General features: G+C 41.0%; 3 protein-coding genes across 8 annotated transcripts in view; 1 reads left to right on the top strand and 2 right to left on the bottom strand.

Annotated features, from left to right (window-relative positions):
* Window positions 1-3,362, top strand: part of LOC147214068 (neuronal pentraxin-1-like) — a 4,541-nt gene extending 1,179 nt beyond the window's left edge. Inside the window, exons 3-5 of the mRNA XM_086142679.1 lie at window positions 520-761; window positions 1,098-1,277; window positions 1,987-3,362. Coding sequence (XP_085998805.1) covers window positions 520-761; window positions 1,098-1,277; window positions 1,987-2,208 — 644 coding nt within the window. The 3' untranslated portion in view covers window positions 2,209-3,362. The remainder of the gene's footprint in view (window positions 1-519; window positions 762-1,097; window positions 1,278-1,986) is intronic.
* A 31,255-nt stretch (window positions 3,363-34,617) lies between these two features.
* LOC147214067 (endonuclease V-like) lies at window positions 34,618-111,767 on the bottom strand. 4 transcript variants are annotated; one of them, XR_015104434.1, is made up of 11 exons: window positions 111,676-111,767; window positions 110,193-110,364; window positions 104,909-105,043; window positions 103,964-104,003; window positions 102,494-102,606; window positions 91,739-91,807; window positions 91,393-91,521; window positions 73,889-73,958; window positions 46,422-46,499; window positions 35,439-35,499; window positions 34,618-35,287 (listed from the first exon to the last, which is right to left on the bottom strand). XR_015104434.1 is itself a non-coding variant. In XM_086142558.1 (9 exons), the coding sequence occupies exons 1-8, from the start codon at window positions 111,711-111,713 to the stop codon at window positions 73,902-73,904; spliced, it is 753 nt and encodes a 250-aa protein (XP_085998684.1). In that variant the 5' UTR covers window positions 111,714-111,767; the 3' UTR covers window positions 34,618-35,499; window positions 73,889-73,901. The 4 variants fall into 4 exon arrangements, 1 of the variants encoding a protein (XP_085998684.1); XR_015104433.1 differs by having other exon boundaries at window positions 34,618-35,499; XR_015104432.1 differs by lacking the exon at window positions 46,422-46,499.
* Window positions 111,768-114,583: 2,816 nt separating this feature from the next.
* On the bottom strand, window positions 114,584-143,235 carry LOC147214066 (SEC14-like protein 1). 3 transcript variants are annotated; one of them, XM_086142318.1, is made up of 18 exons: window positions 142,897-143,022; window positions 142,301-142,326; window positions 140,937-141,026; window positions 126,692-126,841; window positions 125,812-125,943; window positions 124,672-124,800; window positions 124,244-124,517; window positions 123,899-124,008; window positions 123,471-123,660; window positions 122,697-122,785; window positions 122,393-122,463; window positions 121,640-121,811; window positions 120,525-120,659; window positions 120,303-120,437; window positions 119,603-119,854; window positions 119,300-119,478; window positions 118,905-118,931; window positions 114,584-117,489 (listed from the first exon to the last, which is right to left on the bottom strand). In XM_086142318.1, the coding sequence occupies exons 2-18, from the start codon at window positions 142,304-142,306 to the stop codon at window positions 117,384-117,386; spliced, it is 2,247 nt and encodes a 748-aa protein (XP_085998444.1). In that variant the 5' UTR covers window positions 142,307-142,326; window positions 142,897-143,022; the 3' UTR covers window positions 114,584-117,383. The 3 variants fall into 3 exon arrangements, with proteins under 3 accessions (XP_085998444.1, XP_085998446.1, XP_085998445.1); XM_086142320.1 differs by lacking the exon at window positions 142,301-142,326 and having other exon boundaries at window positions 142,897-143,235; XM_086142319.1 differs by lacking the exon at window positions 118,905-118,931 and having other exon boundaries at window positions 142,897-143,021.
* Window positions 143,236-144,179: the final 944 nt, after the last annotated feature.

Genomic DNA, 144,179 nt, shown 5'->3' with positions numbered 1-144,179 from the left:
GAAGGGATGAAGCTGCTGCAAAACCGCGCGCCGTGCGTCAGGGAGGGCAGCTGCATTGCTTTGCATATCTTACGTCCTGTCAGGACTTTTTTTTATGACTTCCTCTATGCGGGTGGGAGTGGGAGTGGGGGGGGGGGTCTCTGCAGAGAAAGTGTGCAAAGGTGCGTCTCCACACCTGCCGCGTTCAAAAGCATCCATCAATGGGCTGCCCGGTGCGTGCACATGCGAGCGTGTGTATGTGTGTGTGTGTGTGTGTGAGTGGGAGAGTGAGAAAGACAGAGTGGAGGGAAAGGTTGACATCTTGACAGATGGAGAGACAGAAAGTATGAGAGAGGAGGAGAGAAAAAAAGAGAGAGAGAAGAGATCTTGCACAAAACAATAAAAACAATTAAAGCAACTGATAGAAGTGGAAGTTCTTAGTTCCCATAAGCTGGGGTGCATAAATATAGTCGTCAGTTCATCCATCCTTCTGCCCACTCCATAATCTCAATTCACGTTGATGTTGTCCCCCCCCAAAAGGCAAAGACGGCAGGCCGACGGACAAGTTTCAGCTGACCTTCCCGCTCAGAACCAACTACATGTACGCCAAAGCCAAGAGGAGCCTCCCTGAGATGTACTCCTTCAGTGTGTGTCTGTGGATCAAGTCCAACGCCTCGCCCGGAGTGGGGACGCCCTTCTCCTACGCCGTCCCAGGCCAAGCCAATGAGCTGGTATTGATAGAGTGGGGCAACAACCCCATGGAGATCCTCATCAATGACAAGGTAAGTTAGTCCCTTCCTATATTGCCTCTTTACTTCTGTGTTGGATCAGGGTTTAAGAAGAGGTGAAACCATTTGCAGGGACAGAGAAATAGACTACTAGTCAGAGAAGTACCGGACTTACTTACAAGTTCAAAAAGTGAAAATGAGATTTAAAAAAAAACAAAAAAAAAAAAACGTTGTCGAAGCGAGGAGGAGGAAGCCCTCCAGGAAGAAAAGATATGAGATGAGGAGGTGATTCAGCAGGAAATGGCAGGTCTCGACTCTTGCTACCGAGGGGTCGGGACAAAGTGATGACGGAGGAGCGGGGAAGTGAAAAGAGAACCGTCTGTGCCGCAGTTCGCCAAGCTGCCGTTCCTGATCAACGACGGAAAGTGGCATCACCTCTGCATCACGTGGACCACCCGTGACGGGATGTGGGAGGCCTTCCAGGACGGAGTCATGAGGGGCAGTGGGGAGAATCTGGCACCGTATCATCCCATCAAACCAGAGGGGGTGCTGGTCCTGGGACAAGAGCAGGTGGATACACTTTTACGTTCGAGGAATGATTACTATCAATATTATTATTTAAGTGCCTAATCACGTTGAACTGATTTTCACAACAAACCCACAATGCAGGGTTGGGTTTGTTTGTTTGTTTGTTTTTTCTATAGAACAAGGAAAAAGAACGATTTCCACTCAAATGCTGATTAAACTACGCCACATTTTTGTGCGGAAACATTAACATTTTTTGTAATCGGTGATGATATATCATCATGCATTTTGTTCTATCACATTATAGCTACTCTCCGGGTTGTTTTTTTGTTTGTTTGTTTGTTTTGAAGTTTATTAGGACAGTATACAAATACATTAAGCACAGAGGCAGAGATGTTTGTACCAGATTATAGCTCATAGCTAATTTCCATCTGTAGTCCTGGACAATACAAATATAAAACTGTATAAAATAGACAATATATATAAAATATACAAATAGGCAATAAAATAACTATACAATATATAAACAGGCAATAAAATATGTATTTTGCAAGTTGAAAGTGCAATTGTTGTGATATTGTTGTGATATTGTTACTTTGGTCATCTGGTCATCTTTTTCAATGGAAAGTGGAAATAATAAAGGAAATGGCAAGACTCGGGTTGCGAACGCAAAAAAATCTTGCCACTACTGACACATAACATACCGATCGATTCACACATTTTCCGACTCTCTCTCCCCCCCTTCTCTCGACAGGACTCTCTGGGAGGAGGCTTCGACGCCACGCAAGCCTTTGTAGGCGAGTTAGCCAACCTGCATATCTGGAACAGGAAACTTTCCATCGCCGAGATCTACAACTTGGCGACCTGCAACAACAAAGCGCCTGCCGGCAACGTTTTCTCCTGGACGGAGAGCAACATCGAAATATTCGGCGGGGCGACCAAGTGGCCCTTCGAGCCTTGTCGTTCGCTCAACTGAACTGCAGCCCTCCCTCCCTCCCCCCCGATCAAGAGAGGCCTCGGTATTTCTGAGCTTTTTGTCGTTCTTGTCTTCATTTGACGTTCGTTAAGAGGCTATTCGATCTTGAGTTAGTGGTAAGCTTAAACATGGGATTTCTATCATTCCCTGAGTATTTACGTGCAAAAACAACATTTTTCATCTTGAGGGGAGAAAAAAAAAAATCCGGTGATCCTGTATTTTATTTATTTTTTTGCGCGCTCTCTCTCTCCCTCAGACATTCAACGGAAAGCGCACCTTAGATTTCTATTTTATCGAATTATTTATCGAATGATTTATTTGCTTATTCGGTCTGGGACTGGCAGCTGGCGATCTGCGCCTCACGTTTGGACGAGCTGGCATCCGAGTGAGGAACTACACAACCGCCATCCCTCCTTCCACGCCTCCATCCGCCCCTCCCGGTCCCTTCGGAGCGCGGGAGATTAAGCTGTCCGTCCAATTCTCGTCAGTGTTTCGGCACCGTCGGGTGATGTCTGACTCGGTACAGCTCCCCTCCTTCCCCCTCACCCCCCCCCCCCCACACCTCCACGCCCCCTCATGGCGGGGGGGCCCTCCGGAACTTGCACTGTGAAAGACAAGAGGAGAGCGCAGGCGGAGATTAGGGTAACGCCGAAAGGACGCCGCAAAGTCAAGACACGTGGCACGGGTCAAATTCTCAATCGTCGTTCGCTTCAACGTGTTTCCTGTAAGAATGTCGTTAACTTGCCAATATCGCTACGAAGCCTGGGTGCCTTGGGCTGGTACAAATATTCAGCACATACGATCTGTTTTGAGTTGCAAATTAAATGTTCATGGGTTCGTTCTCTTTTATTTCCTTTTCCTCCAGCCGGGTTGAGTTCATCGTTTATCCTCCGGTAAATGTAATTTGATTACAGTTTGTTATCTGACATGACGTGTTTTGGCCGGTGTTTGTACTACTCTGTATTAGGAATGTTACAGTGTCTGTATAGTAACAGCATGAATGACAGAGTGCTGTGGAAGCATTGTTGAAATCTGCTTTACTACGTTCTCTGGGTGTGGGTTTTTTACTGCATTGTTATATGCTCCGAGCATGGCAAAACCTGAGAGATGAAGAATTTAATTTTTGTAATAAAATTGTGATACTTAATGTCACAGTCCACTCCCGCCTTTGTGTGGTGTCCCGCGTGGGCCGAGAGCACGCGTGTACCTTGAAGGGGGAAGTGAAGGGACGGCGACGGCCCGGCTGCGAGAACAAACACAGTATGTAACCCGCTACTTTGCTTTAAGCACCCGATGCTTCGCCCGAACCTCCCCCCCCTTCGGAGTCGATGCTCTTTCCCGTAAAGCGTCGCCGACAATTCAGTCGAGACAACCGACACGGAATTTTTGTCTTTTTCGCCATTAAATATAATCCTGAAAAAAGCTACGGGAGCTACGATCGGGTGACCGGTTCGAGCTGAGCGTGTGTCGGAAGAGGACGAGCAAGAATGAAAGGAAAGGCGGAGAAGACGACGGCGAGAGCGGAGATGTCTGGTTTCGAGATGGTTTTCGAGGGGTAAAAACGGGAAGCGGAGATGGAAAACGTCGAGGTCGCCTTCGGGAGTGACATGGAAGATGTTTCACAGTTAAGTCAGACTGAGACGGTACAGAGTTGAAGGATGCCGGAAGGCCTTGGAGAAGACCGAAGTGGAAATTTATCGATGGAGTGAAAGAGGACGTGGAGTTCGTTTATGAGAGAGAACAAGATGCGGTGATCGGCAACCCAGCAGAAAGGAAAAGAAAAAAAATTCCATGTATGTCTGAAAGGTGCGATTACAGCTGCGAGAAACGCAGAACCACACGGAGTTCGCTGAGTGCATTTTTTTGTACCACCTCACACAACCTCACAGTAACCTTCTATCATGCGACACCGGACAAGAGTCGGGTTCTAGAGCCTGTTGAGGGAACGGCAGCGGGTCGCTCCGGAATCCCTTCGCGCTATTCCAGAAACAATCATACGAACGCACTCAGGCTGGAAAACGTTATTTGTTCCGCGGCCGAGTTGACAGACGGATCCGGATATCGGCCAACTCATCAGCCAATCGCAATTATATAGAAAATTCCCAAGCTGTTGAGAAGACGGCTGGGTCACGGCCAACGTGGCCACAATTGTCAAAGAACCCTCCAAACAGATTTGCTGGCAATCTGTCCTTCAAGATCGGATGACGAGCGCCATAAAACTCTCCGGCGGAGGATAACAATGCCGACACGGAGGAGGCATCGAACGCCGCTCTGCGTTCCGAAATCAAACCGCCCCTTTATGGCATGACATTTTACAAGAGCGCTGAAAATGTTCTGATTTTTTTTTTTTCTCACGTGTAATAAACATGTCATAGAGATGTACTTATTTTTACACCAGTTGTTTCGGGGTGTAAACAAAAACCACTTTAGCTTACAGAAAGCAGAGGGAGCAGGGGAGTGAGGCTTGAGGTTAAATAAGACTGCATTTCCATCGCTCTCCTTCCCTCTCTCGCTGTCTCAAACACACACACACACACACACACACACACATTGCTGCAGCACCCTCGCATTGAGTTTCAAGCACCTATTTGTGCAGAATTCAGTGCAGGCATAGAGGAGTGATCTGGTGGCCAGTATGTGTAAGTAAAATGCAAGGAAAATATATCGCTACACCACACGTCTCTTCAGCGTGAAGAAAGTTACATACTGAGGTGTAACAACTTTCCTCGCCGGCAACCAAATAAGGTTATTACTATGTAATAGCTTCTTAAAGCCTTGACATCAGCACCAAGGGGCAGCAAGTGCATGGCAGGCTCCCAAAGCTTGTTACTGGCGCTGCATTTTCAGCTTCGATATTGTATTATGTAATGTTTTGCTGGCATAGCACCTCATCTGGGAAATAGTCAGTATATAGTACTTTCTAATAATCAAAAACAGGCCTGCATGTTTTGGTGACCAACTGGAAGTAGAGGTACTTTATCTTACACATACCATTTGACATCCTCAAATATCCTGCTTTGACTCCCTGTTTGCTTTATTTAACCTCCATGGGTTTTTTTTATTTTTATTCTATATTAGATCCTGCGTTTATCGGTGAGATTATCACTTAAAAGAAGGCGCGAGAAACGTTTTTGAATTAGATTTGCACACATAAAAAATTGTCATAGCATAGTAACAGGATTATTCATATGTCAAAGTGCGTGCATGTTTATATGCAAATCTGTTAAAGTCATTACGGATGTACCCCGTAATTTAAATGTCTGTAATGTTAATATGAAAATAATGTAAAATAAAGGACTGAAGGCAGTTATCCATCACATCCAGTTGCGTTTAAAGACCCAAGTGCGGGAACAAGAATAGAACCCAATTTTGCCAGGAGGGGATTATAAATATCATAACCCTTTTTGAAGTATTTTGAATTTAGAAACAGCTGCGAATAATTTTTTGATAAAAAAAAATCAAAGAAACTTGGAACGGGAACAGGGTAAATGAATATATGGTTTTTCATCATATATATGTATAAAATATAACCGAGGCATTAATAGGCCCTTTTCCCATTAACACAACGTCATCTTTAATGAAATTTCATTGGAAATGTCAGCTGTAAAATGCAATATATTAAACCACACTTGTGTGCGAACACGCACACACACACGCAGACACATGCACACACACACACACACACACACACACACACACACACACACACACAGGTTTTAAAAGTCATGGGGAGGTGGGCCCCATATTATCAAAGCTGGGGTGTCTGATCCTGTTGTGACAAACAAGACCCCCCACTTAAGACCCCCAGCTCTGGGTACCGTCGCCAAGCAGTAGGAAAACTGCAGTTCCTTCATCGATCACGGGGTTATTCCTTTTTTTTCCTGATTCTCTCATACATATGAATAACGTGCACTTTTACATTTACTGGACATCACCAAACACTGGCCGCAGCGGCAACAGATTTCCTGCGGTTGAAGTAAATCATTACTTTTGCTTATCGGTTTTACCAGTTTTTTTCTGGTATCCTGACACGTGACAGCGTCCGACTGGAAACTTGTGTGATATTCATTATAGATATGTGAGGTGTTTTACTCTCTGGGATAGCTTTCCACTAAATACATTTGCTGTTTGTGTCTAAATCATATTGGCAGTGTTTCAACTACGATTTGAAAATATTCTTATATTTAAAATTTCAATCACAAGCCAATTTTAAATGAATGATATTCAAGTTTTTACTCATTCGGTCCTTTGTGATAAATTCCGTCGAGGCTGAACATGAAAAATGACATGAGAACATGAGAGCTGAAAATTCACCGCAGCAGTGTTGTAAAAGATTGGCTCTGTAGCATTTCATTTATGACACATTTACACAGGAGTCATTAAAACTCTTCCACATACAGGTCAGAAATCTGAGCTTCACACACATCTGAAATCCAGCATCCAGGCTGCCACATTCAAATAATGGATATATTCACTTTTACATGAGACATTTCATTCATTCATACATCTACACTGCTTCTTGAAAAGACAGGATAAGATCGATCTCGTGGGAGGGAAATTTAATTGTCACAGCATTATTGTAGACAGAGAGAGTGTACATAAAAGATCCCAGTACAGAATACTATTCATAATATAATGCATGATATAACAAGAAGTCCTTACGCAGGACAGTGGCTATAAAAGTATCAGCTTAAATCTTGGTGAATAGTACATAATAATAATATAAATACTGTGGCGGACACAGAGGGGCGTGGTCTCTCACCCCACGGGAGTAAAGGTCGGGGCGCGTGGTTAAGCCGGGTATATTTAGATGATCGCGGATGTTCAAGTTCCAGTTGTATTTTGTTGCCGTTTCAAATTAAACAACCGAACTCCTCGACGCCTCCGCCATTATTTCATCGTGAAACACCACAATACAAGTATTGCACGGATGAGGGTGGTAAAAAATAGAGATGAGGTAGTGCAAAAAAGGGATGGAGGTAGTGAGAAAGAGCGCTTTGGGATGCTTGTGAACAGCATCGGACGACCGCTTTTGAAAAAAATACGAAACAAGCCGAAAAACATGTAGAAAAACTCGAAGCTGCGGCGCTGGGGCGCCACTCTGGCGACGCAATCTCGGAATGAAATCTTGCATTGCGGGTTGCGGCTGGACCGGAGCCTATCCAGTCGATCACAGCGGCACATAGGGAGACAAACCATCCAGTTGTCATACAGAAACCAACAACCATTTACTCCCTCACTCTGGGTAATTTATATTTTGGGATTGTGAGGGGACACCTGGAGGAAACCCATGCAGACACAGGGCGCCACGCGAACTCCACACAGAAAAGCCGCGAATCCAAACAGGGATCTTGTTGCCGTGAGGCAGAAGCGTTAACCGATGCGCCGTCGTGCCGCCCCGACACCTTTTCAGTAATCACACTTGTAGCATGGAAGGACATTTCTCACTGAATATATACTCAATGGTGGCAGGAGATGATGGATTGTCATTAAAAATCAATTAACAAATACATTAAAAAGAAATCATATTCTCTTGTTACCATCAAGCCGTATTAATATTTCAAGTTTCATGTACATTTCCTATTAATTTGATTATTTTACGAGAGTATAAACCCGGAAACGCAGTTCCACGGCCTAATTTTTGGGATTCTGCGTTTCAGTGAGGAAATAACTATTTCCCCCCTAAAAAAATGAAGTCGGCCGAGACTTGAAAAACTCACAAATGTGACAAACCTGTCAGTCTATCAGAACCTTTTTGTCAAATTAAATTAAACATCTCGGATGCTCAAAGTCAGATCTGGGCTGAGAGAACCGAGCGACAAATCAGAAGGCAAATTCCTCGGGAACATTCAGTACGAGTTCCTTCAAACAACAATCTGCCTCGTCAACAGTATTATTACTTTATAACCAAAAAAAAAAATTGAAATACTTCCTCCGCAAGATTGTACCACCGTAACCTCTTAGTAATAACATTCTTTACCCAGCTAATCTTTTCTTCGCGGCTACTGCTGTGAATTCAGCCTTCAGCCTTGACATGAAGGAACAGGAAGGAAGTACGGAGGCTGAGCTTTAGCAAACTCTCTTTGAAACACCAGGAGAGAGAAAGAGAGAGTCACAGCGGCAGGATGACAATCTTCAGCCAGGAGAGTTTCATGACTTTCTCGGGGATCCAAAATGAAATGTCAAGCGCTCGCAGAAGTAACGGTAACGTCTTCTTTCACAGACTTATATATGTACATATGTGTTTTTGGGAGGACGTTTTTTTTTCCATAGGGACCAACCATCACTACGTTGGGGATAAAAGAGGGCAGTTAATCCCACAAAAATTTTTGCATGTTGACATGGAAACGCTTACTAGACACTCAAATGTTTGACTGGCTGTTCCACTTGTAGAGAAATGAGAAAAATAAATGCACAATTTCTTATCAAAAAAAAAAAAAAAAAAAAAAAGGTTCTGTAAAATACTTGGGTGTTAAATTAGTTCACATCCAACTTTACAGACTGGACAGATGTTGCTTAAGAAACGTGGAAATACTGACCTTGGGAATAACGATACTTGGATGAAAAAAAAAAAAAGCTAAATCTGATTATCTTGATTTCACGTAAAGTGAGATTTTTTTTTTTTAAATACTTAAAAAATTAAAAATGTAAAAAATTAAAATAAAAAAAAAGACGAATAATTCTTACTATTACTCTTCAGCTGTGCTTATATTTATGGCTAGGCAACATGAAAAGTTTATGTAGAATGGACTAACGGATATATTTTTCTCCATATTGTGAAATTCAAAAATGTTCTTCAGAATGTCTCAACATAAATAGTAAATAATCATTTCAAAAATAATGGATAGCAAAATTAGATGATACTAAGCACTCTTTAACTGTTTTAGTTTTACTTTATAAAATACTTATAAAAACTGGCTTTTAGAAGTTTCCTGGAATTTCTGTGCTGTAATATTCTGCATTCAGAACCAAAGACAGAAACAAAATAAAATGGCGCAGTGGTCATTGCTTCCACTTCACAGCAAGAGGGTTCCTAGTTCAATGAGATGAGATGAGATGAGAACAACTTTATTAATCCCGAAGGAAATTGTTGTGCCAGAGTTCCAAGTAAAAAACATAACAGTAATAGATAATAGTAGAAAGGAGGAAGAATAAGAAATACAATGAAATGAATGAAATGATGCCGTAAGGGGGCCTTTCTGTTCGGCGTTTGCACGTTTTCCAGGGTGAACCTTGACCCTCTCCCACCCCGACTCCTGTGCATCCCTGAGGGTAGGAATAAATAAATGACTGCACAAATGTGAATAACACATTCATAAAGCCGAACCCATTTCAATATTAAGTAACTCCCCTTGCTGAAATCCTTGAATTCACTTATTCATATGTCTCGATCTCTAGATATCCATACGCCACTTCAAGCTCTGAGAGCTCTGTCCCGTAACAGACGAGGGTCACGGCGTCGCTTTCGTCGGCTCCTCCGTGGCGGTTGTGTTTTCTTTCCGAGAGATTGAGTGGATAAAGACGTGACATCTGCGCCAACGTCTCATTAATTCATAAGCTGTCCCCTGCGGCGGGCACAAAACAGGAATAATGTTTCAATTCCTTGTCGTGTTAACACGGGGAGACAAAGCAGCGCCGCAGAATGAGAGTTTGCAAAAAAAAAAAAAAAAAAAAAGGACCTTAAGGAGTTTTTGTTCCCTCTAAAAATCAGCGCAGCCTCCTTATTTCACTTCCGGTGGCTTCGAGTGGTTAAAGGATTTCTTGTCCGTGTTCCCGACAGACTCTTGAATTTAAGTGCACCGCTGTCAAATTGGAGGGAGAGGATACGGGAGTCTCACCTGGTTCCTCCGCTTTCAGCGTCTCCGACGTGCTCCTGTAGCGAGGAGGCGGCAGGGAGTGGAACTTGTGGCATTTACTGATCAGTGGAGGCTTTCCGGAAGGATGCGGCGAGGATAATGAGGCTTCCCAGCCAGGCTGGGATCAAGGTGGATGTAGGTCACGGCAGGAGGCCAATATGCTGGTCAAGGCTCGCTGTGCAATTCACTAAACAAAAAATACTCCCCACGGGCACTAAGACGTAGTTTATCTCTCTCTAAATATAACTGGAAAATCCATCACACACACACACACATACACACACACACACACAAATGTTGGTATACCTCTCCAAGCCACACCTGTAGCAGTTGTCCGACTGTTGTCGAGATGGTTGAAGCGAGGGTTTCCAGTTGGTCAAAGGATACTGCAAAGTTTAACAAATCTGACCCGAGGCCACTGACCCAGCAAAGGCTAGGTCAGGGGTGGGCAGTTATTTTGACTGGCGGAACAAATTTCTTTTTAAATTTTTATGCGCGGGCCAACTAGGTATTATGTAAAATTGAACAAAATGAAACTGAAATATTACATTTTTTGGGGCATTTTATTTCAACTTTAAAATCATTCATTATCATATAACTGGACCGACTTTATTTTGTATAAAATCATCCGTACAAAATTAAACAAAAGGGAAAAATGAGGAGTTTTTAAATCCAATATTGATTGAAAATACTGGTTAAAATATTCACAGAAAATAGTTTGGCGGGCTGGATAAAAAAGTAAAAAGGAGCCGGATGTGGCCGTAAAATGCCGAGGTCTGGGCTCGGTCGATGGGTGTGTTCACCACTTATTTGTTATCCAAATGCAGGTAAAATCAATGACAGAAGCCTGCAATTGCATTCCATCCATCCATCCACCCATCCATCCATCCATCCATCCATCCATCCATCCATCCCTCTCAATAGACTTCTTTCATTCACTTACTCACCCAAACATCCACTGGCCCAGACACATATCGGTGTTGCTGCTGTACGCTGCAGGTTGCTTGTTTACACAGATTTTATCTTGTTTATATTTCTAGTTCTTGTTGATTTTTAGTTTCTATTTTTGTCGTTTTTCTGAGATTTGTATATATTAGTGATTGCACATTATTAACTACCTGCCCTATCCACTTTCTGCTGTGTGTAAAATGGATATTTCCCAGCTGTGGGATGAGTAAAGGAATATTCTACTGTATTCGATCGATCCATCCATCCATCCATCCATCCGTCCATCCGTCTTCTGCCACTAATGGGGCAGCGGCAAAAGCAGAGACCAAGACTGCATGCTCCCCGGTCCAGATCTTCTGGGGCAACGGTAGGAACCTACAGTAGATCGATCGATAAATCACGAGCTTTTTCGTCTCTGCTCCTTCCTCACCGTGACGAGTCTGCATCATTGCTGATGCTGCAAAGATCCACCTGTGAACAAGACACTGGGATACTTAAAGTCATCCACTCAGGGGGGAGGATCTCATGCCCGGCCCGGTGAGGGCTCCAAGCTTCACGTTCAGCTGCGAACCGAATGGATCCGATCAATAACCCCTGGAGATCCCGGTCAGATGAAGCCAAGAGAACCATATCATCTGCAAAAGGGCAATTTCCCAAGACTGAGGGCTCGGAAATTCTGTCCATAAAAGCTATGAACAAAGGTCACAAAGGGCATCATTATTATTATTATTATTATTATTATTATTATGTTAGTTTATGTGTCTTGTTAGTTTCACTTATTATTTCTGGAGATTTCTCCTCTCACTACGTTGGTCAGGCAAGAGTCTACATCGCATATCAATTCAAGGCTCACAGGCAACATCCCGCCCGTGCACCAATTATGGGCTGCATGATGATGTCTAATTCCTATTGGAACTGGCCTGCCAGGATATTATATCAATATACTAGAAGTCTCACAATGCACTCCCAGTGCGTTTGCACGTCAATCATAGGTCCGCCAGTGCAAGTCCTCACTCGTTTATAAGCAGCCTAATGGAGTTAGCGGTACCTCTCTGGGTCAACTTTCAACCTACACTTGGATTGACTCTGGGGAAGTGGCAGATAAAGAAAAAAAAAAGCAACAGATTTTATTATTTTTCTTAATCTTTTGGTATCATTTATTTGATAATTAATGTTGTTTTCTAAGCAATAACTTCTAGGCTTTGCTATTTCCAGCTTGGACATGTGCAATGAGGAAATTTGACGTTTTCAATAAACATCGTCGCCTGCCGTTGACTTGTACCAATTTTTTACATTTCGGCCCACCGTGTATTTATAAGGATCAGTTTCAAAAAGAAATTGGAATTGCCGTCTTTCAATCGAGCCTCCGACCCGACACCTACCACACGAATAATTAATCTATCACCCTATGAATTCATTGATTTGCCAACACAAGCTTTAAGATACTCGGGGGCAAAAGCTGCATGGTGTTCCTCCCAGGTGTTCCTCCGTGGTGTTTCTCCACTTTTTGTCATGAATTGTCAATTAATTCCATGTAGATTCTGTGATTTTAAGCACCTTGGTTTTCTTGTGGCTGAAAGAGGAAAGGAGCATGTGACCGCAGCCACAAAACGCCACCTCTGTGTGACCGCCGCCTCTCTCCCCGCTCGCCGCCACGGCCGTGCCACTTCCGATACGCTTTGATTTATTAATGTCCCACGCCCTCGCCCGGTGCCACTTACCCCCCGTCTGGATCGGCGATGAAATATGCATGGGTGAGACATGACGACAAAGTAGAAGTCGTCGGAACACTGGGGAATGTGGCGAGGGAGGGGGGTCACTGCCGCCAGGAGCACCGGCCTCATTTAAAAGGTCGTGCGGAGTGAATTTGGCGGGTGAAGTGACGCAGCTGAGGTGTGGATGAGGAGGATACAGATCCAAAAGGGCTTCCATCTATCTATTCCATCTAAGTTGATTCAACTTTTAGAATTTTTTGGGGGAATTGCTCACATAAGCTTGTCATCTGGGATATATTGGAACACATATTTAAATGCTTCAGTTCAGCGGTCGGGAACCTCTGGCTCGCGAGCCATATATGGCTCCTCCGATGAGGGTATATGGCTCCCAGACAATTTTGAGTTGAAAAAAAAAAAATCAGTTTGGGACTCATTTTAAAATACTTGTGATATTTCTTCATAATACTGTGTCATTTCAAAGTGAACAGAAATTAGTTTTGAACATAAATTTCACGGGTCACCCATCGGTCGGGAACCGATGGCTTCCGAGCACGTCCGGGTCATTGGAAAGGTGAAGAAATCAATTTAATCAGATAGCCAACTAGTTTATCCGGTTCAACCCTTGTAGCGGAAAAGATGGCGAAAAGAAAAAAGACGATGATGACCCTGCATTCCAGGCTGCGTGGACAGAGGAATTTACATTTGGATCTGCGGTTTGTCTAATACGCAATAAAATCGCATCCATGAAACGGTCGAAATAAAGTGGCACTTCGAACAAATCCATGCAGCACCAGGGGTTGCATTAAAAGTAAGACATATTTTATTTATTATATGTTAAAAATACTCTCAATGCTCTCAATGAAATATATTTAGAAATATTTGGTTTTTATGGCTCTCCCAGTCAAAAAGGTTCCTGATCCCTGCTTTAGTTATTCATTCCCTTGTTTTTTTCTTTTACAAAAAATACAATCTAATGTGTAAAGTGCAAGTAACAATGGGTTTATACGCACCTGTTGCACATGCATCTAGTGAAAACAGAATTAATCTGTTATTTACTGAAAAAACTCTGTGGTAAAAACAAAAATGCTATTTTTTCCCCACCCCACTTCGGGTGATGGTCTTAAAGACTGACTGATGCTGTTAATAAGAAACAGAAGATGATATGCTGACACAAAATAAAAATATTAAAATATCATCACCAAGATCCAAAAATGTGCCTCTGTGAAGGAAAGATGATTGGCAGGTTAATTCTGAGCTGGCGATGTATGTTTCCAATCAATGGTTATCTATATCTTCATAGAAAAATGATGTGCAGCCTCTCTTGCTCTATCACTGTCTCTTTCACTCTCTCTCCCTCTAGTACTTATACTTCAGGAGTCTAAAGACATTGATTTGCTGGTAATCTATCGATGGTTTTGTTAAAATTCACAGATAAGCTAAATGTGGTTAAAGTGTAAAAGAAATGGAGGAACTTATTGGGCAAAGTTCATCGTTTAATTCATTATCAATGCCGCTTATCTTGCACTCAGGGTTGCAGGTGTGCTGGAGCCGAGCCCAGATGTCATTAGGCCAGTCGGAGGTTCACCCTGCAGCGGCCTCAGTCGATCGCAGAAACAAACAACCGTGCACTCTCTGATTCTCATGCCAGTTTACTACAAAACATAGTGTAGATATACTATATATGTGTGTGTGTGCGATATTCCGCCAAAACATGAAAGCGGATAAAAATTGCGCAGTGTCGACTCACTGTATAAACATATATATATATATATAAACACACACACACACACATATATATATATATATATATATATATATGACACCTTAATAAATGTAATATTTTCGGTACATTAGTGAATCTGGATGATTACTTGACGATGTCTTCTGTTTGTATGTGTGTGTGTTTGTGTACGTGCATCCTGGCAAGTGAACGACGTGTGTGGGTATGTAGAGTGTGCACTTATCCGGTGATGCACCTAAATTTAACGGTAACGCCCTTTTTTTCAAAAATATATATCTGTGTGTATACATGCAACAACCTAGAAAGAGAGGCTGTTCCTCATATGTAATTTTTTGTTTTCATTTCAGAAATATCATTTTCTCCTAAAAAGAACAATGAAATGATAACATTTTCACTAAGAATAGCCAACGATACCTATTTCAATCTCTTCAACTTGGGCTCTGTATATTAGCGAACAAATAACCAAGTTCTTTCCATAAAACTATACAATCTGTGTATCTTTAAATCCCTGTAAAATAAACTCTAATAAACTGTCTGGAGGATGAAGGTAATGTTGTTTAGATAAGAGGATGAATGCAGCCACGGCTGTGTGGATTTATGGAGAACTTTCTCAACGCTAGATTATGAGAAGCAACTCGTAAAAAGCACTCGATCTCAAGTGTTGTATCTCGGGGACATGTAATACCAGCCCATATAACACCAGTTACTACAAAGCAAGAGTAATCTTGATGCACTGCAGCTTTTCTCCTGAAGACATCAATCATAAGGTGCATTCAAAGATGTGATAGCTATAAAAGCAATTTGCAACTATGTGTATATTATGTGTGAGTGTATATGAATATATATATGTATGACTGTTTAGCCTTAGATTTAATCTGTAGAAACTGTTCAAATAATGTTTTCCCGCACGGCAGAAATTATCAGCAGATTTTCTGTCTATTACGGTTGTATAATTGTATTATTACTAAGAGGGGTTGCGAATAAAGGAGCTGGTAACGTTAGCGTCATCAAGTCACTCCAGTCCTTAATACAGTTTACTCTATAATCAAGTTCTCCATCCCAGACTAATGACTTGCTGTCTCAGGGTTGGAACCACACCTCCGGGAGAGAGCTAGTATTAGACGCTAACAACTGGACAATTAAAAAAAGTCAGACAAAACTCATTATACAGCTTTAGTGTTAACAGGAGCGGAAATTTTCCCATTGTGGGACCAATGAGAGATTATCTTGTCTTGTCTAATTTTATCTCAACAAAAACTGTGGTTTGGAGGTGTGATTGATTTAGAATAATAATACAAGTCCAGATTTTATTTTTTTATCGTTTATAGCCCTGATCTCTTGCTACCCCTCACTCCCCCTGCAAAAGAAAAAAAAACTTTGACTCATTATAATCACGGCTGTTAATGCGATAGTTTGTTTAAAATCATAAAACTTTCAGTTGCAGGAGTTGAATTTACTTTTGTTGTTATGAAAACACACAGCCATGAGGTGATTAAGTTAAAATATAAAAAGGTTTATATTGCTTTCCTCTGAGCTGATCTTATTTGGATTGGGGAAAAACAGAATATAATCACCGTATAAACACATTTTATGTGCTTTTTTTTTCTGTTGTTATAGATCTGGCACATTTTAGTGATAAAGCCCCATTTCTCTCGTCATGTAGCACCAGAGACTAAAGCATTTTCACTGCCTAAAAACCCCAAATCTGTATATATATCTGCTCTAGAAACCCATGGTAAATCATTTATCAGCTGATGTATACAAGTGTTTATTTAAAAAAAAATGGATCCTTTATGGGTGGCATCCAAAAATATTCAGCCCACAGTTTGATGAGACACCTCTTATGATTTCTCAAAATATAAGTCCGCAATCTACGCTTGACTCCCTCAAGCCTTCCCTCACATTCTCTTTTTGCTCCTACACCATCCTGTATTTTCCCACCCGCCTGCGAACTCCCCGCAGTCTTAAACTTTCACTCGTGATCCTCCGGTCTGCATGTGTCTCTCTCTTTCTCTCTCTTAAGGGGAACCATGTACAGCCCATATCTCATGCATCGATATGGGCCGTTCACCAGAGGGGGCCTGTGATTTCCATAAACGGGAGGTGGGGAGGGGTTTCGGGGGGGGGGGGGGGGGTCTTCAGTGTTCTGGTGCATTGAGAAAACCTACAAGAGACAAAGGGTGTGGGAGGGAACATTGAAGAGGGGATCATCTCTTTTTTTGTGTAAAAAAAGGATCAAAGATGGAAAAAAAAAAAAGACCGATGCCCGCCTAGAGACGGTGAGGTCAAAAGGTCGTACGCGTTGTAGGTCCCGTCCTGTGCCCTCCCCCTCCCCCAACCCTCCCACCCCCAAAAGGGCTGGAGATACAGAGGTTGAACTGTGAAAGAGATGATGTAACCTCCCCCCGGGAGGTAAGAATAGGGAGTGATCACATATTCAAGGTCAGCACCCGAGAGTCCTTGGAGGAGTTTGCAGTTTGGGTGAGATTAACCCCATCACCATCTCCTGTTTTTCCCTCCAGGTTTTGAGGACGAGCAACGGCAAGGCTCGTCCTGTGATCGGGGGGGTCGGATGGGGCGGGGGTGGGTCGTCAAAAAAAAGGAACGGCAGAAAGAGACGGGGAGAGCGAAGGGGGAAGTTGAGAAGAAAACTGGATGACAGGCGGAGAGGGAGGAGGGGAGCGAATGAGAACGAAAGGAAGGAAAAGAGAAATGGATCAAATGGAGGAAAAGAGGGGAAGAAAAGGCGGAGGGAGCAAAGTCGGGAAACGAGAAACGGGAGAGGTTATGAGAAGCCGGCTGCCGCCACCTCGCACACACGTCGCATATCTACTACGGCAGCCTTTCTCAGGGACCCCCGCCTCCGACCCCCCCCCCCCCCCCCCCCGCGACCCCCACCAACCCTCACTCCCTCCCTCACCCCTCGCTTCCCCTCGCTCTGTGTGCCAGAGCGCCGCAATAGCAGTATGAATAATTGAACAAGCCTGAATCGGGATTGAGAATTTCTGTTGCGGTTGTGTCTACTGGTGCAGGCAGGCAGGAAGGCAGGCAGGCGGGCTTTCATGACAAAAACAAAACGAAAACACACACACACACACACACACATATACACAAAGCTCTGTCTGCTTCAGTGTGAGAGTACCCTTGAAGACATATAAACACACGCACACACAAACACATGCGTACCATCCCACGCAGCAAGTAGCCCGTGTACCATCTCGCTTTCAGGGATTTGAGTAAAGGAGAATATTCTACCACAGTTGAGGCAAAACCCCATTCGCCTCGTGTGACATTGAGCTGATGTCTGGTGTGTTTTCATGCATTCATGCTTGGTAACTGAGCCTAGAGGGAGGGTGAATGATTCATATGAATATTCTTACGCAGTTTTTATCTGGACGGGAATCGGTCCCGGTTTGGGTCGATCCATTTTCCCAGTGGAGGGAAAAAAATAGTAATCGGCATGATCGGCACATACCTGCGTCTTCTATGTGGGTAGGGAAGAGATGCTGCGGTGGATGTGTGTGTGTTTTGTGAGAGATGGGTGTGTGAGAGACACTGCAGCGGATGGAAATGCAGACGGTCTTTGTGGATATGTATGGACACAAAACAGGCCAAACACCTAATTGCGTCTGTTAGATACGAAACAGAAGGGAAATGTGCACGTATGTGTGTCTGTGTGTGTGTGTGTTTGGTTATTAGTTTGCGTCTAGGTACATACTTCAGCTCCTTCTTAATTGGCCCAAATCTGCCATTCAGTGAATCCAATTCCCTGCCCCTCCATATGGCCTCTCGGGAGAGAAGCAACGTAAGTGACATGTAATACTACCCCACAGCACCCCCGTCCTTCCAGCACAAACACACACACACACACACACACACAAACTCACTCACACACACACCGCGCACACACACCGTTCTGACATATACATACTCTCAAACACACTTGCACACACAGACCTGTCTGTTCACCTTGCCCCCAGCTGGAAACAACACTGAAGGATGTATAATTAGGTCAACTGCGGTTGGCTTCGTGCACATTAAGAGAGATACAGGATGCACACATGCGCGCGCATGCACGCACACACAAGCAATGCACCTTCATTGTAAGCACTGGAACATGTCAAACTGCTGAGGTGATCTTGATGACCGTTCAAATGAAATAAAAGCTCGCACAGGGCTTGAAAGCGCACACATTGACACACACCTAAGACGAGAAAAATCTCTGACACGAGGCCATATTGGTCAAATAAAATCAAACACTATCCTTGTCAGACTCCGTTGACACATCGCGAGCAGAGATATAACATAACGCTTGCTTACTAAAGCTTCCGGATGAAGCTTTATTTTTCCAGACGGAATTTTAATGATCCGGTAATCCTGAAAACCCGCTCGAGACGACGGCATGAGAGAATTTTCTGGATATTTACAGATTGTGCAATGAGCTCCCCTGCACATGAAGTGTGACGGAGTGGCAGTGCGCAGCAGCGGCCCAGCCTTCGGAGCCCCGGTCGGCAGCCTGCTGTTTTTTTTCGCCGGTCATTAGGATCGTGTTTATTTTTCATTAGTGTTGTTCTTTTTGGTGTGTCGTGGCTCGTGTTTGTTTGGTTGCCATTGGTTTCAGGATGTAGACATGTCTGAACACTGCTGGCACTGATGCAGTGCACCGCTGAAGCATTTAAAAATGTTTACTAACATTAATGGACTCAATTACTGAAGTATTTATTTGTATGTGTCCTCTAGAAACCCGGTGCTGATTTACCTGTTTCTAAAAATCAACAACTTTGTCTCATTATATCCTAAAGGATAAAGAAAATTTTTGTTTCACTATAATCAGGTTATTACCGTTACCAGGTCTTAGACTTGCTCTTTACCATCACAAGGTTCCATATCCTTCACAACAGAATTATCCAGGTCAGGTAATCATACCTGGGCTAATCCTGTAAGTTCATATAATTCAATTGCTTTGTTAAATTGTGTTTGTCACATCTAGAAAATGACTTCAACCGGCATTTTTTTATTCATTATCTATCCTGTTTACAGTATAAGATTATACACTAATTATCCCCGTCGGGGAAATTGGAGTGTCTCAGCAGCAGAGGGCAAGAGGACAAGTATCAAAAGACATGAAGGGACAGGGTTAATAAATAGACGGTAGATAAAGACATTGAAAAGGACAGAGACGGCAATAAAAGGCCAACAAACTGCTACATGAAAACAGGAGCGAAGAAACAGGTGCAGGTAGTGGCAAGTAGTAGCTCAGATAGTTTCCCCCCGGCTGTCTGCTCTGTGGCAGATTGCCGTCCATGCCAAGCGAGAGCTCCTGCTGATTCTCCAGGCGGGTTGTCCAAGCCCCAGCGTCCTACTGCCCGTTTTACCGGTACCAATCTCGCCTGGCTCAAAATCTCCTGCCGGACCTTCCAAACCCCAGCGTCCCACTGCCTGTCTTCTCGGTACCGACCTTGTCTGTCTTCGATTCATCCGCTTCATCTGCATTCTGACGTGAAAAACCATTCACCCGCTGAAATGAGTCTCAGTAAAGTTATTTTGGAAGTCTCTCTCGGTGTGGTGTCTTGGTGCTGCGTTTGGGTCCATATCCCTCCGTTACCACACAGAAAGGTCCCTTGTCCGAATGGAACCATGGCAGAAGCACTGAACATTACGCCACAGGGAAAAAAAACTGTTAAATTGTTTTGTCTGATTTATTTTGTTTGCTTTTGTTGTTGTTGTGTATTTTGATTTATTTCTCATGGACACAAAGGGGAGCAGCCTTTGCTGTGCAAACTACTTACCATCTACTTCTGCTTATCAACACACAGTATAAGAAGAGGGACTACTTGTCTTTCAAAAGCTCTGGGCTGAAACCATTTTCAATTTAGGGAAGTTTTTTTTTTTTTTTTCGCGCCTATTATGATAAATTCATCCCCAAATGATCAACTCGTTATTTGAAGCACATCATCATCGATCTGAATTGGACCAGGAAGCAGCACTTCAACCAGCAGTTCAAATGAAAATCCCTGCTGCTCGATATATTAGCTTTGTCTGTAAGCTAACTAAAATTTGCAATTCATACCGGAAACATTTGACTTAGTAATCACTAACTTTTTGATTTCTCTTTTCTTTTTTTTCTGACTATAGGGAGCTTTTTAAAAAAATTGAAACCCCGTTCATCTAGTTTTATTCCCTGTTTTAATCAAAGCCTCTGTTTCGTGCTCTAGCACTGCTCAGTCTGTTTCCAGACTGCCAGCGAACTGCTTTGTTTTGCTTCGGATCATTTGTAACAAAGTTATACGCCTTTCCATCTCTGCTACAATGACAAATAAATGTCCAGGGGGTAATTACAAAACACTCCGCTCGCTGCGCTCCTTCTCTTCTCCGTGTTCCATCTGTGTAGAAACAATATCTGTTGTGATACTGCGGCGAATCCATTACATAATAGAACATATAAATAAGTTTGAATTACATAAGCAAGCATGGGAAAAAAAAAAAAAAAAACACCAGTTCCTCTTGGCTCGGTGGCTTGGGACTGAGCTGGCGGACAACAGAGGGGAAAAAAGATAGAAGGATTGGAATCAAAGAGATGATTCAGCAGCTGAGATGAAGCCAAAACAGGAGCTGTGTGGCCGCAAAGCTCCACCATGACGAGCCGAGGAGATGCCTCAAAGCGTGGCAGGAGGCGAGGAACTCAAGTAGCGGGCTGGGGTGGGGTTTTATGCCGAGAAACGACGTCAAAACGGAGGAATATAAAAATCGGGACGATCCACGCTGATGCTGATTTCCGCTAATCTGTGCTCACCTCTGCCTGCTTTGCTGCGGCAGACATTATCGCCGCTGTTGCGGGGCTGACAAGTGAAATCAGACAGAAAGTTCCCACAATACACGCCCTTGATGTATTTACAGTGATATAACAGGGAACTCCTCTAGATTCAATTTGCCCGGCAGGCCTTCTACGTTCCTACTCCCTACATCTCTGTTTATGCGGTGTTTTGTAAAGACCGCGCAGTGCATTGTCTTAGAAGCACCGTATACACTTTGTCCCTAAAGAAGCAACAGGAAAAAAAAAAGCTAATTAAATCAGAATGTATAAATACTCAGTCCTCCCCACCTCGGACCTGTTGGTGTGTTAGAACACACACCTGCGCTGGAGAAGGTGATCCTCCTGCAGCGTTGAGCTTTATTTAAAACACTTACCCAGAACCTCAGGATTTGCGTTCACTGCAAACATTCTTACCTCCCTCACTACTTACCTACCTTCCGATCCACCTTCCTTCCTTTCGGTCTATCTCCCTTCCATCCTACATCCCTACCTCCTTCCCTACGTACAAGCCTTACTTCCTCCCTCCCCACCTCTTTACTGCCTTCCCTTCCAACCTACCTCCAGAACCTACCCCCATCCCTACCTGCATAACAAATCTCCTTATCATGCACACCTACCTACCACCACACTCACTACCAACCTATCCACCTTAGTTTACATATTTCCTGTCTGCCCAGTCTCTTCAGTACAATGTTCCCTCCAATGTTCCCTCTAAGCTGCGCTAATACGTAGCACTCGCACGCTCTCAGCGCACAAGAAAAGGATCCAGTGCAGTGAGCGAACTGCAAATTAATTAGATATATAACTTTTTTTTTTTTTTCTAATACACTATCCAGCATCATTGCTTATTTAATTTTTTTTTGCATTTATTTATTTATTTATTTATTTATTTTCCTCTTTCTCTTTTGAACATTTATTAGAACAAGTTCCTTAACAAAGTTTTACACATTCTTACAAAACCTCATAACAAGATATAAATTAACATTTTTTTCTAGTATAATTTTACTTTGTAACTCAGTGAGTGGCAGGTGTCCAGCCAATCGTACGATACGCTGCAATTACGCTACGCAGCCAATCACGGCATTGACAGAATTTGCGCACGTGCACTGCCCATGCACGTTATATAATAATAATAACAGTGTGGCGGGGTTAAGTGATGCTAATGCTAACATGCTAACTCCTTATTATGGCAAAACGAGCAGTGAATGTGATACGTCCACTCACCAAACCGAAGTAAAAAAAAAAAAAGCGTTTCTTTGAAGTTGGGATGACTGTCGGAGTATATGCAAATAGAAGAACAAGCGGTGAAACTGGGTGAGAGTTTTTCTTTTTCGAGTGAGAAAGGTCTGCTCTGCAAAACATGCAACGGAGCTAAAGTAGTGAGTGAGTTTTCTGATGGAAAAATATGGATGTGTGGTCACAGCGTGCAAATCTAATGTTGCTCACAGTGGTCCTCAGTGTGCTCAGAGGTTGTCTGTATGCCCGGACATATGAAAAATTAGAGGGAACATTGCACGCCTCCCTCCTCACCTATCTACCTCCATGCCTGCCAGCCTGCCTACCTACTTACCTCCCTCCCTTCCATTTCCCCTTCATCCCTCCTTGCCTTCCTACCTCCCTGTCTATGACCTGCTCTATTGTTTTGAAACCAGCGAAGTCACCTCGAGTGTTTGTGGGAAATTGTCTCTGAAACATATTGTGGATGTGGTTGCCCCCATGAAAAATGAAAACAGAAATAAATAAATGACAATACAGAACCTTGGGAACAAAAAAGGAGCCAAAATAAAAGATTCAAATGAAAGTAGACGGTGAGAAAGGACAGACAGGAACTTTGAAAAAAGGCGGTATTCTCTCAGGTCTGTCAGAGGAAGAGGGTTACGTTGTATATCCTTAACTGAACTGGCCTCAGTTATACATAACTCACTGTAGTCAAAAATTAAATGCATTTCAGTTTTGCTATATTTAAATGTTTGGTGCTCGGGTAAAACTCAGGATTAAGGTTGAGATTGAGACCATTTAATTTTAACATTAAATCTGACTTGCAAACTAAAATTTAGCAGTGCTGGCTTACACTGATCTTGAGAGTTATGAAATTCCGACTCCTCAGAAAAAAAAGTATATGCATATTACTATATTTCTCATATTACTATATTACATAACTCCTATTTGGTGCATCCATTTATCTTCACTGGCATACAATAGTAGGCAAATATAAGAATTATGTTTGCCGAAACAAAATAAATTATCTGAAATTGTTAAAAAATCGTTCTCACAGAAGTGAATGGCATTAGTTGTTGGCCTGGTGACTTTGAGACAAGTTTTGACAACACCGAATCCTTAAAATGAGAAAGAGTTAATAAAAAATATTCCATTCATGCTGCAGTTGTATGAAGCAAAGTTGTATGCTCTGCTGAAGAGGGTGAGACAGGTGCATGTGAGGTAAAAGACAAACTGACTCCCTGCAGGTTTTTCCCACTACCTCTCACCAATTACTGCTCTGATACCTCTATGGCAGTCAATAAAAGAAAAAAAATCCCTTCCCCCTTAACCGCAGGTAGTACCGCGCTCTTTGATTCATTAAAAAATCCCTTTTTCTTCTCTTTCCTCATGTTCACGCCTCCTCCAAGGAGCACTTGTCATCTCCTTGCCACTTAACCGGGGCAAAGAGTGACCATCATGTAGATGAATGAGTGGAGCACAGCGGTGCTGTGACCTGTCCTGGCTTTGAAATGACATTTCTGCTGAACACACTGCGACTGAAAACCAGTGTCACTTGCAGGGGCTTCCATCTTCTTCTTCTTCCTCTTTTTCCTTTCGGCTTTTCCCTTCAGGGGTCGCCACAGCGAATCGACCTTCTCCATCAAACCCTATTCTCTGTATCCTCCCCTCTCACACCAACTACCTTCATATCTTCTCTCACTACATCGATAAATGTTCTCTGGTCCTCCACTAGATTTTCTGCATGGCAGCTCCAATTCCAGCATCCTTTTACCAATATATTCACTATCCCTCCTCTGTACATGACCGTGTCTTGCTGCGACTAACCTTCATCCTTCTCCTTTCCAGAACATACCTCTACCTCAAGATTTTCCTCAACCTGTTCCCTGCTCTCACTACAGATCACAATGTCATCTGCAAACATCATGGTCCATGGAGATTCCTGTGTAACCTCATCTGTCAGCCTGTCCATCACCACAGCAAACAAGAAGGGGCTCAGAGCTGATCCCTGATGGAGTCCCACCTACACCTTGAACTTCTCTTTCACAGCTACAGCACACCTCACCACTGTCTCACAGCTAGCATACATGTCCTGCACCAGTCGAACATACTTCTCTGCCACTCCAGACTTCCTCATACAATAGCGGAGTTCCTCTCTCAGCACCCTGTTGTATGTTTTTTCTCGGTATAGAAAAACACAATGCAGCTCCTTCCGGCCTTCTCTGTACTTCTTTATTAGCATTCTCAAAGCACATACTGCACCTGTAGTACTCTTTCTAGACATAAAGCCATACTGCTGTTTATAAATGCTGAAAGTTTATAAATTCTACTCTCAGTCTAGTTTCCGCTACTCTTTCCCATAGCTTCATTGTATGGCTCATCAATTTTATCTGTCTACCGCAATTCTGGACACCCCGCTTATTCTTAAAAATAGACACCATCACACTTCTTCTCCATTCCTCAGGCATCTTCTCACTGTCAAAGAACCCGTTGAATAATCTAGGCAGAAACTCTACCGCTGCCTCTCATAGATACTTCCATACCTCCACAGGTATATCATCAGGACCAACTGCCTTTCCACTCTTCATCCTCTTCAATGCCATCCATCCTTAACTTTTATTCATCTTTGCTACTTTGTGGCCTACAATAGTCACCTCTTCTACCCTTACCTCCCTCTCATTTTCCTCATTCATCAGCTCTTCAAAGTACTCTTTCCATCTTCCCATCACTCTTCAAGCATCTGTCAATACATTTCCCTCCCTGTCCATAACCACCCGGACCTGCTGTACATCCTTTCCATCTCTATCTCTCTGTTTTGCTAATCTACAAAAGAAATTCTTTCCCTACTTACTTTCCAACCGAGCATACAAGTGATCATACACCCTTTGTTTTGCCTTTTCTACCGCTATCTTTTCCTTGTACTGTATATCCCTGTGCTTCTCTCTGTTCTCTTCAGATCTCTCCGTTTCCCACTTCTTCTTTGCTAACCACTTTCTCTGTATACACTCCTGCACTTCCTCATTCCACCATCAAGTCTCTTTATCTACTTTCCTTCCAGACAACACACCAAGTACTCTCCTACCTGTCCCCCTGATCACATTAGCACTAGTTGTCCAGTCATCTGGAAGCTCTCCCTGACCACCCAGAGTCTTTCTCAATTCCTCCCTGACAGCCACACAACACGCCTCCTTTTTCAGCGTCCACCACTTTGTCCTCTCCTCTGCCTTTGTCCTCTTGATCTTCCTTGTAGCCAGACTCATCCAAACCACCATCCTATGCTGTCTGGCTACACTCTCACCTACAACTACTTTGCAGTCACCGATCTCTTTCAGGTTACCTCGTCTGCACAAGATGTAGGCTACCTGCGTGCTCCTACCTCTGTTCTTATAAGTCACCCTATGTTCCTGTCTTTTCAGGATAAAAGGATTCACTACACCTTCAATTTCCAGTTTCAGACGCATAAGTCCGTCTGACGTTCTTGTCACCTCCAGAACATTCCTCACAAACTTCTTCTTCAAGACAACCCCAATTCCATTTCTCTGTCAGTACCATGATAGTACAACTTAAAATCTCTCCTTCTTCAACCCACAGTACCCCAATGTCCACTGGTACCCTGTAGGTTATAGGCACCGATGGTAGTTGTTGTTAACCCGGGCCTTGACAGATCTGGTTTGAAATTCCTAGGTTCAATACGCATGTTTGGTTTTGGCACAAGTTTTACGCTAGATGCCCTTCCTGACAAAACCGTCTGCATTTATCTCTACCTCACGAAGATGTATTTATTGCAGGGGCTTCCTACTCACAAAATTTTCCAAAAAACACACATATCAATTCACCAGGGCAAAAGTTTTTTTTTCAAGTGGGAGCAGCAAAGAAACTGTGAAGAGAAAACACTTATTAACATCAAGAAGTACAGTTCCCATTTAATTCTTTGTTTGGATTCCACTTTATCGACTCCCAGGTGAAACATAAAGCTTTTTGACGATTATATTCTCCGACGGCTCAACGCTCACTCTCTGTACTGCCTCATTTGAGCTAGTCGTTCTTCCGTTTTCATTTTCTAAAAAACAACGGTCATCACTACAACAATTGAAAATGGGACGCAAAAGAAGCACTGAAGTTTAAACTGACCAGAGGCTGAGTTGATGCTTTGTGTTTGTGTGTGCGCAAGTGTGGACGCCTTTAAATGCAATGCTGGAAAATGAAAACCCATGAATTCTTCCCAAACCAGTCGAAATCTAGTTGCCACGAGAAGAAAATTTGACAAGGATTGTCCACAGGCTACGCATTTTGTCCGCTCTTGCCGAACATAATGCATCTCACACTGTGATTCAATGTCACATCTTAACTTTCCAGTTTCCACTTCAGCTCACCAGTGAAATGCTGAGAGCAGCAGATAGACATTACAACACAACTCAACACAACTCCGGGGATGCGATTCAGACTTTGTTTATGGATAACATGCAGCTCCAGCCAATTCATCCGCAGTCTCATTCAATCTTTGCTCGTGTAGAAACCAATGGGAAACACACAGATTCTCAACCCACAGGAATGGAAAATGATAAGAATCTTTGATCATCAGTGCCTGAGATCCCTTAGTTTGAGGGCAAAAATATGTTTTCTATCCAGTTTCCCTAGAAACAAAAACACCACAATGCTCTTTCTCCCTTTGTTGGGTGTAATAAACATTGTTATTTTGGTTCCAACTCTCCCAGTGCCTTCCTGTGTGTGTCATCTTCAGTAACACAGTCAAACTTGCTGTCAAACCTAATGTCAAAAGCCTCTGTGGTGAAAAAAGAAAATATTTATGAAAACAAGATAACCAAAGATAACATTTCAGACAACCGATTGATCACTTTTACTACTTTCAGGTTCAAATCCTTTAAATCAAAGGAATATCCCTTGAATCAATCAATCATATCAAGTTAGAATAATACTGTTATAAACACTGATATTTACTGACGTCACAAAAGTCACTGGGATAATAAATTGGTATGTGATGAATCAGATTAGACAAAACTCTTGATCATATGCGTTGTATTGTTTGGGTTAATATTTTTTTTTTTAAATTTCAAAGCAAAGCATGAAGCCATTCTATTCACAGGCTTTTAAAGACCAAGTGTACTTCAAGGTCTTTGAACAATGCGAAGGCAACATGCACGGCTAGCAACTCACACTTAAATACCTTCTGCATGGCTGGGACGGGGTCGGCTGGATGTCAGTGAAATTCCCCCCTTCACCGAATCAAACCTGTTCCCATTTCATCTAACACTCAGCCTTACATGGGCACAGAGGGTCCCGATACATCAAAGGTGCAGCTTCCCTCAGAAAGGGAAGTGTGTGTGAGTGTGGGTGTGTGTGTGTGTGTGTGTGTGTGTGTGTGTATGACGTAGTTTCTACCTTGGCCCCCTTTAATCTCCAACCAACTAAAAAGCACCACAAGGCCCAGGTGTACTGCAGCTTTTCTAAGAGGCAGACGCAGGTTAATATTTCATCTCTTCAGAGACATTTCACTGCACAAAGAGCGAGGGACCACATGAAACAATGTTTGATGGTAAAAACCAAGTAGGGAAGGAATCAGCTGGATGAAACTGGAAAAAAAAAAGGAAACTGAGCACTTCCTGCTCTTGTAAGTCTTCTGACAGAATTGGAGATGGGTTTGGACCACAGAAAAAGCAAAATATGAAACTTCACACAGCCCCGGCAACCCTGTGCAACCACACACCTGTGATAATATTCATCATCATCAATTTGTGTCTGTGTGTTTAATTCCTTTTTTTAAACAAGAGGGATTTTAGTCCAAGCAAGCATTCGGAATTCCGGTTTGAAACCAGTGACTGCTGTGAAAGAGCAGCTATCAACCAGGGAAAGACCTGATGACAGCATGACAGGAGGGAACAGACCATGGGCTAGCTACCCTTGTCGGCAGGAACCAGTCATAATACAATGGCTCGGATCCACCCACCCGTTGCTACGAAAAAAAAACAGAGGAAAAATTACACCCTGAGTCGGGGGAGGAATATGACTCACTGATCGACCACATGGAAACAGACCTCTGAACAGAAACAACGACACAGATGATCAGTATGGCAGCTTGTGAACAGCGCTGGCAAGACACATGCTACAAAGTTGTATCCGTGGCTGTAAAAAGATTACATCGGACAAGGGTCTCAAGATCCACCAGGGTAGAAAATAGTTCCAGAAAGAGCTTACCAAGAGCTTACCCAAACATTGGCCACTACTTCCTCAGAGGAAGAGCAAACCATATATGTAACTCGGTACAGCGCATGCTTCGCATGTATGAGGTCCTGGATTCAATCCCCGGCATCTCCACGGTAAGATGCTTTGGTTAAAAGCATCTGCAAATGACTGTAATGTAAATTTGGATGAAGCCCAGTGGCAGTCTACTCACCACAGCCTCCAGGTTGTCCATCTTCTAGAGGGTCTGAAAGGAAGAGGGGGTATATAACAGACCATCAACAGATATGGCATGGAGAGATTCGGAGTGAAGGGAAAGGCCAGATCCAGGGGACAGCAAAAGATTGAGCAGCTTGTGAAAGAGAGAAAGAGTGGAAAGGTAAGGTGTTGAGGTGTCAAGCAGTGCCTTTCAATGCTACAAAAAGGAGAAGGCGGGCAAGTACAGCATCAGCTCCTGGGCTCAAAGGCGTATAGAGACTCTCTCTCAGAACACGCCAGGCATCTTGAAGTTCCTTTGTAAGCTAATGAAGGTGGCATGGAAAAAAGACATCATGCCTAAGGTATGGCGAACGGCATCCTAATTCCAAAAGAGAAGAACTCTTCAACCCTCAATCAACTCCACCAGATAAGTCTACTGAATGTGGAAGGAAAGATTTTCTTCAGCATTGCAGCCCAAAGACTCAGCATTTCTGCAGAAAAACAACTACATCAACACCTCAGAGCAGAAGGCAGATAAATGCTTTTTCTAGAACATGCAACCATTATCTCACACCAGATACAAACTACCAAGAGGAAAAGAAATATCTACAGGACTGTCTCAGAAAATTAGAATATTGTGATAAAGTTCTTTATCTTCTGTAATGCAATTACAAAAACAAAAATGTCATACATTCAGGATTCATTACAAATCAACTGATATTGCAAATATTGCAAGCATTTTATTATTTTAATATTGCTGATTATGGCTTACATCTGAAGAACACTCAAAAATCCTATTCAAAAATATTAAAATATCACAAAAAAGTATTATTTGTTTTTTTAATTGCATTACAGAAGATAAAGAACCGTATCACAATATTCTAATTTTCTGAGACAGTACTGTACATGTGGTGTTCTGAGACTGTGGGCAGCCAGATTCCCGAGCCACCTATTCTGACTTCTCTGTATACCTAGGAGCAGTGACTCTACTCTGAGCCCCTCTCGGATGGCCTCCTTCTCACCCTATCTCTAAGGGAGAGCCCAACCACCATGTGGAGAAAATTCATTTGGCCGCTTGTATCCGCAATCTCATTCTTTCGGTCACTACCCACAGCTTGTGACCATGGGTGAGGGTGGGTGCCATGAGCCATCACGACGGGTCTGCATAACTGCAGACACTGCAGTGATCCGCCTGTTGATCTCCCATTCCATCCTTCCCTCACTCGTGAACAAGACCCCGAGATACTTGAACTCCTCCTCTCCTCCAGGGTAGGACCTCTTCCCCAAATCGCAGTGGGCACTCCACCCGTTTCTGGTTGAGCACAATGGTCTCAGATTTGGAGGTGCTGATCCTCATCCTGCACATTCAGCCCTGGCGGAGTCCTACTCTCACAGGAAAAAAATTCAATTTACAACTGGCTCTAGAGTCCGGAAGCTCCTTCCATATTGGAAGGTGTTCCGATGGGATTGAGGAGGTTTTTGAAGTACAGCCACCATTGTTGATCCACTGATCTACAATGTCTTGAGCTGAGGTCAGCAGCGCCACACTCCCTCTGTACACAGTGTTGACAGAGCACTGCTTTCCCCTCCTAAGCTGCTGGATGGTGGACCAGAATCTCCTTAAAGCCCTTTGGAAGTCCTTCGTCATGGTTTCCCCAAACTCCTCCCACATCCAAGTTTTTGCAGAGACCAATGAAGCCACATGCCACTTGGCCTGCCGGTACCTGTCAGCTGCCTTCGGAGCCCCACAGGCCAGAAAGGCCCAATAGGACTCCTTCTTTAGTTTGAGGACATCCCTCACCGCTGGAGTCCACTAGCGGTTCAAGGGTTGCTGCCCCAACAGGCGCTGACTGCCTTATGGCTGCAGCTCCACTCCGCCACCTCGACAATGGAAGCACGGATCATGGCCCATTCGCACACAATGTCCCCCACCTCCCTCGGAAAGTGGTGGTAGCTCTGGTGGAGGTGGGAGTTGAAACTCCTTCTGACAGGAGACTCTGCCAGACGTTCCCAGCAGACCTACATGTTTTGTTTCGGTCTGCCAGGTCCAGGATCCTCCCTCACCATCGGAGCCAGCTCATCACCAGGAGGTAATCAGTTGACAGCTCCGCCCCTCTCTTCACCCAAGAGTCCAGGACATGTGGCCCCAGGTCTGACGACATGACCACACGGTCAATCAGAGAACTGCTGCCTAAGGTTCGTTGATACCAAGTGTACATATGGACACCTTTATGCCTGAACATGGTGTTTGTTACTGACAATCCCTAGCAAGCACAAAAGTCCAATAACGACACACTGCTTGGGTTCAGATCTGGGTTCCTCCCAATCACTCGCTTTCAAGCCGCCAGTAGAACAAGGAAGACCCCAGTAGGAGAGCACTCTAGGGACCCCTCTAGGGACCCCAGGAAAGATGGGTAAACTGAACTGCTGTTGGGCGCACTACTGCAAATAACAGTCAGAACTTGTCCCCCCACCTGAAGGTGTAGGGAGACTACCCTCTTGTCCACTGGGGGGAACTTCAATGTACAGGCGTTGAGTTGGGGGGCAATCAATATGCCCACATCTGCCCAGCGCCTCTTCCCAAGGACAACTCCAGAAGAAAAAGAGAGTCCCGCCCCTCTCAAGGGGCCTGGTTCCAGACCACATGGCTTACGTCGAGGTGAGTCCGACTATATCCAGTGGGAATCTCTCACCCTTGGGCATCAGCTTGGGCTCCTTCTCAACCTGAGGTGACATTCCATGTACCAAGAGTCCCTTGGCCCATCCTATGGGTGGTGAGCCCAGGGGAAGAGGGACCCATGTTGTCCATTCAGGCTGTGCCCGGCTGAGCCCCAAAGGTGCAGGCCCGGCCACAAGACGCTCACCATCGAGCCCCACCCCTGCCCTCAGGCCTGGCTCCGGTGACTTGCATCCAGGCAGGTGAAAAGAGGGTCCAATTGCTTTCTTCACCATAGGGGGTTCTGTGAGCCATGCTTTGTCTGGTCCCTCTCCTGGGATCTGTTTTCCTTTGGTGACCACTGCCAGGTCCATAAAGCTGACAAGGTGCTAGGATCACTGGGATGCGCAAACCCCTCAAACATGATAAGGTGGCAGCTGAAGGAGGCTAAAAAGAAACAAACCTAAAAAAAAAAAAATAAAATAAGGCCTAGTCCTAAATTATGGAATGGCAGAGCATGTGCAGTAGAGCCCGGAGTTTGGCGGATCCCATGAATTCCAAAGAGCTTCATTAATCCGCCTTTCTCTGAATCCTTTGAGAGAACTTGTGCACAAAACACAGACAATACAGAGAGTGAGGGAGCTACGAGAAAAAGAAAAAATATAATGATACACGATAAAGAAATGAAATCAAATAAGCAATTCAGAAGATCACTCAAAGGCTAAAATGATGATGAAAAGATGATTCTGGAGGGAATGACAGATTTAGACGCATCCAAATTGGAGTCACGGCAGATACAACTTGAACAATCTCAGACATCACGGCACTTGTCCTATGACTCTTTCGTCATATTGCCTTTTCCATCCATCCATCCATCCATCCATCCATCCATCCATCCATCCATCCATCCATTTCTATCTATCTTGACACAGGGAGTCTCTGACTTACCTGAGAGGCTGTGAAACCAGCGGATAAAAGAAAAAGACCTTCTATAAAAGATTAATGACAACAAAGAACAGCAGGACCGTCAGAGTGGGATTTTTTTTGTGAGAAAAAAAAGAGATTGTTTTTGCAGAGGCATCCCAGTGGCCCCCAGGCGTTCCGAGGTGCAGGAGATGCAGCTGTCAACAGCATCAACAATACAGAAGAAATCAAATCTATCAAATTGCAAATTTGCCATTTATCCCAAGACAAACAACCAACTGTGGGAAATTTGTTTTGCAGTTCATGGGATCCAAATTGTTTGAATGGAGATTTCAAGCATGCACAACACAAAAAAGGGTCATGATTTTGTTTCACAAGTCCATTGTCAAAGTAATTCCAAGTAATGTAAGCACTCAGGGTTCAGAAGCAGTTCAAACATGATAACACAACAATGATTCATAGTGGTAACTCACCTTGTTATTCACTTTTGATTTAAAATTCTTGTTTTGAACCCAACGCTGACAAATTGCTCCAGCCATGTTCTCGCCATCTGTCCGTCTTTCTCTTTTAAAAGAACCAAAACAAAGAGAAGTACGAGTATTTGTCCTGTTTCCGTAGGTGCTGCCCTCGGCTGGCTTCTCGATCCAGAGGAAGGAAAGATTTCAAGGTCAGACGTACCTTTGTCTGAACAGTCTCGCTTATATCTTTAAGAGTCAAACAGGTTGATTTCTTAACCCAGCGGAGCGTTGTTTTTGACGACTTTTAAATAGCATGGTAAAACTGTTTAAGCGAGACAACAGATTTACACAAAGCAGCAAGGACTCCGGAGGAGTGACTTGTCCTCACAATAATCAGACACAAATGATTGAAACCAAAACCCCAAACAAGAAGAGTTACCCCATCGCCCATTTCCTCATGTCCCTGAGATATTCAAACGCTTCAACATTGACAGTTTTATATGTACTTCTTTCATAAATTTTTGTAATACTCATAACTAAAGGGTAACAGGGAGGTAACAGAGGGGTTTAATAACTTCTGTGGGAATACAATGTCTGAATATGTAATATCATAGGAAAGGAGACTGCATACATGAAATTAAGTTATCCGTTTTCAACTGACGCAAGAATTCTCGCTTGTATAAAGTCAACGCTCTTACCTGAAACACAATCAGGAACTCACAGCGATCAGGGACGCAACTCTGTTTGAAACTAAATCGAGTATTTTCTGCTCGACAAGTCAGGAAAACAGTTTTCAGTTAGGTCTTTCTCAGGTTCCATGCTCACAATCCACTATTCATTAACAACTGTCCTTCTCCTCAGGCCACGGCCGTCACCAAGAGAGGACAATTACAATGCTGACGAACACCTTTGCCGTGCGTCAACAAGACGGTGAAGGGCGATCGTGGTCGACAGCGAGTCTAAACGAGGCAGTTTTCCATATATTAAAAAAAAAAGAGAGAGAGAGAGAGAGACAAGAGGCTTGAGAGGGAACAATGGTTGAGCTGTCAAGGAGAGGACAGCAGAATTGCCGGCCTCTGTCCGGGGCCTCGGCCCTTCAATAATGAAAAAGCAAACAACAAAACTTCAGCTCTTAGAGGAGGGGCGGGGAGAGGAAGTGGTGGTAAACTGCGGATTTAAAGAGCAGCATAGGAAAATGCCGTATAACTCTTTATTTCAAAATGTCAATGCTTGTTTCTCATAGACTGATGAGATTAGCACTAACATCTTAGAGGCTATAATCCAGTTTTATCACTGTTGCGTTTCATTTTCCGAACACTACAAAATGCTGCAATCACATGGCAACCATATCAAAACTTTAAAGAAAGTAAAATTACTTTTTCTTCTCTGTTAATTCTCCCCATATTGATTTGCATTGAATCAGCGACAAATTATGAGCCCATTTCTGAGTGAACTCTCAAGGTGCTTGTTAATAAAGAAGTACCACGGAACCGAAATTAAAGAATGTGAAATAAACAATCCCAGGACACTTAAAAGAAAAATATTGCTGTGAAAACAGGGGCTGCAATAGTATACTGATAAAATGCTGGCTTGAAAAAAAAAAGAACACTAAGCACAGTTGAACTACGGTACCATTTGTAAGTGAAATATTGAATTTATTTAATGAATGAACATAAATATTTGAGTAAGGGTACATGTATAAATATTTTTGATGCTCCAAAGGAAATGGACCAATAGATTAGAAAAAGGCAAATGTTTAAAAACGAGAGCACTAACTATTGATCTCTCAGATTTGTTCTAATCAAACTGCAAAGTCACTGAGAAGTAATTTGCGTCTCCGTGACGCAGGTCGAGTATCAGGTGATCACCTGCAGATCTTCTGACCCCGCACTGATCAATTCTGCCCCATCTGACCATTTCCTTTCCTGGCTGCCAGTCCCGCCGAGTCAGCTCGCCCCTTGTCCTTTTCCGCTCACCTTGCCTGCCAGGGCGCTGCCCACTGCCAAGTCGGGCTGCAGCGTTGTCGAGCGAGATGCATTGTGACGACACGTAATGCACATATGGTCCGTTACTATTTGTGGTTCCAGTGTTCCCATGTGCCGTCACATGGGAACAAGCGACTGTATAATTTAACACAAAAGCACGATGGGTCGCCCCGCGGTTATTAGCAGATGACCAGCGTTCTGATGTATATCAAGGGCATTTATTATTTATTTGAAAAGGCACCGCATTAAAAAGCTGAGTGACCCAAAACTCAAATGAGAACAGTGTAAAAAAAGATCCAGCCTGACCCACATCCGCTTTGAATATAGGCCGAGCACATGGAAAGTTCCACTTCATCTGATGGCAGCCTCTGAATAAAAACACCTGCACTTTAAAAAAAAAACGGGGGAAGCCAAAGTGCTTCCTTTGTCTAAGAACATCTCTCTCTCTCCAACACACACACACACACACACACACACACACACACACACACACACACACACACACTCACACACACTCACAGGAAGTCCTCTGCAGTCGATGGTCTTCCATGTTTAGATCCTCCGTTGCACCATCTGCTATCTGAAAAACAAGGAGAGAAAAAGTTTGGGATGCAAAAACACACTGGTGTTACAATTCACTTTTATTTTCAGACCTAAGAAACTATAATGAAATTTTGTCCACAGTGTATGTGGTATTGGAGTTTGAAAAGTCTGTCGAATTGTTTTTACAGAGGACACGTAATGACACAGCATGACAAAGTGGGGTGAAAAATACACTGGGAGGAAGATGGAGATCCAGGAGAGAACCTCCAGGGGCAAATGGAAAATATTCGTCACAGACAGTCCCTATTGTCAAATGAAATCTTGAAATGTTATGCTTGTGGATACGATGACATTTTTTTTCCAGTTTTTTAGGTGACAATCAGAGTGAGTCCATTCTCAAAATGAACTTGTTATTCTCCAATCAGATCTGGTTTCTCTGTTTCCACATTCATTAAATACCCACTTCAGCATCATTTTCATTTTTTCTTCCCTAAAATGCTCCAAGGTCTAAAATGCTTGTTTCGTTTAATTGTAACTTATTTGCTGTGACAAAGGATTTTTTTTTTTTTTTAAATCAACATTTTTTTCCCACACAAAAGGCCCAAGGTTATTCATTTCCGTGTTGCCATACACGACTTGTTGTATTAAGTGTAATATCCTCAAAAAATGATCCAGTCTGCAAGGGCTTTTGGTCAGAAAACTAGTATATTACACAACTTTAATCAGCTATTTCAAATTGATATATGGTGGTGGATATCAAAAATGTCATTTCGCCATAATTTACATACTTGATTGCTCTGGGTATTCACACATATTAATTGTCATTGTCATGAATTGATTTTTTTTCTTATAATTAACCAAAAATGAGTCAATTCTTGCAGCTTTTTGATTGCTTTAAGTCTAGATCAGACTTGAACATGAGTTTGATTCTTACATATCATGAAAAAAAACAGTCAAATGAAAACTCTTCAGTGTGACTTAAATGTTGTCCAGGTCATAAATGTATGACTTGCCCTTCACCAAACATTTGATATTATCATCAACTGATAAAATCTAGGATCGGGTGGGGTCAAACCAAGCGGAGGTGGCGTTTAACCAGGACAGCCTGCTTAGCATTTAGCAATTCAAGCGAACTTGACTCAAATAGCTAAAGTCATCATGGACACAAACTCCGGCCTCATCTCAAGCCCTTGGGAACATTCATAACTGACGATAGAGAAGAAGGACGAGCAAAAAGTTTCACGAGCTAGTGCTGAAACCTTTGTTGTGGCAAAAAAAAAAAACGGTGCAGAGCTGTTGGTTCTGAACTGTGGCAAAAAGTTGAGCACATTAGCAGCCTCTGCAAAAACAACTCCCCTGGGACAGCAGAAGCCTTGGCCCGACCAGCCATGCATAGGTGCCCTCTGAATGGCCATCCAGGACATTTTCAGTGCATTATCGAAACCATCAGTATCAGCTACTGAAGTCGGGGATGGCAATACTGAGCCGGGCGCGGGGGAAAAGAGGGATGAAGAAAAAAAACATGGGAAGCGCTGAGATGGGTGCTGTTATCAGCTGTTACAGCTGGCCACAGTGCTGGTCAAGGAGCCGAATGGGTAATAAATGGACACTGTAATAGAGTTTTAATAGCTAGACAGCGGACATTACACAAGGCTGATCCAGGGTCAGTGGACAGATGAAGCCCTGTGTGTCCTCTGGAACCGGAGGGGCCTCAGGGGATATGATGTTAATATACTGCAGAACATATTAGTGATTAAGTAAGGACACTTTCAACCATGGCTCGTAATTATGACAGGCTATTATTAGTTTTGTCCATGGGACTGACTGTGCACGTGAGTTTGTGTGCAGGTGAGAGTGTGGCTACGGTTTTTGCAAGTGAATAGCCATAAAATGAGAACTCAGTCTTTTTCAGGGACTTTGACATAATTTAGCATCCTCTAAATCTGCCGTCACACGGTTGTCAAAATCTGACACCCAAGAGATATTTATAACCTGTTGTTAAAAAAGGGCAACATTGACGTGTTCTAACTCATGTCAGTCACGCTGGAATGGGATCGGGAGTGTCTTTGAGGACGGATCATTTATCATTTACAAAGATGACTCGGTCATAAAACCACAAGGAGCAGAGTGTCTCCATCAAAAGCAGGAAACGTGACTGTGGATATACAAGCCACTAATAAATCGATCAGAGCACATCACTACTATGACACTTTTCACCACAGTGTAAATATTGATATACGCCAGGAGGCATGAAGAAGCTCCACTCTTGCTTCAGAAATGTTCCAGAAGGGTTAAAGAGACAGTTTTGGTTTCCAGGACTGTACTATGCAATATTGCCAGGGCTCTTCTCAGAGCAAATACCACATCTGTACAACTCTTTCTTTACTACGCTTCATAAAACCATATTGATGCTCAAAAATACTCTTCACCAAAATTCATTGTGTCTTAACACAACGTGATTCCTTTGTGTTAGCACAACTTTGTACATCTCCTTTCTTCTTAAAAATCAGCAATCCTGGCCACAAAATAAAACCAATTACTTTATAAGAAAGGACGCTCTCTTTCCTCCCACTTCCATCGGCCAGGTCCGAATGCCATCACGCAAAAGAGGAACAATCATTACCTCAGAGAAGTTCATTTCAGCTCATTTCTGATTAATTTATCCTATTCTGTGATAAATATTTGAGTGGGTAGCTGCATCCTATGTCTTTGTGATTGAAAATCATCAGTTGCCCCTTCAAAAGCGTTGACCCATTTTTTAGAGAGCACCTTTTTTTTTTACTTGGCTCTGAAACAAATATAATTTAGCACCTCTCAAGACTCATTTGAGTTTCCTTGATTGGTGGTTTTCATGACAAACTCTGATGGGAAAAAAAAATGCATTTGGGTGACACAGCGTCATCTCCTTCTTAGTTTACAAACACACACACACAAACATAAGCATGCATACACATAACATCTGTTTAGTCATCTTTACACGCATCAACGGGAAGCATTTCTTGTTTATTTTTCATCTGCAGTCATCAATATGCAGCATGTGGAGTTCCTCATGCATATGGTGGCCCACAGCAATAATCACATTTATTTACTCTGTGTGTGGCACAGCCAGTGTCAGCTTGACATGAAAAGAAAAAAAAAACATGAAAGTGACCCATTCTCAGTTTCGTTTTCTATTTTTCACACACATCCCATCTGGTCTCGCCGAAAATACTCTCCTGAAATGAGTGTGGCCCATTTCTTCTTTTGACACATTTTGCCACTTTGACACATTTTTGCACTTCACGTCAGGCTTTCGGTAGTAGAGGGTACACAAGTATTGTTGTCATTTGCAACCGAAACTTTAAAGTGCACAGATGTGATGGTTCATAATTCAAGCAATTACAGTAAGGGAGTCTATTAGGGTGTTGTGCATCTTTCTAATTAGATATAAGACATAATGATGCATGGGGGATTCATACATGAAGGCGGCACTAATTATAAAATGGGATGCTTACACACAAAATGTTTGGGAGGTTTAGTCTCCATAAAACATTACTACAGACCGAGAAAATGGTTGTGTCCAAATCCAGTCGGTAACTTCAGGCTTAATTTGCTCACTATGTCAGACCCAGCATGAGCTGTGGTGTAAAAGAGGTGTAATTCAATAGAACATTAAATTACCCCTGCAGGTGACATTAGAAGTGGAAAAGAAACATGGTAAACAAGAACCTTAAAATCCCCAAGCCTGCCTGGTCAATCTGTCTCGTGGTCTGCTCTAAAAAAATCGCCACTTTAAACGTCAAACTTCAACTGAGAAGGGAACTCGATTAGAACCAGGAACACCAATAAACACATTTTGTTTTAAGCGAGGAAATAACCAGTTTTTTGACTTTCAGTATGGCTTTCAGTAAAGGCAGGAGATATATATATTTATTTATTGTTTTGATATAGAACCACTTACCAGAACACAGTCCATATGAAAGAATGACTACATTTTGATCAACTAAGAGCTAATTTAAGATAAGATAAACTTAATTGATCCCCGGCAGTTATGATGTCAAACAACAGCAACAACATAAGGTATAACAATGGGCACCATCAAGGAAAAGTGAGGGCAAAAAGTACACAACCAGAACTAAACACTAATATAAATAGAGTGACAGAAATAAATAGCAATAAAAAAATTAAAAAAATGAGCAGGATGTGTGCAGGCTGGGACAAACAAGGATAAGGGAGACAGCAGAGTTAGGATATGATTTGAATGGGTTAAAATATTAGATTGAGTTCGCAGAGTTTTTCCATGCATGGAAAGCTGCACTGCATTTTCTTTTTGTCAAATCAAGAAGTTTCATCCATTTCAGTCTCATCTGATGAAAAGAAATTTGAACCGCAATATTAAAGTCAGTGCAAGTGCCAGCCCCCAAACACAGAGGAAGGACTTTTAAGTTTTAGTGTGGATTCAGTTTTCACAACATGGCAGATGACCTGTTGCCGTTGAAATTGCTATATACACAAGAAGGAATAAATAAAGAGTGACAAGGATAGTTGTCCACGGGAGGGTTATATAAGCACTTGTACTTCAGCGACATCTGATTTAATCCACAACAATCTATGCAAATATATTTGTGGCACTCGGCCGAGGGACAAATGAGTAAAGCTTGGTCCACGCATACTTTCCCATGAACAATCTGCAACCACAGCAGCTGCTCAGGGATCCCGTGATAGAATCTGAGCAACCCATTAGCGCATCCCCAATTCTACTACACGTTAAAAAATAATGAGAGTGACCTATGGAGTAATTTACATATGTGCAAATAGACCTCCATTTAGATTGTCAATATTATGTTGCTTTTCTGACACCAAAGCAGAGTGACGTAAGGATACAGCGTTTTTAATGCAAGTTGTTCCGAAGGTCAGAGTTAACATTTTAAAGACGGGTGAATAAAAAAAAAATAGTAAAGATATTATAGTCGTGAAAACAGCAGCTGGCTCCTGCATTTATTGATGCATGCAAAAAAAAAAAGAACATATAACACATAGATGAAAGTGCACACATAAACGTAAGCGCAAACACAGACCCACACATACTCTGCAAATTCATGCATACAGAAACATTCACACATAAAACCCCATGGAGTCAGCACATTTCTAGACAGTAAACAAGCCTGTGAGCTGCTTAGCCATGCTGGTCAGGCTTCAGGCATTAGTAGTGCATATAGCATGAACCCACACACTCACACATTAACAGGGCTGTAAACATTAGCAATATTTTCCCATTTCCTCCAAAGGACAGACGGGAGAGCAGTAGATCTTCGGGGGGGCTGAGCCTTTCACTGGTAATAATCTGCCTTACACTTCACACTGCCAGAGAGATGAATCATGGTGGATGGAGTCACACTGTGGTGTGTGTGTGTGTGTGTGTGTGTGTGTGTGTCCGTATGGGTGTGAGAAAGAGAGAGAGAGAAATAGAGACGACCAGGAAAGCAGGGGCTAACATACATTTGAAGGGCGCCTTTCATAGTTCTTGAGTGTGTCCTTTCATGGGTGTCAGAGATGAAGACACCAATAATGTGTGTGCACAAAGAAAGGATTCCTAAATTACATGCAGTCGTTCAGTCAGATACCATAGCCAAAAATGGACGTCTGCACATGTCTAATGATCTCATTGTTACATGCACTGCTGGTGCATAGATCACCACACATGGAATAAAACATAGGGAAAAACATGCAATTTCATTAGTGTCCAAAATAAACAATGCAGAGGGATTGAAGCCTGGCAATACTAATAGCAGATCTAGCTGACTACCAATGTCAGAGGACTTGCAATGAAATATGGTTGCTAGGATGATGGCGGGAACCAGCACTCTCAAATCTCATCCTTTTCTCCACCCTTTCCTCCTGTGAATTTCAACAAAGATGATATATATTGAATTACTGTATAACAGAGATGGGGCTTTTCAAAACATGGAAAACACATATGCCAAACAGCATTAAACCACTAGATAATATTTTATTTACACCATTAAAAAGTATGATGGACCATTCAAAGGATGTTGGATGAGTTCTGCAATGCAGTTTTTTTTTTTTTTTTTTTGTTTTTGTTTTTTTCAGAGCATATCAACTCTTTGTTTCCTTCAACTGTGACTGACAAAGGCTGGGGGGAAATGTCTGCAGTCTCTAAAATGAAGATTATTTCACGTTCACCCTGCCATGCCATATTAGCTCCGACAGCACTTTCGTGAAGACCTTGAACTGTCAAGAGTTTTTTTTCTCTTTTTAAACATAGCTGTTAGCAGGATTCAGTTTGCTGTCAGTAATGTGTAACAGCTCTATTATGTGTATTATGGTGGTATTTACAGATTTACTTTTTTAGGGATGCCACATTGATTGCACTGCCCTTGGAAAAAATTCACTTGATGTAGAATGACACAACTGTTACTGATGAACTGCTGGATTTAAGGAGCTTGTGCCCCAAAGTTAAGCAATGCTTGATATCTTTTCTTTTTAATGGTGAAATATTTTGATCAGTAACTTGAGGTTGTGTTGGTACAAAGTTTCAAGATCAATATTAAATAACAGCCCAAATGTTATACATTTGGCATAACAACAACAACAACAACACTAATAACAATGAGCATAACAATAATAATATTGATGCCAATGAAACCGTTGGATAAATCAAACTAAGCTACATTATATATGTTGTGCATTCTGATCACTGTGATAGAAAAGTTAGCAGGTCAAATGCAATTAACTTTGACCTTAAATGTTAGCAAGGTTAATGTCTATCCATCAAGACTGGACCTAGTGATGCATTTCTTAAAAAACAAACAAAGAAAAATAGCATATGAGCCTCTTTTTGAGAAGAAAGCTGAGTCTGTGTCAGATCTTAAATCCATTTCTAATCCCTTATTGTTTTTGTTCATCCTACCACGGATTGAGCAAAACAGGTTTTTCTTCAGAAACACAAAAAATACAAAACGCCAGGTATTATTTAACCGAGCATTGCTTGTGGGGAAATGTAATTTGAGGCTGTTCTAGTCAGGCATCCAGAGAAAGTCGGTTTAGAGTGTAATCTGACTTGGTCCAGCATTTTTAGTTTTGTCCGTAGAATCACCAAATATGATTAAGAATGGTTCCGTTTGCTTATGTTGTTCACAAAGAAATATTATTAGGTATTAAAATGAGACTGTGCAAAACAACTTAAAGACTCATTGTAGTGGTTTTTCATAGTTTGCCTGGTGTTTTCATTTGTCTTCTTTACTCTATATTACAAAAAACATTGTACTGTTTTGGGGACAGGAGGAGGCTGGAATGCAAAAAATGCAATACCCATAAAAGGTAAGTACTTCCAGTACTACTCCTAATTGTAGTAATATCTGGTATGTGTGCACAGAGGTAGCAGCGCTGCCCCTTATTAAGTTTCCTGTAGTACACGTGTTTATTGTTGGCATGCTCGGTTTAATATTGTCATATATTTTACAACCTTGGTCTGAATCTTATGTGTTCTTTATTCTCATTCATGAGTATTTTCAAGGTAGGATCATTCCAACAGTGCACTTGACTCTAATTGGACACTCAGTGAATTCCCACGAAACAGAAGTGGTAATAACAGTAGGTTTCAGTGAAGCAGTGATTGGGTATGAAAACGTCTTTGTTAAGATCGTCCTTGTACTGCAAGGTACGCGGCAAAAGGACACGTCCTTAATAATTGAACCGCGCACGACACAAATTTTATGATTCCACTGAATGTGCCAAGCGTGGGGGGGGTCCTAAATAGTTCAAACAGCGGTGTAACTGGAGGGGTAACTTGCACGTCACCTCTGTGTATTGTACTGATTTTCCAACACACTGAACTCATACTCAGCAGCAGTAGGCATCAGAAAGTGTTTTTGGCAGAGTAAATATTCATCGCTTGCTGCCGTGGCTCTGCTGCCCACTGGTAACATCCCCATGAGAAATTACAAGCACAAAGTCAGATATTGGTCTCTCTTGGCGCAGCGCAAGTGAAAAAGAATTGGCTGCTGTTGTGGTACTTGACAGACAAAGGAGGGGATGTATTACACCACATTTTCTATAATATTGCAGGTGTTCCTGGAGGAATAGTGGGATGGGGAGGTTTAATGCACATTTTACGTTTGGATTACAATATGAATCGTCTCTCAGCTCATTCTCTGCTGTCTACCAAAATGGGTTTTACACTGTCTCCTTTGACTCAGTTGTCTCTTAAAAAAAAACAAGAAAAAAAAGAAACACCTACAGCATCCTCATGTGTCAGAAATTTCAAGTGGAGAAAATCAGTGAACAATGAGAAGTCCCGCCTGTCTGCCTCTCTTCGGTTTCTGCCTCGGAGCAGAAACTTACCAACAAATGACAAGACTTTTGAACAAACACTGCCTCAAATTGAATTCTGACTGGGTCAGTGCAATACGATTCACTGGCACGTTGGACAGACATGTACCGCAGAGACATGGCTGCGGGGGGGAAGAGGTGGAACAGTTATGCTGTGACAGTTACAGAAAAAACAAGGATGGGACCAGCGGAGCAGTGTTTACTTTACATGGTGTCCCTCTCAATGTTTGCAAAAGATTTTCTTGTCTCAGTCATGACAGAGCAACTACGAACCAAGAATCATGTTATTACTTGTGTACCAGTCTACATAATGGGGATTTTTATTCACCCACATTATTTTTATGCATCTATGTATTTAAGTCTGTAGACCATGTGTTGGTAATTAACATTGTTCACTGAGTTACATCTTCTATTTGATTTAATTTTCAGCATGTTTACATCGCAGATATTTATACTTCACATAGAGAATTGTAATATGTATGGAATAATATTGTAATTTTGAATGCATAATTTAATTTTAAGTTTTTTTTGCAGAGGACACTCAGTCCTTCAGTTGGTTCTTGTGTCAAATTTTTCTTTTTCAACTTTTAAAACGGTCGCTGTTAGTTCTGTGTTATTATTTTGTCGGGCTGAGGATGGACGAGACAAGGACAGGTGCGGCGTAGCATTAAAGTAAGTAAGTAATGCCACAAGTGGTGATTACTTTTACAAGAGAGTGATTACACTTGATAATATATCACGATTAGAAAATGAACATTTATCACTTCATGGAATGACATTCACAAGGGCATGGAAGGAGACAGTGGAGGAAAACAATATTAAAGCAGACTTTTCACTATGTCTGGGTCTTGACACTAGAGAGAATGGACTTCACAAATAGTCCGATCTATTCGTCGAACAATCTGAAGCGCTGCCTTTTCAAAGGCCAAGATTTACCACCCCAAGTATGTGTACTGTGTTTTCAGTAAGTACACAGTAGCGTGACATGCTTCATTCATAAATAACATTGTACGAAGGGATAAAATCTAATTTGCGTGATATGAGGGTTTGAAGTCAAATATCAACATCATCATCGAGCTGACAAATCAAACCCCTGCCTTTCCTGTAATAAAATTCCATTTCTTTCATGCAAATGAGCCGCTCTAGCCGTGATGCATGGCGATGCACGCCGCATCTTCGGGAAACTCGCAGGCAATAGAAGGCGCCACCACTCATGTTGATCTACTTCACACCAGCGACACGACAACTGCAGCTTATGAATGGCCGAGGAGGTGAGGTGTTTCGGGGGGGGGGGAGCCGCAGGCTCTTTACAGTGAAAAATGATGTGTGAGGTAACAGTGTGTGAATGAAGCTGCCGATTTTCCACAGTAATGAGCAACCCCGATGGCAAAGGGGGTACCCACACACTGTATATGTGAATATGCACTCTCACGTGCACTCTCAAAGGAACAATGTCTGGAATATGAGCTGGTGAGCGTGTGATGTGATGTCAGGAATTAGATGACAGGGTGAAGCTGCAGATTAGCATGTGATCACTTCCAAGCTTGAGCCTGTGAGCTGCATTATTTATTTCCTCCGAGGTTACGATGAGTATACGATGAAGTGTGTGGGTGTGTCAAAAACAGAAAAACTCACGATTGAGAAAGACGGACAAGCTGTTAACGACTCAAACAGAAGGTCTAAATACTCTAAAATTCTCCCGATGTATAGATATTGGAATGTTCAAATAATTGAAATCCGTGTGACATTGAATGAGTTTGCAGATGACATTTTATCTGCAGTGAGCGCAGGGAAATTTGGAGGGAAATCTAGCGAGGTGGAGGTATGATCTGGAAAAGAGAAGAATGAAGAAGAGATGCAGCAATACAGATTAACTGGTGTGAATTAGAGGGACCCGGGTGGAACAATGAGGCCACAGGGAGAGGAGATAAAGAAGGTAGAGGATTTTGAATAGTCCAGAGCAATAAAGAGGGTGGAAAAGAGATGAAAAAGCTGGTTCGAGTAGGTTGGAACGGGTCGAGAAAAGCATCAGGGGTGATGCGGGATAAAAAAATATCAGCCAGAATGAGAGGAAAGGTGAGCTGCAATACAGTTGTGAGACCAGTGATGCTGTATTGTTTGGAGACAGCGGCATTGACGAAAGGACAAGAGGTGGGAGAGATGAAGATATTGAGGTTCTCTTTAGGAACGGCAAGGAAGGAAATTATCAGGAATGAGTCAATCAGTGGGACAGCACATGTTGGATGTTTTAGAGAGAAGGTCAGAGAAACTAGATTGACATAGTTTGGTCATGTACAAAGGAGGGATATTGACGTATAGGGATATTTTGGTAGAGGGGTGCGGGGATTGGAAGAGAGAAGTAGTGAAAGTGGAAAAAGGACATGAAGTTAGTTGGTGCGAGAGAAGAGGATACAGAGAATGGGGTTAGACGAAGGATGTTGATTCGCTGTGGCGACCCCTAATGGAAAAAGACAAAAGTTAAAGAGGAAGAAGATTGAGTGAGTTTGCTGCCTCATTTGGACGCAGAGTATCGTGGGCATGTGTGTGTGGTAACGTCTCCGTGTTAAAAGAGCTTGCCTTCGCTGCCGACAGCCTGCAAATTGTATTACCAGTGTATAACAAACTTACATAATTGATGAGTGTTTGTGCATGCAACTGTGATTTCATGAGGAGTGTCAGCGGGTGTCTGTCATCGTTCCCAGCTGGCTGGAACAGGCGTGGTGGAAAAAGAAACAGAGAAAGACAGAAGCTCGATGTTACCAAAAGACTACTAACCACATTAAACTCAAAGAACAGTATAGAATGGTAACGTATATAGTGCATAGTAGATTAGCAATTTCGTAACCCAATCACACCTGTATTGGGTTGGGCTGAGAATGTGATACTTAATAAAATAGAGCGAGTCAATGGGAACTTGTTTGGGTATTCGGTGTGTGTGTGTGTGCGTTCATTTGTGTGTGTGTGTGTGTGCGTGTGTGGGTGTGTGTGGGTGGAGGGTGCCAGGGGAGGAAGGGTGGGGGGGGCACATTAATAGGAATTAATCCTTTTGATGTCTCCCCCTTTTTAATGATAAAAAGAAAACACCACATACAGCACCCAATAAAGTATTGCTAATTTACATTATGAATTTCTCTTCAATACAGTCATGCATGGTTACACATATTATTAGTGTGTTACACTCGGGGATTTTATTGAAGATTATTTCAATTTGCCAAGACTGGAAAAATGGAAAACGATGACAAGTAGCAGATACAAGTAATTAGCAGCTGTGTTGTCACTGAGGTGTTTGTTTGCTTGCTTCTTCTTTAAATATTTTTCAGCTGCTTAATTGATGTAAAAAATTGGTGTAACAACTGCAAAGCTTTGATTTTTTATGGAGAAAGGTTTTGTATTTGAAGTCTTTCAGCTGATGACGTCACAGACATTTGGTCTTTTGCCTGTTCGTTCTACTGCTCTATTATCATTCAGTTTAAAAAAAGTAGGGGTGTCTACATTTTCAAAAAATCAGAATCAGAAGCAATTTTACAACTCCAAGGAATTTGCTTTGGTTAACGGAGCTAAACAGACGACTTGTAACAGGTATTGAATAAATTAAGAGTGAAATCAGGGCCATTGTGGTTGGCGGTGCAAATTGTGTAAAGCCGTGCAAAGTAGTGCAGTAGAGGGGCTGGGACAGTGTCAGTGGGGGACCGGGGCTGCAGATGGGAAGAAAACGCTTTTGTGGGGAGTAGTTTCGGTCCTGACGAGGGCCATTTTTGGCGAGCTGAAAATGTGTGAGGGCCGACCATTCAGCCAGACAAACTTTGACCCAAAGTTTCCCTGCGGTGAGTGTGGCCGTAGGTCTACTGCCATCTCTTGGTGAAATATAAAATAGCTTTTTGTATACTTAAACAGAGGTGAACAGAGCTCGCGGTCGCATGTGATTGATTTTATGACAGAGACTGAGAGATGGTTTAAATTTGAGCACGGGCCGCATGTGGCCCGCGGGCCGGACTTTGGACGTGCTAGCTTTAAACCATCATAGAGACAACACTGTAAGATGATAATTTTGTTATTAGGAAGCTTTAAGTTCACAAATGCATGACGACGTTGAAAAATATAATTCAGTAACTGTGTTTACAATTACGTACATGTCAGTGTTATAACAGGCGTTTGAGGCAAAGTTGTGAATGTGAATTCATTTGGAACAAACGATTGAATGTCTATCGTTTATTTTCAGTTTTAATAATAATTTATCATTTATTAATCCCTCGTGGGGAAATTTGTTCTCTGCAATAAACCCATCGTGGATGAACCATGAGCAGTCTGCTGCCAGGGGAGCAGTTAGGGGTTCACTATCTTGCTTGAAAACACCTTGACACACTAGGAGGAGCTGGGAATCAAACCAGGAATGGTTCCAAAGACGATACCTACTGCTCCCAAAAATTATATATTGCATTGGCCAGGAATACACAATTTTTTACTGCGAGCCAAGCACAAGTGAAGAAGTGTTCAATTTAAGGTACATTGTACAGCAACGTTCCTCTTCATTTTATTGGCTATGGCTTAAATGGGTGATAAGTTAGTGTTTCAACACACCATTCATGATTGAATGCTTTTGTATAATTTTTAACAGCCGTTTATAGCTCTTTAATTGAGAGACAGGGAAGATTATATAACAAGACACAGATTATCATGGTGTGTTGAGACAGAGGTGTCATGCAGATCACGCCTACCACCGTTATTTGACCTGAGATGACAAAAGTCAAAGATGGCTTTGTTCAAAACCCCAAGAAAAGAAAAACACTGGCTATACCAGAGCGGAGGTAAGCTAAGGTTAGCTGAGAAAAAGATGGGTGAGCTAAATGCAAATTTTGGATTGTATTTGGCCCCTACATAACTCCATAACTTTCTGTTTCTTCTTTAGTTCTGCAGCGATTGCAGTCATATTGGCCCTCAGATTCACCGGCAAACATGACCCCGAGCTTCAAAACTAGCGCAATCTTTTGCAAAGAATATGAGTCTCTCCACATTCTGAGTGAAAAGTATGAGCCCAGAGAACTAGCCATCCTGGACGGCTATTACAGATGTTGCCACAGAGACAAAATATTGAGTATTCAGTTTCAAGTCTTTGGACTTTATCTTATTCTTGGAAGTGCGTCAAAGGTTCAGGCCCTGTGTGGGCATCTCCTGCTGTTTTGGTGCATTATCTGGCAAGTCAATCTGCAGGCGGAGTATATTTAGGACGAAGATGAGTCAGTCTTCGTGTCAATCCAGTCTCTCATGGTTGCTGTTCAACCTACTTTTGCACAACCTGTCTCTTTCACTGGATAATATTATCATAACAATAGCTTCAGTGTTTTGAAGGGGTTAAATTTCCCCTTATTTCTAGTTTTTATATCTGGCACAGTTTTTTATTCTCTCCTAATGTCTCATAATTGAGAAATTAATTATTAGTTAACTCAATGAATGAACTAAAAAAGAAGCTGGGTTTTTCAGACTACTTTTTGCAATGAAACTGGTGATCCCTTTCATTGATCATATTCTCTGATGATGTTTAAAAGTCCGCCTTAGTTTGAGATAAATTTAATTATGAGAGGATACAGAGAATAGGGTTAGATGGAGAAGGTTGGTTCACCGAGGGGACCCCTGAAGGGAGCAGCCGAAAGGAAAAAAAAGAGGAGTTTGTGATAAATTCAAATGTGTTATCATGTTATCTGTTGTTTACTTTTTGGAAATATTCCCCACACTTTCTGGTCATTACTTGTTAGTTTGGGCATTTTTTTCCTTTTCATCCATCTACAACTAAGGTTAAATAATATCCTGGTCAGTTTGTTTTAGATCACTTCCCAATATTCATGGCTTTTCAGGGTTTTCCTATTCTCTACTGTTACATTATGCTCGATATCTGAACATTTGCTGGGCCAAACCTGAAGAGCCTGGAAACTTCATCTGATTCGCTGGAAGAGGAGTGTTTTTCCTTTTCTCTGTTATTACCAGGGAGTTGGAGGTTGTAGAGAAATTTACGTTTTAATAACACGATGTTTGAAAACCTGTGTGTGGAAAAAGTTAATTATGTAACCTTTATTTTTGTTTAAAGACACCAAGCCAAATATTACAGTATAGCAAGTAGCAGAGATACAGTTATCCTAAGTCCTTCAGAGGCTCTTGGAACAGTTTCATTAAGTCTCAAAATGATGCTCTTCTGATGTTCTTGGTCTTACATACTATAGTATAAGTGAGACTGAGACTTTCCTTAATGTTCTCTCTTTCTAATAAAAGCCACTAACTGATGTCATGCAGCCCATGGGAGACAACAGCAATAAAAATCCAAGCCCTTAAGTCAAATGCCGGCTCGAAATGAAGACCTTTAAGAAATGATTTAATGAAAACTTACACATAACCTCTGCTTATAGCGACATGTGTGTTTGATTTTTATGTGGTATGTAGTGTGCGTGTACAAACAAGGTATTAAGTGAATACTAATCAAATACAATAGGGCAAGCTTTTGCTGAATAACAAATTCTTAAATTTTGTATGTAAAAGCTGAGGTGGGAATCTCATTAAGGTGTAAAACCCCTCCGTCAGTGGGAATGGTATCTGAAATGTGTTAATCCCATGGCCAACAAACCCCGGGATCCCTGCTGACTGAAGCATCTTTCAAACGAGAGCCCGGTAGCAGCGATGGCGAAGGTGTTAATCAGGATGGACTTCAGGCACTCAATAAAAGCAAAAGCCCCATCCCTGTCTGCCTGACGTCTCCTCCCCCTGCCGAAAAATCTAATAACCACTGTTTGTAGTATCTCCTCTGCCTGGTCCAAGGCTGACGCGTCCTTATTGCAATAGATCTGTTACGATTGATTTATCTTTACAAGCCTCGAGGAAGAAAAGGTACATTGATTTTCCGGTTTACCGCGGGAGAAGTTCGAAACACCTGGATGGCAAGTGAATGCATGAGATGGGTTATTATGGGATGCTGGATTGGTAGCACCTGTAACCTGTTGTTCCAACTTTTGTGAGACGCTGCATCCAGACACGTATTACTTACATATACATCATAGACTCTTGTCACAACAGATAAAGCTGCTGACAAAGAGGTACATCAGTGCACGCTTTTTGGGTTTTGGCTGTCAATCATATAGTTGGAGGCACAATGCCTTATATGCACTGATGCTTGTGAACAGAAACTCTAGGAAAGTTGTCTACATTTAGGAATTAAAATAAATCAAATGACCCCTCCCACCCCCCAGAATGGATCACATATAGTCTCATGATATTCAAAAGCAATATTTTATCTCGGAAGCAGCACCCATTGAAAAATATATTACCCTTAGTTTCTGTCAAAAGGCAGTACCGCATGTAAAAAGTAATTTTCTTGATCTGGTTTAACAGGATTTGAGGTATAGGGGAAAAAAAAAATCCCTCTGTCTGTCTGGTCGACATGGAAAGTCAGTGTTGCTGATTGTTGGGAGCGGAGATCAAGAAGTTGGAGGATTTCAAGTACTTGGGGTCAACAGTCCAGAACAGCCGAGACGGGTTCCAGCAGGTCGGAATGGGTAGAGAAAAGTGCCAGGGGTGCTATGCGATAGAAGACTATCCACCAGAATGAAAGGAAAGGTGTACAAGAAAGTGGTGAGACCAGAGATGCTGTATGGAGAGCTAGAGGTCACAGAGATGAAGATGCTAAGGTTCTCTTTGGGAGTGACCAGGATGGATAGGATCAGGAATGAGGCTATCAGAGGAGCAGCTCATGTTAGATGTTTTGGAGAGAAGATCAGAGAAGCCAGACTGAGATGGTTCGGTCATGTACAGAGGTGATTATATTGGTAGACGGATGCTGGGATTGGAACTGCCAGGCAGAAGATCTAGAGGAAGACCAGAGAACACTTATGGACGTAGTGAGAGAGGATATGAAGGGAGTTGGTGTGAGAGAGGAGGATACAGAGAATAGGGTTAGATGGAGGAGGTTGATTCGCTGTGGCGACCCCTGAAGGGAAAAGCTGAAAGGAGAAGAAGGAGAAGAGTGATGGATCAAACCACATCCGGGCATTTTAACTACATCCAACTGAATTGAACCCAATGCTTATCCTCCAAACAATGAACCTCAGCACAAGGAGGCACAGGTGAAGAGCCACAGTAAAGTTCGGGCTGAACACATCCACGGCAGCAAAGCGAGTAATCAGAGTGGAGCGAGCCAGTCACGGGTCTCTGGGGGGGGAAAGGGGGGGTCGTGGACAGGACAGGGAGAGGGACATGAGGGGACGAGAGCAGATTAAAAAAAAAAGCAGATGGAATGGATCTTGGATGCAAAAAAAAATGAATATGAAAATAAGTGATGCAGAGCCAGGAGGAAGAAGGAGGAGGAAGAACGAGAAGATTACAGAAGCAGAAATGAGATGTGAAAACATAAGGATAAAAGCAGGTGAAACATGTTTAAAAGAAATGAGAGCATCCCTTCATATGAGGATGAAAAATGTTAAATGAAATACATTTCAAAGTATATATTTTCTCCTTTTTTTACATCTGAAATCCAATAACCATGAATAAGGAGGGTTGTATGTATATGAAAGTCTATTCATATGTTTAACACGCCATGCCATTCCCTCACAGATAAAAGATCTGACTCAATGTTCTTGGCATAGATGAGGATAGTCTTCTGTAAAGTAACATGTTTGCCTCCAGGATGAATTAAAATACCAGATTTCCCTTTCAAGCATGTTTTCATTGAACTCCTCTTCTCTTTTTTCCCCTGAATGATCTACAAACCCGATGTATTTGTTCTCTGAAAAAGGCCCGCAAAACTAGCGCATATAACGGATGTAAATCAGACAGCCTCTCAGACTCCCAGAGGATTTGATCTATACCCTAGAAGTTTGCGTTGCCTGACTTCACACTGTTACCAGTGTCAGTAACAATACTTTGATATTCGTATTGATACTAATCTCCATAATTTGGTGCAAAGGGGCTGCAGAGACATTTATCAAGCGGAGATTGCAGACTTGAAAACTTAACAGTTATCTCTGGAGTAAGAATTCTCCTCTAAATAAGCAGCCGTACTTTCGCTTGAGTTTCCTACTTCCTGTTTGCCATAGTAATGTGGACTGCTTCTTCTCGGGCCTTGGCAGTGTTAAATACCATCACTAGTTTGCTATCATTCTGGATGGGCTACATCTCTATAGGCACAACAAATCATATTAATGCCAGAAATGAAGTACAATGGGGGGACCTCTGACGTGCAGTGGTTAAACCTTTTGCCTCAAAGCAAGAAACGTCCCTCGTTCCCCTTAAGATATGATTTTGTGTATGAGTGTGTGTGTGTGTGTGTGTGTGTGTGTGTGGGAGGGGGGTATACAGGGTTAAGTTAAAATGAGTTTTAGAAATGTTACGTGTTTTATGAAATGGGATTACCGAAACTCATCTTTTGTGTGTTTTTAAATGGATTCTTTAAACCCCAAAAATATAAAATACTTTATTCTGGATCTCCGAATGAAGTTGGATCCGAACCATTCGAGCGGGCTCATTCCTAATGATGCTACTGAAAAGAAAAAAAAAAGCATTTGAGACATGGATTCCATTCAGAATGCCGGCCATGCGGACCGACATGCTGATAGAACAGAAAATGAAGAAATAAAGCTGATATCCTGCTTGAAAATAGCAAGGGTGCCATCACTGCAAAAGCGTTGCTTTCTCAGCTTTTTCCTTAAAATGTGATTTCAAGGAAAGTCCAATTTCTTGTAATATCAGATCGAGGATAAAAGTGAAGAAACAGCATACCCTGCTCAAGGAGTACTAAAGTCAAATTACTTATAAATGTTCAGTGCTGGTAATTTGGAACAGAGACCGCATTGTCGACACAAAAAGGGCTGTTGTAACTCACCAAGCAGCAATGCGGCTTTTCCTAACTCTATTATATGGAGGGTTTTTACACAAAGATACAAAGATGTAGGCTGTAATACCTTCTCGTGTGTGGGAGCTCTTTTGCAACGTGCAACAGTTGGAAAAGAAGCAGTAAAACCTCTGACTTCTGACAGAGCTTACTAATGGGATCAGAGCTATTAAATGGCATGTCTTGAGCAAGAGCTGCAAATACAAGTCAATTAAAAAAAGTTTGGGGGGGACTTGAATTTTAGCATTTTGTGATGGAAGTAGTAGGGGAGAAGTTTCTGTAATAGCTCACTGTGTGTTTCAGGGCACTCAAAGGATACTTTGGTATGGCAATGAAATGCCAGTGTGTTGGTAAGTAAACTGCTCAAGTGTTTTTCCTGATTCTGATCAATCTATAACATTTCCATTATTCATACACTGCATTTACAACTCTGTCAGGCATAAAAAAAAAAAAAAAAAAAAAAAAACGATACAGAGGCAGCTGATTTCACCCCATCCAACTTCTTGTAACTCTGGCCAAGTTTCTCTTGATTCCACAACCAAAATTGCATATTTTAGACCGAATAAAGGAGAAGGAAAAGTCAAATGGTTGGGCAGTCATTGGCAACACTCTATATGTTGCACAAGTGGAGGCTACAAATAAAATACATGAAATACGATAAGCCGTTCTCTCTTTCTGGTTCGCACTCTTATTTTGGGTGTCTCATAGGGGTTCCCTCCATGCGATATAAAAAATACACTGTTTTCTCATACTGATGACTGCTGATGAACCCCGATTCACCTCTGGTCGAATTGTTTACTTTTAAGTGTTGCCTCTCTAAGCTCCAAGCCTTCTGTGAGCGGTCCACTCCGATTACTCAGTTCGCGCAAAGTTCGAGCGAGCACCATCTGCAGCCTTCATCTCTCTTTAGCTACATTCTGCCACCACAAATATCACCACAATAACTGCTACTAAACCCAGAGCCAAGGCACATGTGGGAGGCGGATTCTGATTCATCCCTGCCTTGCCGACCACCAACATTGCAACACCCCCCACGAACCTGTAGGAGGAGCTATATCAGCTGTCACACATGCTAACGCTAAATATGATCCTAGCCAAAACTGGTGAATTCGTGCCTTGTTTGGACCTGCCAGTCCATCAGAGAGTGGGTTGGAGCGATGTGTTGCATGGTGAACCTTTATCAAGATGCCAGCAGAGCCATCCGATCACAAGTGGGGGGGCGTTCATACACGCCTGTGCACGTGATCAGATATCGGTTCCCTGCTGTTCAAATACTTGTAGATTGCAAACTGTTAACTTTTGCAGAAATAAACAGTTTGTAATACTGACGACACAGATTTCTGCTGCAGATTACATCACACATATTCTCTTATTCTGAGCAATTATTGTACAATTTTCTTTGGATTATTTGCAACATTATTTAATGAAAAGGAACACAGAGAGAGGGACTAATCGCCTACAAGATGAGTGTGATTGACTGTTATCAAGTCTGAGCAGCTACGTTTGATCAGAAAAGAGAAAGTAAAATGAAAGCAGTACTAACTGTGTGCATTTCTACACAGGCTAGTAATCAGAATCGTAAAAGATTTTATTTATCCCCGAGGGGTATTTGGGGTATGAGCTGATAGTCGCCCTAGTTTCCATTTAAACTGATGACAAAGGCTGACTGCGTCCATAAACGTCTCCCAGTCCAGTATGAACGTGGCCACACCTTCCCAAAAGATAGTATTTTCAAACTAGGAGCAAATAACTTTGATTTTCTTTCATGTGGACTGTATTTTTTTGTGTGATGCCCTGAGATGCAAAACTTTTAGAACTTGAGACCACAAGTAAGTTTACTACATTAGTAAAAAGTTATTCTGTGAACCAACAGTTTCAAAAAACAAAGTTTAAAAAAAATTGATTTGAACATATCTCATGTGTCCTGACTGCTGAGAGCCCTCAGGACGGATCGGGATGTCGAGTATAAACAAGACCAGTAAATTGAGATGTAATGCAAGAAAATGTATTAGTTACTTTGCAGTAAAGGAGAAAAAAAAACCACACAGATCAATAGGAAGTCGTAATTGTGATCATGATTAATAGTTCGGAAGGTAGTATTGATAAGCTGAGGAAAAGATTTGCTTGTAAATGATAGGGTAGGCACTGCTTGCAGCTATTCCTGCGCTGAGAGTTACAGAGCTTAATATAGCTGAGGCAAGCAACGAGTCGTGACAGTGTTGTATGTCTTCACCTTTTACTCGTAAACAAACACGATAATTTCGGCCCTCTCGAAACGCGAACGACTCCGGTGAAAACTGAGACCGCCCGTCACAGATACAGTCCGCCGACGGAGACAAAGACTCCCGGGGAAAAGGTCAGAGGATGAGGGGAGCGCTAAGAGGCAGACAAGTGAACATCCGATTGATTAACTTGTCTTTGTGTCTCTCCACAGCTGTGAGTCACCTGCGGGCCGCTCTCGGGGTAAAATGGTCTGAACGCAGCAGTGTGCTGCGTGGATCTATGCCATGACTCAACCCTTCCGACACAGCTGTCGAAGGTCATGATCTACAGTCACGCGGCTGCCGGACATCCTGCCATGGTAACTGCGTTCGACCGGTGGGAGACGTGTGGGGTATTTGTGATGCAGTGCCAGACAATTGTTGAGTTTTTAGTGAGAATAAATGCTTTAAAAAACGATCCTAAAACTCGTCTTTCTGACTAATCTGTGAAATACATTTATTTCAAGGTAGCACTTTAATGCACCTCCTTTTGTAACACATCCAAATCCATGGGAAATGGTTTTATCCCTTCACCTAAAAGTTAAAGGGGTTTCTCCCAAGCCCAAAAACCTCCACCTACCCATCTGCTTGCCCCTACCCTCCGCCTTCTCATCTCCCGTTCTCGGAGGTTTTCCGAGATTGTTCTTGTTCTCTCCGAGGAGCGCACGGGGGTTTCGTGTCACAGGGCATGTGTTTGACGATGAGCCGGCGGTGATGAAAAATGAGGCAGGTGGTGGCAATTTATCAACACTTGAGTGGCACATGGTGGCATTTTGGCATGGGGGAGGCAAGGCATACCGTGGGGATGAAGATTTTTCCGTACCAGGCCGTGCATGATGTAATGGATGCAGTTTCTTCATCGCTGCATCAGACAGTAAGGCGGGAGGATAGATGGAAGAGGGAGAGAATAAAGGGGGGGGTCTTTCCTCTGCAGGCTCCCACATCAAGCTTCTACACTCCCACAGCAGCTCCCCTCCACCGCTCATCCTCCTCTCATCCGAGAAGTCTTTAATAGTTCGCCCTACAAATGTGCGGCCCGCACTCCTTACCCCTTTCTTTTTTTCCCTCTTTCCTATGCAATTTATATCTCTGTTGGTGTGGAAACAGAAGACAGAATGAAATATGAACCGGGGGAATGAAAAAAAAAAAAAAACTTTCACAGCTGGGTGATGCCATATCAGCTCTACTGCTTGATGTCACCCAGCTCCTAACTTTAAAACCATCTCTTGATTTAGCATTATTTATCTCTGTCCCACCCAAGCGAGCCATTAATCAACAGATACAAACACAAACCCCTGGCCACTGTTACACCCCTAACTTTCCCGCAGTTTATCTACATCTCGATCATCATGTCCTCTCCTCCCCTGAAAAATGCATGAATACAAACACTGCATACACTCACACAGTTACTGTACATTATTTTTTTTCTGTGCTCAGTGTCTGCAGCAGCCTCAAGCGCACTGTGCATCCCTCCACTGGGAGGCACACGGAGAGGGAAAGGCAGTAGGAGCAGCAGCAGCAGTGGTGGCATCAAAGGGTAAAGGGTCATAAAAAACAGCAAAAAAAAAAAAACGGCCAAGGAAAATCAATGGGGTAAACACCGGACAAAGTGTTCTATGACAAAACCATAGATAAATCTAATTAAAAAGGCCTCCATCTGGTTACAGCTCAACAAGACCAGAACGTGCCAGTGATTCCATCTTGCTGCCAGATAAGGGAGGAGTCGGGCAGAACAGATAAGAGGCAGCTGAATTTATACGAAGCGCGGGCATATTATGATGAAGCTGTGCCAAGAGAACTGGAACGCAAGAGGAAACAAATGGTGAACGGAGGACGGATGAGAGAAGGAAACAACTGAACAATAGAAGACATGCCAGCTGGGATTCTTAAGCAGAGACAAATGGCTCAATAATAACTTCCCCCTTCGATTCTGGTGTCAAATTAAGCAGGGAGCATTTTAGGCTGGGACTCAGAGACTTATATGTAGGGGAGGAAATGCACCTCCCGCTGGTGAAGAGAAATTAAATTGGTCCCCGCGTTTGAGGAGGACACATTCTTTTATAATCTCTAAATTAATCTGGATAGTAAATTTATTGTTCCTTGTGATTCTGGGACAGTAAAAAAGCAAGAACAAAGAACATCGTAGACTGTAAAGATGCAGCGATATTTGAAATACTGCAAAGGGACCAGGACATTATTCTTTAATAATATGTTGTTGAAATGCTTAAAAAGACACTTATTGTAACAGCGGTTTGGACTGGAGTTTGCCACTGTAACAATTAATAACTTCTCCTCCTTTTCTTCTTCATCTTTCAGTTGCTCCCTTCCGGGGTCACCACAGCAAATATGCTGCCTACATCTCACCCTCTGCATCCATAAATCTCCTTTTTGGTCTCCCTTTCTCCATTGCTCTGGACTGATGACCCTAAGTGCTTGCAGTCCTGCACCATTTCTATTTTTACAATTTTACCGTAACCTCACTTGTTCCCTCATATCATAAACTTATTCTGTCTTGCCTGTGGCTAACCGTCATTCCCGTGCATACCTCCACCTCTCTAAATTCTCCTCCACCGCTCCCTGCTCTCACAAGAGATAACAATGTCATCTGCAAAAATCATGGTCCAGGGAAATTCCTGTCAAACCTCAACCGTCAGCCAGTCCATTATCATAACAAATAAGAAGGAGCTCAGAACTGACCCCTAATGAAGTTCCACCTCCACCTTGAAGTTCTCTGTCCCCCTAAAGCACACCACTGTCTCACAGCGAGCATACATGTTCTGCACCACTCTAACATACTTCTCTGCCACTCCAGACTTCCTCATACAATACCAGAGTTCCTCTCATGGCACCCTTTTCCCTGAGCTCCTCAGTCACAGCTACGGCACGTCCTACACTAGTCTAGCATACTCCTTTCCTACTCCACACTTCTTCAAACAGTACAACAGATATTTGTGGTATGTTTTTTCTAGGTCTGAAAAGGCACAATGCAGCTCCCTCTGACCTACCCTATACTTCTCAACCAACATTCTTAAAGCACATACTACATCTGCAGTATACTTTTTTTACATGACACCCTTCTCCTACTCACAAATGCTCACTTCCAGTCTCTCTAGTCTTGTTTGCACTCATCAACTCTATTCTTCTATAGTTACTGCACTTCTGCACATCTCCCTGGTTCCTTAAAATCAGAACTGGTACGCCTCTTCTTCATTCCTTAGGCATCCTCTTTCTCCCTAAGATCCTATTGAATAATCTAACCAGAAACTCTACTGCCACCTTCCATACCTCCACAGGTGCTGTATATCATCAGCACCAAGTCCAGAAATAACCTCTCCACTTCGTGATATATTATCTTCCTCAAAATGAAACCATCATTAAACAACTGAATTTTCAGCGCAGACACAGAGGCCAATTGCACCCTTGATATTCATCGCATGATCATAAATGGAAGTCCATCACCTTTTGAGAAATACTGATCGCAGTTCAAGACTTCACTTTTGACAGTTGCTAACAGCTCACTGCTAGCACAAAACTGCGCCAAAAACAGCTGCTCTATGCACTGGAAATAAGTACTGTATTTTCCGCACTATAAGGCGCACATAAAAGCCTTTAATCTTCTCAAAAAACGACAATGCGCTTTATAATCCGGTGCGCCTTATATATGGATCAATATTGAGCCGCGAGAGGTCTCGCAACTACGGGAAGCAGTAGCCGACTCAATTTTCTCCCGTAGAAGAAGTAGCGCGCGGTGCATACTGGGATATATCACTATGCAAAGCGTGTATTTTCATTTCCATTTGTGTATTTGTGTGTGTGTTTGTGTGTGTAAAGAACCCAAAACGGCTTCTTTCAAGAGACACGCTTACGGCCCAGAGTTTAAACTGAAGGCGGCAAGTCACGCAGTAGAAAATGGGAATAGAGCAGCAACTAGAGAATTCAATATTAACAAATCAATGGTGCGGAAGTGGAGGAAGCAATAAGATGACCTGCTCCAAGTAAAGAAGACCAAACAGTTTCCGAGGGAGCAAAGCGAGATGGCTACAGTTAGAGGACAAACACGCGAACTTAACATCAATGAATTTAGGGGCAGTCCTTCTTGGTGCTTTCGTTTCATGAAACGCTTTGAACTGTGACAAATTGGGTTGGAAATACATTGTTTTCAAATAAGGCAGCGCAAATATCGGTAAAAGCTACCGGTACATACGGTACTGTATTGTGAATGCACTAACTTGTTTTGGGAGTGAAAGGAGTTGTCAGAACATTGGTTTGTATTCTATTAATAAAGTCTGACTGACATATCTGACTGTTTTGTTGACATTCCCTTTAGCGCAGCTCCATTTAGTGGATGCATAACGCAACCCCTGCCTCTTCTGTAGCTTCTATTCTGTGCGCCTTATAATGCCGTGCGCCTAATACATGAAAAAAAAAATTAAAATAGGCCATTCATTGAAGGTGCGCCTTATAACCCGGTGCACCTTATAGTGCGGAAAATACGGTACATGTGAGAGAGACAAGATTTAACAAGTAGGCCTGACAGATCAGAAGACCAAAACCCTTGCAATTATTTGAATTTACTAATTAATAGAAACACTTTTCATTAACATAAATCAGACCATTTGTTTTGGTAGTGATCTGAAAACAGAATGTGAGCGTTATCTTTATGAGTCCCAACAGGTTGTAGCTTTATACAAGTTTGTGTTGTGTTCTTCTGTGAAAACATACAAATCAAGTTTAAAGTGGTATCACTAAAAATATCTAAACCAATTAGGTTCTCCATTCTCCATTCTCCATTTTTATATAATTAGACAATTTGAAAATGACATGAGATATTCCTGCTATACAGCCTGGCCAGCAGATATCTGCTGTAACACAAATATCACTTCCCCTCACCTGTGTAAGGTTTTCTCTAGGTTCTCTGACTTTATCCCTATGTCAAAGACCATGTAAGACGTTGATTGTTTTTAAATTATCTGTAGGCATTAATGAGAATGGGTTGATTTTGTCTCACAATATGTGGCAACCTGTCCAGCGTGAGTCCCACCTTGACACTACACAGGACAGGCAGTAATGACAATAATCAAATTGTAAGTAATAGAAAAACAGGTACAAGGGGCAGATGACAGGTACAGGGAGAACATATTATTCAGGCATTTTTCCGTGGGTCAACCTCACAAGCTATATTAGCAGAGGGAGCTGGCTGTTTTCACGTCTGAGGCTCCAGTGAGAGATCAATTCACCCTTCCATAACCGGAACGACTAATTTTCAACATAGATTTATATATTGTTGACCGTATAAATCTAGCTTGTTACCATCTGTAATTTCATTGAGAAGAGCAAACACATATGAAGTCTCAATGTGTGTTTAAAACCTGGCAAAAGCAGCCAGAGGCTACAGTCCTCCAGGGCGCACTTGACTCAGATACTTGGAAATGTCTGTTGATTTAACAAAGTCCTGCATTGATTAACTCTGTTGTTACCTCCCCTTACTAATTGAACAACTGAATCTTTCTTCTTACTTTTGTCTCACTAGTTCCAGTATTACAAGTGATATCTTCTGGATCCAAATGCACATCTAGGTGTGTGAGACAAGTTTGTCCCGCCTCCAGCTCCAGCTGCCTGGCCTGCTCAAGGGCTGAAGTTGGTTCTAAAGTAGTTTTGAAGTTTTCAAGAAATGCTTCAGTTGTAAAACAATGTTAACATGCTGATTCTTCGATACTTCACAGGTATCACGGTTGGCCGAAATTTACAGTAGTAAACATTCGCTTGTGTGTTCTTTGACTGCACACTGCAGATGGACTGAGCTATCACTTTGACCGCATGACCCCCAATACAGGTTTTTGCAGAGTTACATATAACTCCCTGCCATGAACCTACACTTGCAAATTGTTAGGAAATATATGCATTTGTTTTTCAGGTGTATGATTCTATGTTTGCGAATCCATTGGAAAACCCATGAAGGGCAACACTGGTTAGAGGTTCCGCCTTACGGCAAGAAGATCCCTTCTTCTCTTCCGATGGTGGGCTTTTTGGTGGCAAAGCTTGCAAGCTCTCTCTGCGTCTGCAAGGGTTTCCTCCCACTGCCAATTGCCCAGATGTGTGGATGAGAGGGTGAATGTCTATGTGCAGCCCTGTGATCGACTGGCTACCGAGCCAGGGGGGACCTTGTTAAATAACAGCTTGGATAGGAACAAACTGTCCTGCGACCCTGAGTGCAGCTATAAATGAATATAAGGATAAATAAATGAATAAATGGAAAAACCATTACATATAACACAGAGACAACGGGATAAAAATTAGACGGTACATATATATATACATACACAGCAATCCTGCAGTCAAGTAAAGATACAAACTATCTTGTCTGTCATGAAGTAAAGTACTCTTTAGAGAATGAGGAAATAAAAGGCATGCCTGCTCCTCCTCAAAGATCAAGCAAGTCTTATAGACAAAAGCATGTCTGGGGGTTTCTGAAAATGGGAGCTACTTGAGGAAATGTTTTCCCTCCCCTCTCTGTTGCAATTTTGCAGAAAGGTTCCCAAAACAAAGACTATTTGCAACACCAATACTAATGTTGTTACCTTTTCAAATACATCAGCATTGAGATCTTCAGATGAAAACACTAGGACAAATATATATATCAAACAAAAAGGTCATGCAAGTTGCTCCTGATAGGATCTTGGATGCTTATGTAACATTTACAGCTGTCCACAACATCTACATTTGACCAGATTTACAGTTGCTCCAGATCCTAAGCGACAATTATTGTCAACCCTGGAGCCCTGCCCCGGGTGTTCCTAAAAAAAATCCTGAATATTCATGTATTTCCCGTTTCCACTGGAAGCACTTCTCTCGTGTCCAATTAGAATAGACCAAAAAAGTCAAGACAGATCACTGGAATGAGAGACAAATCACCTTAAGTAAAACACAACCGTTGGTTTGGAAAGCATCTGGAAACTCTTGTTTTTTTTTCCACATTTTGTAAAAATCCAATACCCAATGTGACTTCAGAGTTAAAAAATACTGCAGTGCCAGGGGAAAGGTTAGTAAACGCAATGAAATAGCTGCCCTGAGGCACTTTGCAATGGACATAAAGCGTCTAAGGCGACAAAGAAAAAGGGAAAAACCTCAGCCAAAGGTTCTTGCCTACTGGGTACCTTCCCCTGTTTTTAGTAAATGGCTCTCCCTAAGTGTGAACAAAATTGTGCTTTTCCAAAGTGAGTTGAAAGTACATATAAGGACAGACATCAACCCACAAGCAGCCTGTTGTTTATTAAAATCAGTTGTGTCCAGTTTGTGCTTCTCTACCAGAAGCTCGACTGATGTCATAGTCATAATACATGGCGGATTCTCTGTCCAAAGAACATGTGCCAGCAGCTTTGAAACTGGGTAAGTTACCTCTGCCTCTAATTACATGAGCTCCAGCAGTGATCAATAAAAAGTACCATGTGGTTGAATAAGCAGAACAGTGTGTCTCAGTAGCTCTTTTAATCACCCCTCACTGTACCATGTAGGCTGGGGTTAAAAAAAAAATCTAAATTACATTGGGGCACGAGTGAACACTTGTGGTCAGGCTGTGTCCTCGACAATGATCAGGGCAGGAATCATTATCATGGAGCAAATGGAGCAAAGTTATACTCCCATTCAGTCTCGATGTACGGCTAAAGCAATCCAACCAATATCTATGAAAAGAGCAGAGGGGCACACAATGCCGCTGAGCGAGATTTGAAGTCAGAGCAAATATGAATGGTGATTCACCCGCTCGTCCCTTGAGGGACCAATTTATGGAAGTTAACTTTAATTACTTGAGCGCTGTAACGACACTTAAGACGATGACAAGTTTCCACACAAGAAGAACCTTGTCAAAAGTACTTTAGGAATAAATTGGTAGAGTGATTTTCTATTGCTTCGCCCTTTCCCGTGCCTGGAGGTCTTTTCAATCTAACATAGAGCTGTTTCACGTCAATTTGCCAGTCATGACCAAGACGGCGAAAAGAAGCAGCAGTGAACCAGCAAAGATGATTTGACAAGGTATCTGAAACTCCCTGGGTCTTAATACATCTGAATTCAACAGTAAATTAAACTTCTGGTACAAAAACAACAATAATGTGACCCATGTATTAATAACTTTGCCGTTCAACACCAATTTAAGTCGTGAAATGACTGTAACCATCTTCTGGAAAAGTAATACCAGTATTTATTCACAAACCCCATAGTTTCTGTTGATGGGACCGACAGCTAAGCTTTTTGGATGTTCCTCGACTAACAGAGGACAGCACAGATCTACAAATGACTCTAAAATTAAGTATGATCTATTATCTATTTATCTATAGATCTATTTTTATTCTTTTATTTTAAAACAATGCTTTCTGAGGAGTGGTGAAAACCTCCTGGACCCGCAACATCATATGGTGCGGATGGCTTTTATTACCATTGGGTTTGCAAGACCTTTAAAGGTAGCAAAACATGGACTAAAAACACTGAAAGTAGCCATCGAGACATAAAATGCTGTTGTCTGAAACTGCCTGTCCCTTGAAAAAAAAAACAGTTGGAATCACTCAATTACCTCATCAATTCTGGACACAATTCCGGGGGACACATTGAATTTGAAGATGTCTTTTGGATGAAGGAACTCCACTAAACCTAATCTGGTAGTAGAGTCAGATAAATTTGGCTTGGACTCTAAATACCTTCATGTTTTTTACCTTTTTTCCCCAGCCTGAAGAGATGTGGGGGGAAAAAAAGGCTGAATAATTCTTTAGATGATATTGGTTCTCTGAAAGGATTTTCTTCTATAGGTCATTTAATATGTGACTACTTCTTTAAAATCAGTATGTTAAGTCTCATTTATAAGCCGCCATAATACTGTCTCATATATTTGATATGCTTTTCAATCCTTTTAAATAATAGAAATTCATCAACTTGTTCCACTGTAGAACTGCTAATTGCTCACTACTTTACTTTGGAAGCTCCTCAGTATTCAACCACCGAGACGGTATTAGATATTTTTTTTAATGGAGGAACTGATTCCACCGCACAGTAAGGAGGTCCCTGGTTCAATTCCGGCAGGGGGGTCATCCTGTGTGGTGTGTGAATGTTCTCCCCATGTCTGGGTGGGTTTCCAGCTCTTGCTCAATGACAGCGGGCATAGGCTCCAGCATTCCTGTGACCCTGACTGCAGGATATGGCATGAAGAAAGGAACTGGATGTCATACAATGTTCAAATCTTTGACTCCAATGTCAACTTTCACTGTGCAGATGTTATTTCAAAACTGACAACAGATTTTATGCTTTGGACCCAGTAGAGACAAATGCCTTGATTAACGAAATGTTACTGTGCGGTAACTCCTACTCTCAGTGGGCTCATCATTAGACCCGTTCCCCCTCCTCTTATTCTCTTATTCTTCTTCTTCTCCTTTCAGCTTTTCCCTTCAGGGGTCGCCACAGCGAATCAACTTTCTCCATCTAACCCTATTCATATCCTCTCTCACTATGTCCATTAATCTTCTCTTTGGTCCTCCTCGAGACCTGCCTGGCAGCTCCAATTCCAGCATCCGTCTACCATTATATTCAATATCCCTCCTCTGTACATGACCGAACCATCTTAGTCTGGCTTGTCTGACCTTCTCTCCAAAGCATCTAACGTGCTGTTCCTCTGACAGACTCATTCCTGATCCTATCCATCCTAGTAACTCCCACAGAACCTTAGCGTCTTCGTCTCTGCAACCTCTAGTTCTGACTCCTGTCTTTTCGTCATTGTAAATGTTTCTAGGCCATGCAGCATCGTTGGTCTCACCACTACATTGTACACCTTTCCTGTCATTCTGGCTGATAGTCTTCTATTGCATAGTACCCCTGACACTTTTCCTCTCTTGGCACCTTGTGCAAAGATAAAATGCAGCTGCGCTCCATCATTCTCGAACGAGATACTGCATCTATAGTACTTTTTCTAGGTATGAAACGATACTGCTGTTCACAAATGCAGACTTCAGCTCTCAGTCTAGTTTACACTTCTCTTTTACACTTATGGCTAATCAACTTCATCCCTCTATAGTTGCCGCAATTCTGCACATCCCCCTTATTCTTAAAAATGGACACCATCACACTTCTTCTCCATTCCTCAGGCATTTTCTCATTCTCTAAGACCCCGTTGAATAATCTAGTCAGAAACTCTACCGCTGCTTCTCCCGGACACTTCCATACCTCCACAGGTATATCATCAGGACCAACTGCCTTTCCACTCTTCATCCTCTTAAATGCCTTCGTCACTTCATTTTTACTAATCTCTGCTACTTTGTGGTCTACTATCGTAACCTCTTCTACCCTTGCCTCTCCTTCATTTTCCTCGTTCATCGGCCCTCCAAAGTACTCTTTCCATCTTCCCATCACTCTTCTAGCATCTGCCAATACATTTCCCTCTCTATCCTTAATCACCCCGACCTGTTGTACATCCTTTCCATCTCTATCTCTATCTTTTGCCAACCTGTATAGATCATTCTCTCCCTCCTTACTGTCCAATCAAGCATACAAGTCATTGTACGCCCTTTGTTTTGCCTTTGCTATCTCTTCGCTTACCTCATGATGTATCTCCCCGTACTCCTGTCTGTTCTCTTCAGTACCCTCAGTGTTCCACTTCTTCTTTGCTAACTGTTTTCCCTGTATATACTCCTGCACTTCCTCATTCCACCACCAAGTCTCCTTGTCTACTTACTTTCCTCCCAGATGATACACCAAGTACTCTCCTTCCTGTCTCCCTGATAACATTAGCTGTAGTTGTTCAATCATATGAAAGCTCTCCCTGACCACCCAGATCCCTGAAAACCATACAACACCCCTCCCTTTTCTGCTTCCATCACTTTGTCCTCTGCCCTGCCTTTGTCCTCTCGATCTTCCTTGTCACCAGAGTCATCCTACAAACCACCATTCTATGCTGTCTGTCTACACTCTCACTCACAACTACTTTGCAGTCACTGATCTCTTTCAGGTTACCTTTATACAAGATGTAGTCTATCTGTGTGCTCCTACCTCTGCTCTTACAACTTACCCGATGTTCCTGTCTTTTCTGGAAAAAAGTTTTGACTACAGCCACTGTTCCCTCTAAGCTGTGCGTTTGCGCAATCGCGCACTGCTCCGCGCACAGCAAATCTGTGCATTTTATTTCATGCTTTGCATGCTGTGGATGAAATAAAATCCAAGCAGAACTGTAAATAAAATAAATGTGTTTAATATATTTACAGTTCAGCTTTGCTGTGTCAATACTGATTGCCCAGCTTAGAGGGAACAATGACTATAGCCATTTCCATCCTTTTTTGCAAAATCTACCACCTACCACTGTCCCTCTGCGTTCCTATCCTGTATACCATATCTGCCCATCACTTCTTCATCCCCTCTATTGCCTGCACCAGCATGCCAATTGAAGTTTGCACCAATTACCACTCTCTCATCTCTGGGGATATTCTGCATCATTTCAACTAACTTATTCCAGAACTTCTCCTTCTTAAAGTCACATTCCACCTGCAGGGCATAGCCACTAACAACATTGAGCATTGCACCTTCAATATTCAGTTTCAGACTCATGACTCTGTTTGACATTCATTTCACCTCCAGAACAGTCCTAACAAACTCCTCCTTCAAGATACCTTCTACTCCATTTCTCTTCTTGTCAGCGCCATGATAGTACATCTTAAAGCCTGTTCCTAAGCTTCTAGCCTTACCACCTTTCCACCTCGTCTCCTGGACACACATCCACCTTCCTTACCTGCATCATGTTGACCAAATCTCTACCTTTCCCTGTCATAGTCCCGATATTTAAAGTCCCTACTCTCAGTCCCAGACCTTTGCCTTTCCTCTTCTGTCTCTGCTTCTAAACACGCCTTCCTCCTGTCCTTCTTTGACCTACAGTAGCCCAGTTTTCATTGGTATCGTGTACGTCTTCAGTACCAATGGCAGTCGTTGTTAACCTAGGCCTTGACTGATCCGGTATGAGATTATTGGGTTTGATTCGCATGTTTGGTTTTGGCAAAAGTTGCCCTTCGAATGCCCTTCCTGATGCAACCCTCTGTATTTATCCGGGTTGGGGATGAGCTCAGGGAGACACAGGCCCATGCCCCTCTGAGGCAGCTCAGGGAGATACTGGTACATGCCACCCTTAGGCTGCATTCCTTTCACCGTCTTCTACACAGTGGAAGTTTGACTTTTTTTTTAAACATGTTAAGTCGGCACACTGGGACTGTGGTCGAAATGTTTGTGCTGAAGGAAAAATAAAGATGGGGGAAGATAAGAGAGAGAAGGCACTCACTGCCTCTGTAACTCGGTCCTCCAGTTACTACAGACCCTGAATACCTCGAGCAACAAGTGATGTCCTTGTAACTCTATGAGTATTTAATGAGAGTGGCTGCTCCCAACAGGGCTCATCACTCCGGCCTTGGGCCAACTGCCCGCACAATATTTTTGTGGCACGTTACAGCGCTTCTTTTTTTTTTTTTTTTGTAAAAGGGTAGTGAAGTTTCTTAATTAGCTGCATATCGTAGAAAAATCCTCAAAACAAACAAAATGTAACATCATTGACTTCATGGTCCTTGTGCTGGTTTGATGACATTGTTGTCCCAGAAGGAAAATGAATCAAAATTGCATTATAAAGTAGCTGCCAGTATTTAATCAGTTTATAGGTTGATATGTGGAAGTGGAAACTGAACAGAAAAAATGATAAAAACTCTAGGCAAGGTGCTGTCAACAGCTAATATGTGCTGTTGTTTTAATGCAGGGGTTGTTGACTTGGTCTGGGCAAAAAGAAATCATAATTTTCAATTAGAGAGAGCTACTGTGACCTATGATGCATGATATTTTGCGGGCAAATGTTATACTCGAGCTCTATTCATCGTGTTTATACGTTTTTTTGTGTCCCCAACAGTCAAGGGAATTCAAGATTTCCATTAGCTGATAACACTTGCAAATACCTTCTTTCATAATGGCTTTTAAAACTAGGCAAAAAGGATTGTATACTTGCACTGTATTAAGTAGAGCTTTCAAGGTCTGAGCCTGAATAAAGATCACATGCCGGGGTAACTTTTGATGGCTTCTTCGACAAAATCTCAGGTTACTTCAAATTCAATGAACTGAATATCTAGCGCATTTATTTATTATAACTGGCTAGAACAGTGAACGCCCACATCCCGATTCCTGCATCTCCAAACTTTCTTTAAATCACATCTGTTTTATCTATTTGATCTGGTGTCTTCTACATTTCTAAAGTGATATTCTTTCATTTCGTTTCTCTGAAGCTTCCTGGGAGGCCCCGCTTTTCCGCTTTGAAACTCTTTTGGTGTAGGAATATACAGTACAACAGCAATATCAGAACAATAAGCGAGTAATTTTCTCGACAGCATAGAAATCCGACAGAACAGACACTGTGAGGCAGACATTACGGAGTCATGATCATCGCTTTAGGACATATTCATGAACAATTACCTGACTGTACTCAGGTAACCCTCCCCGCACTCTCCCGTTGACCGCATTTTAAAAAGAAGAAAAGGCAAGTTTGATATAGTGTGATCCTTCTTAAATAAAAAATTAAACCTATATTGAAAATGGATTCAGATGCACACCATTATTACACAACCTTTGTACTGGAAAATGCACACATGCACAGAAAAACTGGTTGACCTATTCACGCAGCTGGGCTGGGAGGAGAATTAAACTATGATTACATTTGATACAAATTCAAAAGACTTGTCTTAAAAATATTCACAAAGACGATCAACAAGCTTCATTGAAAAGGTCGGATCACATCTGCTGTGTACCTAGCTGCAGAGAGTTTCCATTTGGAATTCGGTTAAGAGAGGAGAGGTGGATTTAGAAGCAAATCATGTATGAAGGGCTCTAACTTTTACAACAATGAATATTTATTTCCATTTTTTTTTTCATCATTGCAACGATAAGAAAAAATGAACTATGCGCTTGAATCCTTTGATAAATATTGCAGAAGACCTGGCGAGACTTTTCAAAATCAAAATAATTCCCGTGAATGGAAATAACTTTGTATGGGATGAATCTGTGCATTGCTGAACGTGCAAATCCTTCAAAGTAATCACGAGTGTGTTTTTTTTATAGTCTCATACGGAGTCCATTTATTTTTTCTCCACATAAAAACATTGATTTTTCCACCTGCTTGCTCTTTCTCCTACTGTTTGGATCTCTTCATCTGCTCTCCTCCTGCCCAGTCTTTCATGTCCCCCTCGCTTTTCTTTCAATGACCACACTGGTTTTTCTCTCTGCCTCCAGGGGGACATCGACCGCAGTCTGCCAAGAAGCCACTTGCGACAGTAACAAAGCAGAGCTCATGCAGTCTCCAGGTTCTATTCCACATCGGTGGTTATCTTAGATGGCTCGATTCAAACAGCTTGCCTGTGTATATCGTCTTAACCTCAAACTTCACCTCTGCCCTCCGCGCAGACCTATAAAACTGTGAAAACTCCGAAACATTCTTTCCTCTGCCGCAGCGGGATTGTGCGCAGTCATGGAAACAGGTTTCACATCAATCTACCAAGGACTTAATTTAATTCCCAACCCACATATCTTTTCTCATATAAGCAGTTTGGTCCTCAAAGAAACTACAGGGACTTTTTGAGGCATTGAAGTGCTACAATAGTGACTCAAGAAGAGTTATTGCTTTTTATATTGGTCTTTAAACTTAAGAAAGAGTTAGCTTCTTTTAAATTCGAATAAATCACAGGCTTATCTGCTTCAAGTAAGCATAAATTACAGTATTACTATTTCGCACATCTGGGCAGTGTTCTGCCCAGACTGGCTGTTTCTGATACACAACGTGATGACTTGAGTTGAAGTTAGCGTATGCAGCGAATGGAACTGAAGCACGGAGGGATGGCTGAGACCCCTGAGCAAAGAGAAGATAAACAACAAGGAAAAACGGAAAAGGTTTCAAAAGAATGGTATTATTAAGAAAAAAACTGAGAAAAAAACTCGAAAATAGATTTTGCTTTCCACATCCTCAATGTTGCATCACCTTAACACAAAGTCTTTGCCAAATTGCAGAATGTCCCAATTTTTTCATCCCAATACCTGATTTATTGTCCGATATAATCGCTAGCTGTGCCCCGGTGGTTTTTTAAATGAGCTGCACGTCTAGATGAGACAAATGAATAAATAAAAGTAAACATAAAAACTGCTGATGAGCTTTGTAAAACGAAAAGCGGCATCGATGTGTGCATACCGTACTCATGTGCAATATGACAATTCCCATCTCAAGTGTGTGCAATACCTTGTGCCAAAACACCATTTGCACAGTCAATATAACTTCCATATCTTCTGGCTGATAATATCCATACCGTGTTTTAAATCGCATTGTTTTTGACAACTACTGTATAATCAATATTTTCGCAAATTGGTAATTTGTAAAAATATACATTTACAGATGGAGTTGTACATTACTCACTTCAATCACTTTCTTATACATTCATGGATGGTAAATATTTCAGTCACACTCACCGCTGTACAGCCATAGAATGGAAACATTTTATGCACACTGAGGCATCCCTAAAGCTCTTCTTTTCGTTCTTACGTTTCTTCTATCCCCACTGTCCTTGCTGGTGTTAACACTGAGAATTTCCCCCATGGCGGGACTAAAAAGGACTATCTTATCTTATCTTATCTCCTCTTATCTAACATCCAGTGCACTTACTATCAAGTATTAAGGGCAACATTTAGCACTTATAGCACTGATTGCAGTGACAAAAACAATTTGGAAGTAGTCAGGACCTTCTTGCGGATTGTCATTTCCCTCCAAGCGCATTTGTACCTTCAATATCGCATTTTTAAATATGGAAAGAATCAAGACAGCCGGAGTACTGATGTTAAATCAAAGGCCAAATTATCATGAGACTATTTTTGTACTCTGTTCAAAATTAAATGAAGAACCTGCCTGCAGTGTAAGGCTCACCGGCGCAGGCAGTTGAGGTAGAGTATGTCAAACTGCACGGGCCCACAGCCTGTTGAACGAGTGGGAGGGTAAAGCTGGGTTAAGGCCCGTTGCAGCCTTGCCTACTCAGCACAAAGTCTCTCTCCCTGTCTGAGTCTCTTTGTAGAGAGGCTGATCAAAGTGCAGCGCGCACTCAGAGGATTCACCACGTCAGGGAGCTTCTGAGAGGATGAACACGGACATCCCATTATGTCTCCCAATGGGGAGCGCTGGGGGCGGGGGTTGGGTGGTGTGTGTGGGAGTGCACGCACCATCGTGTGAGCAAACCTATACATGTGAGCTCTTACAAGCACCGGCTCCTCAGGAACCCCTGAAACCGTGCATGCCAAAATACTAGTTGAGTTTGCCAGAGTAACTGCAAGTGATGCTTTGGTTTTAAAGCATTTGAACATGCAGCTTTGATTAGTAACGCGGGCGAGTGGTGTTTTTACTTCATAGACGATCAAAAGCTTTTTCTACACTCATCATTCCTGCTTTCTTTCTGTCGAGGCATTTTTGCTTCACCTCAGGTGTCACCTCTGCCCTCCCGAACAGCAGAGAAAACTTCTGAGGACTCTCGAACCTTTCTTCCTATGCTGCAACTGGATTCCATAAACTCAATAATTTGGTTAAGCTTCAAGGCCATAACTTGATTCTCAAAAAAGTCACCAACACACCACCAAACACAGCATTCCTTCTCTGACTGGTCAACCAAATGATTCTCTTTACGAGGCTGGTCAGCTGACCCCACCCTCCATCCGCTTGCATTGTGTCTAGTCTTAAATGACAGAAAAGTAAGCTCCGACGGTCTGATGTCACCTGATGGTTCGGCAATTGAAAGACCGAGTTGCCCTTTGCTTGTATGTGGACTGACAGCAGCATCTTGGGTCCTCAACGCAGGCAAACGTGCCCAGGTGTTACACTTCCTCCTCTCTCCTTCAACTTCTCTTTCAGATAATGTGGGACACCGTCTTCCCAGTTTCATTGCTACAAAATATATTCTGAAATGCTTTTGAGGTGTTTTCAGTCTAAACTGGCTTCCAAGTATAACTCGGCTCCTCTGTTCATACATTCATCACAACAACATCTCTTACGCAAAGAGTTTTTTTATGTGTTTTTTTTACCCCGACAGCCGTCTCTCGGTGTCTCGACGTGACATCAACCTTTTTTGAAATAAAGTTGCTAAATTCTTGCTCTCTTCTGATTCTTCATGAAATAATGAAAAACAGGCCATGGCTGGCCTTGGATTGCACTTTTGTGAGATGTCCAAGTCCTTTCAAATGTATGAAGAATGATGTTACAAAATGTCTGAAACTTCTTAACTTTTACACATATCTAACACATAGTACTGTTAAGAAAAACATTAAAATAAGATTTGCAATTAATTGCATTTTATGTGGTAGCTAAATCAGCATAAATTAAAAAAAGTGTATCATTTCAAACACTTATAGACTTTACATTAAAACAAAAAAACAACGATGAAATGTGTCTTCCGCATTATTATGTCTTTAAGTAAAGGTAAAAGCTACACTGTGATGGTCAAAATTACAGCTGAAATATTAATTTCCCTCTTAGGTCTTGATTATGGTAACATTCACTACGCAACGTTTTTGGTGTACGTGTTTAATTTCAGAGGCCACACTTAAAGTCCTGTCCTATTTTGTCGTACTCCCTGAACTAGACGGGGAAATTTAGAAAAGAGACAGACATTCATGAGAAATTTTGGAGTTGCAAATGATAATCCCGGCATTTATACCGCAGTGTAATGCGTTTGTTGAATTCAAGAAGCCGCGTTAATGTAATTGGGCCTCTTGCCAACCAACACACTTGGCTCCGCACAAGGATTTAGGAAAACCTCGATGAGTCACATGGTGAGCCTTTCAGGCTGATTGTATGACTCTGCAAATCGACTCTCCCTCATTATGTGCCAAGACGTCACACATGAAAATTATACAAGTGCAGGTGTAACAGAGTGAGTGGTGTTTATTATGCCACCTACCCAATCCTTCAATTCAGGTGCCTGCAGAGGGGAAGTGTGTGCGAAGGTATTCTCTGGAGCGACAGTCAGCCTGTGAAAGGAGACAGTGGATTTGAAGAAAAAGGGCAAGGAAAGATATACATCAAAAACACAGTCCGAGTGAACTTTTCTGATGTCTGATATTGAAAACAAGTTCCCTTCTTTAGATTTTTTTCAAGAATAAAATGAGACCATTCTGCAGTCAAATATGGCCATCGTCGGTTAAAGCGTTACAAGAAACATAAACGTCGGGAAGATATAATAAAAAAGGGGGGATATTTTTTATCCAAACATACTTTTAAATGAAACAAGGAGGTAAATTACATTTATGTTATGTAGTGACTTTTCAGTGAAATGTTTCTGAACAGCACGACTGTGGTCGTACGTGTCAAACACACACAGGGAATAAGGGCCACTGATATTTATCATGGCAAAATATTGATTATTTTTTCGTATTTATTATTGTAAAGTTCGAAATAAGTATTGCTGACTTTCATCATTTTGTCTCATTTGGGGCAATCATGTCCAAAGAGCATCAAATAGACCCAAGACCCACTGGTTTTTAATCTATGCTTTGATTGAGCCACGCTGTTTGATTTCATAAACCTCGCTCTTCAGATCAAACTGCTTCAAAAAGTTGTTTAAAGCTGGCTGTACCTTTTGAATGGGAATCACCGCGTGTATGTGTGTGGGCGCGTGCACAAGAGTATCGGTTTTTTAGACACAAACAACCCACTTAAACCACTTGAACGTTAGGAGTCGATCAGTGATCAGTGAAGCCAGATACAAAATATCAAATCTGGATTTCAAAAACACCAACGGACAAAACTAATTGAATCAATTCTTGACTTCCTCCAAGTTGTAAATCATGCAATACAATCTTGTGGCTCATTTCTTTCAAGACCCCTACAGGCTAAATCTTCTTCACACACTAGTCATTTCATCTTTTCATTTTAACCCTACTCTCTGCATCCTCTTTTCTCACACCAACTAACTTCATGTCCTCTTTCACTCCATCCACAAATCACACGAACATGGACATGCTAACTTGCATCACTTTCACTGCTCTGCTGTGATACATCATGCGTGCAAACAAATAAACAGGGGTCAGTCACTGACCCTTCACTACCTAAAAACAAAAAACTACAATTCAAAGTTTCATTACAAAAAGGGGTAATTGAGGAAAGGGTGTAAAGTCATAAAACTACCTAAGGCCTCTACATACTTCACGAGAAGCAAGCATTACGTTATTTTTCCAAAAAAAAAAAAGGAACAAAGTTTGTTCTGGCCATGATATTTCATTGTGCAAGAAAACAGGAGTAGGACTCTTTGCAAGGCCTCACTGGCCCCACCCAAAGGCCAGCGGATCCTCAAAACTATCCATCACTGCACAGCTGGCATGCAGTAACGAAACTCTGGCTTGTCCACATTGAGCGCACCCCCACTAACATCAACATTAAAACTATACGATGAATGGTTAAAAGAATCCCCTTGTAATATTGTGCAAAACTGCAATTAATGGCACCATTCTATCTATCTTTTTGTTTTGTTTTGTTTTGTTTTGTTTTCTAAGATAACATCAGTTGTTTAGTATTGACATGTCATTGCACTTGCCTCTGGATTATCAAGCAGTCTTGCTCACCCAAGTCTGTCTATGAGCGAAGACATGTAACATTGCTATTGATGTGTTCCTTTACAGCAAAGCTAAAAGAAATAGATATACAATCAAAAACAGCAAACCTTCTTAAGTTGCCAGCAGCATTATTTTTAGCCAATATATTATTGCTTCTCTGTTTTGATGTGTTTTTCGCTGTTGTTATAATGTGTGTGTACATGTGTTCCTCCTCAGTGCATGTGAGCAGATGGATGGCAGATTGAGCTGGGAGAAGATTTCTTTGTTTGTGAGGCATTTCAAAATAATTGTCGCTCACGTCCCAGCTCTGATTCGAAACACGTGAGCTGGTTAACATGTGAGTAAAAGTAAAGCTAAAATCCTGAGGTTGACACTCCACCTGAAAACGATTATATGACAAAGTTTCAGATGTCGAAGGCCTTCTATAAAATACAGAATGGATTTCTGTAGAATGAATATCTTAAATGGGATCAAAATGTCTGAAACTCTAAAAAAATAACAATAATCATTCATTCAGGTACTATCTAGAGGCTGCCAGTGATTTGCAAGGCCATAGTAAGAATGTACTTCACAGCAAAACAGTGGGAAGATTAAACTATATCGTGATGCACAGAGCGTCAAAAATTTAGAAGCTGTTAATGAACGTGACAAAAATATGGCTAGGCTGTGGGACTAATGAGAAACTGGTAAGAACGTTGGGGGAACGTCTGAACTCCTCAAACTAATGGCCCCGTCAAAATAAAACACATAAATATTGAAACTGATTAATATCTAAAGACACAGGGGTTTAAATTAATGCACAAAAACAATAACACTTAATGAAACACACAATAAACCATAACTTTTTTTTCCCATGTACATATTCTGTGCTACATTAGCACAGAATGGTAAACTGGTAAACTGGTACAAACTGGTAAGTATTTGGAAAATGAGTTTGTTTTGGGAAATAAAAACACTCTTGAGGAAAAGTGTGGTGCTTCATTATTTGCAAACCTGTTCAGTTAAGCAAAACCCGCCACAGTGAACGGTTTCAGATACAGTAACATTTTGACTGAACCGAATCTCCACAACCAATATCTTGAATGAGGAAATGGAGCTTACTAACTATTAAAACTTTGAGCCCACTCGTTTGCAGGAGGTTTGTTACGATGAGCACGTGAAACATGGCGTCCCGGATACTGCAAACAGGTTGTCATGCCGAGATGCATGGTCTGGAATGTGTCCATCATTTTGGCTGGGCGAGCAGGCCGGGATGTCGATACTGTCCCAAAGGACAAACCAAGAAATGTGATTTTCTGTCTCGGAGTCAGCCCACTCCTATCATTCTGTACTTCAGTGTTTTGTTTTTGTTTTTTTTTTTTGCATTTCACCATCTTGTGAATATGAATGGGAAATATACCCTGCGTCGAGGATAAGCGGGGTTTGAAAAGAGCTTGTGTTTTGACATGCCTTAGATGCCACAGATGTTCATTAGGACAATAAGCTCAAAGCGTTGTTCCTGAGCCTTGCACTTTAGCAAGGCTTCAACCTGCTAATTACTGGAAACAAGTTTTAGAGAGATAACCCCGATCATGAGCAGGGAGTGGGAAAGATGAAAGAGGAGACAGAGCAGAGAAATGAGTCAAGATGAGCTCAGGAAAACAGTGAAGGAGAAACATAAGAACACACGTAATTTGTGGTTTGACATCCAGCTGGTTGGGAGAGGTGCTTTGATTCTGGTGTGTTTCCAAGACTCCGTTGCCTAGTGACAGGACTGGCAAGAATTGCGTAGAATATCCAATGATCTCCAGAATAATGAAAAAATGAACTGTTTTCGGAATAAAACAGTGACGAGTGTTTTTAATCTACTAGTATCAAAGGGGACAAACCTTTGCGTCACACCCTGCAATCATGTATCACCATCCACCTCATTGTGCTGAATATTTTACCACACAGATTTGCCTATTTAAATGTTAGCAGATTAAAAACATCCGTCATTCCTATCATGGATCACGGCGCTCATTATGTGGAATATTTCACTGCATCGTACGGCTCTGCTGCAGAGGAAGTTTGAGTGGGTTGTTTGACTTACACACAGCGCCTGGCCCGCACATAACAGTTTCACTTATTCCCTCGATCTGTTCGCTAAATAAGAATATTAAATATTAAACCACAGCTGACAGCCGGTTCGCCTGTGGAGTTCTTCTGAGACACTTCAAGGGACTGAAGACCATACTTATTTAACTTCAAATGACAGGTATTGATTTTGTCTTTTAACTCTCCGCACAAAGCAAATGAACGTATTCTCCAAAGGTACAATTATTCGGCTGACCCTATGAATCCTTCGTTTGTCTTTCATTTTTCATTTTGCAGCACTTTCACGATATATGTAGGTTTTTCTTATTTTTTTGTTAAGCTCTTGTCACGTTTGGAACTACTACTACCCGCGCTTAAAAAGACTTTTCAGAACGTTGCATGCATGATGTTTGTCTACAACTCAGTGCAGAACAGCGTTTTAAGGCATTTGATGACAATGACATTGAGAGTCATCTCTATGTCATCAAGGCATCACTGAGTAGGTTTTCACACTTTTTGTAATAAACATAACCAAATGACATGTTTTCAAGTAAACCTCCACCAACATTACATCAACATCCGGTTTAGATCTAAAAAGTTGGTTGACATCCAAGCTGAACCTTGGTGTCCTGTGGTTTGAATATAGTTTTCTTTGAACGGTATGGATTTTTGGGTCACATTATAGGAAGTCGAGGTGATTGGGCCAGTTTTTAGACTTTCTGGTCTCGTCCTTTTTTTTTTCTTTCTCTTTTTTCTTACAGCTGCTGTGGGTGACTGATGATGTAAGGATGCTTTGAATCAACCACTTCTTGTTGGCTGGCTGGCAGATTAAATCCAATATGGCTGTCTTACTTAATGTACTGCAATGTCCCCGTTTGAAGGGCAAGGTTTTCCAAATTAACATCCAAATGTGAAATCTTTAGTCTTACTTTTGCATATTAATAGTATAAAACTCTAAATATGCACCCTTAGCAGATGGCATGACAAAGTATTAACAACAATAGAAATCATAAATAGTTTTATGGGGACAAAATACAGATTCCTCCTTTTGTAGTAAGTAAAAGCAATATGTAAAATAAATAAAAAGGAAAGACAATGACCTTCATTTTGGACTTCAAACCCCTCGATGGGCACGGAGTACTGTGTTTGCCTAAAAACTAATACTGAAGTGTACTTTGGACTTGTGGATAACAATAGCACTGATTCATTATTCCCTCCGTTAGAAACCTATACGAATTTCTGCTTACGAAAAGAATTGGTATGACTAAAATGCCATATTTGAGGTCGACAAAAACAACCCCAAACAAATGTTAGAAATCCAGAGCACCAAATTTGACTCATTTCAACATAGTTAGTTGCTCAGCAACACCGAGCAAGACATAAACACATTTTGCAATATGATACAGAATAATTACGACTGGAGCTGTGCCTCCAACCAATTCCATTGTATTTTTATTGATGACAATTAAAGTAAACATATCTGAGAGGCTTTTTTTTTTTATATTCATGTATTGCAGCATTGAAGAGGCCACAATTCCTGTAGAACGTCGATTCTTTGGTTAGGCCTATGTAATTCCGACCTTTGACTAAGAAGAAAACTGAAGAAGATGTTGAAATTTTTGTGTGAACATTTAAAAGCCAGTCATGGTCACAAAACAATACAGTTTTTTCTGCACTATAAGGCGCACCTAAAAGCCTTTAATCTTCTCAAAAACCGACAGTGCGCCTTATAATGTGCTGCGCTTTATACGTGGATCAATATTGAGCCGCAAGAGGTCTCGCAACTACAGGAAGCAGCCCCTGACTCCATTTTCTCCCGCAGAAGAAGTAGAGCGTGGTGCATGCTGGGATACAGTATATGACTATGCGAAGCATGTATTTTCATTTCCATTTGTGTGTGTGTGCGCATTGCCGAAGTAGCAGCGGTAAAAACGGTTAAGGGGTATTCGCAAAGTAAAGAAGACCAAACAGAGTTTCTGAGGGAACAAAGCAAGATGGCTATAGTTAGTGGACAAACTTGAGCAGTGGGTTGTTGAACAGAGAGCAGCAAGTAGAAGCGTTTCTACAGTCACCATTCGAATGAAGGCAACAGCGCTAGCTAGCGACATAAACATCAATGAATTTAGAGGTGGTCCTTCTCGGTGCTTTCGTTTTATGAAACTCTTTGAGCTGTGACACTGGAAATACATTGTCTTCAACGAGGGCGGAGCAAATACCAGTAAGGGCTACAGGTACGTACGGTATTGTGAATGCACTAACTTGTTTTGGGAGTGAACAAAGCTGGGAGTTGTCAGAAGGTTGGTTTGTATTCTATTAATAAAGTTTGACCTTCTTATCTGACTGTTTTGTTGAAATTCCCTTTAGCATAACTCCATTTAGTAGATGCGTAACACGACCCCAGCCACTACTGTAGCTTCTATTTTATGCACCTTATAATGCGGTGCGCCTTATATACGACTTTAATTTTTTTTTTAAATAGGCCATTCATTGAAGGTGCACCTTATAATCCGGTGCGCCTTATGGTGCGGAAAATACGGTACATACAAATATCTGAAAGTGGGGGTTTCTCTTCTGACAAAATACCCATAAACCAGGTCTAGGTTCCAATTAGGTCAGGGTGAAATAAAAACTGAATAAAAAAAGCAAGAAAAAGAGAAAGAAACCTCAAAACACAGAAGGTGCTCCTCAAGCGTGAGTGAGCATAAACACTACTGGATGTAACTAACAGGAAGGAGAAAAGAGGAAAAAAGTGTGGCAAAGGGAAGAGAGGGACAGCTGCGTCCGAAAAGCCCATGGAAAGGTGGGAATCCACAGGTGAGCAGGTGTGCTGGCAGGGGCTTTTAGTGCACTCAGGCCACACTCACACACTGGCACAAATGCACAGAGGTATAAGTTCCCGGTTTCAGTCCACTGGCCTCAGGCAGGTCTTTATCCTTCAGCCCAACAAAACCCCTTAAGCCCGGCAGCTATGCCAATCTGCCCTTTTCTACAGCCTTTGCTTCCTTTTCCAAATCATTTTATAATCTCCTCTCACCGGAATACACTTCCCATCATTCACTTTGTTGCGAGCCAAACCCTTTTTATCACCCCAATCATTAAACTTTTTCCTCCGGATTTTATTCGAGGGCTGCACATCTTGTCTCCCTCCAGCCCTTCACCCACCTCCCGGCGGAGGCTCAGAGTCCAGTGGCTGGAGCGGCAGAATGTCAGCCTGCCATACATTAACATTTAGACAGCCTCGGGGCCCGAAAGGGAGCTCCAGTTTCAGTCAGTCGCTTCCTTTCGGCATGGACTGGCACAGCTGGCACCAACGGAGCGATGGTGTCAATCTTCATGGGTGTTTTAACCGGTCAGGTGTCGGCTGTGACAGCGCAGACTTCCACTTGGCTGTTTTTATCATTCGTGGATGGACTCGTGGCTTCACATTCAACGAGAAAAATCTTTGTTGTGTTTAACGCTCGGGTCAAGGCAGTGTCATTCCAGCTGATCGCCATTGATCGTTAAGAAGAACCGATCATGAAAATGGGAATCATACATTTTTTTCAAGTTCTGCTTGTGTAGAATTTGTGAATTTTGCAATTTTCTACTAAACTTTGACAATGTGGAATAAAAGACAACACGATACTAACAGGACATTCTTTGGATGCTGATATAAACAATATTTTACGAGGTAATCACCAAGAAATTTACCATAAAAAAGGCTGAAAATCCCAACATAGCACACTGTTCAAAAACAAAACGTAACGGATTTAAGCGGAACAGCATTAATGTTAACAAAAATTGGAAAGGGGCGACAAATTTCGGAGAAATGACTTCAAACATAAACACAATACAATTCATTTCACAAGATTTAATTACACATTGCTGCATTTAGCTATAAATTTGTGATTTCAAAAATCTAAAGTACACCTAAATCTAAATCCCAAAATTAATCAGTTTTTGTGAATTTTTTTCTACCTCTTGCATAACACTGCCCCCTATTTCCAAAAATCTATCACCACAATGAGACTGCACTCGATATATAACCAGTACATTGACAAGTGATGATAAATAATGCAAGTATTCACTATGCAACTACACTATTGGCTGCATAAGGTCCTTGATTTTACTACAAAACCAAAGTACTTTGAAGCATTTCCGTCTGTGGATTTTGCTGTTGTTGGACTGATAGACAATATATGTTGGAAGGCTTAAAAACCATATATAATTATGTTTAAGAGGCTTGATTCTGCCAAATTTGCCAAAAAAAAAACAAAACCTGTGAAACTGACTCCAGATCATAATGTGCACAGACACTTTATGGCAAACACACTGCAAGGAACACACGGAAGAACACGCACAGCCGGAACAGTATAAGTCGCAATAAAAATCAAGAAATTGTGGGTGAAAATACAGATTCTGTTCTGATTTGAGGGTGATTTTGTGTAATACTGTCTAAGCTTCAGTGTTAATAAATGTTTTAACAATTCTAATACCTGATGTTTGTGTGCAGGGTAAAGCAAGATTTATTTTTCTCTAAAAAGGCTTCTAGTTAGCATGTTGATTTATATGCTTTACCTGGTTGGCTGTATAATGCCGGAAGAACAGAAGACTTTAAATTCAAAAGTTTGCAAATGAAAACATGGCTGATGCTGAGTGCACTGTTGAGCTTAAAAAATGCAGAGGTTAAAATTATGTACAATGATCAGAAAATATTTAGTCACAGGTTCAAATAAAGACAGTGTTGGTACCTTTTTATGACTGGATTCTTTCATGTAGGATGGACCTTCGGGGGAGCAATAGTTTTATGTGTACTGTATTTTTCCTTTAGCATCAAGGGGCTGAACTGGCAGTATGTGTGAAAATGTCATTTGGGCTGTTGGATGCTAGAAGTGCAAATGGCCATATTCATTCATTCATCGTCTATACAGCTTTGCCTTCACACAGTGTCTCGGGGGGCCGGAGCCAATCCTGGCTCACAGTGGGTGTGAAAGAACCATCACCTGTTCATTATCTGTAGCTTTGTAGAAATGTGTTATGCACATATTTACAGTATCTTTCTATGAACAAGTCAAAATATGTTTATTCAGTAACCTGCACTTTCAGTGTATTATCTAGCAGTCACAGAAAAGGCAATGCATCGTCATTTAAGTCAAAAAGGAAAGGTGCCCTTCATAACACCAAGCAATTCTGGCATTAAATTTTGAGAGAACCTTTTTATCGTTGAATAACTTAACTTATGTTTTAGTTACCCCCAAACTAATTTTTTTCAGATCATTGAAATTCCGTAGTTTCTTTTGGTTTTGTTTTTTGCCAGCTGCTTCTTGTATTTTTATTCTAAAATTCACACCATGCTCCAAAGTGAATGCTGTGCAAATGTACTCCTTATTGAACTCACATGATTAAACCCCCCTTGACATTAGTAAGAAATCAATGGGGGGAGGACCTGGGGACAAAGTTTTATGGATGAGGTAAGAAAGAAAGCTACAGGCAGCATACATCCTGAGTTTGTTTACAGCAAAACAACTATTTATTTTAAGGTGATATATCATTCCTCTTGGTCTAAAGGTAAAGAAGCTGAGTTTATGCCAGGTATTGATATTATTGACCAAAAGAGGCTAACACCAGCTACACTCTCCCATCTGTTATGGGCTGATGCCCAAAACAGCCCAAATCATTTCTGCTCAACGATATTTAAAATATCTTAAAATATCTTTGAATTACCAATAAAAATGTCAGGAACTACTGCAATATTCAGATTAGTTCCACAAGATACAAATTTCAGCCCCAGGGCGAAAAACTAAAATATCCTGTGTAGCTCCTGTAGCTTGGCAACTATGACTGCTTAAAAAGAAGAAAACACAATTCACTCCAATAATTTTAATCTATATATCAGCGACCAAATGAATTCTTTTGGCATTTGAGAAAATTAGGAATATATTCTAATCATTCACATCATGAATGACTGCCATATTCTTTTCAAATTCAATGCAAAAAAACACCATGACAAAAAGAAAACATTAGATTAAGGCAATTTTTTTCTTTTTTCATGAAGAGAGAGGTTGACAAATGTACTTGACTGGATTAATCAAAGTTACCACGTGATGCAATACATGACAAAAAAATGAAAATAATCAACTATTTGTCACTTTGCAAATGCAAAATGGAATAGAGGATTCCTGAAAACATAAACCAGCACAGGAAGTTTCCAAGTTGTGACTCAAAAGTCACAACTCCAAGAGGACACAAAGAAGTAACTCAGGGCCTATTATTATTGGCATCGCTGGGAGAGCAGAGCTGAGACGGGGTGAACACAGTGACGGTGTGAAATCCCTGTAAGGATAATACTTCATAGTTAGCGAGTCTCTGCGGTCTCACTGAGTCTAGTACGTTTCTGTGTTTGCCAGCAGCTGCACATGTGTAAATCAAGGGTTGTGTGTGTGTGTGTGTGCATGTGCGTGTGCAAACGCATATTTGTGTTACTGCAGAGGTGACAACGACCGAAAACACACTAGCACTGCAGTTTTGAATTATTTAAAAAGTTTGAGATGGAGCAATGGGGATGTGGGGGCTGTAGGATAGATGGATGGATGACTGGATGAATGGATGGATGGATGGATGGATGGATGGATGGATGGATGGATGGATGGATGGATGGATGGATGGATGGATGGATGGATACGACAAACAGAAGAAAAACAAACAGTACATTGGGGATGAAGAAAGTTAGAGAACAAGGAAGTGAGAGCAAGTTAAAAAAGTGGAAAAGTATAAAAAAACAAAAGACACACACACACACACACAAACACACACACACACACACACACACACACACACACACACACACACACACACACACACACAGTCCAAGACAAAAACATTATGTTTGGGGCAGAATGAATTCTTGCATCGGCAGTTGTAATAAAACAAATAAACAATAAAAAAAACCTGATAATCTGCAATTCTCACACACAGATACTACATCCTGCCTCGCACAAAAACCGAAATCAGCAATATTTCTTCATGCTCCGCACCTCCTCCTCTTTCGTGTACCCATATATTCCCACACAAAATGCTTTCCTAGATCTATCTTTTTCAATGCATGCAGGCTCCCTATTGCACATCACTCACATTAAAATTCCATCTGCTTTTGCAATCTGGCAGTGCAGCTGTGATGCTTTTACATTTTCTGTCATCTGCCCGGCACATGGGGGGAGGTTGAGTTGGGGGAACCCAAGATGGAGCCATATTAACTGTGTCTAAGCTGGGAAGTTACACACATCCTTAGATATGTACGCGTCAAAGTGATGAGTGGCTCTTTGGGGGAGATTGTGTCACTGCAAACACAGATAAACAACAGCTATATAAACTCTTTGAGCTTTCTAGCGAAAACGGTTTTTACGGGAAAGTTCAAACTCCACTTCTTATATGAGCTAATTGCAACCATAAAGTGCAATGTAGTAGCAGCCTGAGTCAGTGACACCTGGGAAAAGGACAGAGAACCAAACCCTCAGACACCGGCAGAGAGGTCAGGCAATATGTTGTTGGTGTATGTCTCAAGCAACTCCTTGGAGTCCCATTACCAGTAGTCTGTCACACTGATAAGTCATGTCTTCTTACACACTTCTTCGTGTGTGTGATAGTGTGTGTGTGTGTGTGTGTGTGTGTGTGTGTGTGTGTGTGTAAGAATAATGGCCACGTAATGCCTTTTAGAGTGAAGACTGGAAATAATGACGGACGGACCAACTGTGGCCCAAAACAGCTATATGGAGTTTCAATTTTCCAGATAAGATGCATAAGCATTACCTGAAAGCAAGAAGTCATTAAAATGTAATTTTCCTTTAATTCGAAAATTCTTGCCATTTTATCACAGTTGAATATGCCTAACAGAGGGAATCGTGGAAATGTGGTACCATGTTGTTTGAAAGGAAAAAAATGCCTGCCGTATTTGCCATTAATGGCAGAACACCTGTGACTCGGCTTGTACAATACAATACAATTGCAACTGGTGTGGCTCATAGCAACATCTGCACTGCGAATCTGCGAAATACTAGATAGTTCTCTCATTGACAAACCTAGCCATGGCCACTGGACTTCATATTTCTTCTTGAAGATTTTTCATACGAAACACGCACCAAAACTGATGCTGTCCGTGAGACTGAACACATTGTTCCGTCTCTTAATTTGACAGCAGCATAAATGAACCCCGCTATGTAAACACCGCCTCGTGCGTCTCAAATTTGAAAATCAGAATGATTTCCCAGGCCAGTCTGGGCATGTTTTGCAATGAAATGGAATCATACCAGCAAAACATTTGTGGACTAATTTGAACTTGACAGTTCCTGATCAACTGTTACTCACGAGACGACTCAAAATGATTTTAACGCCCCACTCCCTGATTCAACTGCTGCCACTTTTATTTGGGGGCTCGCTCACTGCTCTCTCTGACGTCAGCTTCGTCTCTGTGACATTTACTTGCCAATCTTACAATCACAGTGACCAACAGGGACGAAAGACAGGATGGGTTTTGACAGGTGTGTTGTGTCCCACACCCGATTGCCAACATATAATCCTGTGAAGCGTGGGATAGCAAAGGGTGTGAGAAACTAATGGTGTGAGAGAACAGGGCCGAGGTGGGGCGCACGTACGTCTGCGTCTGTGTTTCAGCTTGAGCCATGATACAGAGGACTCTGCTGCAGCGGATTCACACATCAGCCTTCGCCCGCAAAATCCCAACCATGATGTCATCTTTCCCTTTCATCTGCTCCCTCTCCAAATCTCTCAGGCTGAGTGTGGTAGGAGGGGTTCATTTCGGTCATGGCGAGAGGGTTGCAAACGGAGGCTGACACTCATTTGAAATGTGTGCTGAAGAGGCTACAGATTTGTTCACCTGTGCCTGTCATTACACGTGTTGGGAAACTTTCACAGAAATATGTGTTTCATCGACAAACAGCCGCAACGATGCTGAGACGAGCTCGTTACCCTGATCTATGCTGAGGGTTTAATTCAGATATCAATATAAATATTGTTATAGGTAAGCTTTCACAATGTTTTCTTTTCTGGAAGGACATTTTCCTGAGTTTCAGGAAGAAAGTCCCGTGCGGTTTATTGGTAAATCAGAAATTATAATATATCCAGGTATTGGAGAGGCTAGGAGATGTCAAACAAGCATATTGTTGGAGTGTGCAATACTGACCCCCAGGTAAATTGAGTAGCCCCTTTAATCAAAACCTGGCTTAGTAACTTATCTGACACCTCAAGGCTATTTACTCCCACAAGTTGATATGACTCCCTCTTGGTCACAGATGAACAAGAAAAGACTGTCAAAAGGCAGGATCTCCATACATTTCTACAAAATCTTTATTCATTCATTTATTCATTAACTACACCACTTATCCTGCACTCAGGGTTGCGGAGGTGCAGGAGCCTATCCCACATGACATTGGCGAGGGGCTGTATTCACGATAGACCTATCGCCAGTGGATCACAGGGGTACACATGGTGACATACAACCATTTACTCTCATTCACATGTCTGATAACTTAGGGTCTGATAACTTATCTGTCTGGGTGTTTTGGACTGTGGAAGGAAACCAAAAGAAATCCAGGCAAACAAAGAGAGAACATGCAAATTCCACACAGGAATGCCCCGGTGGAATTGAACCAAGGACGTTCTTCTAAGAGTTGAAAGCACTTACAGCGTCACCGTGCCACCCTCTAAGAAATCTGAAATCAGCAAATAAACCCAAAAATATGGTTCAACCCTGCAATGGACCTTAAGAAGCTAGTAGAAAAGCAGGAGCAATGGAGACAAAATAATCTCATGTATCATTTTGGATCAGACTGTGAAAGCCAAAAAAGCTTTTCTAAATTTTGTGAACCTCAAAAAACCTGTAGCTGCCATTCTAGAAGTGCTGATTTCTCCATGCAAATATTGCATAGAAAGACCTTTTTAGCAATCAGGAAATAATGAGACTGTTGATATTTTAAAAATAGCTACTTGAAACAGGACTTTGGACATACATTTCATTGCTGGCTGATATTGTGGCTTTTAAAAAATTACTATGCAACAACTTTCAATTTTTATTAAGAGTCTGATTTTGTTTTTCCCAGCCATGGTGCATACACTGTGGGTCTGCAAGGGTAGATGAAGCTCTAGAATGATTGGTCACGTAAAGTCAAGGAGAAACCAAGGTACTATCAGGGTAAATTGGTTTCAAAAGCTCAATAAATGTGAGGGAAGTGTGGAAAGCATGAGAATCAGAAGAGCCACAAACCATCTGGACACATTAAAAAGCAACACACTACTGCAGCAAATCAGTATCCTGTAACACAAACAGCGCTAATACTGGTTTATCATAATGTATCAATTGCAGTATCAGCCTCCCCTTATACAAACGTACACTGTTATGCAACACGCTCTTCCACTCCCAGACTGATCACTGCCACAGAATTCAGCAGCTCAGTCCAGACCAGTGTGTTCAAGTTTACCCTCGAACCAGTGACATGCAGTCAGTAGAGGCAGGGGAGGCCGAGCCTCACTTGAAAGAAAAAAATGCAAAATGAAAAAATGAATTAAATTATTATATTTATTCAATGATTTGTACTATGAAATTATTTTCCACATAGCTTCACCATTTTTAGTTTTTTTTTTTTTTTTCAAAACCGCTGAAAAAATTCACATTTACCTTTCAAATATGAGGAATAGTTGTGCGGTGATGACGTCAGTGTCTCACCAGTCACAAAGCTCACCACACGTCACTGCCTCAAACAGGTGAAATATGTTACATCACCCAGATAGTTTTCCTGTCTGACCAACTCGATTTTTTAAAATATTTTTGCGGCAGCTCGTGACGGGGGTTGGAGGGTGGTGGTTCGCAATGCTCGAGGGTGTGGATCTTATCATACAAAGAAAATCTCTGCCGAACTCTGTCCAATGAAGAGGGAGACAAAGTAAAAAAAGAAGAGGGTGTGACTGGAGGAAGGTGAGCGTGTCCCTGTTTTCTTTCCTCTAATGCCCACATTGTCACTGCTGCCCACCCCTCCCATCCTACGAGTAAAACACATCTCACTTAAAAGAAACGAACGCACACGTCAGGGGGGTCGACCGCTGTGGCACGCCTGGAAAACTGAGTTTGAAACGTGTTTGAGCGTGTGCTTTCTGGGCAGCGAGAAGAGATGGAGAGGACAGCGGAAGCACAGCACACCCTGGCGGCAGGCAGAAAAAAAACAATTGGTAAATAGATCAGTTCAGGTCATGCTTTTTTTCCCTTTTACGTCCAAAAAAATGTCAGTTATGGGCTGTTTTACATTATTTAGACAAAGGTTTTTTTAGGACCTTACGCTGTCAAAGCAACAGCTTACTTGACTCTACTCATGAGGGCTGCAACATGGCCATTTATCTTGTTAAGAGTTATAGGGGGCTCGAGTACTCTCCTACATGCACTGTAGCAGCAATTTAAAGGTGCAATACGCGAAAAGGCTCTAAAAATTTCATGCGGTTGTAATACTAATAACCCCCTCAGGGAACAATCCAAGGCAGTCCGTGCATCATCTATTATGAAACTCTTTCAGCCTGAAGTTCCCGACGAGCAGACGGGAAAAAAAAAAAAACAACCAAAAAAAAACAAACAAGCAAGGCGACAGCACAGCTCAATCCAGAGCTGCTGGCCCCAGAGCACGTTCCCACTTTCATCTCTCAGGACTTTTTCAGCAGTGTCACCATGAACACTAACAAATCCCCCTCTTTTTTTTTTTTTTTTTTTTTTTTTTTTTCTTCAAAAAAAGTACTGACTTTTTGAGAATGATGAAAAATTTTGTAATTTCTTGGAGTAATTTAGAGAAAGTATTTCTCTTTAGTATTTCTCAGTATTTACATTTTTTTAAATGAATTTTCAGTCTATTTTCAGGTTATACAGAAAAAAAAAATCTTTATTTTTTTCTTCAAAGCTGAAATAAAAATCAATGTCAGGTAAATTAATGTATACTATCACCTCTTTTTCTGCACAGATTGCCATTCTTTCCATCACATTAAGGAGCACGGATACAGAACTGAAATAATTTTCATGGACAAGAAATGTCATTTTTCTTTTTATCAAAATTTCAATGCATTTTTCTGTATGTGGATTCTTCCTCATGAGATTTAGGGTTTTCAAGTTTGTGAGCCTTTGAAGAATGCACTTCTTACACTGATGTAATCTAAATTATATACTGTACACTGAGGAGGTCATTTGCTGTTTTATATGAGAATTCCATTGTGATTCCATTGTGTATCACCCAAAGGAAACAAAAAATGAAATAATTCATGCTGAACCCTGTCTATGATTTGTTTTTGAGATTCGGGACACAGGAAACAAAACGCATTTGTAAGCTTCTGCAGTGGCATTCGGGGAGCAGCAGGCTGAGGAATAAAATCAACAATTACACTGGCAGCTGCTCATGCGAATACATGTTTTATCCCTCCAAATATATTCGGATGAAGTCCTTCACGGCACCTTTGGTGGAATTACATGGTCCAACTCATTTAGGAAATTATTGGTTAACTTTATTCAGGGCCTTCCAATACTCTTGCTTATCTGTATATTAGATAGGGTTGACAACATCAGACATTTTAGTGGTTTTTCGGGTGCTGTTGTGACCGGTTGCCAATTGTCATGGTGGCATGACCTCAACACCCTTTTCCAGAAAGTATCCGTCTGGCATATTGTTTATGACCTCGAGACAGGCTATAACAGTTAAATATAAACGGTTAGGGCACATGTATTAAAAGAAAATGTATATTCAGGGGGTTTTGGTTAAAAGAATCTGGTGAAATATTGATTGATTGATCGATTCATTCATTCATTCATTATTTATACCAGGTCTCCTGCTATCACTGACCCAGGGGTGCTGAAGCCTATCTTATCTTGCCATCACCATATATGTATGGCAATGTTTACTGATATATATACTGCTCAAAAAAATAAAGAGAACACTTGAACAACACAATGTAACTCCAAGTCAATCACACTTCTGTGAAATCATAGTGTCCACTCAGGAAGCAACACAGATTCATTTTGACTTGTTTCAAGGACATTACATCAAAGTTGGATCAGCCTGGAGTTTGTTTTTACACTTTAATTTTGAGTGTGATTCCTAATCCAGACCTCCATGGCTGATACAATTGATTTCCATTGATCATTTTTGTGTGATTTTGTTGTCTGCACATTCAACTGTGTAAAGAGCAAAGTATTTCATATGAATATTTCATTCATTTAGATCTAGGATGTGTTTTTTAAGTGTTCCCTTTATTTTTTTGAGCAGTGTATATATATATAACTTACCATCAAGGTGTTACTTATACCCAGTTCCTTGTTATTGTGGTCTAAAGAGGGGATGGTTTTTGTTTTTTTTTTTTTTTTGTTTCGAGGCAAAAAAAGGACTGTCACAGTGAAGTTGTTGGAATCTTAAAATATCAGTGTTTTTGTTCCCAGCAGCTTTTGTAGCCTAAGATTCTTTGCATCGGAGTTGGAATGGAAACAGTTGAAGCATTCTTGCTTTAACTGTACACGTTCACGGCACAGCTGTAGATCTCGGGAGCTCAGCAGCAGATAGGAGCAACGCAGCATGATGTGCGAACCTTGGCGCTTCACAGCGGGAGGCTGCAGCTCAAGCGATGAGTGCTGCTCGCTTTCCAACTCAGCACTTTTGACTCACAGCTTAAGAGCTCAACTTTTGTTTCAACTGAATTATTTGCTTTGAGATGTGCCTTTTTACCAGAAACGTCCACATGGCGTCAATGTCCAAATGTGAGGTGTGTGTGTGTGTGTGTGTATGTTTACCTGTCTAATTGGCTCCGGGACACGGTAGCGGCAGCAGGAGTGTGTGAGGCGCACAGCTGTGTCCAGGCTGATCTTATGGCCGACAGACACATAGACTGGCTTTGAGCTCTTGTCAGAGCTACGAAGTGCCTGAAAAACCAACAAAGGTTGAATGTGTAATAATTTTTACATGATTTTCCTTTCGTCTGTCTCATTCTGTCTCATACCACCTGTCAAATAGATTTTTTGGAGTTTTTTTGTTTTTTTTTTTATGTGAAGGCTGTCAAACCAAGTGAGCAGCGATGAAATGGCGCCAGTGTTAAAAGTGTTTGTTTCTACTTTTTTGAGTAGCTGTCCTTTGCCGCACCTTTCCAAGCACTTTGCCCGAGGCCGCGATGAGCGGGAAGGTGTCTCCTCCTTTCTGTAGAGCTGCTATCTGAGGAGGCAAAGATGGAAAAAAAAAAAATCAAACTTTTTTTATGTGCTAAATCTCAATGTATAAAATACGTATATACTACAAGAGATTCTTGTCTCTCATTTCCTCACCACTTTTATTTACAAAACACCTAACATATATCATGTCTTTTTAAAAAGACAATACAAAGGGCCTGAAGGCAAACATGTATACACAAAAGGATCTTACAGTCATCATTAGCAGTAATATACTTCCTGGGTGATATGATTACAAGTGTGGACGGTTCCTGCAAAAGAAAGCAGTCTGTTATTGCTCTACGCAGCCCTGCCTTTAACGTATGGCTCGAATTGTTCTCCAATTCAGAGTGCGAGACATTAAAAGAATAAATAATGAACAAATAAAAGAACAAATAATGTTGATAAAATCTAGCGTTGTACTTGCTCGCTGTGGCCCACGACAAAAAAACATGATTTCAGAGCCATAAAAACCTAGTAAGGAGTTCCACTTTTTAATGCTGTTTTTGTTAGTTATTAACTCAATTTTTTACATATTGTAAATTATATAGGAAAGAGGAAAAAGAGGAGGCTGGAGACATATGCTCCTTGGATGGGAGGAAGATCATTTAGACACATAAACTAATAACACAACTCACAAGTAAAGTTTTGAATGCAAAAGTGGAGGTTAATTAAGTGCTTTTACTGGACTTACTTTTATACTTAAACATCGATCTTTACTCATATAAAGGAATGCATTACACGTGCATGTGCACGTGCTCACACACAAACACACATACACACTGTGTTAAATCCATCCTATTCATTTAGATTTAGCTTCACTGATTCATAACACCACCTGTGACACATCTGTATTTCCCTGTTTAAACAATGCGCAGCCAATTTTTTGGCTTTTTTTTTAACCAAACTCTTATAAAAGTGATGAAACAGGTGTTACTGGCTGGTGAGGCGGAAGGCTCGCTGGGAGCTACAGCCAGAATTTTAATCACTTGTTTTTATACTTGCTATTGAGGAACTAACCAGTCAATCAAATAAAATCCCCTTCTGACAAGCACATTTTCAACACTAGTCTGGGTCTCTAAAGGACATTCCAACACTTAAGAATACAACAAGAGAAGTTTGTGTATTAAATCACTCAAAACAGGTAAACAATCAAGCTGATCATGTCACTCAGCTCACATTTGATGAGGCTAGCTGGTTATTAAAAAGATGGATTGACTATTCAGTTTTTATCTAATTCTAGAAGTATAGCCAGTGATGAGTCGCTGGCTAAACAGGTTGCCGAATCCAACTATACTGTGGAAAAATCCTAATTTCAGCTGATCACGTCGGTTAACACCAATGTTATGACTACGATCTAATGTGGTGAATGAAAAGAAAGTTTATCAATTTTATCAATAATGCTCCAACTTCCCAGGAAGAGTCCTTGCACTTTAAAAAGTATGTCAAAACAGCTAGACAACATTCAAAGTTCCTTTTAATCTCAGCCCGCCTTTCACTATCCTCTCATCTAACAGAAGAGGTAAAAGAGGTAACAGGTTACAATAAATATTTTGTTTTGTTTTTGACAGCTTTTTGCCGGTAGTCTATCAGAAACATTTTGTGGTTTATGGCACTCTGAAAACACACATCCCGCGGGTTGTTAGAATACAGCATTTAAAAAAAAATCAATGCCAATCTTCAAGGGGGGGAAAACTCACTGATTATAAACATGGTTTTATATATTTATGTATATATATATAGAGTGGGGAGAACAAGTATTTGATACTTGTTTTTTCCCACTTGCAAAGCATGTAGAGGTCTATTTTTTAACTTAAGCAATTAATTTGCATTTCATTGCATGACATAAGTATTTGATCACCTACCAACCAGTAAGAATTGCGGCTCTCATAGACGTTATTCAAGAAGCCCTCCTGTTCTCCACTCATTACCTGTATTGACTACACCAGTCTGAAACTGTATAAAAGACACCTATCCACACACTTAATCACACAAACTCCAACCTCTCCACAATGGCCAAGACTAGAAAGCGGTATAAGGACATCAGGGATAAAATTTTAGACCTGCACAAGGCTGGGACGGGCTACAGGACAATAGGCAAGCACCTTGATGAGAAGGCAACAATTGTTGGCACAATTATTAGAAAACGGAAGAAGGTCAAGATGACGGTCAATCTCCCTCGGTCTGGGACTCCATGCAAGATTACACTTCACGGGGCATCGATGATCATGAGGAAGGTGAGGGATCAGCCCACAAGTACACACCTGGACCTGGACAATGACCTGAAGAGAGCTGGGACCACAGTCTCAAAGAAAACCACTACACCGTCATGGATTAAAATCCTGCAGCGCCGCATGGTCCTCCTGCCCAAGCCATGGAGAAGAAGGATGAGTAAAACCCCCAAAACACCATTCCAACCGTGAAGCATGCAGGTGGAAACATAATTCTTTGGGGATGCTTTTCTGCAAAGGGAACAGGACGACTGCAACGTATTCAGGGGAGGATGGATGGGGCCATGAATTGCATTGGCCAACAACCTCCTTCCCTCAGTAAGAGCCTGGAAGATGGGTCGTGGCTGGGTCTTCCAGCATGACAAGGACCCCAAACACACAGCCAGGGCAACTAAGGAGTGGCTCCGTAAGAAGCATCTCAAGGTCCTGGAGTGTCTATTGAACCCAATAGGAAATCTTTGGAGGGAGCTGAAAGTCCATATTGCTCAGCGACTGCCCTGAAACCTGAAGGATCTGGAGAAGATCTGTACGGAGGAGTGGGCCAAAATCCCTGCTGCAGTGTGTGCAAACCTGGTCAAGAACTACAGGAAACATCCGATCTCTGTAATTGCCAACAAAGGTTTCAGTACCAAATATTACGTTCTGTTTTTCTGATGTATCAAATACTTATGTCATGCAATAAAAAGCAAATTACTTGAAATTCATACAATGTGTTTTTCTGGATTTTTGTTTTAGATTCCGTCACTCACAGTTGAAGAGTACCTATGATAAAATTATAGACATCTACATGCTTTGCAAGTGGGAAAAGCTGAAAACGCAGCAGTGTCTCAAATACTTGTTCTCCCCACAGTGTGTATATGTATATCTTTTTTTTTCCTGAAATCAAAGTGTACCTTCACTGGTAAATTTTTCTATTAAAAAATGACTTTACAAAGACTGGTATGTGGTCACTATTATGGGACATCTTTCTAGCAGGGGAGCTGTAATTGAAATCAAATAAAGACATTTATATACTTTGAGGAATAAATGAGAATTTAAAGTGAAAGATGCATGACTGTCTTCATGGTCCTGTGATTGACAGGTGACCAATTCAGGATGTACCCTCCTCTGGCACAATAACAGCTGGGATTGGCTCCATCCCAAACCCGACGCTGAGTGCGGGATAAGCAGTATAGACAATAAACAAATTAATTACTCCCCGGTGCCAAGGCTCACAGACTGCTAGCATGAAATAAACAGTCAACTCCACAAGATCCTCCCTTGCTGTTACATAAGCAATGATGCAGCAATGTTATCAGACACAAATCAAGCACTTGCACCATTTTTAATTCCTCCAAATGAAAATTTTTTTGCACTCTACCTGCATCACATTAGCATGTATATGCACTAATGTGATGTATCTACTAAAGCTCATTTCAGGTTCATATCAGTTGATAATATCAACAAACTGCTAAATCAATCAGGCCCAAATGCTGCCTTCCGTTGATTTATGACTTCCGTCAAAGACAGGAAAACATTCTTTTCACGGATGCAGTGTGAGGACCCGCAGCACAGGAGACATTAACTGATGAAGCCATCCTCACACACAACATCAGGGCGATCAATCTCGGTGGCCAAAAACACAGACGGAATAGCTGGTTTCTCCCTTAACGCACCCTAAATGTATCCACTTCGATGGCTGACAAGTGAGATGTAGAGATGAGTGAATCCAATGACAGACCGGGAAGTGTTATTCTCATCATCAGAGTCCACCCACCTTTTCCTATCCACCGCTAACCACCGTAACACTGGGATCATGCCTGTGTGCTGAACCACTATCCTGTGTTAGTCACTATATTTCAATTATAGCCCAAAGACGACCACATTTGGATTTGTGCCCTAGAATCCAAATAGGAACTACCAGTACTACCCAAATAAGTTTGGACTTCAACATGAAACGTCATGGAAATCAACACTAGACCTGGTTGGACAGCAAAACATCTGTCTTCTTGGTTGCAGGTGGTTGGGATCAGTTTAAAAAGTCACACCATTGCTCCGATGCAAATGTTAATGTTAAAATTAATGTTATTAGGAATGTTTCACAAAAATTTAAATAATAACAATAATGGTTAGAATTATAGATGTTGGGGAATTTTAACCATCATTAGTCTATATCCGGATCTGCTTTCAAAGCTGTGAGAGGTAGGGCTCAAGATTACAGCATTTTAAAATGGAGCCAATTCCTCCACTCTGAAGTAAAATTGTCCTTGTTTAGTCTAAGAGACGGTGCAAAGTCAGGTACAGTGGTGTGAAGCTGGTGACGCTGTGCTGCGGGCCAGAGTGATGAAGGGAGCTTAGTCTCCATGATGGATGGGATGTCTGCCCTACTATGACTGATTACAACAAGCAGCCAGTGGGGGAGACAGGAAGGGCCACGCGGGGCCTCGGGGCCCGGCTGGGATGAGGCCAACTGAGTATCTGTGTGTACGTGCTTGTGCGTGTGCTTGTGTGTGTGTAACAGATTTGGCAGAATAGCAGAAGTCAGAAAGACGGAGCAAGTCATCAATAACATACTAGTTTGACTAACAGCCAGGCGATTGCACAGAAAAACACATACAGAGAGTGGAAAAGAGATGAAAAGGGAGAAAAAGAGGGACTGTTGAAAGCGAAGATAAAAAAAATTAATGAACACTGACACCTGAACAAAGAAGAGGGTATTTGTGAAACATTGTGAAAGATAACCTTCCTCTTCCCATTTGGGATATTACAGTCCAAATTGAACCACTGAAATATTAGTGCATATATTTCTGTCTGCATCATTGTCAATAACTCTCATCGTGCACACAACATCAAGGGGACACTGGATACAACCCCAGCTAACGGTGATAGGCGGGGTTCACCCTGGACGAGTAACCTGTCAATCACGGGGCCACATAGAAGACACACACAATAATTCACTGTTAAGACTCATTCAAAGCTACTGACAGTACTATTATGGTTTTGGACTAGGGGGGGCGGGGGGGGGGGAACAAGAAGCCCAGAAAGAAGTCACAAAGACATGGGGAGGACATGCCAGTCAAGAAGGTGTACCCCACTTCTCTCCAAATGTCAGCGACAATGGGCTCCAGCCCCCATGAGAACCTTTATGCCGAAAAAACTTAAGCAAAGTGCTTAATGAATGTTTGTTCTATCACCTTTTGCTGAAAAACATTGGGTTATACATACATTTTTTTAGCATGGATACCATTCATCTGTCCCATTCTTTGCCATTTCCAACAGTTTTGCACCTTACCAGTCACAACCAGTTGTCTTGGTCAGGGCGAGTCCAATAAGATGAGCGGCCGACAGCCACAGACGTAAAGGGACTCTTAAGTCTGCAGCAGATATTAAAATACAACGCCTTCCATTCCGGTCTCAGTGGCCATGTCCTCTTCTGCCTCCATCAGGCCCTCCCTTTACTACGAATGATTGTCGGTCAGGCCAGTTATGACTGATAGAGTTTGGTCTGCAGCCACTAATGCTCAGTTTACAATGTGAACCCATCTGAAAGAAAGGCAGTGCTCTCTTGCTGATTTTTGTTTTAATAATGCCGTTCGGGGAACATTTCATTAACTAAAAATGCTCCATTTATATTTCAAGCGATTTTGCATGACATCATATTAGTGTAACCTAGTGAAATCACCAAGGGAACTTAAATACAGTCATTAAAATGCGTATTTAAATCAATCTAATGTTGCGAACGTGGGGATAACTGCGAGGTGTAAAAAAAATAAAAAATAAATCAGCAAACACATCATTCTTTTTCTCAAAGCCATCAAACACCTGTGCAGGGAAAATACACACATATTTCAGAGGCTCTCGTGACGGCAGCACAGAGTACATTCTGCGTGTAACCTTCAAAGAACCTTGCCAACATGCTGTTTTCCAAAAACTCTCGCAGATATGTCACGGAGCACAGCAGTGGATCACTTCCAAGTGATTCAGCACAGTGGTTCATTGAGACAGTGAAAGCTGAGGGTTAATTTTCTGATAATGCGGTCGGGAGCTTAATGCGGCTTGCATTATAGTTATAGAATTTCCAAATCTAAAAGCTCCGGTAGTGTAACGTATAAGCTACCAGACACCTCGCATTTCCCTCTGTCAAACCTCAATGATTTGTGTCACAGAGATCGTCTCCATAGATATATAGGTCTGTGGCCTCAGCTGACCATGTTTTGTGGGAACAAATCGATCATATTCCTCCCCTCGGCTGAAATGAACTGACACAACCTGAGCCACAGACAGTAATTGGGTAAGATAGATTAACTCCAGCAGGGAATTATATTAGCCTGTTTACATAAACACGTGCGCGTAGATCTGTTAGCTATGGGTCAGATGGCTGCGTAAAACGCCGGTTCCCTCAGAACCTTTTTCGAGTAGCTCTTGTCATCCCTGTTACAAAAGATGGCCATCACGGCTTCTCTCCAAATCAACATCAATTACAGTATAAAGAATTAGCATAGTGACATTTTCCCCAGGCAATGCACTTGAGCTCAATTTTCACCTTACACAAACAGAAAAAAATTATCCTTTTTTTGGAAAGGGGGTTGAATCTCTTTGTTACCTGTCGGAGAGGCTGCTGCCGATTGTGAACTAACTTTTATTGAATATTCAAATCGTATATTTCGAAGCAGCCGGCAACAGTGTGTGCTTATGCATTAATGTGAAATGTGAAAACAGGAAACAGTCGACAGTCTGACGGTGAACAAAAAGGATGTATCTGAGTGTTTGTTAATAGTTTGGTTCTCACTCAGCATAACCGGTTAATTTGCCTCGATTACGAACTCCTTTGAAATTATTTATCTAATTTTAGAAAGCAGCCAGATGCCCGTTCAACCTTTAAATTTAACTTTTACTTGATGTTGTTCTCTCCAAAACAGGTCACCGGGGCTGCAGACAGAAACAAAATCAACATTTGCATATTAATGAAACCCCCTTTTTTTTTTTCTTTCCTCTCCCACAGGTATACTTTGAACAATAGGTGGTTGCTCAGGCTTAATCTGTATTCCAAGAGTCACAAAAGTAATACCTACACTAGGAGGCCTTGGCTTGCAATAAAAGTCACACCTATTATAATAAAAGTCAAAACAAGGTGCGTGCAGGCGTGTGTACGCACACGCACACACGCACACAATCACATGAATAGTTCATGTGCCATCACACTCAAGAGCAATTGAAAATTCTGTCCTTTGCTTTGTACCTCACTGATATTTATTTCCTTTCTTAGGAATAATATGACAGAAAATATTGCGCTCAGAGCCTGAACAAAATCCATGATATTTATTTTTGATAAAAAATGTGTTCCACTGTTACTCTCATACGTTGTTCCTGTGAATGCTGGGAGATATGTCTGGTCAATTACGGCAAAAAAAATCATGATTTTCTGAGAATCACATACTCAGTTGGATATATATCAAACATCTGCTCGGAAAGAACTTCACAGGACAAACACAGAACAAAAAAAAAAACAACATATTATCAGCATTTTGTTAATTTGTTGCATTCAGTGGCTTTGGCAAGCGTTAAAATGATGGAAATTTCATGCAGCATCCTAACTCTTCAAGTACTTTCTTACTCTTCATTTGCTGATAGTTATTGTTAACTAATAACAAGTATTTTATTGTAAATTCTTCAAATCGTTGCTTTTTCCTTCTCTTCTTTTCGCCTTTTCCCGTCAGGGGTCACCACAGCGCATCAACCTTCTCCATCTAACCCTATTCTCTGTATCCTCCTCTCTCACACCAACTACCTTCACATCCTCTGACACTATGTCCATAAATCTTCTCTTTGGTCTTCCTCTAGACCTCCTGCCATGCAGCTCCAATTAAACCAATATATTCACTCTCCCTCCTCTGTACATGAAGGAACATCTCAGTCTGGCTTCTCTGACCTTCTCTCCAAAACACCTAAGATGAGCTGTCCCTCTTATGGACTCCTTACTGATTTTATCCATCCTTGTCACTCCCAAAGAGATCCCATCTTCATCTCTGCAACCTCTAGCTGACTCATGTCTTTCTGCCAATGTTGCTGTTTCTAGTCCATACAGCGTCGCTCGTCCCACTACTGTCTTGTTCACCTTTCCTTTCATTCTTGCTGATAGTCTCCTATCACATAGAACCCCTAACACTTTTCTCCACCTATTCCAACCTGCTTGAACCCATCTCTTCACCTCTTTTCCACACTTTCCGTTGCTCTGGACTGTTGACCCCAAGTACCTGAAATCCTCCAACTTCTTGATCTCTACTCGCTGTTGCCTCACTGTTCCACCCGGGTTCCCCTTATTCACACACATATATTCTGTCGTGCTGCGACTGACCTTCATTCCTCTCCTTTCCAGAGCATACCTCCACCTCTCAAGATTTTCCTCAACCTGTTCCCTGCTCTCACTACAGATCACAATGTCATCTGCAAACATCATGGTCCTTGGAGATTCCTGTTTAACCTCATCTATCAGTCTGTCCATTACTGGAAACAAGAAGGGGCTCAGAACTGATCCCTGATGAAGTCCCACCTCAACCTTGAACTTCTCGGTTATGCCGTGACACCTCACCAATGTCTCACAGCTAGCATGCATGTCCTGCACCAGTCTAGTATACTTCTCTGCCACTCCAGATTTCCTCATACAATACCAGAGTTCCTCTCTTGGCACCCTGTCATATGCTTTTAGGTCTACAAAAATGCAACACCGCTCCCTCTGTACTTCTCTTTTAGCATTCTCAAAGGAAATACTGCATCTGTAGTACTCTTTCAAGGCAGGAAGCCATACTGCTATGAACAATCTCTGCTACTTTGTGGTATACAATAGTCACCTCTACTACACTTCCCTCCCTTTTATTTTCTTCATTCATCGGTTCTTCAAAGTGCTCTTTCCATCTTCCCATCCCTCTTCAGCCACCGATCAATACATTTCAGTCTCTATCCATAATCACCCAGACCTGCTGTACATCCTTTTCATATCTATCGCTCTGTTTTATCAATCTGAATAAATCATTCTCTCCCTCCTTACTATCCAACCGGGCATACAAGTTATCCCTTTGTTTTGCCTTTTCTACCTCTACCTTTAACTTCCGCTGTATCTCCCTGTTCTCATGTCCGGTCAGTATCCCACTTCTTCTTTGCTAACCGCTTTCTCTGTATATACTCCTGTACTTCCCCATTCCACTACAAAGTCTTCTTATCTACTTTCCTTCAGGACGACACACCAAGTACTCTTCTACCTGTCTCTCTGATCACATTTACTGTTCTTGTCAAGTATCTGGAAGGTCTCCCCGACCCCCGGAGTCTTTCTCATGAATGTGTAGTTCAGTGGTAGAGTGCATGCTTTGCATGTATGAAGTCCTGGGTTCAATCACCCGCTTCTCCACTGTAAGTCGCTTTGGATAAAAGCATCTGCCAAATGACTGTATTCTCAATTTCTCCCTAAAAAGCATACAATTTTCAGCTCCTGCAACTTTGTCCTCTGCTCTGTCTTTTTCCTCTTGATCTTCCTTGTTACCAGTCATCCTACAAACCACCATCCTATGCTGTCTGGGTACACTCTCACCTGCAACTACTTTGCAGTCACTGATCTCTTTCAGATTACCTTATCTATACAAGTTGTAGTCTGTCTGTCTGTCCAGGTACCAAACCTACCAATCACTTCATCATCTCTATTGCACCAACATGTCCACTGAAGTCTGCATCAATTAACACTCTCTCATCTCTGGGGATATTCTGCATCGCCTCATCAAACTCATTCCAGAACTTCGCCTTCTCCTCAAACTCAGTGGCTATCCCACCTGCAGGGCATAGCCACTTACAACATTGAGTATCACACCTTCAAGTTCCAGTTTCAGACTCATAAGTCTGTCTGACATTCTTGTCACCTCCAGAACATTCCTCACAAACTCCTCATTCAAGATAACTCCTCCTCCATTTCTCTTCCTGTCAGTACCATGACAGTACAACTTCAAACCTGCTCCTAAGCTTCTAGCCTTACTACCTTTCCACCTGGTCTCCTGGACACACAGTATATCCCCCTTTCTTCTCTGCATTATGTCCACCAACTCTACCTTTTCTTGTCATTGTCCCAATATTCAAAGTCCCTTCTCTCAGTCCTAAACTCTATTCTTTTCTTTCTGCTTCCAAACATGCCTTCTTCGACTCAAAGTAGCCCATTTCCATGGACAATTTTCTGATGGAACCCTCTGCATTTATCTGGACTTGGGAGAGAGACAACCGCCCGTGCCTGCCTGAGGCTTTTTCCTATGATTTTGAAAACAACAACAATAAAATACAGAGAAAAAAGTATATGCAGATTAGCCACAGAATTAATACATGTGTCCTGCTGGCAAGTCTTCTATATTTGTTCACAGCTCTGTAAGCCACTGTAGCACACAAGGAAAAACCACAGTTCAATATCTTCATCAATGTTCGGGTAAAATCAAATGAATGAAGTTTCCTACCTGTAACTGGTGCTCTTCACTTTTCTGCACCCCCTGCACCAGCAGCAGGTTCTTGGCTACACCCACACAGGGCAGCCCTGACAGCACCCCAAGGTGGCACGCCAGCCCGAATTCTGCAGTCCAAACAGCCATGGTCACATCATTTGATAAACACTGTTATTTTTTTTCATCTTAACGCTAAGGTACCATAGCTAGGGTCCTGATGAAATTGAGTAAGAAGTAAAATTACCTTTTGACATCAGTTTTGTTTCATTCTTTTCTGAGTTGAAGGTCTGCTTTTGTCTTAGAATGATGTATAGATAACTTGCCAAAAGTACCTTGTTTTATCTATTTCTATTTCGCTCTTTTGATATTCATTTCTTTATTATGCTGTTTTGTTTGGTTGTCCACATTTCATTTTAACTGAAAATCAAATCTTTGATTGCGTCCTTTAACCATATGATTGAAAAAGAAAAAGATAAATATAGACAAAGTTTGAAATTCAGCTTTAAGTTCTTGTTAAAATATTTTTATCATAGCAACTGGCCTTGGATTTTCTTCTTTTTCTTCCTGTTGCTACGATAAGAAGATTTTGGCAAGAATTGACCATGACCTGGATGTCTGAGAACCTCCACAGACATTCAGCAATAATGCAATGTAAATGGGATATAGATTCATTATCAGGGTCAAAGGTTTGAACCTCCAACATTGTTTTGGGATAAAAGATTACCAAATAAATACATGAATAATAATTTCCCTAAGGGTCTTCCAAGGGATTAATAAAGTTCCATCCTATCCTATTAGCATAATATGATATATGCTGTTGCTCTGCTTATCTTTAAACAAATTACACAGCAGTTCATCTCAATGTGAGCTGAAAATAACTTTCACAACACTGGAATGTTTGTCCAGCATGTCCTGCAGCCAGAAGCCATTTTTAGAAGTGTATGACTTTGCCTTGTCCTCCATCAAGGAATAGTTCAACAGTTTGAACACCATGTTCACTCTGCTCGTCAAATATTATCAAAGATCAAAGAATCAGTTCGTAACTACCCTGTCTGGCCTGCAGCAAGTCGAGGAAATACTGCCTGGTTTCATGAAATCGGCAGTGCACGGTCCCAAAAGCACGATACATTCAAGACAGAGGTCGCATACGTCTCATAAAACATCAATGTTGCACAATTGCGCTAAATAATGCAACAGAATGCTGTGAATGATTTTATTATGATTTCATATTGTGAATTAAATTGTTATTATGTCTCGCCTTGATGAGAAAGACAAACAAAAAACATCCCCCCAGGTGCAATCGATTTTTTGAAGACAAATCTCCAAAATGTTTAAATTTTCACACAGCTTTTTCTTCCATGAACAATTTTAACGAAAAACTGAAGTAAACATAAACATTAAGTATACAGCCAGCATGTTAAACAAGAAAGGTTTTCTGTCACTCTTAGAGAAGTAAAACTACTTTTTCAGAGAAAGTTTTCATACCTCTGTAGTGGAAGAGGCCATTCCCATCCACTAACACCACCTGTAGAGAGAAAATACAAAATACCATAACAACGAGAAACGTAATCATCCAATCCAAGGCCAAATGTAACACTATAGTAATGGAATTGGTATATATATATGTGTGTCTGTTGCTGTGTGTGTGTGTGTGTGTGTGTGTGTGTGTGTGTATCTATATACTATAGGCGTGTATGTGTTTTAGCATCATCTAATGTTAACCAACAGTATTGGGAAGTTTAGCAAATACTTATAGGTGACCGTTGGTGCAAAATGATAATGAAACTGCCGGAATGATTGGGGATTCCAGCAGTCCTGCTTCATGCTTCATGCCCTGAGCCTGAGGTCAGGCAAGCACATGTGGCTGCCACAGATGAATAGGAGCAAGCGCGAGCGTGTGGGCAGTGACCAATGGACATGAGTGGGTGCGGAAGTATTCAAAGAGTTTTCTCAAGTTGTCACTGTTTGCAGAGTGAAAAAAATCAGTGAGAAATCAACAAGAAATTACACAAAACGGTTGACTAATGTGCAAAGATTGACTCATTGGTCATTGAAAAATGACCTTAAATAAGTACATATTTTGGTAACCTAAACCAGCAAGATATTACCTTTATAAAATTAAAGAAATGGTCTGCTAATGAATAACAAAGCATCAGAATAATTGGGAAAACAATGGAAAAATTAATTATAAAGATAACAAGGTCAAATGTAAATGTCAGAGTTTAAATATAACAAGGTCAAATGTAAATGTCAGAGTTTAAACTGAAAGAAATAGGGAAACATGATTTGCTTTGGGCACGTTGTACATTTAGTTCTTTCTGTTGCTTTCACACACATCATGTTGTGCTTGCCCAGATTTGATGAAGATGATGAATAACTTTTGACAATGCATTAAAATAGGGAGGTGTAATTTGTTTTGGAGAAGCTGACCTGAGGCAGGAGTGAGGGGTTGATCTCCTCCAAACGCTTTAGTGCCTCCAGGAGGAAGGGGGTTTCACGGAAAGCCAGGAAGCCAGCGACATAGGGAGCAGTCAGAGTCACCATTTGACTGTCTTCATACAGCACCTGTGAGACAGTGATCATTTTGGGTCTTACCAGATGAACAGAAACAATAACAGTGACACAATCTATTGCGAAAAAAAAGTCCAAAAGATATTTGAACTGTTTGTTACAAAAAAACTCGAGTGTCAGTTAAATGTGCTGTCCCCATTTAAAAACCTCCAGGAAAGGTGCAGGGCGGGTGAGAATAGGTTTGACAAAGGATGATGGGACCCTGCAGCCGTGGAGCATCTACCAAGAGGACAGAGTTAAGGTCACTGCCATAGATCTTAAGACACATTGGCTGCCAAGCTTTCTCATGGCAACTGAGAGGATTTAGTGAGGCTACTTATGTCGCTGCTCGGTGACATCAAGCCTTGCTTTTTAATTTAGTACAGAAAATTAACCCTCGTGTTCGCCTCCCATTTGATAAAAAAATGGTATGCAAAGTCAATTAGGTACACTTTGCTCTGCCTTTAGAAAGTTCGAAACCCCTCCTCGACACTTGAAACCCACTTCATCCATGCACCATATCCTGCTTGGCAGCATGGTGTCAATAATAGCTAATAGCCTGCATGAATACAGAGGAAGATTTATAATCTCTGTTGTGGGAGGTAAGGTGAGGTGGGAGAACCTAGGTTGCAGACCTCCAGGACACATTACCTGCCTCAATCAAGACACTGTTTGGTAACCATGGTGATTCAGGTCAGGAACTGATGCATGAAAAAAAAGAGTTCCGAGGTGAATGTCTTTATTATATCATAATTATGTAACATAGAAAAAGTGTAAAGAAAAAGCAGAGTCACTTCCTAAAGTCTCTCCTTGCATTCAGCTTTTCAAAATGCACATTTGACTAAAAGAACAAGGTAGCAAATTTAGAAGAATACAATTTTACACCTTCCCTATAATGTCTTAAAGGTTGCAGCCAGCAGGATTATAGACATTGGGATAAATAAATCTGCCATGTAACTTCTTATTGCATAGGGCTGCAGGGGTTGCAGTACAGACACACCCTTCGGCTTCAGACTCCAAACTAAAGCTTTAGTTTTCATGTAGAAAAACACAGAGGGAATTTTTTCCTCCGCTTATAACAGACTGAACATTAACATGCCAGGTGCTATACCAGGGTAATGCCCCTGCCTTCAAACTGTACAGTAATATTACAGCTAAATACAGAACATCATGTTAGTGGTATTACGACATTAATGGCCGTAGGAGGCAGAGTTATAGCAAATTGAAAGCAAGCGGGGAACATAATCACATTATTGGACGGCATTTCTGAGCAATATTTCATTAGCCTCATTGGGCACAGGCAGCAACAATGCACTGTGACAAATGCCATTAGTTATATGGGGTTATGGGAAGGTTCCAGCAGCCCACATTAATACACACATAAACAGCAGGGATGAGGAATGTTCATTAAAAGCAGCACAAAAGAGAGAAAGAAACAAAGCTGCCAAGGTCGCTTTAACCATTTAGTGAGACTTGACCTTGAGCTGTGCTGTACAACAAACTGCGAGACTCCTGCCTCTGAACATGTCTTCTACGTCTATGACTTGTTAAGAAAATAAATGTCAGTTTAGTTAGGATTATTTAAATTGCTGGCACACTCGGGGTGCTTAAATTCAGGGGAGGTTTGGTATTTCACACAGATGTACATGCTGGTTTTGAAATATTTTCTAGCATTATTTCAGCAAAAGAGCAAAGCAGCTAACTGAGCTGTGAAGCCACAGTTATACTGCCCGCTCATTTCCATAAACGAAAGCTTTTAGAATGTTCATTACTGGATGTCAAGGAGGTTTTGTATATTTGTTTTCTTAAAAAGCCATTCAAATGTATTTAAATTTAGTCTATTCACTGAGTGATGATTTCCTGATTACCAGTAACTCTGACCTCTGTTTATTGCTGACATTATAAGGCACAGAGCTTTATCTTAAGAGTTGTCGCACATCACCAGAATGTAAAACACAACATTATGGCTGCATTTGTCTAAAAAAGGGGGGGCTAAAGGCGGGCACTCAGCTCATTTCAGCTAAAAGCATTTGCATTTCAGATGAGCTATTTAATGTTCTCTTGTTTAAATTATTTGGTTTGGTAAGTCAACTCCTATCAGCCTAATGACTGAACCAAGCAATAAGCTAGATAAATTTACAAATAAAGATAAAGTGTAGAAAAGTTAAAGAAAAGTGTGGTCTTAAAAAAGTATTCTTAATTTAAAGGATTTCTGAGTGTCCTGATATACATTTTCACCAAACCTTAATGAGGTGATTCAAGAAATTCAGAGGGACAATAGTATCCAAACCTGAATAATTATCATGGCAGATGATATTTTCACTCATTCATTCATATTTTCCTCATGGAGCCAATGCTGAAGACAATGAGCAAGCAGTTGAGTTTTTCATGCCACAGGTCAATCACAGTTCCATGAATAGAGACATGCAATCGTTCACTCTCTCTTCACACCTATGAGCATTTTAAAGTCTTCCATTAATACAAATCAACATTTGCATGTTTTTGGAAGGTGGCAGGAAGTCAGGGAACCCTGGAGAGAGCACACAAAGGCAGGGGGACAACACACAAATGCTACACACAGAGGTCCGACTGCCACCGAACGTACATGCTGTGAGATGCTATGATAAACACCTTCAAAACACAGTGCGCAAAAAAGGCATAATAAAGTTACCTACGGATTGAGTGCTTCGGTCGAAAAAAAATTGAAGAAAAAAAAAAAGTCATCAAGACTGTACCCACTCCCAACGGCGGGCACTGTGCCATGTTTTGTCACAGTAAGAGTTTGTTTCAAGGGTAACCCGCTTCCCAACGTCAGCTCTGAAAAATACATTGAGCTTTTCAAGAAGAATATGTTGCCATCAAGCTGAAATCTTTTTCCTGCCATGCAAATTGCAAGAGGGCAGTGTATAAAGGCAAACTCAGACAGCTTTAGGGAAAGTACCTGGGAGCACAGCTACGAAGAGCTGCAGACTGGAGACTCCTTACATCACCATGTTATCAGTCACATGAATCAATGACTGAAAGGCCGTAATCAGTTTTTAATGTGTAAAAGGCATGGCGTCTGAATGTCTTGATGCTTTTCTAAAGCAACCTTAATTCTTTTTTCTCTGCTAAAAGTTTAAACAGCCAGCTGTTAGCGTTATGATTATAGGTTTTAGTGTTGATGTTATTCGTAACATTTTTTCCATTTTACATTAAGCTTTTTACGATATTATTAGTGAAAATGGGCCTGTTTACATCAACGATTATGGGCTAAAAGAGAAATCTACAACTTGCCTGGTACATTAAAATCACTCACGGGCTAAAAAATGTCAGTACTACTTTGAGTGGCTGGCAAAATTTTAACAGTTATGAGCCATTTTGCCCATGGACAAAATACCCTCTCTGTCATGAGAATCCTTTGCAGCGTGCCTGAAGTCTGGAACCAATGGACGTCACCAAACACTAGGTTTCCTCCTTTCTGCTGCTTCAGCCTTAGGATGGTCTGTTTCATCTCCATTGAGAGCTCCTTTGACAGCATGTTGTGTGTTCACAGCAACAGCTTCCAAATACAAACGCCACATCTGGAATAAACTCCAGACCTTCTAACTGCTTAATTGATGACAGGTTACCGAGGGAAGAGCCCATGCAGCCTTGTTATTTTTTTTTGACTCAGCCTTCTGAGTCAACTGTCCAATTACTTTTGGTCCCTTGAAAAAGAGGCAGCTACATATTCAAGAGCTGTAATTCCTAAACCGTTGCTCCAATTTGGATGTGAATATGCTCAAATTACAGCTGAGAGTTTTCAATTTAAGCCCATATTGATAATATACCTTTATCCTGAATCTGTTTTGTAAACAGCTAAAATAAAAAAGTTTTTCACTGTCCACATATTTCTGGGCCTAAATGCACATACAGTCATACTGTACACCTTGCGATGCAAGGACACGTCTGGCATCACTGGGTGTTTCAGGTAAATTCTCAGACACCCTTTTCCAGGCGACACATCTGGGGAGGATCAGGCCCAAACCTGCATCCAGATAGCGAACTGCATCACTCGTTCTTGGTGGCTCGGTGGATTCCTACGAGTCCCAGGACCTGGTATAATGAATGTCCTGTGAAACCCCTACAGTTTATAACAGGCTCACAGCAGCCCTTCCACTCTGCTACTAGAGGTGTGTATTTGACCCTCTTTCTCTTTTGCACCTCTTCCATCCTGTCTTCCCAGCAGACAGTCAGTTCCAACAACACCACTTGATAGGTTGACTCAGACATCAGAACCATGTCAGGCCTGAGCATGGTTGATGCTCAGGTTGACTGTGTCTGGGAACTTCAACTGTCTTCCAAAGTTGACCAAGAACTGACAATTTTTTGATGTTAAAAGAAGTCCTACCTGGGCTTGTGGATGAGGTTGAGGCTTCTCTCACAAACAAAAAAGATGCACGAACAAAAGAGATGGAGCATTTGTCAGGACGTCGAGGCCTGCTGGAGCTGATGCCAGTACAGATGGTATCTGCTACTGTTCGCAGAACTTGGTCATGATGCCACCAGTACCGCCCCTCTCCCAGAGCCATCAAACAGCAGCTCAAGATATGCTCCATAGATCCCTTTCTCAGACAGAGCTGACAGGTAGGTGAGTCCGCGAGCCCCCGGTTGAACAGACTGGAAGGGCTTGGGAGGACCTCATTAGACGTCACTGACTGGACCAGGAACTTGAAGTGGAGCAGCTTCAATTTCTACATGTCTGCCCATGTGATTTTGCAACCAACTGTAAGTTTCCACTTGGTCGTGCCGGTAAGTTATAAACATAGCTGGCCGAGCACGCATCACGATTTTTACCTGATAAAGATTTATCAGCCAAAATAACCTGAAAGGTCTACTTTCAAGAGCTGCAGCTTCAAAGCAACACAACAGAATGATTTTAAGATATATGATATTTAAAACTAGTATCACTTCATAGGAACCACACATCGCATGCTAGCAATAACGCATTGGTGAATGAATATTGTATCTATTTGCTATACAAACTACCATCATCGTCATCATCATCATCAACAATGATTGGTGAAGATTGAACCCTCTCTTGTTAGACAGGTGAGAAGACTTCCTGTCTGCTTTCACATTTGTGTCTTTGAATAAATATATTGATTGTTGATAGAATAGGCAACACCCCCCCCCAGTTCACCTCCAGGGCAGGGTAGCTGAGGACCACCAGCTGAGCACAGGCCTTGCTGGCATCACCCTTGATGAAGGAGAGGTCCACTCCACCCACCCTCTCCAGGCCAGAGAAGTCAGGGCTCCTCTGCCAGGCCTCGGTATCCTCCTCCACCAGGTGCTCCCTGAGACGCGCCTGCTCACTACAAACACACAAAAATAACACAGCACACATTTACACCTCTGGGTACAACATCGAATACTACAACAAACACCATTCAGGACATCCAACACTTCAAAGTTAGCATTGGTCCGGCCATTGAACATGGAAAAGATGGATGGAGGATTGCCTTTAGTCTTGGTTATTCTGGAGACTGAAGTTTGTATATCTATTTTTGAAATGTCTTAATTTATCTACATTTTTGTTACATTGGTGTGTTTTGGATGGCACGTGTAAGATAGGTTAGAGACTTAGATGGTTTGAACATGTACAGAAGCAGGATCGTGAATATTTGGGTGGATGGATGCTGAGGTTGGAACTACAGGAAGACTGACGTGATTTACGACTGTAATGAAGGAGGGCATGAAGGTAGTTGGTGTGAGAGAAGAGGATGCTGACAATAGGGTGAGATGGAAGCAGATGATTTGCTGTGATAACACCTGGGCAGTCAAAAGGATTTTGAGATATTGAATTAAAAATTCAGCATTGGCAGATTCAGTTTAAGCACAAATAAATAAGTACATTAATAGAATGATTAAATAAAAAGAAAATAATTTAGTTAGTCAAATTCACTGACTAAATTTTCCGTTAAAAAAGTACCATTGTCGGTCAGAAAGTTTCAGCTAAAAAGATAAACCTATTTTGCTGTGTAGCTGTCTGTTTTACTGATTAATTAATCATTTCTTGATCTTGCAAACTTGACAGCTGATATTTGGGACAAACTGTCATTGTTCCGAGACAGTACTTACAGAAGCCAATTACTATTTACTTTCGTAAATAGTAATTAGTAATAGGAATTACTCACGTAAAATCTAAATTAACTCATAAAATTACTTGAATACTATGTTATTAAGCTTTTTATGTGAAACATATAGTAGGACAGGAGAGGAAATGTCTTGAAATCAGCAATTATTTTGACTTAGAACAATTTTTTTAATATTTTCATATTAATACGAGCTCTACTTCCCCGTCATTGATAGCCTTCCGATATTAAGACTACCAATTAAGAGAGATCTGATTGAGAAAAGGGGTTGGGTTTTACTTCTGTGACGACACAAGATATTGGCTTTTACGATTCTGCAGTTTCTACGTCTTTGTCATGAATGAAAATAAAACGCTTTCCAAATTTTCCGAAGATATAAGAGGAGCCTGCGTTAAACTTGACGTTCACACACCGAACACAAATTCTACCACTTGGTATTCTTCATGACATCACTTCAGTAACTTCCGTCGCTTTCTGTTCCTTGAAAATGTACTAAATAAAATTGTAATAATACCAGTACAAATTTCTAACCTTTCCCACTGCCGGACCAGTTCCTCTGAAGCTGACATGTGTGCTATTATGGCGAAAACGACACGCAACTGCTCAACCAGAAAACAGGTGTACTGTTGTCTTCCGTGTTGTGACGTCACAACGAGGACACAGCCTATCACGTGTTAAAGGTAAACACTGCCATCTTGTGGTGGATATGTATCATCATCAGAATCTGAATCACAATCAGAGCAATTTTATTTGTCCCCAAGGGGCAACTGGGGGGCACATGGGGTAGCAGCATCAAAGATGTGAAAATCAAGAGTGAAATTTAAAAAAAAAAAAATCAATTAAAAATAAAAAAAGATAAAAAAAATATTATTTATACATGTATATACTTCTCTTTTTTCTCTCATATATGAATATATATAAATATATATAAATATATATATTATATATAATTAAATATATCGTCACCCTCTTAAAATAATTGAACCATTTGACACACTCTTGACATAGGCAATTTCTACGAAAGGGGTAGAATGGCACCATCTGTTTAACTGAGGATGTAGGCAATTTTGCCAGAGGTGGTCAGCCTCATGAGGAGATGATTTAGGCAAAAAAAAAAAAATTGTAAAAAAAATATTTTAAGAGGGCGACGATATATATGATTTACGAATAAATAAATAACTTTACAAAATTGTCCAAATTGTTGGTACAAAATCGCTCTGCATTTATTTAATAAATACAACATGAGCGTCATTAATTATACTCGGGGGGGGCTGATGATCTCAGTGTCAAAGGAGAACCTCAGGCGGTTTTCGAAGATATTGCCCAAGTATCAGTGCTCCTTCACCGTCTTTAGGTGTTGGAAGAGACGAATCCTGGACCCCACTTTTCTTGTGCAGTGTGGGCAGGGGAATGCAGTGCTTGTTTCGGGGAGTTTAGGTGCTCTCTCCTTTCTGAGTCCGCGTTTGTTTTCTGAAGAGCGGTGGAGATCATCGTTGCATCGTGCAACACCCTCATGGACAGAGCATCTCCAATTCCTTGTGTTTTTAACCGAGTCTTCCCAAGCATTGAGGTCCGAGTGGTGCTTTTAGGGATTTATTTTGATGTTGTCAAAGGGAATAGAGTAAAGTGTGTGCTTTGGGAGGACATGTGGACAATGCATCCAATCCGTCTGAGATTGTGTTGAGCGACAGAGGCAGCAAAGTTGGGGATTCAAATTTTATCGTGAGTGTTTCACAGTACACATCATCACTGTTTTTTTGTTGTTATTTATGACACAAGTCAGCTAATGCGCTGTGTATGACCTCTAATAAAATGAAGTAAAATCACCAGAAGTGAAATATAGCATTTTGTAATATTACTGGGTACCCCAAATTGCAAATTTAAAAAGGATGTGTATGGGGCAGGAGCAGGTGACAGGTAGAGCAGATGGATGGCACGTCCTTTAAAAAGGGCACAGTGTCAGAGCCTGACGTATCAAGCAAATTCAACCTGGTTCCAGATTAATCTAACTAAAACCCCCCTAATCTTATCAGGTTTATTACCCAAAGATGCTGAATGAGTTATAGAATTGCTGCTGTTCCCACCCTGAAGGTCATAGAGTGATTCATAGGGGAAGAAAGGATGAACAAAGTTCTGATACAGAGATTTTGATCAACTTTCTGACTTTTCTCAAAAAGATTCTGAGCCTCGGGGCTCATGCATTCTTAATCCATGCCTGACAGCAGCATGAAAAGGAGAGAGGTGTGTACGTGCATGCGTGCGTGTGTAAACTGAAATGTAATTTGAACTATTTTCCAAAGCTCTCAAAGAAATGCTGAAAGGTAAATTGGTGCTCTAGATTGGTATGAAGTAAAAATATAACCCCATAGATGGAAATCCTGACATTACAAATGCTACATGGTTACTGTGATTAAGTACAAAAACTGCAATATACCCCTTAAGACTTTTTTAACCTTTAAAAGGTCACTTGCCTTGACCTTTGAAAGATTAATTTGAGATATTTAAATTCCTAAAAATTTTAAGGACATCCTCAGTGGAAATAGTACTTGAAAAAAATACTTTTACCCCAATTTTTGTCACAAAAAATGACTGAATTTATTTACTCTGTTGCATGCCTATTAGACATATTAGAAAAGCAAAGGTGGAATTAGAATAGCATTATAAGACATGGTGACGTTTCCACATGGCTGCTATTGTGCTTTTTCTTCTCCAGCGTATTTATATCTAAAGGCTTCAGTGAGAACAGGTAAAATTACTTCAAGTCACTGAATCTAAACAGCTCAAAATACTGTGATTTGTTTTGGTATCATTTTAACCAAAAGTCAGAACAAATTGTGATAAAAAGACATTTAGAGGGATGTCATGCATGAAATGAAAGAAATGGAATTTGGATACAAAATTTAATCATTTGATGTTACGTTTATTTTTATTTATTTCAGATTTAAATGTAATATCTCACTATATGAAATAGTTGTTGATGAATGCCGTAGTTTCCAGATATTCCTGGAGCTACAAAATAACATTGAGCAACTCCGGATGAAAAAAAAAAAAGCCAGGGGGAAAGAACAGCAAGTCATGATGGATTTACATTGAAAATATAAAAATATATTTTCAGTTTTCATTTGAAATGTGTTGCTGAAAAGTTGTGCCAGAATGGAAAGGAAATCTACTCTTCCTTTGACAATCGATGGTGATTCATAAATCTTTTAACAAGACAAAGATAAGCATATACCAGTAAATCATAGTTCCGTTTTTCTTTCATCCCATCTTTTAACTATTCCTAATTTTACTCTTATTATGCTGTTCACAAATTGAACATACCAGACGACTCACAACAATGAAAAGGTGTTGCGGGTTGGTAGGAGACTTGTTGTTATCAAGTTTCGTTTATCAAGCACCTCAACACACAGGCCCACAAATGACCCCAAATTCATGTTAATATCATAATTCAAGTTTAATGTCTTCCAAAAAATGTGAAAGGCGCAAATTTCTCAAGAATCCAAAGAAGTTGTATTTGACATAAATTGCTCACATGGAGATAAAGAGTAGATATGCATCTATGCAAGAAAACAGAAACATGGCGACAAATGTGTTGAAGAGTCAAGACAAACAGTTATTAGCCCTCATTTGTCGAAGAGATCTGCGTGAAACGTTGTAGGAGCTGAAGTCGGAGAAGCAGGATATAACAGACCGTTGGAAGTTCTCTGGTATCTCCACTGAATCCTCTGATATGAACACACTTTGTGCCCATGGATTCAATTCTGGATTTTACAGGTCTATAATTTTTTGAGCTCTCAATCCAGACAAAGTGGAGGGGTTTAGAAGCGAAAAGAGTCAAAAGATCGGAGTGGCTCGGTCTGTTGCAGACGCTGCTCGTGGTCTCTCCGGGTGAGCTGTTAAACAAAAGCCAGTCTCCTGCTGGAATTAGAGGGTGAGAGGAGGTTGGTTCTGCGGTTCAAGACATGCTTCAGAGAGATAAAGTGGAGATACAAACCAGTCTGTTAACACTATCCTAATTTTTACCTGATTCCAACATTCATTCTTTGAACACCGTCATTACACATTTGATAGCCCTCAGTCTGAGGAATAAAGCGTTTTGTTTTTTATTGCAGTTCATGACTTAAAAGATATCTCAAAAAAATATTCTTGTCCTTTGATTTGTAGCTTAGAAACAGGTCACCTGCTTAAAAACAAGAGACATGGGTAGAATCATCAGGTTCTCTTAACATTTCTTGTCCCCTCATTTAGTTGTCAGCTGCACTCTAGGCAATAGACTCTTTTCACAGTAGCAACTTAAATGTGACATTGCAGGGCGAGAAGGTCCTAACTGTGGCCCATTTCCATCTAGGTAGGCCAGGGTCCTACAGTTGTGCATGCTGGCTCTCTGGAATGGCTATGACACTTAATAGAAAGGGACCGAAATGGATCAATTGCACAGGTTTCCCTTGCTGATTCGGCAAAAAGGAAAAAGCGGCTGATGTGAAAAGGGTCTGTGACACCTTTTTGCAGGGAGCTAGATCTGGGTGAAGTCATCAGTGCTCAAGAACCATCCAATTTAAGAAAAAAACTTGAATTAATACTTTTAGAAATGTTCAATCAATTCACAATCGCTTATCATATAGAAGTGGTGACCTTGAAAAGAGGTACACTTCTAAGTGATGATTACAACGACTAAAATGATTTTTATTGACAAATGACTTTTAAATTGGCTAAATCTTGAGTTCTGAGCACATCCAAAATAGATCTGAAAACCCAGTCACTATATCAGCATAAAGTAACACACCATGGCGCTTCATCCCTGTCAAAGTACTCATGGGAAAAGACTAACACACCCCAACCAACACTAGCACACGTACAGTATCTATGGGTTTCCTACTGGCCCATGTCAAATGATGAGCATCATCCCAATGAAACATTCTTCCATAGAGCACGTCGAAAGCACCTCACTCTGAGAATTAAAAAAAATCTAATCATGGCAGTTCTGTCTGTTTGACCTTCCGTAAAAATAAAAAAACAGGCATTTCATTACATTCACACATTCGCTATTCAATGACAAGGCAGGTCCTCGACAATGTAATTCTCGCTTGAGTTCCACCATCGTTGGACACAGGGTGGGGAGCAAACCGTCAACCTTCAGAGGAACTACAAAATGTGCCCTGGAGGGAATAAATTGTCGAGTTATTTGCATCGCTCTCGAGGGGAGGTGCTCATGGATACAAAATCAAGGTGATAATGTTGGTGCCCTTCACTTTTCAGTGGCCAAGTTTGCTTACATCTACAAAACTTGTGACTAAATAGGTCATCTGCGGTCTCCCCCATCCCAACATACAGTACATCTCAATGATAAATAGAGATATTTCATGCAGTAGAAAGTCAAACCTTTGTTATTGCTATAAGGGGATTACTTCTTATAAGAGCCTGGCCCTGGTCAAATATTCAAAGTGTTCGAGAGCCTTCGTGGGACACACAGGTGGGCTTTGCCACATTAGACAATTTCTATGAATGTCAGAGAGCTCAAGCAGCGAAAAGCTGCCAATGTTGCTGACATCATATGTACTGATTCAGGAGCTCTTGAATTTTTCATCAAGTAATTAGTTCGATTGGATTTGTGAAGACATTGACCCTATTTCATAAGATTTTATAAACTCCTCTAAAGTCCACTAGATTTCAGTAAGTCGCTAGACACATGGAAGTGTTTCACTTCTGAGGAAATGTAACAGCATCTCAAGTCTTTTTCTGGCAACGCACAGGAATTAGATTTGTGTCACCCAAGTCACGTCTATGTGGGAGTGTAAATGCATAAATGTAACAGCGCCTCCAGTGTCTTCATCAAGTCCCCCAGGATATAGAATATTGCTTTTTTTTTATTTTTTTGTTTTTAAACTTTCCATCTCGAAACCGTTGAACTTTCCACCAAGCATGGGCCGGGACACAAACATTCAGGGAAATGTTTGGATTTGAACTTTGCCCAACAGAGGTGCCAGGCACAAAAAATATTTTTGTGCAAAAATCAGCCCTTTGAAATTGTACACTCTGTCACTGCTTTGTTTTTGCCGAAGATTTTTCACTTTAAATTCTTTGTCTTTTGTTTGTGCAAGCATGCTTCGGTTCCAGAGGGACTGGCTGTGCATTGGGAGTCCAAAGACAACAGAAGCATGAGGAGGAGCTGGTTTTGGTGTTGACGGTAAGGGCATCGGGCCAAGGTGTGGGGGGGTTGCTGAAGTCCTCTGCTCCAAGTTCTACCTGGATATCATGGAGCTGGACTGTGATTGGCTGGATGAGGTGGTGGCAGCACTAAGCTGCGAGAAGCCGCTGTGGCTCGACTCCAGGCTGGTCATGGAACCCCTGAGGTGAGAGATGGAGATCCAGAGAACGCATGAGGGCCACGGTCTTTGCACTCTGTAATCCTTTTTCACATCAAGCACGTTTGCAACCCAAGTTGAGCCATACATTCCAAGTACATTACAAACATTAAACTGAACATTTATCAACAGGTGTTTAGCAAGAGTTTGAGGCCTAAAAATTAAAATGCATTTGCATGGCTGTAGCCTCACTCTCTAGCCCTTGGCACCTACACACTACCGCTATCTCCCACAAAATACAGGTTACAACAAGAGCTATTTCTGAAAAAAATGTTTAGCAGTAGAGAGTTTTTGTCGAAGATTTGGGAAGGCCGGGTTTTTAATTCTACTAGAAAGTCTTGTCAAAAAGGCCCTCTTAAAATAGGGCAATTTAGTTGCATTTGACACAGCAGATGGACATTGTTGTGCTATTTGAGCACTTCTATTAAGAAAATAGCAAGAGCCTCGAATCTAACTCGAGTTTTTTTAAAGCTACATCTGCCTGTTGTTTTGACTGAATGATGGCAAGTCAGCGCAGGAATTTGTAGCAGAATTTGTAGTTGCAATACACATAAATACTCACGATATAAAAGAGCCATAATTTCAGACTAAAACAGTAGATCAGAGTGAAATAATCAAAATGAACTACATAATTGTATGTCTTTTGTCTGATCATTTATAATGAAAACAAAACCTTATTGATCCTTCATTGGTCAGTTTTCCTGTTTGACCAGTAAATGATGGAAATCTCAAACTCTACAATAAGACAAAATGTAACAAAATCTAAGTTTCAATGGTGCCTACTAATATAATATAATATGTATGTAATCTCAATTAATAAAATGAAATGTTTAGTCAAAAATGAATTTCTAATATGTGTAAAATGGCTTAAATTAAACATTATGGGTTATCACAGTGATAATAGTACTGTGCTTTTAGTTTATTTACTTAAAACCTGGGTTTTAAATGGTTAGATATATATTTGCAGAGTCAGGTCAAGGTTTAAATAGATTAAAATGAAACACCCATGAAAACAGCAAGTGCACAATAAAAAAAGAAAGAAAGTGATGTTCAGTGGTCTGGCGGTGCAAACAGGTAGAAATGACTGTTTATGTGGACCTAAATGACTGGTTTCTAGTATTGTTAGTTGTGCAAGCGGAGGCAAAATAGAGAACAGCAAAATGTTCTTTCAGGACAAGTGTCCTATTCTTACTGTGAATGCCAGTTATACACCAACAGCTCAAAAGCCTGCCTTGCAAAAGGCAGTTAAGCAAGGGTGGCCACTAGCGGGCATTTCTTTACTTTAGCAGCAGTGACTGCCATGTACCAGGCTGTTCAAATCAGCAGCCAAAAGCAGCAATGAGGATGAGCCGGTGCTAAAGGAAAAGGGGGAGGGGGGGCAAACACTGAGCCACTTACAAACTCTGCACATCACAGCAAGCCGTTCTTCGCAGAAGAAAGAGCAGGAAGGGGGGACGGGGGACGACAAAAGAACAGGAACGTATTGGACAGAAAAAGCTGAATTAAAAAAGGAGTCGGGGAGGCATCCTAAATTCACAACTCAAAGTTAAGAAAATTCTGGATGCTTTTATGGCATTTCCTAAGGTTATTTATGGATTTAACACTTTTCTTAAGTCATACAGTGCTACATAGTAGGTTGTAAAAGGAGAAAAGTGAACAAAGACAGGAATGAAAAATGACCAGTAATAAAGAATGTTTCAGAGGAGTACCTAAATGCTGCAACTCAAGAGTATAAAAAATGAATACACGTGTACGTCAAAGTGTCTCGTTCACAACCACACTAAGTTACCAACCTGAAGTCTTCGGAGCCCAACACCTCGGTGTAGTACATGACTTTACACTTGTGCGATGAGACCTGCAGAGTGGCCAGTACATCGTCCACTCTGGGAAGATTAGTGGCCGAACAGGCCGGCATGTTATGGAATTTCCACTGCAGGATGTAGAAGCCTGGCCAGCGTGTAATATGGGAGCCCTGAATAAAGCAAACATTTGTGAGTTTTCTTCAAGAGTGAAACGTAAAAAAGGGAAACAAACAAAGCAAAAAACCCCCCCAAAAAAACGATTATGCGCTATGGCATCGCACTGTAGATCCTTGCCTGCACACTCTCTCCCTCCTTGCAGGTTAGCGGGGACTCAACCATGCTGTAATCCTGCCCAAGAATCCATGACTTGTCAATAAGTTGCACATTGTTGCCACCTGGGGAGGTGATCCCATGCGCTCCCAGAGGGTCCTTCCGTGGTGGCTGGGGGGCTCGTTTGGAGTGGTAGATGTTGAAGACCACGTCGCCTTTGCAGACATCAAAGTCCCAAGTGATGACTGAGGAGGCGTCGATAATCTCAATCAGTAGCTTGGAGGAGAAAGACAAAAAGGGAGTTTGAGTACAAAAAACAGGAATCTAAAAAAGGAGGCGGCTGATTGGACCCCAAATATTTCTGATGCTTGATGTTTAGCAATGATCTGAATATAGTAAGATAGACAGATCAGTAACAATGAGCAGGAGAATAAACTGCACATCTGTCAAAACTGTATTCAGCAGAATATATATTTCTATAGGACTATTGGCATATGAATTACACAACCCTGTAAAGAAAGTAAGTTTAAGTTCAAAGGTGAATGCCTGCTTGTTCTGTGCATTGGTTAAAAAAGCAGTCTACAGAAAAGCCACTAGATGGCAGACAGAGGCCTCAAGGTAACTAAAGGCCACCTGTTTTTTTTTCCTGTTCCACATAATAATTCACTGCAGGCTTCATTTCATATCACTTGGCACAGCAGTAGCACTTGGCACTCCCTCTTACCTCATGTGGAGCTCCCTTGAAGATGCTGGCGCTCTGGTAAATCGTCTCAGTCCACAGACGTACATCTTCATTCTCGAGCTCCTCAGCTGTGCGGTACATAGACTTGGGGACAAGGCCACCCTCGGGTACTTCACACTGCATGCGGAACGCAGGTATACAAACAACATAAACACATGTCGAGTGGAATGAGGGGAAGAGATATCAGTGCAAGACAACACTCACCATACACTCTCCTCCCAGGAAGTCAGGGATAATCTCCTTGTCTATGTAGTCCACCAAGCCCCCCGGACCCTGGTAATCATTGCCTGCATAGATCAGGAACTTCTTGCGAGTATTTTCATCGATGAAAGGACTCACCTGAGGGGATGAAGAGAAATGCGTTGTTGGTTAAACAATGCCTAAAGGTTGCATAATTAAATACGGTTGCGCCTCTGCCAACATGAATGCCAACCTTGAGGAAAAAAATCTTGTTACACTAGATTTTTCCATGACAAAATAGAACACAAATGCAAAAAAGTAATTCAATTTAATTCCTGCACATGAAAAATTCATGAGGCATTCCATGTGAAACAGTAAAAATCCAGCGACACACATGAGAAAGAAAATGTTGAAGAACTACCACTGATCTTTATGGCAGTATAAATTAGTTGGGCCGTGTCTTGGAGCTTTGATGAAGGAGAGTCCGTTCTTGACCTGTTACTCATTTATTTTTTATGTGTTCTTGAATGCCTTTTGGATCATGATTATTTTATTAGACCCTTGAGACTCTCAGTATTTGACTTAGTAACACCCAAGTATTGCTGTTTGAGAAACTTAACACACCTGCTCCATTAAAACAAGGTGTATGCTAGGAATGTTATTAATGTTCGATTCTGGTAAGTCAGAAAAACAGTAAAAGTCCAACAAAATGTACAGCCTCTTTTTGTTTCTTCATTAAAATCCTCTTTTTTTAACAGGTAAGTAACATGACCAATAGTAGTTGACATTCATCCATTAAAACTTCAATTAAAAAGGTTCGTAGGCAGGTTAAGACTGTTGCTGGTGTCAAAGGACTGTTTGGATGAACAGTTGCAGTTTAATCTTTTCAGTCCACATCACATGCCCATGTATAAACATTAGTTTAAATATACCCTCTTGGATGATGACTGAGACTATCAACTTGATGAATAACATCAATATGGTTTCCTGACATTGTATTCAGAGACAAGCAGTTACAAAGTAAGTATAAGTGTTCGGTGTGGTATACTGTGGAAGAGAAATAACACATTTTCTGAGCACTGGTAATAATGAAAGAGGAGATTGCAAGCTTTTTTGGCATTGTATTACATGGTTCTCACCAGTGTCCAAAGTACAGGGAAGACTCTGGGAGCTCGCAAGATAAGCAGCCGTCCAAGCGTTTCAGGATAGTTGGCCTCAACCACCTCGATAATCCTTAGCAGCGCCTTGACTCCTGGGCGCCACAGGTGACGCATGTTAAGACCCTCCAGATCCACCAGACACGTCCAACAGCTACATAGGAGTAAAGAGCATTAAGTGTGTGGCTAAATACAACACACACACACACATACACACACACACACGAACTCTTGCCTCTTTTAGGCCATTAGAACTTGTCAATGTGAAGCGACACAAGAGTGGTGAAGGCAATGTTTGCTAACTTTGGGTGCCCCCTCTGCCTCCCTTTCTGGCTAAAGTAATGTCTGTCACATTCATAGTTCATATGCCTTCTTGTGTGGCTCAGACCCAAGCCACCTCCTCCCATTTGAAATATACGTTTCCATTTCTTTGCTCCCACTCTCAACTGTCAAATGAGTCAGAGCAACCCGACCATTTCATTTGTGTAGAGATAAAACTCCACTTGCCATATTTGTATTTCTGCCCCAATGTCCACAGGGCACATCTGAACTGAGCCCCAAACAGGTGAATATAATGATGTCTTGGTTCTTCACCACATATCTCCATCTGGATTGTAGTTTGTTCAGCATAATTACGAAAATCGTATTTGGCCTGCCTTTCTACAGCTATATGACCACATTCAAAGTCAAAATGCTTTGGTTTTGTCACTGTGGAGAGAATTACACCCAGTTTACCTTATGGGTCGCCCAAACACCTTGGTGTTCTCTTCACAGCGCCTCAGTCCCTCTTCATTGATGGATAGCACCTAAAAAAAATGACATGCACTCAATGCTCATACACCATGTGGCATTTTAGCAACTCTAACTGAAGTGTTAACAGTACTATTTGTAAACATACTGTATACATCCTACTTTTGAGACACAATTCAGGACAGGCCACTGGATATAATTATCTTAATCTCCTATCCAAACACTAACTGGCCCACATCCGCCTTTGGCAAAGAGGCTCTTACAAGTGGACAGCATTTATGTAACATACGTGTCTGAGCAGAGACTCCTCCCCGAGAGCGCGCACCAGGCCTTTGGTATCCATCTGACCCAGCCTCAGTATGTACAAAGGACGACCATCTAGAGGCAAGAGAAAACATGAATATGATCTAGCAAACTGTTCAAATTCTACAAGCTAATAAATATCAGTGGCAGCACAATAATGCAAATGTTAGTCTGCTCCTCTTGGTAAATAAGACAATATTTGACTATACGCAGACATCCTTTTGAATGTTTTTCCCTCTCAGCAAACTGTGGAAAAAATGTAATTTAACAATAGTGCATCATGCAATCAGTAAGTATTTAATCTTACTACATTACAAACGAAGAAGCATGAGAGGCATTAGAAACGGTGTAAAATGAAGTGTCCCCCTGTACTATTCACAGCATGTACCAGCGTGAAGGATGTGACCATGGAAGAGTGTGTGCTATTTGTGGTCACAAAGAAAAAGTGAGGATAAATTGATCTCATGTTTAGGACCAAGGCTGAAAGCCTTGATCTGAGCAGAAAGACTTCAACTCTGGAGCTGTATGTGTGTGCAATCTGAGTCCATAAGAAACTTGAGAATGAAGATCCGCCTCCAGCTTATGAAATGGCCTACATACATCACCACTGTGCATGTTTGTATACAAACACACCTGAGCAGTCAAACTGGCAGCTCGAGTTTGTATTAAGGTTGAACCAAAAGTGACACACTGGTCTACTGCTTCCTTGTCCATCCTCCCACATCTAAATCTTGTTATCCCAGGCATAGCCAGAGCATACCTCTGTCATGGTGGTGCCAGCCCCCTGTGTAGTAGTCTTGAAGAACCTGAGGTGAACTCCAGGTCTCCAATAGGTAGTCCACCTGGTGCTGCTTCCTCCAGGTCAGTGACTGGCACAAAATTTCCCGAGCCTTGTCCATGTTAAAGTCCCTGGCTCGCAAGAAACGTAGAATGTGCTCATCTTTGGGAATCTAAAAAAAAAAAAAATGTAAAAAAGAGGGACTATTGACTGTTGGACTGCTGTCAATCGGTTAATTCAAGCATGTCACTGTGTAGCAGAAAATGGCTGGTTAATAAATTTAACATGAAATGTAAGTGACATAAATTAATTTACGTAAATCTACCTTTTTTATTTGGAAAGTGTGGCATAAAAAAACTAGGTTTACTTTACCTAAACGTTCTAAATAAATATTTAAAAGACAATTTCACCTTTCCCTTGTGTGTCTCCTGCAGCCATTTGCGAAGCCTGATAAGACAGCTCTCCTGCAGCGGGGTAAGGTCACCAAGGTAACGCTTGATATAGTCCGCATCCAGTTTGTCTGTGTTATAAACAAAAAACACCTTGGATTGAATTGGACTAAATAAACAAGGTCAAAAGCTACAACTGTAAATAAAAATGACAATGGCACTTCATAAAACAAATGAAATCTGTACATTATAATTGCCTGGATAATTGGCTACATAAATAGAAAGATTTTTTTTTTTTAATGATGCAATAATGGAGTTCCATTCCAACACAGGACAAGCTAGAATGTGTTAGCTGTAGAAACAGACCTTCAGGTGTACCAGCCAGAATCTCAGTCAGGCTATCTCCCTGAGCTGTACTTGTCTCCTGCTTAGCATCCTGAGAGACAGCATCCCTGGCATCAGTGGGTAGCGGAATCACAACAGCAGGTGTTTCTGGAAGTTTGGGGATGACAGGTGGGCTGGTGGAGAGGCTGATTGGTCTGGGGGGAGGCAGGGAGAGGGAAGAAGCATTCCAGCGGGGGACATGAGTGATCCCTTCATCTTCAAGCTCCTTCAGGTAGAACTCTATGATTTCTTTGCCCTGTGAGAAAATGATATCATGTTAAGTTTGATATAACAACAGATTAAGACCTAAAGATTAAAATATGTACGCGCAGCGTTGAAACAGCCAACAATTGCACTAATCCATTCCAGTTTTCACTGATATAGAGGAATGGAAACATAAACAAACATACCTTTTTGATACTGCTGGCATATTGCTTCATAGCAATCTTCTCCACTGTGCTCTCAAATCCAAAGAAAGACTTTATGTCCAAGCTGGCACTCTGTTCAAAACATGTCCAGTCCTCATTCTCTGGATGGACCTGTAAATATCATACATTAACAGAGTATAAACAGGCAGAAAATAGATGAAACTGTTACTGTGGAAACCACACAAACAGCTCCATTGTGCACTGAGTGGGAGGGAGTGTTTGTCAGACTGTCCATAGGAAAAATTAGTCACTCCTTTGCAGATTAGGTTTGTGGAACTATATGACATGGCATGGTGAGACATTACGTTCAGATTTGTGGTGTGAATGTGAGCACAAATGGAAATGCTCCAGGCAGCCCCTAAAATTAAAGTGAATTAATTATTAGCACTAGCAGATCACAATGTCACTTTGGAAGAGGTACAATTTTCTTAGTAGCCTAACAACTCAGAGACCAGTACTTCTACAATAGCTTTGGAAACATGGTAGAGGAAAATTCTGAAATCTGTCCGTACTTTATTCATCAAGCTGCTATGTTATCAAGGGATTCAAGAGTTTAATATGCTCTGAGTGCACCTTGTTAGTAACTTCATAACCCTTGGCTCCCAAAATATTTCAGCCTTAACTGGGTCCTTTAGCTTAAATTTAGCTGTACAACCCAGTTACTGTTAGCCCAGTATGTTAACCAACAATAAGAACTTCTGTGATGCCTAAGCTCTAAAATTAGCACTCTTGATGGTTGGAGGCTAATACAATGTGCTTGACCTCATTAACTCAGTGCACATCCATTCATGGATAGGCAGATCTGAAGTCAGAGTTAAGCGCACAGGGGAGGGCAAACATGCTGGCTTCGGATTGGCACTTGAAGGCATTCAGCCAGAATATGATGGGACTGAATTATTCACAAACAGAGATGGGCTGAAAAAGCAAGCAACATGATCAGCGCTAGTCTGAACACGGATTTAGGCTGTAGAGGGGGTAGAAACAGCAACATGGGTATGCTGGCGGCAGGTGAACAACTGCCGTACAGAAAATATTTTTGCACCTTTGTCAACTGAAAGTACACATGTATGGTTGTATCATCTTCAGTGGATGGAGAAAAATTGTAAAAGGAGGGTTACTCACCGAATAGCAGCAAATCTCATGAATGATAACCCTGTTGGAGAAGGTCTCATTATGGGATTCTATGTGAAGTGTTCGCTCCTTTCGGTTTAGTGTGTTTTTCTGGATGAAATAGACATAGTCCACACCAGCGATCTGAAAACCAAACAAACAGAAACAATAACTGTACAAACAAATGGTCACTGCTAAATTACGACTATCATCTAGGAATTCATTTCAAGGGCTTTTCCTAAGCAGGTTCAAACTGGCTGGACAGACCCAGTGGCAACAAACTTTTATGTTCCTCCTAAGAGATTATTCTTCTCATCGATCAGATAATTTAATGAGGGGTATGCTTTGTTTGTCAAAGTTTAATTGACACCAAACGATAATACAATGTTGAAACTGACAGATAATGAAAACAAAAATAGATACAAGTATGAGTGTATATTTTATTTATCATAATCAAATACATTTAATATTCTTGATAGAATTTCATAAGTATCTTTTCAAATTATTTTCAATAACCACTCATGAACTCTTGATAAATAAAAAAGTAACAGATCATGAATAAAGTGGTTTGATTTGAATGGGGATAACATCCTACACACATTCAGATGGCAAAATTTGGAAAGCTGGAAAGCAGGAAAATCACAGCACTAAGAAAGATTTTCCAGGGCATTTTTTTCTTTTTGTGTCATTTTCCTTGTGGTCATCCCGACTAGAAATTGAATCAACTGTTTTCATGAGTTTCCAAGACATCTTGGAACCTGGGTAGTAATCCACTGATCAAAAATTTGAATGAACACATTCATTACTAATGAATATCCTTCCATACTCTCCTGCAAGCATAGATGAGGAGATAATGAAAATATGACACAGACATTAGCCTAAAGAAACTCACCCTTTTTAGAAGGCGTGGAGCATCTACATCCAGGGCACAGCGACGTTCAATCTTATGAGTTGATCCGTCCTCGCTGGTCTCCTCATTCACCACGTCACTCGCCACAAACATGGGGATGAGATGACAAGTCGGGAACCGGCGCTCATAAGCCTGGGAACAAAAGGGGAAAGATATTCGTCATTTTGAGCAACTGTTTTTCCCTAATCAGCTGCCCACTTGGAATTTTGAAACACATAAAAGAGCTCCATACTCTTGGGTCAGGTTTCTAGATGGGAAAATGTCTTACAGTGTCGGAAAGCTTATTTTCCTGTTCCAATAATCTAAAGCTCGTTGACTGTTACTCACATATGTACTTGTATTTTGGTTAATTTGAGTGAGGATTAAATGCATATCCGTTAAACATGTTCCTTCTGCCCCTGGATGCCCATTATTCAAGTTCAACTTCCCCCTGCGAAAAATGTAACATAAAAGTCCCTGCATATCAAATATTGATGAATGATGGCACGGTTTGAATTATGGCACAACTACAAAGGTAGAAGTATTTTTACAATGTCTTCTACTTGTTTATTATATGGGGCACATTTTACAGCATTACTGGTTCCTAAATACTGTGTCTCTTTATATGATGAAAATGATAGAAAATTACAATTTGACTCAGAAATAGTAGTTTTGGGACAATATTTAAAGCCAGGTTATTCTTTGAAAATTTCTTATTATAACCAGGACAGGTACTACTTATGGTGAAAATAACGTCTTTGTTGGTGTGTCGTATTACAAATATGTTTTCTTCAATACAGCTTTACGAATCCAAGAAAATATGGGTTGAATATAGGTTGCTTTGCCAACTCTCATTAAATAATAAGAAAAGAGATCACAAGTGAAGTGAAGTAGTGACCATACTTAGGGATCTGCAGCGTTTGAGTAGGTGGGAAGAGAAAAGTATTCTGCAGCAAGCGAGGCCAAACAAAAGCTAATTCACCTTTACGTTCCAAACAACTCCCTTTAGTGAAGCATATGAATTTCTGTGTAACCAGGTGAACAACCCAAAAAGGCCTATTGCAGCTGACTACTAGCCCATTTCTCCAAAATGCATAACACAGATGAGAAATATTACAACACCTTTGTAGCGATAAGACAGCTGCTGTACAGCTGACCCTTGAGGGAGCCAACGTACAATGATGTGATGCAGTTATATTTTCTCATTACTCACAACATCTACAGGATCTGATAGCTGGAACTGCGTGACAGGCAGGTCTTAAAACTTGACTAGACCTGTCTACGGAGTAAAGTGATGTTCATGATAACATTCAGTTGAAATATTTTCATAACAAAGGCATCGTCATCATGTTACGTCATATCACTTTGCAACATTCAGCATGATGTATTCCCTCATTTTAATGTGGTAGGAGAGCAAACAGACGGGACCATTTTAAAATGACAATTAAGCAATCCCATCAGAAGCAAGCCTACCATGAAATGTCTACCTGTAGAATACCATCGTTCAAAGCTTTAAACCTTAGAGAGGAGACAGAGACAGCATGTGAGATATGATCTGAAAGAGCAAGTGCTGTTCACAAGACATTTTGAGGTCAGCTAATCTAATGTCAGCTGAGTCTTGCTGATAAAGGAGCAGTGTTCTGTGACATAGAAGACACAATCCATGTCTTTGAGGTCCCTATAAAGCCCAGGGCTGGAGCTTAGTATTCAAAGCCTTACAGAAAGCTCGAGGTAGACGTCCAACATGCATCCTCAAGTGAGCAAGTATGTGAATGTCCATCGTGACAGATTGTCTTTTTTGTTGTTTTGCAGGCCAGGGTAAAAAAACAAAACAAAACAACCGGGTAACTAGTATAAAATGTGGTAAAAAAAAAAATAAAATCTCTTTTGCAAGTAATTTACGGCATCTGGTAATTTTTTGATACAATTATTAATGTTAAAGCCCTTTTCTGAGTCTTTACAACAGTAGACATGGGGCATTTATGGGAGACATATTATTTAGTGAATACCTGAGAGAGGGAGAATACCTGAGAGAGTACCTTAGAAATAGGCGAAGACTGCTAATTAAAATGTGGATGCGTCAATATTAACTTAGTATAATTAAGTCTTTACCCCCAGTAAAGTACAAACTACAAACCTGGAGAACGTTTGATGTCACAATATGAAAAATGAGACACAAATTTAGTATTTAACAGAAGCATGTTGGCCATTTGATTTTAATTTTTGATGAATCAAAGTCTTTAATTATGTCTGTATTGTAGAAGAGAACAGTTTAAATACAAATCGAGACAATGAAGAGGGGGTAACAACTGAGATGTTCAGGGAATTTTCCGATAAAAAAACATGTAGATTTATGCTGGTTAGTATGTTGAGCAGGAGCAGCTGTGAGAAAGCCAATAGCATTCAGCAGTTACTGGCATACTGCTGCCAGGGCTACAGAGGGAATCAGCTGCACACTGAATGCTGAGCTCAGTTTTTCAGCCTGGATGCTCTGGAACATTGGCTGAAAACTTTGTACTGCTGTCAGCACAACTACAGTGACTGTAAACATCAGTTTCACCTATAAAAAAACAACCATCAAAAACAAATGCTATGTGCTTCAAATGGCAAAACTCCTTTCCATTGTTACCTAAACCACAGACAACTTTAATAGAAACAATAAAATGCTGTAATCTATTGGTAAAAACAGCATGCAGCTTCAATGTATCTTAAAAAAAAAAGGGAACCATTCCAAAAATAACAAAACCGATAAGGCTGAGTTATAGAAGCAAGTAAAATCCACATAGAGCCCGGGGGCACAATGATGGACACTAGTTCCCGACACAAAGCCTTATTTTTGTAGTTTAAACAATGTCCCATGAAGCATAGAAAATTTTGCTGTTACATTTCCTGGAACAAGTCAAACAGATAACAGGCTCAGACAACAGGAGTCGGCGTGCCTGTACACAGGAAGATATGTGATGATGTAAAGCTGACCAGGAACAGCTGAAACTGTCTGGTGTATATCTCATTACATCACAGTTACTCCATTCAACCCAGTGCACAAGGTTTACACTGTCCTGAGTACACTCAAACCATCGGCTTGCCTTTTTTTCTTTATAAAATATTGGGTAAGGAGATAGAGCCATTGTCAAGTTTGTGAAATGAAATATAAGAATGGAATTTGAAGTGAAATTTAAACTGAAATTTAAGATTAAACATTTGTTATTTCATTTAACACTTCTATTTGTGTTTGTTCAGTAGCAAACAAACAAAGTTTCTTTTTCTTGCCGTAGTCTAAAAAACATATTTAAAGCTGGTCAATGATTCAGTTTCATTCTATGCAACATTAATGACAGAAAACACTTTAATATATGGTATCTAAAATTTCATTTCGGGTCCTTCCAAATTTTTTGAATCGACTTACAGTCTTTACACAAGAACCTGCTTACTTAACAAATGTTGAAGATGAAATACATGCAGGATGCATCCAGTCATTCCTAACAGGATGTTCTTGTTATCTATTACCAAAACCTGGGTAAAAACAGCCTTCATGAGTTACACATGAAGTTATTAGATCCTCTGGATGTGGATCTTATGAGGCGAGACCAACTTTCTAAATTTCTCCAAGATGACAGCTCAAAGTTAATTCAATATCTTGACAGTACTTATAATTTATCTGTTCCTGTTTGACTTTTATATAGCAGCAAGTTATTGCAACCCCAGTGCCTTAGCACCAGCGATTTGAGTCAAAATCAGATAAATTACCAATTATCCACAGTGAATTGGTACATGTACATGGTCATTCGTCATTTTCCTAATTTCTTTCCAGGAATGTTTTACCAGACAGAAAAGTAAGTGAACAACTTTCCATATTTCCAGCCTAGCTAAAACAACTGTATTCGTAAAAGCAAATGTGTCCCCATGGTAACAGTATGAGTGTGTGGACACACCTTGGTTGACTGTGTTCAGTTCAGGAATTGGCTGAAGTTGTGAGTGTTTTCTAGAGGCAACGGAGGGAAACTATTAAAACAATGCTTAGCTATTTAATCACTTCCTGCAAACCTTAAAAAACATTTCCCGGAGATAAGTGAAATAAGTGTATTGGTATGAGAAAAAAAGACCTGTTTTGCACAGGAGAGTGTGGGACATTCTGTTGTCGAAAAAAGTCACAATAGACATGAAGTACCGTGAATGGATACATTTATAACATAGAACCACACAAAAACAAGACTACTGGCTGGTGGCCCAGCAATTTTATGGCTCAACCAGACATAAAAATAAGAGCATCGAGCAAAAGTGAACAATTGTGGAAAAAAATATTCCACGGACAAGTAGTAGACTTGTTCTATTTCCAATGTGGTTGCTTTTATATTTCATTATGTCACGATGTCAATACAGCACATTTCCCGGATATTTTATTCAGTTGATTTTACAGTGATCAAGCTACTATATGTATTCACCTGATAAATCGATAGCAGCATAAAAACAAACAAAGCCATGACAAAAGGGAATATGATACAAAGGCAATAAAATAACAGCACTGATGCATTCAAATTAATTGTTACTGTGAACTAGATGAAGCGGGACTTTGCAAGAACTGAGAAGATGTGAAATGTTTCGTATGGAAGGTTTTCAAAGTAAACACGAAGCCATAGAAATATTTCTTTAGACAGGTGTGGCTGGTTTGATGAGATCTTTCTCCTGTTCTCAACAAAGTAGAGATTTCATTCCAGTACCGTCTTCTATAACATATCCTATTCATGGCATTTCCTTAACCTCCAGATAGGGAGACTTGGGTCACTCTGCTATGGGTCACATGAAACCACAGTCTTAAAGCGTCTTGGCTCCAACACTGACCAGAGCACACTTCCGACTTCCTCTGGATCAGTGACAGAGCTCTTAAGCTTATAAAACATGGTTATGTAATGGACAAAACAGCTGTGAGGAGATCAGCATCAGATATTTTTATCAGCTGGTCTTCTAGACAGCTAGAATATTGACAAATTTTTTTAGATTAAAATTAGCAGCCCCTTGCTATTTAGAGGGTATTATTGTGACCTTTACATTCAACCTATTGTCTTGGTGCTTTCGGGGGGCTGCATGCTTTATTATTTTTGCTTGTTAATCAACCCTATTCTGGTTCAAAGTCAGTAATCAGAGTTATTCAGTGATGATTATAATAACTGTTCACGGTGAAAAATATAATTGAGACAACAAAGTAGAGTATCTTACCCAGGAATTCATGATAAGGATATTGCCCATTCAAAGAATACATTTTTTTTTTTTTATGCTGACAACAGACGCCCAATCATCTTTGGTGATTTCACAAAATCTGCTTCTGAGCAGTCCAAGCAGTCCAAATGCCATGGCAATAAAATATGTTATTTTCATCACAGCCTTTTTATCCAAAAAAGACTGGATCTAATTAATTACGTATTAAACATCGGAGGCCATCTACCTGCTTTTCATCAGTGCAAACACTACTCTGTGATGCAGTATGCCAGTAGACTCAACCGGCCAGCAGCAGCTTCATATGCAGTCATTTATAGATCTTTAATCAGAAAAGGGGTCTACTACATCTGAAGGTGTACCTTCAGATGTAGTAGAATATGAATTTTAGAGAGAAACTCAAAAGAGTCATTGCAGATGTATGGGTGGATTTGCTCAGTATCTCCTAAAGACAATTTGTTTTATTGAAAGTACAGTACTAAGAGTATTAATCTGTTTTTGAGCTCATATGTGAGTCTGATCTAAGTGGTGTCATCTGCCAAATTTACAACTGTGGCGTTAGGAGCAAATTAGTGTAAATGACAGCTCTCCTCTCTCAATTTACTTCTGTGTAGAGTTCACTCAACCACCCAACACACAACCTTGTGGTATGGTAGGACTGAGGGATATGGCTCACAAGCAGTGTGACATATCATGAAATAAATAAAATTAGATTAATAAACAAGCACTTCTCAGCCAGTAATTCAGTGAGGAGGTCCTTAATCCAGAGGCAACTGGAAGTCTAAAGCTACTTTCACTCATGAGCTGTAGAAAAGAAATGGAAAAATCATCCTTGGGTCAACATCAACACACATTCTCACTGTTAAGTCCACTGGAGAAAGCACTGCTGTGCAACACATGGGCCTGGTGGGAAAACAGCCTTTGTACTGGGGACATCACTGCTCAAAGGCCATTCCAGATTATTATGGCTTTCATTCTCTCCCATTCACTTTCATTTTAGGTTTGCAGTATTCATGTAAATGGGTCAGAGACAATGGAAACTAGCAAATATCAGTATAAAGCACCCTTAAAAAGCTCTCTTGTTATTCCTGATGGTGCAATATAGACATAGTCTGCAGATCTATAAGCCCTATACACAAAGTGATGCAGAGGAGGTGTGACGTAAGAGGATTGTTTCAAAAAAAGATCCAAAAATGTTCAATTTAGGGGGATGAAGACTTTGTGACATGGCTGGTATTTCCCTTTGTGGTTTCAGTATCTTTCAGTGCAGACACATGAGTTGCTGCACAGATAAAGGGCCCCCTGTCAAACATCTGGCTGCATTGTTAATAGTGCTTACATATTAGACCCTCTCTGAAAGTGCTCTTGCCCTCTTGTCTATATCCTCTAAAGCTATGATGAAACACACACACACACACACACACACACACACACACACACACACACACACACACACACACACACACACACACACACACACACACACACACACACACACACACACACACACACACACACACACACACACACACACACACACAACGACTACAACTGACTGCTGTTATGACAATGACGTCACTTATCCTATGTTTGGTTGCAAAAATCAATACTTGTCCTCACACTACAAGCCTGAGGGAATCCTTTTAGCAAAGTCATTAGTGGGCTTGGGAGCTCATCCCAGCATAGTCACATATTTGTATTTTTGTTGGGCACTGCCTGCAATGTCTACACCAATAAATTATTGGACAGAATCAGTCAATGTTCAATTTTTCTAGACGAGCATACAGATGAAAATGTTAGGATGCTGATTAGTGGACAATCATGTTGCAACACCAGGTTGCACTCAAAGGTTGTCGTGACAATAGGCAGCTAATTACAACCATGGTTCAGAAGCACAGATATTGCAGATATTTTGATACAATGTGATAAAAAAGGGTCTGGATTTTACGTGGATAGGCATAGAATTGCAGTATTGTAATGAGATCAGCAAACTAAGAAGATTTTTTTTTATCTCACGTTTCATCAGCACAAATATATGAAATCAGAATGGGTCTTGAGTCACAAGGGTGCAGGATAGAAGAGGAGGGTCACTGAAGGGGTAGCTTTCATAGTTTCACATTATTCTGACTGACTCAAGCATAAAAGGAAGGTGTTTAAAGCAAAACAAAGGTGTTTTAAGCATGCAAGACTGTTTTGCATTGCAAAACACACAAACAAATTTGTCTGAATTCAAACAAGCTCATATACGTCTTCCTCCTTAAAGTGTATTTACTTATCCTGACCGTTTTGAATTTCTTAAGCATGACCTCGTCGTTGTTTCTTAACAACTGCCAGTCGTACTACTCCTAATCAAAAGCTGTAACAACTCACAAGCTGTTACACTCAGTCACTCCAGTTGAGGGCATCTACTGAATCTAGTAATTGATTTAAGCACAACACCAAGACTGGATATCCTTTAATCAAAATTAAGCATTCTCTTTTTCTCAAGGTTTCATTGTTTAAATAAGGACAAAAAAATGAATGTCTGTATTGCTGGTGTAAAATAAATAAATAAAAAAACAAACAAATAAATAAATAAATAATTAAAATGAGAATATATATATATATATATACATCACGGTGAGTATTTTCAAAGGTCTGCTTCAGCCAGAATAAGTAGGTGAAACCACTTGAGAAATAAGTTGCCATCTGCATGTTCACTAAATGGTTCAACCGGTCAAACAGCCTTAAGCCTTAAATATGCAAAGATAATGTGGTTAGAGCCTGATGAACGCACATTTTTATTGACAGAGGATTTACATGATGCATGTTTAATGGGCAATTCCAGTGATGGCACACCACTCGGATTGTGAAATGATTTTTGGCAAACCTCACCTTTGAAATATTACCTTGTTTTGTAGCATTCTTGTTATGTTGTACCAACGTAAACATTTTTCAAGTTGACTGATAGTAGTTGACAGTAATAGTATGTAGCAGTAGTCGTCGTGGTATGACACTTTATATTTGAAATTGATACTCAAATAATTTTGCACTGCACCAAGTAATTCTTGTATCAAGACAACCCTAAAGTTACAAGACAACGAAACTTGACTGATAGAGACTAATGCAAGTTTAAGACAAACAAGCATGCAATTTGTAACATGACTGACAAACTTTAGCCTATCACTAATGCTGTAAGCACTCTATGAGAAACATAAGGGCTATTATTTCGACGCTCATCAGGTCAAATAGTGTCAAAGCTTAGGTGTGGAATATATGCGGGTTTGGGAGAAGAACAAGCTATTGATTGAACGGTTACAACAATAGAGGCTTTGGTATCCGCATGCCATACCACCCACTTTCTCTTCTAGCGATCTGTGTTACAGAGGGCATTGTAATGAAAGAACGACCTAGACCGGTCAACTTCAGACTTACTGACTTATGAGTATAAAAATAAGGTTCATAATACTCCGTGGGTAATGCAGTACAGTGGATTACTGGCTATGTCTGTGAACATAGAACAGATAGCATAAGGGTGGGCATCTGCTGACTATCAAAAAGAATCAAAGTGAGAATAAACAGGGACAGCATTTGCCCAGTAAGTACACAGTCAGGGCACTGAGGTACAAGTTCAACTGAGGTACAAGTTTAAAATGCATGTTTTCGTTGGTGAAAATTACAAACATCAATAATATTTTGATTGCCAAAAATTGCCTTTTTCTTGTTGTAAAAAATATTTTAATTAAAACAAATACACATTAGCACAAAGCAAAGGGCACCGTGGGAGAGGTTCAAAATTAATGTTTTGATAGTCCAAGAATTACCAACATCAAGAAAATGTTGATTAGCTAAAATGTCAAATTGCCTTTTTCTTATTGTGTTTGGGGGGGGGGGGGGGGGGGGGGGGTTTAAAATAAATGTGTTTGGGGGGGGGGGGGGGGGGTTAAAATAAATACATATTAGCAGAAGGGAAAGCTGTAGGCATTTATACATGGTCTATGACTGTTAAAGTGCACTAATAATGCTCCATTAATGCTGCATAGATGCTGCTGAAAAAAACTCAGACTCAGTACTCAAGGAAGTAAGTATTGTGATGCATTATTGTGAAAGTGCATGGCTGTGCACATTCATCTGCGTATTGTAGAGTGATATAGGATGGGGGAAGGGAGCTGCTGAGGCAGCATCTCGACCTTGCAGCAGGGTAGAGGGTGAATAGCTTTCCCGCTGATCGGTGAATGAAATCAGCTGCAGAATATTCTCGCAGGCTGTGGAGCATCACGTGGTGACGCAGCCCTTTAATGCTGGCTCAAACAGCACTCTGGCTGATAAGCTGTCGTAAGTCCTTGTTTTTTTGCAAATAATTTAGGAGAGTAAGTGAATCAAACACAATGGGAGAGCTCTGACAGATTCATTCAGAAAAGTAGATCTGAAATCCTCTTCATCAGAGAGGGGTGCAATGTAAGAAAAGCAAATAAAAATGTCTATATCAAGCAGCCAATCAGGCAAGAAATTCAATTACATTTACATAATTACACAATTTTTCACCTGATGCATCCTCAAGGAGGATGATATGTATACTTTATGGTTATTTTTTAACGGACCACATGAAGAAACAAAGCACCAAGTTACAGTACTACTTGTGAGACCACAATGCAATGCCTGTGACTATCAAGCCATCAAATCCACAGAAGGATTAAATCAATAGAGTAAAGCCTAGGATGTTTGACAGCCAAAGAATTGGGTAAAAGCCTTAACCAGACCTGGCTATAAGTGGGTCAGGACATCAACCCGGCAAAGCAGATCTCCATTGATCAGAGCTAAACTACGAGAAAGGGGACACAATGGGATAAGCCAACTTTGGAAACACTCACTCAGCAATAAACGGACAAAATAATGCATCGACAGTCCAAAACTTGGATGCATGCTCAAGGTGACATATATAGACAGATAAAGCAAGCAAAACCATGGAAAAATACTAAATCACTGAAATTTAACAAAACATTTTGTACAGGCAGTGAGGATGCCATTAAAAGTAAGATTTCTGTTCTACAACGTAACCATAAATGCACGTGTTAGTTGGTTAACGTTAACATTATTGTTGAACAAGGGCTACGGTACGTCTTGTGACAGCTATGTAACATCCAGTAGAATATACCTGAAAATCCTGCTCTACACCAAACTAGTTGCAGTTTGTATGACTGATTGTCACTTGCTAATAAAATGTTGCCCCCTGAAGTTAGCAGCAGTCTCATTTCAACATCTTTTTCTCAGCATCTTTTTCTTTAGAGCTTGGTTATCATAAAGAACAAGGTTATCAAACTAAATTTATACTGTTTACGTCTCCTGCACACTTGTGCTATAACAAAATTATTTCACTTCTGCTTAGCAAGAGAGCTCAAATTTTGTTTTAAACTATGCACCATATCCTATATTGCACAATGATCTAAGGTGAAACATATTTTGAACAGATTATACATGAAACACTCTTAAGGGATGGAGTTAAAATACACAAAAGAGCATGCATGCATGCGATGCGCCAACAAGAATCAACTGCAGATCAAGTATATTTCATAACGTGATACCAAAAGTTAGCTATATTTTAAAATTAGTCCCAAATATTTTACAAGGAGGTCAAAAACAAATTTTTATGCAATGAGAACATGCTTGATAAATCAGGGTTGAGGGTTTTGTTCAAAAACATTTAAAGTAAGCTGTAAAGCTGATTCTGTTTTATTCACCTGCCAAGCACCTGATACACATGTAGAGCATGGAAAGAATGCAAGGCAGCTTTTATTAGACAAATTTAGGATAACAGGGACACATTAATAGCCTATGGTATCAACTTGGTGAGACAACATAAGGTTCCACTTGGAGCCTGGAAGGTGTGTGCAATGCACAATGATAAAGAAGGTGGTGTTCAGATGTGAACTCGTATCATCTTTCTCTGGCCTGCATACCAATCTATGAAATGTTATTGTCTGAAGCTCTGCTTGTCATGAATTTACTGTAACTGGATCAGACATTCTTGTTCTTCCTCCCCTTTTTTTGGAGTGATTGTTCTCCATGACTGAGTTCCAACAGCAACTTTCCCTTCTGTCCTGAAACAACAGTGAGAGCACCATTGTGTTGAGCTTTTGAAATTATGCTGTGATTCCCAAGGACAGTCTTGAGGCTCCCACGGGACCCCTGCAATAATACCAACAGCAACGACAACAGTTCCTGTTGTTGAGATATGGCAGTAGACTCCAGGGACTTCAACGGATGAGGGAGAATTAAAAAAAAAAGAAAATGTTGCTGCTGTACTTCGTACTTCAGTTATTCATAACTATGCCACCAGCTATACTGCAGAGCAAAACTCCATGAAACACAATATAGGTCACCTGTGAAAAGAAGGTAGCGTAACAGCTACTTAAGGACATCTTACATCCAAGCTTGACTTATTTCAATGGCACATGTCAGTGTGCCAAGTTGGCTTTCCAAGGCAAAGTGAGGAGATGCTATATTTCATATAACCTTAAGGAATGCTTTTGAGGCTGAAACAGAGGAATGCAGAGCCTCTCTAAAGTAAATGGGTATTCCAATAAAAACTGAAAGTGGACAAATATCAGAGTGAAGCAGAGAGAATCAAAAGTCGAATGCAATTCCCCAGCAGATAAACGGGAGAGGCCATTAAAGGCCTTCTGAAACCTGACAGATACAGAAAACAAGCATAGTAAAGTTGAAGTAGGTTATAGCTAATACGGTAAATAGCTAATACGGTAAACCGTTTAGTCTTTTTTCAAATGTACTATATATTAATGTATATCTTCTTTCATCTAAAAGTGTTTATGTGGATGCTTTGTTGAAATCCAAAATTGTGGCAGCAACTTTACAATAATGTCCAACCATGAAGCATTGTCTGGCACAGAGCATAATTTGTCTTCCGCCAATTTAGTAAGCCACTGGTTAAACTTACCGCAGCAGTCAAAAAAATAAAACAAAGGATTTTAACTTTTCAATATCATACTCGGAAACACTCTGTTAATTTTATCTTGAGAAGTTACCTTGTGTCCTTCCCCACAAGAACAGATCATGACACACACACACACACACACACATAAAGTCATAAGATGTGAAAAAATATCAAGCACATAACTATATAACTTCAGCATTCCAATTCAGTCCCAAACTCTCTGTAGATACTGACCCCATTACTAATGCTTGCAATGTCAGCGAGTCCTCGGTCATGTTTTCTGTAGCTCACTTTTAATATCCACCTTATCCATTGCTGACCTACTTTAACAAAACCCAGGGCTACTCTAAGTGTTCCCAGGGTAAATCCACCTTATTCATAGAAACATTTGAGGTGGGTCACAAACAGCTTATATGTCATACATGTCTGCCCGGCAGTAATTATTGCCCTCCCTTCAGCTCTATGTGCAGACCCAGGTGGAGGTACTGGTATTCTATTTATAGCCATCTGTGTGCCTAGTACTCAATCCTGCCTGCACAAAGGAGATTTAGTCTTCCTGCTTCCTCTCTCTTGATGGTGTTGAAAGCTTATTTCCATTTAAAGAAAGCAGCAGCTGTCTGGTACTTTCTGTGCTACTAAGACATGGCAGCTTTTAAAAAGGGAGATAATTCCTAATCACCTTCGAGTTCATTTGAGGATAGTGATTACATTTCAAAAACATGGATACCCACAGTTCAGTGAAATTATTCGAATAGCAATGTAGTGAAAATCAGCAGTTCAATGCACTAAGTAAGTGTGCTACTGTCAGCCAGTGCCAAAACACATCTGTGAGACAGCAAATGAGATCAAAACACCAAGCAACCATTCTTTCAGTGTGCTATTATAGTTTACTGTGGGTATTATTGCAGCCTGTCCCCCCTTTGTATTTTTGAAAGAAGAAACTAGATCCAGTTAACAGTGTGGCGATATATGGTAACAATATAGAAAAAAAAAACTTTTCTTTCATAGCTGCCCATCCCTGGTGTCCTCATGACACTTGGTAACAAAAGACACAACAAAAGTGTTGTTTTCCCTTGATTTGCTGGTTGACCAACATTCATGCCTGCTCTTCATCTGCTCTGTTTAACACAGGAGAAGGCTAGTAAGTGCCTCATAGCTATTTATTTGACAACTGACATCGCATGTTAACACATTATAGTAAACCAAAAGTTTTGATTCAGAAGATTTTGCCAAACTGAAAACATATGTTTTTTAATATACTGATATTAAAAACTATACTTTGGGCTCTTCACATCAAAAAAATAAAGGTGTGACTAAAAGTTCACCTGAAATTTTTTAAAACAACTGAAACTGAAATATAAAAGCAGCCTTTTAAGAATGAGAGTGGAAAAAAAAATCATGATAATCCACAGGCTCTGGACTTTTAGCTCAACAAAGACATTGAGGCTGGCAGTTGCATGGTGAAAGTCTTGCACGCACGCTATTAAATATGGACTACCAACAGTGAGTCTGTTGTGGAAAATGCTTAACACAACATTAAGGTTCATTCAGATGCTGAGTGTGCATATGCAACATACAGCAGTGTTTCTAAGCACTTTACAGAGTAGCAGCTCGTAAGTTCTACAGCTGATGAAAGGAGACTAAATGGAATGAATAACATCTGTAACTATGATGATACTGTGTGTTGTGGGCACATAGTCTTTCAGTTCACATTTATCACCCACTGCACAGCAGTCAAAACATTCAGCCCCAGGTCTGCTCTTATCTACACACATATCCATTGAACGCAGTTGAATGCAGGGTTAGGAACTGATTAGCTTCGCGTTGTCATTGCTTTTTGTAGATTTCTTTTGTCATGTATAATGTTTAGCATTTTACAATAACAGAAGCAGAAATCTGGCAGGAAAACAATCATGAAAAACTCCTGTCTGACAGACTGTGGGCAGTACGGTTTACCTGCAGCAGTTCTTGAATTTATTTACAAATTGAATAGGATGTGTGTAAATCAGTGGATGGATGTGTGGATGGATGTCTGTCTCTAAATCCAGAATGCAATGTAACCAACAGATATTCTTCATATAGACAAATATAGGTAAAAGTACTTACCGCCATCACCAACTCAAAGGGATGCTTGTAAACCCTCACAGGTGACTGGTACTTCTGCACCATATTCGCGATTACGGTAACACGAACAACCTGAGTAGAAAAAAAATCATTTAGTGTAGGAAATAAGTAAGCAAATTTTGATTGTGCTTTTTTTTAAGAAAGACAAGATGAAATTGAAAGCTACATTTGATGCCTTATGTGTGTGACTCAGTGTTAAAATTACAGAATCTTGGCTGAATTTATCCTCACTGCAGAAGACTCAAAATGTTACGTCATACTGTTTTGACTTCCTAATGACCGAAGAATACCAGAGGTTTAAGCTGTCTGTTGTGACAGAACATCACACGAGTCATGCAGAGGAATTTCTCTACTAAATAAACAGAGTATTTCTAACTAGTGTTACACAAGATTCAAGTACTGCAAACAAGTAAATACATAAGTTAGATAGGCACATCCTCTACCTGTAAAGATAAACGAGACAGCACTCCAATAATAATGAAACGCCAGGTGGTTTTTATGATGTCACAGTGCTTTGCCACAATTTTAAAGAAAAGGCTCCAGAACACGATCAAACTTAGTGTATAAGACATATATAATGAAAATTGAGCGATACACACAGTAGAAGCCTGTAGCATTTAAGGGTGTTTAGCCACCCTGCAACCATGCAATGAGAATAGTTCTTGTGGCTGAACAACATGGGGCCTGAAGAAAATACGGTTTTCTTTACATGACCCGACCGTATTCAGAAGGTCATCATTCTGTGTCTACAACTGATACATCTCAGTTACAGACAATTAAGACAGATCTGTATACATAGTGGCAGTAATTAGCATGGATCATTTTTCTTTGCAGCCTTGAAGATTTGCGATCAAGGGTTTTGTTGGATGGAATTCTCATTGTTTGTGCAATGTCTGTTTTTGATTTTGTTTAATAATCTTGAAAGGTGACCACAATGGGAGTCAGACATCAGCCTAATATTCTTTCAGATGTGGATAAGTTTCTATCAGAAAACCAACAACACTGAGGGACAGTTCAATAAATAAAGCGTGTGCTTGGTTTAAGTAACATCAAACAAGTTACAGTGTAAAACAAAGCACTGTGTTAACCACATCCAATTTTAAACAAGTACTTCATGTTCTTTTTGTTCAGCATGCCGATGCATGTTTGCAGCGCTTGCTATGCTCTGAGGGATATCTGAGCGGCTGCAAGGAGGGGTGTGAGCAAAAGTCCCAGTACTACTTAAAAGGATCAGGTTTTGTGGACTAATAATAAACATTCTAGGACACACAGTATACAACCAGGTCGTCACCACGACTCTCTACACAACAAGTATCTAAATATTACTACAACACATTTATAATTACCGTCATTCTTCGGTATTTGCCAGGAACTTTGAAAACACGTCAAAACAAGTCAATCAATTCAGATGAAACGTTCGTAAACACACACCAAATCTGTGCATGTTCACACAACAAAACAGATGCATCAGATTAGAAGTTGATTTCTGTCCGAAAAGCTAGGTATCATTTGTTTAGATTCTTCGGGGGTACAAACTCGTTCGCATTTGGTCAGATAGCTTTACTACAGTATGTGTACAGTGTTGTCTCCTGTGTTTTGTCTTCCTTGTAAACTCAATACAGAAAGGGAGCGAGGTATATCTAGGGTAGCTTAACCACTTTGAACAAAATAAACACCTGTAATGAGACTCCGCGTAAAGGCATATATTGTTTACGACAGCCAAATAATACTTCCATGGACAAAAGTGCTCCGACCAATTATGAAATAACTACAATTATTATTCCAACCCAAAATCCCTCTCCTCGATACAGGATGAGATTTGCCACGCTCACTTGATGGATCGTTAGCATTTAGAACGCTGGTTAACTGAAATAGACGTTAGCCCGCAAGCTAACGCTAACCACTCGATACGCTGTCAACATTGACAAGGATATACACTTACCAATTATCCACACTCTCGCGACAGGTTTATTTCACTTGTTCGCTGGTTCGTCTAGACCGAAATGTACTCTTGCCATTCCCGTCTTCGGCTCTTCAACTTCGCCGGGCGCCGAGCTGACGCTGACAGCTAACGGTAGTTAGCTTTATTTTGCAAGCTGGTCATTTAGACAGAGGAAGTATGATCGAGCTGCGCTCGCGCAAAACCTTTCAACGCCGCAAAACAACTCCTATTTAATCAAAAAAAACAAACAAAAAAAAACAAAATCGAGTAGTCCCTTTTCGAGTTGTGCCCAAGAGTGGTAGTGCGCTGGCGCCGGAGGACCGAGTCGCTCTCCTCCCAGTCTCTCTCCCCCGCGTCTGTGTGACGCTACTAGCGCTCCTCCCCCGTTTCGTAAGCGCAGCTGTCCAGCTTCGGTGCAGCGCCGCGGCGCTCCAACCGTAATTGACCGGCCGCGTCCGCTCCTGGAAGCGGGGGAAGCGCGTCATCGATGAGCGAAGCCAATAACAAAACCCCCAGTTTTAATACTGATGCCAGTGCATCATTGCGGCAAATCAAATCATTTGACTGACGTCCCAGTGAAACGACGTTGGCAGCGTGTTCGGAAGGCTATCGTGTTATGTAACCGTCCCAAATGTTAAAATATTTTCGGCTGTGAGGACAGCAGAAACTTTTGCATGGAACCTATGTAACCGTCAGAACAGTTTCTCAGCTCCTTTAAAACACTGGGCGAGGGAATGTTACATCTCTATTTTAAATGTTCAGATCACGTCACACACACTCTGGCGTGTTATGATATTGTGTTTGCAGGGTTTTGTACAGTCACAATGAAAACAATGAAACCACGTCATTTACAACATTTGTAGTCCCGTCGCCATCAATATAGAGGAACAGCACACCGGCATCAAAGAAGACTAAATCTACTCTATTTACTCTCAGTACCTTCATGTAGCATCCTTCAAAAGTGTCCTGTGATAGTAGGATCATAGTAGTTTGCACCGTAAAATGTCCAGCTGAACAACCAAGACAAGCAGTTGCAAGAAAATAAAAATAAAAAAGACACAAAAAAGCACATGAACAATGTAAGCTTAAAAGACTGAATTCAATAGAAGTAGTACAAAGGAAGAGACAGTAAGTTATATGACGTGGTTCATATGGAAATAAATACATAAAATACATTAATTCATTCATATATTTATTCATATATTAATTCATTCATTATCTCTTCTGCTTATCCTACTCTTTGGATAAGCTGAACTCTATCCCATCACAGTGACTCAAATATA

The sequence above is a fragment of the Fistularia commersonii genome, chromosome 35 (genome assembly GCF_037954325.1).
Source record: "Fistularia commersonii isolate RoL2024-O1a breed Wild chromosome 35, RoL_Fcom_v1.0, whole genome shotgun sequence".
Classification (NCBI taxonomy): domain Eukaryota; kingdom Metazoa; phylum Chordata; class Actinopteri; order Syngnathiformes; family Fistulariidae; genus Fistularia; species Fistularia commersonii.
The sequence above is the reverse complement of the archived record's forward strand: the minus strand, read 5'-3'. Positions and strand labels throughout refer to the sequence as shown.

Bases quoted from the DNA above. Each gene is read 5' to 3' on its own strand.
- LOC147214067 (XM_086142558.1), bottom strand. From the start codon at position 111,713: ATGTCAGCTTCAGAGGAACTGGTCCGGCAGTGGGAAAG. The intron at 104,004-104,908 runs GTCAGCTTCTCC...TTCTCTCTACAG, and splicing joins ACCCCTCACTCCTGCCTCAG to GTGGTGTTAGTGGATGGGAA. The intron at 73,959-91,392 runs GTAAACATACAC...CTCCTTTCACAG, and splicing joins TCCCGGAGCCAATTAGACAG to GCTGACTGTCGCTCCAGAGA.
- LOC147214066 (XM_086142318.1), bottom strand. The intron at 124,518-124,671 runs GTATGTTTGTTT...ATTTTCTCACAG, and splicing joins ATGCCAGCAGTATCAAAAAG to GGCAAAGAAATCATAGAGTT. The intron at 119,479-119,602 runs GCAAGGATCTAC...TGCTTTATTCAG, and splicing joins AGGAGGGAGAGAGTGTGCAG to GGCTCCCATATTACACGCTG.